General features: G+C 41.0%; 10 protein-coding genes across 13 annotated transcripts; 5 read left to right on the plus strand and 5 right to left on the minus strand.

Annotated features, from left to right (window-relative positions):
* Positions 1-9,002: 9,002 nt before the first annotated feature.
* skila (SKI-like proto-oncogene a) lies at positions 9,003-39,390 on the plus strand. The gene is made up of 8 exons (XM_075483037.1): positions 9,003-9,114; positions 11,254-12,542; positions 28,150-28,242; positions 28,845-28,933; positions 30,841-30,983; positions 33,690-34,054; positions 34,670-34,900; positions 35,289-39,390. The coding sequence occupies exons 2-8, from the start codon at positions 11,421-11,423 to the stop codon at positions 35,541-35,543; spliced, it is 2,298 nt and encodes a 765-aa protein (XP_075339152.1). The 5' UTR covers positions 9,003-9,114; positions 11,254-11,420; the 3' UTR covers positions 35,544-39,390.
* A 1,653-nt stretch (positions 39,391-41,043) lies between these two features.
* On the minus strand, positions 41,044-42,049 carry LOC142398266 (putative G-protein coupled receptor 160). Its single transcript, XM_075482233.1, has one exon. The coding sequence runs from the start codon at positions 42,047-42,049 to the stop codon at positions 41,156-41,158; it is 894 nt and encodes a 297-aa protein (XP_075338348.1). The 3' UTR covers positions 41,044-41,155.
* A 2,956-nt stretch (positions 42,050-45,005) lies between these two features.
* LOC142398305 (putative G-protein coupled receptor 160) lies at positions 45,006-45,929 on the minus strand. The gene has a single exon (XM_075482264.1). It carries the CDS (start codon positions 45,927-45,929, stop codon positions 45,036-45,038), a length of 894 nt encoding a protein of 297 aa, XP_075338379.1. The 3' UTR covers positions 45,006-45,035.
* Positions 45,930-54,037: 8,108 nt separating this feature from the next.
* On the plus strand, positions 54,038-73,014 carry nadkb (NAD kinase b). Of its 4 annotated transcripts, XM_075483041.1 has the most exons (13): positions 54,038-54,196; positions 55,318-55,611; positions 55,725-55,808; positions 56,425-56,554; positions 57,860-57,968; positions 58,824-58,909; positions 59,289-59,391; positions 59,471-59,646; positions 61,960-62,059; positions 62,186-62,343; positions 63,083-63,165; positions 63,262-63,430; positions 70,907-73,014. In XM_075483041.1, exons 2-12 carry the CDS (start codon positions 55,319-55,321, stop codon positions 63,419-63,421), a joined length of 1,482 nt encoding a protein of 493 aa, XP_075339156.1. In that variant the 5' UTR covers positions 54,038-54,196; position 55,318; the 3' UTR covers positions 63,422-63,430; positions 70,907-73,014. The 4 variants fall into 4 exon arrangements, with proteins under 4 accessions (XP_075339156.1, XP_075339154.1, XP_075339153.1 ...); XM_075483039.1 differs by lacking the exon at positions 70,907-73,014 and having other exon boundaries at positions 55,291-55,611; positions 63,262-64,171; XM_075483038.1 differs by lacking the exon at positions 70,907-73,014 and having other exon boundaries at positions 63,262-64,171.
* sec62 (SEC62 homolog, preprotein translocation factor) lies at positions 64,829-75,576 on the minus strand. The gene is made up of 8 exons (XM_075483043.1): positions 75,511-75,576; positions 72,349-72,457; positions 71,472-71,577; positions 70,277-70,472; positions 69,696-69,791; positions 69,551-69,611; positions 69,338-69,457; positions 64,829-67,613 (listed from the first exon to the last, which is right to left on the minus strand). The coding sequence occupies exons 1-8, from the start codon at positions 75,544-75,546 to the stop codon at positions 67,075-67,077; spliced, it is 1,263 nt and encodes a 420-aa protein (XP_075339158.1). The 5' UTR covers positions 75,547-75,576; the 3' UTR covers positions 64,829-67,074.
* Positions 75,577-77,736: 2,160 nt separating this feature from the next.
* Positions 77,737-81,027, minus strand: samd7 (sterile alpha motif domain containing 7). Its single transcript, XM_075482234.1, has 8 exons — positions 80,925-81,027; positions 80,519-80,642; positions 80,240-80,364; positions 80,057-80,138; positions 79,194-79,870; positions 78,982-79,097; positions 78,793-78,903; positions 77,737-77,973 (listed from the first exon to the last, which is right to left on the minus strand). Exons 1-8 carry the CDS (start codon positions 81,025-81,027, stop codon positions 77,737-77,739), a joined length of 1,575 nt encoding a protein of 524 aa, XP_075338349.1.
* Positions 81,028-92,493: 11,466 nt separating this feature from the next.
* LOC142398268 (apolipoprotein D-like) lies at positions 92,494-93,562 on the plus strand. Its single transcript, XM_075482235.1, has 4 exons — positions 92,494-92,613; positions 92,782-92,903; positions 93,111-93,196; positions 93,321-93,562. Exons 1-4 carry the CDS (start codon positions 92,494-92,496, stop codon positions 93,560-93,562), a joined length of 570 nt encoding a protein of 189 aa, XP_075338350.1.
* Positions 93,563-96,461: 2,899 nt separating this feature from the next.
* Positions 96,462-97,720, minus strand: apoda.2 (apolipoprotein Da, duplicate 2). The gene is made up of 4 exons (XM_075482236.1): positions 97,577-97,720; positions 97,319-97,440; positions 96,828-96,916; positions 96,462-96,703 (listed from the first exon to the last, which is right to left on the minus strand). The coding sequence occupies exons 1-4, from the start codon at positions 97,694-97,696 to the stop codon at positions 96,462-96,464; spliced, it is 573 nt and encodes a 190-aa protein (XP_075338351.1). The 5' UTR covers positions 97,697-97,720.
* Positions 97,721-105,875: 8,155 nt separating this feature from the next.
* On the plus strand, positions 105,876-107,855 carry apoda.1 (apolipoprotein Da, duplicate 1). The gene is made up of 4 exons (XM_075482237.1): positions 105,876-105,992; positions 107,143-107,264; positions 107,374-107,459; positions 107,581-107,855. Exons 1-4 carry the CDS (start codon positions 105,876-105,878, stop codon positions 107,814-107,816), a joined length of 561 nt encoding a protein of 186 aa, XP_075338352.1. The 3' UTR covers positions 107,817-107,855.
* A 9,971-nt stretch (positions 107,856-117,826) lies between these two features.
* On the plus strand, positions 117,827-132,767 carry and2 (actinodin2). Its single transcript, XM_075483294.1, has 5 exons — positions 117,827-117,929; positions 129,521-129,565; positions 130,718-130,881; positions 131,271-132,158; positions 132,369-132,767. The coding sequence occupies exons 1-5, from the start codon at positions 117,827-117,829 to the stop codon at positions 132,765-132,767; spliced, it is 1,599 nt and encodes a 532-aa protein (XP_075339409.1).
* The last annotated feature ends 9,728 nt before the right edge of the window (positions 132,768-142,495 follow it).

The following is a 142,495-nucleotide window of genomic DNA, read 5'->3' on the forward strand; positions in this document are numbered from 1 at the left end:
TGTGTTTGTGTCAGTGTGGGTCTGTCGTTCACAACTCGGCTTATGTGACGTCTTCAGTGGCTCAAGCGGAGCTTTCTCAAGTCGAGTGAAGTGTGCAGTATAACGTTTGACTGAAAAACTGCGTAGCAAACAGGGTCATGAAAGATGCAAATGAGTGTGAGGGAGACCTGTATGGTTCCTGGGTTTTAAACTTGGGATTAAAAGAAGTTTTACTTTACTGCTGAGGTTTATCCAGCCATCCATTTTCTGCCATTTAACTGGGACTATGCTGTGGGAGCAACAGTCTGACCAGAGATCCCCAGACCTCGCTCTCCAATCCCAGCTCTTTATGGGGGACACCGAGGTGTTCCCAGGCCAGCTGAGACATATAATCTATCCTTTTCCTAGTGGGACATGTCTGAAACACTGGCCCGAACCATCTCAATTGGCTCCTTATGATGCAGAAGGACACTGACGCTCCTAAAGAGTGAGCCCAGACACCCTTCAGAGGAAGCTAACTTATTTTGGTCTCTACCCACAGCAGGTGACCATATGTGCGGGTTGGACTGTAGATTGATAAATTGACAGCCTCGCCTTCTGGCCTCTCTGCTTCTTCTATCCACACTCATGAACAAGACCTCAAGATACCTAAATTCCTTCGCTTTAGGCAGCGACTCACCCCAAACCTGGAGTGACGAGCAATCCTCCCTTTCCTGGAGTGAGGACCATGGCCTCAGACTTGGAGGTGCTAATTCTCATCCCTTCACACTAGGCTGCAAACTTCCTCAGTGTTGCTGACACCAACAGGAACACACCATCCACAAAGAGCCAAAATGCTGTCCTAAGCTGGCAAAACTGGAAACCCTCAGGCTCTTTGAAAGTCGAGATGGAGTCCAACATGCATCGGAAACAAGTCTGACCTCCGTCAGGAAATTGAACCAAGCTCTCGCTCCACCTGTACAGATACCCATACTCCCAAAGCCCTTCCCACAGAAAACCTCAGGGGACACAATCACAAGCCTTCTCCAAGTTGGCAAAACGCATGAAAACAGTTTGGCAAACTCCCGTACCCTCCAGTATCCTTGTGAGGGTGAAAAGCTGTAGCCTGACTACGTCATACTCACGATTGTAGTCAGAATGTGAGTCTGATACCACTGGATAGAGTTTTGAGTATGGGGCGAGTTTCAACCGAACCAGGAGAAAAAATGCCTCTTCGCTCAATTGGATAGACCTACAACCGATCAGAGCAACGTAGTATGTGACGGAGATTAAGCTGAAGGAAGGACAGCAAAAACATCTTTTCTATCGATAAAAGCCTTTATCGCGTTCCTCTGTTCATCTTTCAAAATGAATGCAATGTGGAGATCCTGTAGAACAGACTCGATGGCAGAATCTACACACCCTAGCTCTCCAGCGGCAGCCATGTTTGTTTCAAACGAATTCAAACCAAGCGCTCTTTAGTGACGTAGTCGATAATGTCCCTGTTGATCATCTGTCCATCATCGTATGAAGCCCACCCTGGTAATCTGATTGGGTCGACTGTCGCGATGTCGAGCATAGAGATTTCCCCAACTGAGCAGAGCCAGACCGAACTTCCCGACCAAAAAATGTATGGGCGGGGCTAAGTTCGGCTGGCACCCAGGCTAGAAAAGCTGGTTCAATGTTCCAACACCTGGACAAAAACCACATTGTTTTTCTTGAATCTGAGGTCTGACTGTGTGCTGGACTCTTCTCTCCATCACCCTGACATAGACTTTCCCAGGGAGGCAGAGGAGTGTGATCCTCCACAACTACTGATTTAAGGCGACCTCGGTCTACCAGCCCAGAGGCACCGACTGTCCCTGACCTCCACGCTGTGTTCACAGACTGCCAACCAAGATTTTTTTTTTCTTCAAATATGTCTCTCACTGGTCCTTCAACATCTAAAAGTTTTTTTAAAAATATTTGAGGTGATAAACATTCATTTAAATCGATCTCGCCTCACTATAAACACCTGGAAAAAGTGCACAAGTTATCAATGAAAGATGGTCAGAAAATTGCTTTTATGGTAGGAAAACCGGATTTCTATTGTAAGAGCCTACATTTGCCTCTTTCCTTTTTATCTGGATAAGTGTCTGTTAGGCTGACCCGTGATTGATTATAATTCTACATTTTAAGGGTTAGTAGAATAACCTTATCCTGATGTGTACATTGTAAAATCTGTGGTGAACAAGTATACAAGGTGATTTTTCCCTCCACTGTGTGGCTGGACTTTCAGTGTTTAAGAGGTTTAATGTGTTGGCACGCAACATCTGAGACTGATGGTGAAGTCGGTATCGATCCACTGCGGGCATGAGTATCTTTTAAACTTCAAATAGATATATTATCTCATTTTTTTCAGTTTCATGAGATCTGGGACATGCTTTGGTCAAAATACAACAGCACTGTTCAGGCCAACCAAGTGGCCCAGTTTATCAAAACCAAGGCTCTCGTGTTTCATATTTTTCGCACCGTCTCCACCACATTCATTTTATCTGGGACTTATCTAATGTTTGTTGGGATATTTCACTGAAAACAAGAGGAACCCGTAGTGTTGAATTCAAGAGTAAAAGTAAGAGCACCACCGTGGTAACCGGGTCTCACTGGAGATGATGAGCTTGTGTACAGACTCGCTGAAATCCAGCCAGTGTTTGTTGAGGTTTGCATGGTTAACTTTTGTATCTTCTCTACTTGCACTTACAATATTTAGGCGGATTTAATGCTTATGCCGGGGATTCTCGCTGCAACATGACGAGGCAATTTTTTTGTTGCTGTTGAACTGTCAGGCTCGTGCAGTACATGGCGGGTTTCTACCACCCAACAGTTTTACTGCAGGGACCAGAACTGAGCTCTTCCCCACATGGGCGTCTTGGAGGGAAGGGAATTAAACTGGATGTGTTAAGCTTGAGCTGTGAGGCCTGCAGCTGCCTGTCTCTGCTGGTCACATGACTCCTGCCTGGCTTTTAGAGAGGCCTTGTCGTCCCCCCGGGGTGAAAAGGTCGCTGACTCTGTAGCCACCCCCCCTCTGCCCTCACACAGTGCTGAGTGTTAAAAGGTGAAAAAAGGGGCCATGGAAATGATGATGTGTCAAAAATAATAAAATGGATTGATTTGTGGGCTGCAATAACTCACACAATGGTGGATAGAAACCCATTGTGTGAGGCTTTTTCCACATCCCGGCCCCACTAAACCGCTGTATATTGTCTCGATTGAAACAGATTTTATGGAAAATTACTCCCACTATCTATGACTACACGAGACGAGCGCAGCGTTGCCTCACGCAGGACGAGGATAAATGTCTTTGCATAATTCTGTATTCCCTTGATGGTGTGTTTGACATTGTTCCTGTGCCCTTTCTGGCAGAGAACAGGGGTACACCTCCCCAGGCGCAGGGGCTGTGGAAGACACAGGAAAGACTAACCTTGTTTAATTAATGATGTAAAACGAAGAAGGAACTGAGAGGGAGAAAAAAAAAAACAGAAAACATCCTGTTCTAATTGCACTTATCTTGTTGGGCGTTTTAGTTTGTCCCTGAAGGGATTAATTAAGCCGCACAAGACTTAAACTTGGTGCTAAATACAGTCCCTTAGTAAAACACACACTCGCAGTTTAAGGTGAAGCCAGTGCTCCACTTGGCACTCCGATCACACTGGTGCTCTTTATTGTGGTATTGAGAGATCTCGAACATCTGTTATCAAGCATACTCATTTCCCCTCTCCTGCAGACTGGAGCACGCTACTCCAGTCATTGTAATCATACAGCAGAGGCATGTTGAGGAGAACTATAAGAGAAATGTTATTAACAGACACTTAAAGAACACACTGTATAAGAATGAGATGCGGAGTGATGAAGGAGTGACGGCTATTAAAAACATAGACCGTCTTTGGGAGAACAGAAAATATTACTCAGATTGATCATAAATCTGAATAGAAATATCAAAACAAGCACCCAGAATAAGCGGTGCAGCCACAGTTCCAAATGTGGGTCACGTTGGGCTGTGTGTCAAGTTGTTGGCCCTGGAAAGCCCCTTTGTGATCTCTGTCCACCTTCAGCTGCGCTCCTTTGTCACAGCAATTTGTTGTTTTGGCTTCAATCTGAGTTCTTTTTACGTTTCATTACTCATGTGTGTGCACGCCGATATTAATCACTATAGTCATTTTAGTACTCAGAAGCCAACACCTCTGACTACCAACTCTGCCCACTTATTCCGAGTACTGGTCTGACACCAGTTATAATCTGTTAAACGGCTATCCTAAAGCTGACAACAGGATAAATAAGACATCAGTTTGAAGAAGGAGCCCATTAGAATGAATGTGACTCGTAGGAGCAAACGCTGACGTTTTAGATAAAAGAATCTGAATTATCTAGGTCGGTCAGATCTGGTGGTGTTCGGTATATGGTGGTGTTAGGGAAAAAGATGAGAAACCAAAGCTAAGCTAAACAGAAGGTAATGTTCAACAGAGCAGGTGAGACAAATCAAACAGATTTTGCTCTGAACTGTGCCACGAATAAGAGGAGAAAGGAAAGAAAGTTATCACAGCAACAAATTCGTCTTGGACCAAGTGAATGTATTACCACAAACATAATCTACGCAATATAGACATATTATTCAGCCTTTATGAAGTAGTTACCTGTCTTGTCTAAGGCATCATGATCTCTTGGCAGTGTGTATAAATAGCATGCTACTTTGGACACTTTTTGTGTGTCATTTATACACATTTTTAGCCTTTGGTGTGTCATTTTAAATCATTAAAGTATCACACCAAATGGCTGGCATTAGGGTACAGGACAGGGCAAGTATACAGCATGAAATAGCATACAAGAATAAAAAATAATGTGCACTAATAAAGCGACAGGACTTGCTTTAACACCGTCTTTTCATAAGACCAGACTGTCAAAGGAGTTACTGTGTGTTCAGGAAACCACATGCAGTGCAGACGTCTGTATTCCTTTCCAGCCTGCTGTAAGGTGTTAAGTGTTTTTAAGATGTTTTCCATTTCATGTTTCTATCTGAGAAATTTAGGTTTTCGTGAATGTTCGCAGTTCTATTCAGAAAAACCCTCAGGTTTAGTAAGGATGTTTTTAAGCACTCCTCGGGTTATACATGATGTTCTTTTAGAGGGAGGATTAAGGGTGATCTGCTGGTGGATATGCAGTACGGCAATGAAAAATGTGTTTTAATTAAGAGTGGAATTGCATGAAATTAAGAACCAGTATGTTTTCATTGCCTTAGGCAAAGACTATAGGTACTTTTTAACTTCGCGCTCGGCAGTCAGCCGTCTCCATTTGTCGGCGTAATTGTTCACATCCTTGCCTGAGTGCTACGCCTGTAACCGGCGGATTCAATTGGGAATCCTCAATCAGCGAGCTCAGACCATCCAGAACTTCAGTGTTTGCAGGGTGTAAATGAGGATTTTGGTGATGATAAAGTAGGTTATTATTTATGCTATGTTGACGGGACAGCAGCAGTAAGAGAGGACTGTGTAACTGTAGGTTGTATTTGAGCCCACTGAACCAGGGAAGTTGGATAGATGCTCACATTTGTCCCCACGCTATCTCTACTGGTCATCTCCATGTATCATCTTAGGTTATTTTCTAAAGATGCACACAGCTGATGCTCAAAACTATTGCAGGGCATATGAAGAAGCCATCATAAACATACGTACAGGAAATCCAAAGTAATTATTCCCAGCTTTAACATTAGCAATTTAAATCCAAATATACTGAGGGTTACCCTCCCCACCCCAGTCTAATGTAGCACTACAGTGTTTCCACGGTGACCATGAAGGGACAAACTAACAAAAAGCCCAGTAATAATCAGGATACCAGCTTACGTTTCCCAGGATGCACCTTCATCTTACACCTCTGACTGTTTTGACATGATTTTCATTGTTCTGTCTGCCATGACAAATTTTCTGGGGACAAACACTGAAAATATGACAAATGCTATCAACATGGCTGCAAGATAACACCTGATGCAACCGGCTGACACTCATCACAGAGCAGAAAATATTCTGATGACAGCTCAGACTCTACGGCGAGGGTGTATGACCTCAGACCATCACCTCAGTGAGCATCATTACCTCCAAATTACACATACATTCACTCAACAACTCGGGACACATTTCAATATTTTCCATTGATCCCAGACAAGATGTATGAAAACGACCACGAGATTTTTTTTCCCCCAGGGTCCACTTAGTACTAAGTCCAATAACAGTTAGACAGACTCTCAGCTAATGGAGAGTCTTATCAATGCACCAGTCTGCCACACTTTGTCTACGAGTCCCAACTCCCCCACCTCGGCCCTCCTCCATCCCTCAGCTTTTTGCTTTAAACCCCTGATGAACAATCAGTGCAGGTCCCATTATTGCACATATGAGATTAATTTACTCCCTGCAGTACACAGAGTGATGTTATTACAGGAAAATCAATGTCCCTCTTGTTGTTCTCTGGGGCTGAACAGGGTGTGCGCACATCTGCTCTCATAATACAACTGCTGACCTTGCTGTCAGAGTGTGAGCCAGAGAGAGGCTGCGGTGAAACGGCCACTCTGTTGTTTATCAAAGCTTTATCAAGCCTCTCTGCTCTCACAGACGAGTGACATCAGACTGTGGGTCAGGCAGCCGGCCGGGGCGCACTCCAGCTGAGAAAACGCCGGCCCATGTCCACGGAGGACGATAACCCTCGTAGATTACCATTTCTGCGAAGAGCTGGCGTTAGAAATGCCTGTATGCGGACTCAAGAGTACAGAGGTCATTAAAAACACTTAACCCCCCCTTCTAAGAAAATATATCATCTGTGACTAATACAATTTTATTTCTGACTTCTTTATACTGAGATTATATTAACTCCTTTTGACCCTAAAAGCACAATAGACCTCCCAGGTGACCTCTTGACCGTTTGCAGAGGACAGCTCCATATGAAGAGCGGGGGAGGGGACCTCTGGAAGAGAAAGCCTCCCTTTTGCCCAACGAGTTTGTCCGCTTTTATCCTGTCGTTTTTCTGTGAACTCGATGGGAAGCCGATAAAACAACTGTCATGTCAGTTCATGCAGCAAATGTCAGCCAAGGCCATGTCAATAAAAAAAAAAAACAACACGATTCGCGCCAAAAATAATCAGACATGCGCAGCTTTAAAAAAAACGCAGGTTGTACCACCAACAAATAAAAGAAAACAGCTGTAAATATTTTGAAATTTGACTCAAATTTTACACAACTGTGAACGGGATGTCTTAAGGTTTTGGTTAGAAAAAAAAACAAGTGAAAATGTATTTGTTGTGATGGAAATTGTTGCTTGAGAAAATCCAAACTGAGAATGTAGACTGTCCTTCCAATAATAAAGCTAATCTTATCAATGCAATATTCAGTTTTTGATTTTTTGCAATTTATCTAAAATACGAAGTCATTAAAAAAGTCAATCAATCAATCAATCAATCAATCAATCCTTTTTTATATAGCGCATTTCAGACCACCGGCAACTCAATGTGTGAATTGTCTTTAAATGTATGCATTTGCTTACAGTGGAGATACATTCAGATGTTCCCACAGTTACGTGTTTCATAAGTGTGTAATTATGTGAATGTAAGAAGCGTTATTGTTAGATCAGACTAATTTAAAGTTGCAGTGTGAAATGATGAGAAAGGAAAAGTAAAACTGTTGTTTCAATTAGTAATCACTAAGGTTTTATAATCTTAGAATTAACCCTTTACAGTAGTTTCCCACCATAGAGAGTACATAGAAGAAGAGTTATGTTCAAAAGGGAGAATTCATGACTACTTTAAATGCTGTTTATGTGAGAAGACTGACGGGACACATCTGAGAATTTGAGGATCATGCTTTTTATGTAAAGAAAAAACATGAAGATGTGAAGATAATTCGGGGTAAGGAAAATCACTTAGTTAGCTGCAACCTTTCAGTTCACCACTAGAAGTCACTACATCCACATACTTGACCTTTAACATTACTTGGTAAAAGAAAAACACACTATAAATGTGAGATGTACTGTCTTCTAAAATGTATTCATCGGTACAATGTTGGCAGAAACACTTTTATTTACCTCGCTGGATGTCATCTACTGCTAAGCGAGCCAGTTATCCTCTTTTTTCAGCTGGCCTTTTTTGCCAGTAGGAAAGTTGTCTTTTTTGTTGTTGTTTTTTCGGTGAATGGCTGCAAATGTCTTACAGACATGTTTGCCCACCTGTTTCACTGGGCAAAATCTTGCGATAGCACAATAGCTGCTTCCTCGGCTCAGCGCTTATGGATATCATTGCCATGATTCGTTTTTATAGCCACAGGGGTGGGAAAATTGAACACAAGTCTGATGAATAATGCAATGATTTTTATGTGACTGATGACACGTGGTCTGACACATAGCAGCTACTTTGTTATAAAATCTAGTTCCTTTAAGGTATTAGTTAAAGGTGTCCCGCCTCCTCTTGATAACACCACTTGCATCAGTGATTTTCCTGTAAAAATGAAAGATGTAGCCTAATTTTTTATTTTTTAGCAATATTACATTTTTTTGGGTGGTGACATGATATTTAGATGACATTTTAGAGTTTTGTCTAACATTCTTGTGTTGGAATATACTAAAAAAAAATAGACAACTGTCCAATCTATGTGTTTATATGTCTGTGACGCATTAAATCTGTGATAAAAATGAGTTAAAAAAAAAAAAAAGATAAGGAGTAATAGCTATGTAAGAGATTTCACTATTTTCTTATAATGACGTAAAAGTAAAGGTGTATCAAAGAGTATTAGAACCGGACCGTTTAACGACCTCCAAAAGTCCCCGTGCCCCAGTTTTGATCTCTCCTCTGACCTACAGAGTGTCTGTCTCCCCCCGCGTCTGCTCACAGCTTTACCTGCAGCTGGAGGGAACACTTGTCCCAGACTGTGCCAGACAGACAGGCAGACAGGCGGACCGACAGACTAGAGACACCCCCGCATAGTTTCCGTCAGCCATGTGACGTCTCCGCCTCTCAGCCTGTGTGCAGTGTGACGTTACGGCGCTGTAGTGGAGCCTCTAGCTGCATCTTGTTGACGCTCCGCCAGGCTTTTCCAGTATTGAGAAGACCCCGAGCGAGTGAGGACGACCGACACAGCGTTCAGGCAAGTGTTCGCCGTTAAAGGGGGATGGAGTTTTTTTTTTAAATTTAAAATTTAAATGGAGCCGTTAAATAGGAAAGGTTGTAACGGTTCTCAGTCTGTGCTCAACGGCTGAATTCCTGCGTTTATTCGCAGTCAACGGAGGGGGTGAAGCTAATCTGTTTTAGCCTGCCGTATCGCTTTCTATCGGGGGTTAGCCTGCCGTAATATTAGCGCTTTCGGTCCGCTGGGTTAACCTGCTTATCGGTCACTGTGCTGGGTTCTCCTGTCCCACTAAAGTGGGGGGTTATCACACAGTCCGCCGTAGCGGATCGTGATGTTTGTCAGTGTGCTGAACCGAACCAGGTCAGTCTGTTTTTACTATCTCCCGTTTTTTTTTGTTTTTTTTACCGTAGACACCGGGTTAATTTAGCCAGTCTGTCGTAGCTGTTCGTACCGGGCAGCTAGCGAAAAGACCAGCTTTTACTGACTTACACTGAAATTACTTTTTTTTTTTACCCACTCACTACACGTCTGAGTCGTAGACAAGTCAAAACACAACCCTGCTTTCCTAATGTCACACTCAAATGCGGAATATTTAATGTTGCATCTCAAGTGATTTTACACCTGCGTTTATCGGACTCGCCGTGGTCGGAAACCCCGCCGTGCCCTCGGCAGGTCGGCGTGTGCGTAACGCCCGACCTGCCGTGCCTTCCCAGACCAGACTGTAGTGTAGACAGTGAATGTCATTATCAGCACTGTCTGCATACCAGTGCCGAGCCAGCAGAGGAGGCGAGCTACAGACGGGGAGGAAGAGGGGGAGGAGGGGCAGCTTCATACGCGGTGTCCTTGCAGCAAAAAAAAAAAAAAAAGAAAAGAAATGATACCAGAAGTGCAGGGTGAAACAAGAAACGACTTTCCTAGTTGTTGTGAGGTTTCTTTGAGAAATAGGTGTTGTGTTCAGAGGGGCACTGCGGGCGTTTTACTACCAGACAGAAATAAAACGATATAATTGGAGGATTTTAGCAGCCAAACCGGAGTCCCGAGCAAGCTCGGGTGGAAGGTGGCTCCCCGTAGACCCCCATTTATTGGTCGGCGGTGTGATTAGCCATGTTCATATTGTGTCAAATTAGACTACATCTCGGTCGGCCTAACGGTGGTATTTGCCCTTAAAACGCCCAACAAACATCCACCCGCTTCGGAGTGGAGCTGGATGGAGGTTTCTGCGCCGCAGCAGCGTTTCACTCTATGGGGGGGAGGGGGGGGGGAGAAAAAGAAAAAGCAACGGGATACTCGCTTTTTTCAGATGCTTGCAATTCCAGAAGCTATTGTAGAATAACCTCTGCCTGTGTGTCTGTACTGTTTCGAAAGGTTGGTGTTTCGATAAAGAACATTTCACCGCAGCGCAAGCAGTGAAATTATTCAAGTTGAAGCGCATTAAATCTGTATTGTGTCATATTGCAGCAGTGGCCATTATGAACTACCTACCCCTTCAATTGAAATTGGGGACACACCAGGGTTATTGTTGTTTACCTTATTTTACGGGTCGTAAAACCCGAGAGTAATAAGGGGAAACACCGCTCACCACAGTGCTGCATGTCACGCTGTGAGCAGACCCGAGGAGGGGAGGGCTGCTGTTAACGCTTTTATCAATTGTTTTTCATGGAGTTGATGGGGTCAGCGTGGGGTAAGCAGACCGAGAGCAGACCACATTGTTGCTGGGAAGGAGACTTTCATTTGCAAAGTTTTTCTTTTTTTCTTTTTCTGCCCTCTATTAACAATGTAATAAGAGAGGGGCAGGGTGGTGGAGTAGTCTGGTCAACTGGTTTCGCTTGTTAAAATTCTCACCAGGCGCTGTAGTGTTTAGTTGAAAACCTTTGGAGGGAACCGGGATGTAAATTCCAATGTGGGTTCAGCTGCAAGGGCTGGGAAAACCTTGTGTTTGTGTGAAGTATGGTAATGGCCATTTGGTGTAGTGGGCCGAGCTAACGATCACTGGCCTCTTCAGCCTCAAACAAGGACGGCATAAAACATTACGATCTTTTAAGGGCTTTTCCCGTAACATTTGTTTAATGCACAGTGTTTAGTTTGATAGTTTGAAGTTGATAGTTTAGAAAGACTGCTTCTTTTGTTCTCTAACCTCCTGTTTCTTTTCATGTTCAGGTAGCGGATCAGAACATAAACTACGGTAACCTTTCATCATGCGTGTGTCTAACTACAGGAAGATTTGTGTCATTTAAAAAAAAAAAAGACTTGAGGAGGAGAAAGGACACAGGACAGCAAGAGCACTTAATCGTAGAGAAGACAAAAGCGGCAGCAACCCTGCGCTCAGATATGGCCAGCACCCAGACCAGTTTGAAAACCCCTTTCAAAGACTTGGCCTCGTTCAAGGGCAACATGAAGCGGCTGTACAGAGAGCGAATGGAGGACGCACCCATCAAGAAGCGAGTGATGGCGGAGATCAACCTGAAGCGGCGCAGCTTGGATTCCCTGCCAAAAACTCCCAAGGTAAAGAGGGAGCAGACTGAGGATCTGCACCATGACGCTGACATGGGTTTGGAGGGCCGGGCCGAACTGCACGTGATGGGCTCTGCTAAAGCCCTAGACCTGAGTCCTGGGCTCAAACACACACTGGCCCAGTTCACCCTCAGCAGCCAGAGCTCCCTCGGGGGTCCAGCTGCCTTTTCGGCACGTACAGGCCACGAGCATTCCCCTGCAGGCATGCCCCCTCTACCCTCCCCTCCTGTTCTGGGAGGAGGCCCTCTGCTGGTTCCCTGTGACAGCTCCACTGAACTCACCCACTCGCTGCTGGAAGGAGAGTCCATCTCCTGCTTCGTTGTTGGGGGGGAGAAGCGGCTCTGCCTGCCCCAGGTGCTCAACTCTGTGCTCCGCGACTTCTCACTGCAGCAGATCAACACCGTGTGCGACGAACTCTACGTCTACTGCTCACGGTGCGACGCCGAGCAGCTGCACATCCTGAAGGTGCTGGGCATTCTGCCGTTCAACGCACCTTCCTGTGGCCTCATTACGCTGACGGACGCACAGCGGCTGTGCAATGCTCTGCTGCGTCCCGGGGCAGCCTTGTCTGCCGACCCCAGCGGTAAGCTGTCGGCCCAGGGCCTTCTGAAGGAGAGCGAAGCCAGCTTCCAGGTGGAGCACCAGTGTCTGGGGAAGTGCCAGGGTCTCTTTGTGCCCCAGTTCTACACCCAGCCGGAGGCACCCTGCATCCAGTGTGTCGAGTGCCAGTTGCTCTTTTCACCACAGAAGTTTGTCATGCATTCACACAAGTCACCCGATAAGAGGACCTGCCACTGGGGCTTTGACTCCGCCAAGTGGCCCTGCTACCTGCAGCTTGCCAGGAAGTACCAGGGGACCCCTGAGGAGCCCAAGCTCAAGCAGCTGTTGGATGAAGTCAAAGAGAAGTTCCACTATCAGCTCAAGATGTCACTAGACAAAGTAAGTGCACTTCTGAGTGAATTTCGGTGTGAACCGTTTCTGTTTTTTCATCATTTGCATGCATTACAATCTCCTCCATCACAACTGTATTCAACCATTTTGCGTGTTTTGAAGGTCTCCACACACTCAATAGCTGACACATTTTCTGTCGTGGTTCAGTCCTTATGGCTCGTGTTTTCTTAAGTCTGCGATGACCTAGTGTTTGTCTGAGGCCTGGGACAGGCGGTGAAATCTGCCTGGCCAGGTCTGATCAGATGAGGTTAGACCAGCTGGCCACAGCTGAGGAGGAAGTACATCATTTGTCCCCTGAGGTCAGGTGGAGGTCAGTGGGAATGCCACTCAACAAAAGGCCAATATAAGAGACTGAAACTGCAGCACTGGAATTGAATACCTGTCAGCCAACAAATAAGTAACTTCTAGTTTGCTCTCAATAGGTGGAATTTGTCATTTTGCACTTTCTATGGCAGTTATAGAAAATGATAACCTGGTGTTTTCCACAATGAAACATTTTTGTCTGTTTGGTCATTCATTTATAAACTCTTTGAAGAGTTGCTTAGCAACCTGGGGGAAAAAAACCTGCTTCTTTTGAAGAAGAAAATCTCTAATGCTTGAGAATTCATTTTCTCCAAGACACCTTAACCTGCAGGCAAAGCTGAAATTGAAATTGCTTTCATTGCATTGCTACATCTCATCATCAATGCCCTGAATGCTGCGCTCCTCCAAAGAAGATGGTTTTGTTTTTTTTGTTTTGTTCTGTTGTGTGAAAAAAAGGAAAAAAATCACATCAGTATGTCATTGAAGCCACAAGGCCAGTAGGTCTATAGAGGTTAGGCGTTCAGTGATGGAGAATCTCTAGATTCTTACCCTCGCATTAAGTGGTTTGTGTCTCCTGACCTCCCTCTGACCACAGCGGACCAGCCCTTTTGTGTCGTTTTCTTGGTAAAGATGGGGTCGTGTTTTTGCCTGTTTGGTGCGGTTTGTTCACACTTGGATGCACAAGTGCAGATAGATTTTTTTTTTCTTCCTACAGCCCTTGCTATCACGGTTTATTTGTCACCATCACTAACAAGGTGGTTACTCGTGTGTGAGACTGCAGGTGTCAAAAAATATAAATGTTTCTATATGTGAGATTGGCAAAATGATTTGCCTCTTTCACAGTCTGGTTAACTCGGGGTGTGAATGTGGCGGAAATACCGTCTGCCGTCCCGACCACATTCCTGTCCCGCCTCTTCCCAACTTTCCTTCTCCTCTTCCTCTGTCTTGTTTAAAGGTATGCATCCTGGAAGATGCAGACATTCTTTCTCAGAGGCAAAGACATTTTGATACCACAGCAGAAACGCACAAACAGAGTAAACAGACGCAGACCACAGGACACAGAGGCACCAAAACACACGCACTGTCACGGTGGATGATGAGTCTCTGTATTTTTTATGTGTGAGACATCGCTGCTGTGTGTGTTTGTGTAATGGGTAGAAGACTGGAGGCTAGTATGACACATCTTTGTCTTTCAGTCTCAGTCTTTGCCACACTCTCTGGAGCCTGTGTCTCACCACAAAATCAAGGTGCTGTCGTCTCCGTGAGGTGGTTTCCACTCTCTTTTTCTCGCTCTTTAATCTCGCTGGTAGTGACAGGATTTGAGCTTGTTCCGCTGTTTGTTGAGGTTTGGCTTCATTAGAAATGGTGTTTTAGTGAAAATGTATGTAACTGATAAGCTTGTGTTGACAGAGACGTACAAAGTCATTAATGGTCACATTCCTGGAAAGATAAATGCATGGAAGCCTCCAGGAAACAGGTGATTTTTTTTGGCATTAAAAGAGGATGCCACTTCAGTCCCCTCTGACTGAGCGGATGTATGAGTGTGTGAAAGGTCAGTAGCTAGAGAGCAAGGTTACGCGGCAGTGTCCCGCTTCACTCAGTCAGAGCGCAGTGGTTCCCCTCCAAGTACAGCCACTTTCTGTTTGTGTATTTGCGTAATGAAAGTGTGTTTGAACAGGAAGTGAGGCAGACGGACATGTCTCTCACACTGAACATCCTCCAGACTCTCTGTGTCCAGCCGCCTCCTCTGCACTGGCTGTGTGACTCATATTTTCCACATCCCAGTGGATGTTAGTAGAAGGCCAGCCAGGCAGCTTATGTAGTCACACATGCTTTTAAGAAATATGGTTCACTTCAGTGTGTTGGTCTAACCCTAAATGTTTTCCCATGAGCCCTTATTTACACACAGTGTCACTGTGTACATTTACAAGCAGCTCAGTTTTACCAGAGGGTTCTGGTACCTCAGAAGAGAAGAGACACAAACAAGGGGAGCCTTCTGGAAGTCCCCCCCCCCGACTTTCTCCGATGGCTACTAGGTCTATATCCTGTTAGGAGTGTTTGGTCTGAGAATGAGCATTAAAAACTCCAGGACCTGCGCTCCATAAACGGCGCCTTGTGCCTGGAGGCACTGCTGCCCTGTCTGCAGCTCCCTGCTGTGTAAATAGAGTTTGTCAGACAGACGCCACTACCAGACAGCAACAAGCTGATGCCTTATCATACAAATTATTTTACACATCGAACAATGACTTCATTTTGCCCACAGGGGTTGGGACAGTCCGCTACAGTTACGACCGAGTCATCAGGTGTCGTCAGTTTAGAGTTTTTTTGGGGGGTTTTCTAAGAAAACAGCAAGTAGCCTAACAGAAATTCAGATGTGATGATGACCCCCACCACCTTGTGAAACTATTGCATGTCTTGCACTTTTGTAAAGGAATATGTTACAAAACACCTAAATGAAAAAAAAAAAAATCCCCAGATGTACCAAGTTGCATCTAAAGATGTATTATGTAAACATTTTTGTTTTCATTCTTGCATGTGGACCTTTTGCGGTATTATTTTTTTTATTTTTTATTCTTCAATGAGGAAACATCTATTTGTTCCAGCCTGTGGTTTTTGACAGTGATGAATTATGCGCTGATACTTTACGGTATGTCTCTGAACCTTAGCAAGCACGATCCCCGACATCTTGAACATGTGTTGCTTATTTGCCTCAGCCTTGCTCGCAGTGTTGTGCTGGCTCACAGTCAGCGGAGTCAGACGGAGAGAACAGGCTTCCTCTGTCTGTCTCCCCGGTCGGGCTGACACAGTGGCTGCGGCACAGACGGCAGACAGCTGCATCTCTCTGGCTTCCCCTATTTGCTATTTGGAAACCAGTGACTTCATTACCACAGAGCAGTGCAGCTGCACTCTCTGGCTGGCCCCTGAGCTGTCTGCTCTGTCTGCTCTGTCTGTCTGTCAGTCATTCTCTTAGGCTGTGTCTAATTGGATTTTGGCAGACATACTAATCATTCACGGCGCTGCATTTGGTATCTTTCTCTCCTTCAACTACCTCTATCTGGACGTTCATCTTCAGTCGGCTTTCTTCTATTAAGTTTAGGCCCTCGCATGTCTTGACTTATTAACTTCAGTCGGCTTTTCAATGCAATCTTTTGCTCATCATCGTCTCCTTCTTCTAAATCTGACTCTACTTATTTTTGCCCAAACTTATCTGTACAGTCAAAGCCTCCCAGGCCCCAATCAGCAAACAGTAACAAAGTAAGCAGCCAATGATCTGATAGGTTGATCGTTACATAAGTAATAAGACCACTTGTGTGCGTCGGTGAGGCATATAAGTGGAAAGGCCAGTGGCTATTGATTGGGTCTCCAGCCTTGATGGATGTTGCAAGTCACTGTTGACATGGACACTGAATACAGTAACCGACAAGAGAAGGAGGAAACGGGAGAGTGAAATGAGGAGACTCAGTTATAGTGGCTGCAACCAACGTTACACAAGTTCCCGTCTATGTTCGGACATGCATACCAATCTCCCAAATGAACCTCACTTCTGCTTGTGCTGTCGTTCACCTCACTTTTAAACCTCAGTCAAGCTGACGTTGTGCAGAGCTGACATGAAAAGGTACGGTCATCTCCAGGGAATGCAGCTGAGCTGATGAGCCAAGATGAGGAAGTGGACCCAAACAAGTCTTGGTTGGGGCTGTTACAAGTTGGTCAGGATGTTGTTTCTGTCCTACACTTTGGTGGTCTTCCATGACCCTGGCCCTGTCTGTAACTATGAGGTTGTAACTAGGGGCTTGGGGCCCTCCTATCCCTGGAGTTGAAAATTAACCTCCATGAGACCTGAGCTGAACTGCAAATCTATCCTGTAACAGCCCTCTTGGTTGGCCAATCACATGCCTTCTTGCTTGCATTTCCCTTGCTTACATTCACCCCAGCCCGAGACACCCATACACATATTTCTACGTCTGTGCGTTTTCCAAAGAACAATGAGTCACTCATACTGAATACACAGCTGCCCCTTTGAACGCTGGTCCAGAGTAACCTACAGTCCATGATGCCTGTATGTAGTTTGGGGAGAGTGTTCATGTTCACGGTGCACAACGAGCTACGCCTCAGCTTGTGTTTGCTGCTTGTTGTAAAGAGCTGTGTGGGGCCCCACAAAGTAGGAGGGGCTGTGCCGAGGGGCCTCTGGTATGTCACCATCAGGCCAGTGCCAGTATTATAGAGCTGTAATAGCACTGCAGCTTACTGGAGGAATGCCATAGTCATTAATTCTCACTCTTAAACAGATAAGAATCTTGATACTCAGGTTTTAGGCGTCACATGGTCACAGGCCTCGGTCACAGTTCATTCCACCACTTGAATTAGTTTTGTATCAGCTCATAGCCCATCCTCTACATGGCGTCTCCATATTACAAATGCACTGTTGGTCTGCAGGTGATGGTTTCCCACCTCAGTTGCAGCTTGTTAGTTTTTACTGTCTCCTCGGTTGGACCCTTTTCCCACCTCAGCAGCAGAGGACGAGGATCGTGTGCCGCCATGGGAGTGACGTGAGCTGTGCATAGAGGCAAGCAGCAGAGAGGGGTCTGTTTAGGTACACAGGAGCTACTGCCACGTCTTTCAACAGTCGCATAGACTAAACACACTGGCCAAGCCCCTCCCATCTACATGTCCTGGAGGCTTCAAAACTGCCCTGGACTGACAGCCTATTTGCATGTTCGCTGCTATCTGCCTCTCCCCCTCAGGGTAGCAGACCAGTTTGTTGCTTCAGTGGAAAATGAGGGTGAGAACAAGTGAAACGAGTGGGGTATATAATGGGCTACAAGTCCAAACAAGGCTGTTGGAAGAGAAAAAAGGCTTGAATCGCTACTCGTCTGACTTGCTTTCCCCAGGTTGTTTTGCATGAGACTGGAAAAATGGGGAGTCTTGCTATTACTTAATGGATGTGTTGATGAGAAGAATAACTGTCCACTGTCTGGTCTCCCTGGAAGACATTCAGAGGAGCAGGTTGTGTGTGCGCTGGGGGCATGGTGTACTGGGAGGTATACTGTAAAGGGGCTGTGGGAGACTGCCAACTTGTGTATGTTGTGTGCAAGCAGAGAGAGTGCGTTTGCATTTGAAAGGCTATTCTGTGCCACTCTCCCTGTGGGAATGGTGATTAATGAAGATATAAATGGAGGAACCCAGAGACAGTGCTTTCCATAGGAGAGCCACATACACAACATACAGACACTTAAACTCCTCTTATCATATTTTCTTCCACAGTCTCTCAGACAAGGAGATAAGCACAGGATATCTAAGGCATGTCACGGGTTCCCACTGGGCCACCACACAGCACATTAAACCCAGCTACTACATTGATCAATTATGCATGTTTCAAACATGGGGAAATCAGGGGGGAAAGCAGCACTATTACACAAATCCCTTCTCTCCATTTTGCTGGTAATTTATTTGCCTTTTTGATAATGGCTCATGATTTCCAGATGGAAGTAAATCTTCTTATGTCATTTCAGATTAGTTGTCCACGTTCTTATGTCAAACGACCACACATGCTCAACAGCACACGGTGGCAGCCAGGTTAAGCGCTGCCATGACCCGTTGCCAGTTTTGACCCAAAGCCTAGAGACCAAACAAAAACAGAGAGCACAGCAAAACTGCCAAGCTGTAGACCTGCTAAGCTTGGATTACGTGCCTATGTTAAGTCTTTCATTTTTCAGCCTCGCCTTTGCTCCACTAACTTCAAACACACTGGTAGTTTCTATACCCTGTAAATCCTTATCTCACCAGGGGCGAGAGTGATGTTGCTCAAGGCAAAACTGTAAAGTTAGTAACGAGGAAGCAGACTGCATAAATGGGTGAAACAAGTGGAATTTTTTTCCCTTTGCCTGCTCCTCCGTCTCTTTCTGTCTCTGCTTTGCCAAATGCTGATGTGTTTATCTCAGTGTTATTCCCACCTTCAGTGACGCTGCTCTTGGGAATTATCCATCTTGCTGATATTTCCTAAGGCAGACGCACGCATGCAAACATACCGTCTTCTTTGCCTCATCCCTCAAGGGGTCATACCAACTCGTCTAGATCCTGTAAATAGAAGACTTCTGCATCTGGATTTCCCTCTGGATCCCCAGTGGCCCCTTAACTCTTTACAGCACAAACTAAGCAGCAGACAATTATTGCAGTTGTTGACTTCCAGATGCATTTAATTAACAGCTTTCATAGGTAAAATGTTGTTCTTTTGAGTATGTTTCAGCTATGAAAGCCTGATTAGGTTGGATATATTGAAACTGGTGGGTGGACTTTGGCATCCATACATTCAAAATAATAGATAAGTCTATTAACAAATAGACTCTGTTTAACATTTTGCTGCGACTTGTAGTTCAACAGCCTCGCTGCTGGGGAAACTTGGCCTTGAGAGCCTTTTTATCCTTGATTTTATCTTTCGGAGCATGTGGCACTGCCTTGTGGTTTAGTGTCTGGCTACAGTTTAGCCAGTTCCTATGACATGTGCACTTTGTAGAGCCAGACATTTTATTTGTCATCATCAAAATTAACTGGCTGAGACGCATCCTGATCCCAAATGAGGCCATATGCATATTAGTTCTTTGTAAGAGTGACTCATGTGGAGGGAAGAAATTCAGCCCTCAGTCTCATGATGTAAAATTTTGGCAGGGTTGCCTTTTCTGTCAGCTGCTTTGGCAGACAACCGTGTTCGTCATTTTCTACCCAGTAAAGCACTGCTCCTCATAAAAGTACAAAAGGTACTCTTGGACTTGGAGTTTTGTCCCTGCGTCGTTAGATATGCGCGAAAACCTGACCCGAACTTTGATGACATCTCTTATTAGAGAGATGACAACAGCGGCACAGGATACTGTCACAGTCTGCAGTCAAAGGGTCACACAAACAAATCACAACCAGCACCAACCACTTCCTTCCCTCACCACGACAGCCCTGTCCTGCAGCGTGAGTCACAGCGCTCTATCCGTCCTGCGGTCGGCTCTCCACTCATCAGCGTCACAGTGGAGCCAGGACAAAGATTCATCACCGTCCTGGTTTTGCACTCAGTCAGTTTGATCTTCGCCCAGGTGTGTTCACTTAAAGCTCTGACTCAACCGTAATCAGATTTACCAAACCCAACTGCGCTGTGCCTGGGCTGCTGTTAGGCTCGCCTCAGATGTTAACATGAGCCCTGTGTGAGTCTGGTGACTCTGAGCGTTTCAGTCACATAGGAAGTTTCGAGTTTTTTGTTGTGATAGAACAGAAAAGAAATGGAATAGAAAAACACTTTATTCATCCCCCAATGGGGAAAATTCGAATTAGTCAAGTAGCTCAAAAAATGATAAATATTTACAATGATTGTATATTAGACAACAACAATAATAATACTGCTAATAATAATAATAATAATAAATGACTAAATAAATAAATAGATTTGAGAAGAACATGTCAGCAGTTACTGTTAAAAAGCCTTATGGCTGTGATGCACATTTAGGAGGATTAGAAATAAAAGTAACGAGTGGATTTCCCTGATCAATGGTCTATAAGTAGGTGTGGCTGCTTGTCAGAAAACTGCTTTGAAAATGATAGATGGTGACATGGCAGCTGATGGATTTGCATTATAGTAGCTGTGTGTGTGTGTGTGTGTTTGTGCGCGACAGGGAGACAGTAGAGCCCAAGGGGCCTAGAAGGCAAAGCCAAGCTGCCCGTGCAGAGAGGAGCAGTGAAGGCTTCAAACAAGCTCCTGCATGTAATATGAATGAGAGCTGAGCTCCCTGCAGAACAGTCAGAGAACCCAGGGCCTGCTTGGATTTAACTGCCTCTCCTTGCATGTGTCTGTGATAGATTTGACCCTGCGGGGCATTTTGGCCAGGTGGAGTTTTCTCTTTGTTGCACTCTGACTTTATCGCTGGTCTGTCCCCCCCCGACTTCCTTCTTTCCCCCTCCTCTGCGCCCCTCTGGCCTCATCGCAGACAGTGACAGCAAACCAGGCTCTGACATTTACTGCAGTATTCCATATTACAGCAGAACAGTGTTCCTGTGCTGAGGAAGAAGTAAACAAAGAGTAGATGGGTGACCTTACATAAGGTCCTGTAAAGAAACTTAAACTCTCACAGTAAAAATATTTCAAAACCCCGAGGAAGAGGCACAGATAAAATAACTTAAGACATGTAATATAGTGATAGATTAAGTTAGGTAAATGACCATTGATGCTAGCTGTTGTTAAGCACATCAAGCAACTAAGTTGCTGTTTGAAGCACACATCAGCCTGCATTTTGAGGCATTTTATTGGATCCTGTGTAATTTATTGCAAAGAAAGCAGGTCGGGCTGTGTCTCCATTTTGTGTTTTCTCTCTCTGTAGTGATAGCAGTGCATTGCTGGCTCGCTGACAGCCTCTCTCAGCTTTCAGTCTGCTTAGCAACGCTCGTCCTCTCTGCAACTCTCTCACTCCCCTCTTGTCTCTAAGCACGGAGCATGGAGTTGTTTCATCCATTCGAATTGTAAGCCAAGTTCCCGTGTATAGAAAACTACACGCCTGACTTGTGTTTTGGTGGTAACAGCAGCGTGTGTGCATAACCGCTCCTACCTGCAGATTTTAACCTGCATGCGAACAGCATCCCATAGTAGCAAGTTTTTGTGGAGAGTTTCTCTTTCAGTTTTTAGGTATTGTAAATCACACATATACACACAGTGGCCCAGATGAAGCTCCGATGATGAGTACAGTCATCCACAGACAAGACAAGGGCCCACTGGCCTCGTTCTCTGTCGATTTGTGCCCCCCTGGGAGCATGAAGTGTGTCTACTCGTGTCTGTATTTGTTTGCTTGTGGTAAACTGCGTCATCCTCCCACATTGCTCTTTGATGGAGCCGCTGTCTGTTTACTCATGTGTGTGCATCTTTGTGTGCATGTGTCTCTCTGTCTCATGGCCTGGTTCCCTCACATAGGTGAGCCCCAGCAGCTTCAGTAATTAATGTTCCAGGGGGGCACCGGCGAAGGAAAATGGAGCACACACACTGAGTTGCTCTGCTGGAGACGGCGAGCTGCAAATGTGCAGTATATTGAGATAGTATCCTCATTATCGCATGGATGATTTTTAACTGCCTTTCACAGTCAGACACACTTACTTTGTAAAATACATGCAGGTGTTAACAGGCTGTAAGGCTTTGTGTTAATCTAATGACCTACCTTGGTTAGATGTCATTGGTTTTAATAGAATTTCCCAGAACAAGTCATGAAATTGGTTCAAGCTGGTTGTCAAAAGGCTAAATCATATTTGCTCTTGGATAAAGCGATGTGATTTTAACTGTAGCATAATTCACTTGTATTTCTTTTCCAGAAAGTCAAAGTAGAATTGATCAGTTTCAGCAGTATTTATCTGTCACTACCTTTAAAATATTCTGTGTCATAGACGGTGTATGTGTGTGAGATGTGGGGCTAGGGGATTACTTTAGCCTGAGCGGCCAACCTAATTCCAGTCAGACAATTTGTCCATTCATGAGGTAACATCATTACAACCCTCCACATACACTGCAGCGAACGTAGACTGGAAGCCGCCTGGGACTCGGCTGTGAAACATGAGAAACAGAGGAGCTAGAGAGGGAGATGAATAGAAAAATTGATCGAGGGAGTATAAAGAGGCGTCTTTTATGTGAAGGATCCTCCAGAAATACTGATGTCGGTTTCTAAATTAAACCCCTGTCTGCCATAAACCTGCAGTAGCTGGACAGTAGATTGTGCCTTTATTAGGGGGAGATTCTTCACTCCCGCTTTTATAACTGCCTTCATTTTCTGCCATGGAATCCCATGAGCTGTGTCTCCGTCAGGTCCCATCGGTTGTAGCTGTCAAGCCTGTGTTGTGTGGATTGTAAAATGGCTGACTGGAACTCTAGCTGTGGAGAGAGCTCAACACTTTGGCGGTGAGGGGGGTTGGAGTTGATTGTGCATGTTCGACTGTCTAGACTTATTGCCCATGTGGCGCAAAAATGTACTTGAGGCCCGAAGCCAAGTCAAGTTGGGAATAAACCTGTCCTTATCTGCCCCGTGTGTGTGTGTGTGTGTGTGTGTGTGTGTGTGTGTGTGTGTGTGTGTGTGTGTGTGTGTGTGTGCGTGACTCTGGCATGACTAAACAGGCTGATGGTTATCAGTGTGTTCGTCTGGCTCTGATCTTTGTATTTGGAAAAAGGGAGGAACAGATGTGTGTGTCTGGGGAAGGCACAGACAGGCAGACAGTCACATGTTGTCTGTTTGTCTCCTTATTTGTCTTGGCTATCTGCCGATTTTTTTTTTTTCTTTCATTTCCTGTTTCTCTCAGTCACCTGTTTGTCTAACCGTCCACCTGTCAGAGCTGTCCTCACCCACGACCTTCTGTGTTTTATTACCTCTTATCTCGTTGTGCAAGGCTGAAGCGGAAGATAAATAAGTTGAGTAATCTTCATAGCATGAACATTAAGCAAGACCACCATAGATGAAGATGTTCTTTTGTGGCTTTTTTCACAATTTCACTATAGCTCAAAAGAATTTGTCAACAACTGAACACGTAGACCTATAATGAAGTGCACTCATCTAATTTTAAAGGGTTCATCAGAGAGTCTATACGGAAAAAAAAAAAGAAAGAAGAAAAGTATATTCCTTTAATTGCTCCACTTTACTGCCTGGTTCCCCTGTGGGTCTTTATTGATTTGGCTGCTGAGACAAAGTGTGGCTCCCAGTCCATGGATAAATAGCTTATTGGATTAAGACCTCCATATAAAAGCCTCCAGTGTCTCTGCGTGGTGAGCCAGGTGGGACCTCTGAGCACTGGGCCCCGGTAAAACCAGAACCAGCCCCAAAAGACGAGCGCTATTTTCTCTTAGCTCTTCACTGCGAGCAAAAGGCTGTGCCACGTATATCAACTTATTTTTGGTCTTCGAGGAAACAGCGACTTAAGAGACATGAATATTTGTGTCAGTCCATCCTTAAGTATGATCTTTTCACACCTTTTAACCAGGAAGTATCTGTATATCTTCAAACTGATCTTTGACACAGTTGATGACAGCAGCAGTACAGGATGTGGTCTAGAAACAGACAGGGTGTGACTGACTGTTGTAGCGAGCGCCTCAGAGCGTGTGAGCCTCCATTCCTCCCTCACTGTCTGTGGCAGATTGAAAAAGGCACCCAAATAAAAGCTGCTTGCCCTCCTCTGCTGCCCGCTGCTATCCGTCTCCCTTCTGAATGCCAGGCACACCAATGGTGGAGAATAAGGGGGTGGGGGAAAAGGTGGGTGACACTTGCACGTTTTGGGAAACCCTCCAGATTGTGCTGCCTTCCTGGGGTTTGTTTCAGTTTTAACACCAAGCCACTGATGTCAAGATTTGAACAGATGTGGGTATAATTGTGCCAAACAGTGTTAGTGTTGGAGGGTACGGAGGAGATTTTAACAACACATACACACAAACACACAGCCCTGCTGTTATGGGATGAAAGGTCAGAATAAGGCTTGTGTATTCTTTATTATGCCCTAGATAAGATTTGCTATTTGGCTTGTTGAGGCTAGTTGTGTTTTTTTTTTGTGTGTGTGTGTGTGTGTGTGTGTGTGTGTGTGTGTATATTTATATCCTGGGCAGTTTAAAGTTTTAAACTGATGTCAGTTGCCCGTTCTCTGATAATAAACAAAGTCAACTGAGAAAATATATTTTAAGGAGCCTGTAGGAAATAATTCTTGCTAATTTTGTTATTTGCACATTTCCATCTTAAATGATTGAACATTTGCTCCACGGAAATTGCAGCACTTCAGCGTATGCGTGTATGTGCGTGTGTGGCAGACGAGCTGCGTATTTGTTTTATTATGCATGTATGGAGACGGCATGTGTATTTATAGCCAAGAGTAACTTTGAGTGTGTGCGCGTCTGTTGCACCGAGACAGCAGTCATCTGGAGGGTCTACGTGACTGGGTGGGGAGGAGGGGAGCTTGACCCCAGACTTGCTTGCACTCTGTGTGGCAGTGTGTCAGTCTGTGTCAATGGCATGTTCGCCTTAAGCTGAGGAATGCATAAATCACACCAAGAGTATACTTAGAGTAGAAACTAGCCTCCTCTTGGTATCGGCAAGGCTGAGCAGCCTGAGAGTTAACACTTAGATCATCTGCAGTCTTCTGCAACAAAGAAATTGGATGGCTGTCAACTTTTTGTGACGTTAAAAGCGGTCACCTGAAGCAGAAGTCAGCAGATTGAATGATAATGCTGGTGCACTGCTAGCACAGCCAATTATGGAATCTGGTGCTCCTCGCCGAATCACATTTTTGCTCTAAAATATACACAAAAAAAAAACCTCAATGAATTGCAAAGTGCACAAGCTTGAAATTGCATTATTTAAAATATTCCAGCACACAGGACAATGTGAGCCTCCAGTGTAAGTTAGATTTTCGTGCTTTGCTGTAGGACGCACAGATGTCGCTCACAGCTGAAACAGGAAAGCTAAAACGCTCTCTGCCTGTTTCTCAAGCTGTGCGTGGCAATGCACAGGACCTAGAGTCATGCATATGTGCTACAGTAGCACGAGTAAATGCTGGGTTTAACACCACCGGAGTAAAAACAAGGAGCACTTTCCGCTACATTAGTGCGTGCGTCTGTTGCAGAAATGTCATGTGCGCTAACGGACGGAGGACTGAACTGAGGCTCTGGAAATGGGTCATCGTGGGAGTTCACATGGCCGTGTGTCTCTAGAGCAGTGCGTTTCACTGCGCTGCTAGTGTGTAGCTGCGGCAGCAGGCAGACTGCTGGTGATTAGGAACAACAGGGCAGAGTTCAGCTGAGCGAGTGTGTGGAATGCTAATCCACATTGTCATAAGGCGAGCCTCGGCCCGACAAAGGGCTGGAGACGTACGGGGGTTAAGGGCTGTTTGTGTGTGCTACACGTGTGTGTCGCAGGAGCAGCCCAGATAAGAGAGGTGCTTCATTACTGAAGATTAGAAGCGAGTAGTAGCCTGGCGTGTGTGGTTGTATGTTAATAAATTAAGGTGGGGGTGGGAAGATAGGAGAGGAAAACAGTTGTGTTGAAATGTGCAAACGTTTGCACCCGCACACACTCATTAAGGAACAGAGAACACAGAGCAGTAGTTGTAATCAGCAGGGGTGTGTGTGGGCGTTAAGCTGTCAACTGTCAGGTGAGCAGGAATTACGGGGAGAGACGGGGGGGACACGGGGGGGGACCCGGGTGCAGGCTGCATCTCTTCCTCTTCCTATCATACTTGCACTTCTGTCTGATCCAGAAAACCAGATCTTAACCCCCAACCAGTACCATCGCCCTCCAATAAAGTCATTTGGCTTTCCCAAGCTGAGGAAATAGCTCTGGATGATCTGGTGTGGGTTTGGACTAGTGTGCGCACGCACACACACACACACACGCACACACACACACACACACACACACACACACACACACAACCTTTATACTTGAGGGAATCCAGCCAACGAAGACCCGGCACATCTCCACACCACTGCAGAGGCTTTTTTGTTGTTTCTGTCAACTCTCCTTCCTTATTCCCCTCTATCTCTTCTCTGCCCCATCATCCCACCCTCCCTCCCTCTCAGAGCCCTTCGCCCCCCCCTCCCTCCTCTCAGTGCTGCAGTGCTGCCTTCTGAAGAGAGAGAGAGGGGAAAAAAAAAAAGAAGAAGAAAAATCACCATCCACAAGCGGACGAGCCCCCTTCTGTCTAAACACAGAGAGACACCCCTGGCTCTGCATATGTCTCCAGACATTTGCATATACATACTTATTCAACCATACTCCTGTAAATAAGGGACGATACCCTACATGCGGAACACAAATCAAATAGAAAAGCAGGGTTTCAACAGCAGATTTCTTCAGTAGTTGTTTGATCCTCATTTTCCATCAGATTTCTCAGAACCTTGGATAGAGTTTTCAAATTGCTTGAATGATGTCGGCACCATCCAAAGTCAAATATTTTCCTTTTGCAGTAATGTAAAACAATTAAACGCAGCCTAACATTGAAGAGGATGGTGCTGGATTTTTAATTTGGTAGTATACTTAATTTCACTGAAAACTGGGTTTGGAATACTCTGATAAAGATACTGGGCAGTGATTATAAAGGCATCTGTGGCTAAATGTGACAAAATATTGATAGAAGATTTCTGATTTCAGTTGAAATTTTTATTTTTTTTAAACTGCTGCTGCTGGGCCTATAGCTCATACAAATGATAAGCTGCTAATACCGAGCTGTCACAGTCATGTGCTCGTATTGTTCAGAGGCTGTTTAGGTCTGATAATGACAACATCCTTCAACCAATACAGTGCAGAGGAAAATCCTTGAGTCCAGCTCGTAAAATTTTGCGTTTGTACTACTCACCGTGTTCGACTGTTTGTGTGTGTGTGGATACATTTCTATAGATGGCTTTAAAAGGCTACTAAGTCAATTATTAATGCTTTCTACAGCCTCTATCTCTTCTTTCTCTTTTCTTCTGTTCACTGCTTTTGCACTTTCATTGGATTCACTCTCCTATCCTCTTCCCAAGTGTCTCCTTTTCGTCCCAACTCCTCTCCTCTCTCCGTCTGCCTCTTTTATCCACTCTGTGTCTGTTGCTGTGGGCTACCTAGCAGCTTGTATTGTGATGCTGGAAGCTCTCGTTCCTCTGGTGCCAATTCTACCTGTCAGTTTGGTTCAAAGTGCATTTGTTTTGAGGCCCGTCTGCCACAGATAAGCATCAACTCTGTCAGCTTGTGGCCTCTTGCTGAGCGTGCCCTGTATTTGCTCAAAAGATTCACACATAGACAAAAGCGGCGGCATTTACAGAAAACACAGTCATGCGCTAAAGAAACCGATGCGGTCACTACGTCACATTCAGACACACAAATGTGCATCCGTACGCTGAGCGAGAGGTGGAACTGTGTTGCGTGTATGCCAAAGAATCAATCAGAGACACATAAAAACAAGCCATGTTGACTATAGTCATGTTTTTTCTTGTGTTTTATTCATAGGCTTTTCTCATGTAGTCATTTCCCCGCCGCCTTCCAACTCTACAGCACTGAATCACAGCCAGCTCAGGCCATACCTCACTAACTGCTGCTCACTTTTAAAGCCATTAGTTTGCATTTTCTCTCTTGGATGTCTCTTTTTCTTATCTTTTAAATGCCATTTGTCTCTCTCTTTCCCCTCTGACTGCGTGCCAGTTGTAATTCACTCACTTCTGCCCCCTTCTTATTCATAAGAACATAACAAATCTATCTTGTGCTCCGTTTTCTATACCACTACTTGTGTTTTTTTTGCCTCTTAATTCAACCCCCGTCTGTCTCTTCATGTATTTCAGAAGGCAGGGGAGGAAGAGGAGAGCCAGCTGAGGACGTCTGTGGATCTCTGCTCCGCTAACGACAAACTGACTGATGCCGATCCCGCGAGAAAGGTCAGTCATTGTTTCCCTTCCTTGTATGCATGCACGCGTCTCCTTGTCACCTTTCACCACTCGTCTCCCCCTCCTCTACACACAGGTCAGCTCCCAGGGTCACCAGCCCCACCCCCACTCCCAGACACGCCCCCTGCTTACCCATTCATAGCCGCACGCCTCTCCCCTCCGTCTTGTCAGGAAATAGAATCATGCATCTGTTAAAAGCTCTGCCCTTCACCCCCCTCCCCGCTGCACACACAGCCAAGTTAACATGCAGGGAAGAAGCTCTTTATCACGATTATCTTCTCCTCTGAGTCGTGCACATATACATACGTGCACGGTGTCTCAGCTGATGCCTGGTGGATGATCCCTCTCCCACATCTCACATGTATATGTGCATATATTATCTTTATTAGATTATGGCTCCAAGAGCACTGTGTGCAGCGCAGTACATTCCCATACCCCCCCTGCAGCTTCTCTCCATGCATTCATGTTTATGCATGTGTGTGTTTTATGCGCATTCGAATGTCTCCGTAAGAAGACTTTAACCATTACGTTACAGTTGCCTGAATACACATTATGGTTGTGTTGTGTGTCATACGTGGGTTTCTTGTCCACAGGGGAAACCATCGCCGCCCACTCTGGTGTTCAACCGTCTTTTCACGGACATCAAGGAGGAGCCAGGACACCCCACCCTGGTCCATCCCAGGTACTACACCTTACCTGCATAGTGCATCAACGGTGATGTACAATTAGAAGTTTGCAGCTAAGAACGACCTTTAGCTTTGGCCTATTAATTATCTGACCGTCAACATTTCTTTGAGCGAAGGTCTCAATCTTTTCTTTTGATCATCACTTAATCGGCTTTCTTGATTAACTGTCTGATACAACATTTGAGCGTGCCACACTTAAAGGGCGCCTCAGTTCTCAATGTGCTAATCTAAGAAAATTAAGTTATACTTTCTCTAAACTCTGATGATTTGCTCTCACTTTCTTCAGGTTGCCCATTTTATTTAACAACCCACCCCAAACTTAAAGACTCTCAAATTCCTCATATTTAAGTCACTGAGAGCCAACAGTGAGCATGCAATTTGGTGCTTTTGCGTCAAAATGACTAAATATCTAAACCTTTATTTTGGTTTAGTCTGCCTTTGTTGTCTTTCAGCTTTATTTTATATTTGAGTGATGTTGAAAAAGCAGACCAGTAGTATTTAAGAGAGTATTAAATCTTGATTCTAGCTGGTATGAATACCTGAATTCCTGCAGTTGAATCTTTGTGCCACATGCAGTTCTATATATTTTTATGCCTCTGCTGTAGTGAAGTAACCATGAAGAAATGTTAAGTTTCTGTTTGACTTTAGTTTCATTTTCGAGCCTGCTTTAGTGCCATTGCCATTCCTCATCTACTCCTTTTCCTCCTTGTCCTCTACCCTTCTTCACATGTGCCTCCTCTCCTCTCCTCTCCTCTCCTCTGGCTCCTTGATTTCCCTTCTGTCCCTCCTCAGGCTACACCAGCTTTTGTTTGGATATGGCTCTTGAATAGCAAACACAGTAATCTGACCCAGATTAAATCCTGGAATTAGATGGTTTATAATACTGTTGCTACATGTGACTGCCGTAGACATACTCTGACGAAGCTCTCAGACATCAGGCCAGACAAACTGACGGGGATTATAGCCCGGGTCACCTGCCAGCATCACGCAACAACTCCACATTTAAACCAGTTAAATCTTGTGCAGACCAGTATGGAGCATGTGCTTTGCGTTGTATCACTAGTAATACTGAAATGCCGTGCTACAGTGGGACGTCACACGGGACATCTACGGCAGTAAGTCGTATTGGGGTTGCTACACACATCCATTTGTGGTGCACGTGTCTAATACGAGATGGGCTTACATTATTCAATCACTTCTGAGTTGTTTCATGTGAACGAGTCTCAGATTCCCACTCAGCAGAGCAGAGCAGAGAAGAGGAAGAAGGGCTCGGTTGGTAGTGCTGTAGCTTTTCACGCAGTGTCCCACTGAGCTGTCAGGCTTAACCTAGTTCAGTGCTCCAGCCTCAGCGCTGTCTGGAGGGGCCTGATGGTGGGGGAGGGGTTCAAAGCTCCTCTCCTCTGCTCCCTTTCCTGCCATGAAGCCAGGAATACAAAGTGTTGGCGTAGTGGCTTCAGAGCATCTCCAGGCAGTATCTCTCTCTCGGTTGTAACCACTACCTGAAAATTTGCGATAAGCCGAAGGTCTGTTTAAACTGAGATCCTGTAAACTTATGATAAGAAATATCCATATTCCACTCTGTGTTTTCAGCTCCCGCTGTCAGATGCACCCGATTCTTTGAGCGAAAAAACAGCCGCTAAACAAGGATTGTTGTTTTGCTCCGATTCTTTTGTGTCATGTAAAGGGTCATATAAGTTATTGTCCTCTGCTCTGTGTTGTGCATAACGCGTCACATTTTGTGACCTTTCCCACAAAAACGGAGACAATGAAACGGTATGATCGAATAACTAAAAGCAACAGAGCAGACGCTGCGTTCAGGATTGACGTTATTAGCAAGACAGCACATTTTATTATGAGAAATGTTATAAAATGACGTCTTTCTCTCTGGACTTCTTTCCCTCAGTTACTACATGTACACATACGATAAGATGGTGGCTCCTAACGTGTCACTGCGGAGGGAGGCGGAGATGAGCCCCGAGATGCTCGGAGCGCTGCTAAAACACCACTACAGCCGCAGAGTGCTGGGCCACGATGAGCCACCGATGGGTCAGTAAGCACGCAACAGAGCTGACATAAACTGACAAAACACACACACACTCACACAATACTTTTATTTAAACTTTGAATAGAGTTGTTCTTGGAGCATATCTGGAAAAGTAATTAGAAGCGACTAAAGCCACTTTTATAACTTCAGATTTATTGTCAGAATGAGCCAAGAGGCGTGATTTGAGATCAGCGGGTCAGAACACGAGGCCACGAGAATAACAAGTCAAATATTGCCAGATTTGATCCAACGTTTCTAGATTAAAATGGAATAGTTGAAAACTTCTGGGGCACAAATCAGGTGAGCTGATTCAAAACTCGATACACAAAAATACAGTCCTACCTAAAATCTTCCCCTCTTGCTGCTTGACTTTCTCTTCAGAATAAGTGCAGCTGTTGATGGTGTGTAATTATGATAATGCAACTAAAAGACTTTAAATTGTAGAGCCGGAAACTGGAAAAAGGGCAGAAAATGGTTTCTGCTTTAATAACAGGCTTTAGATCGACAGTGCTCAACATTAACTGCATACCTGCAGAGACGTGCAGCTACATTAACACCAGACGGAAGATCATGTCAAATTTTGTGGTCTGAGGTTTTCTTCCTGTGATTAGCAGTTTAAAATATGATGATTTGGATGATATTATAAATAAATTCTAGAGCAGGACATTTCTAGTAGAGCAAATCTGGTTTAGCATAATGGCTTTTTCTCTGCACTCCCAGAAAAATAAAAAGACATCAATTTGATTCTAAAGAGCATTTACATGAATTTAATTATCAAAATGCTTCCATCCAGTTTCAGTTTGAAACTCGAACTGGATGAAATATGGATTTTAGATTGATAGTGATTAGTTTTTATTCACATTTTACACAGAGCCTCAACTTTCATTTTAAATAAGGTCTAAAATGCCCCATAAACCAGATGTGTGCCTATTTTTTTATTTTATTAACAGAAACAATTACAGCATAATTTACAATTTTGTAAAATAGTGATAATGATGAATATATATGTTGAAAGGAGAAGTTAAGATGCATTTACAATATCCCCAAATCTGTATACAGCTACATGAACAATGCAGCTTTCATAAAAAATGTTATAGTGTGTGTAAATCAAATATAATATTTGATAAAATAAAAATATTTTTTATAAACCAGCAAAAATGTTGGTTTATAAAAAAAAAAAAACATATTAGGGCTCTATTTATTTTCAGCATGTAACAGAAAACATTAGATCACAGAGAGTACTGTACGTATTAATATTAATTAAGTGTTTATTATTGTTAATTAAGCGTTAGGACCAGTTTCAGGGCTCCACACACAATCAGAAGCAACAACTCTAATGATATTTACCCATTAAATATGAATTAATTTGTAATTAATACTCTTGTGTATGCACATTAGAGACAGTCTGATGCATGTCTGCTATGAATACTTGACATCAATACAGCAAGCAGCAGCAGTCTACGTGCAACGTAAGCAGAAATGACAGGCAGATCGGGTTCCTGCATCTCTCTGAGCTGACACATGTTTACTAAAAACACAGACTTAGGTTTACAGCCTGCTGTGATGCGCATCATCATGCAGTGACCCTCACATTCTGACTACTATGAACAAGAGAGGTTGGAGGCAGTGACCTCCTCTCTGCGCTGCGTGCGCACGAGAGGATGAATCACAGGCACGGCTTCCGTCTGCCATTATTAACGCTACATCTGACTGCCAGGCTGCCCCGCTCTTCTCATATCTCTCAGACGTCCTGCTCCCCTTTCTCCTCTCCAACCAATCTGTCTGCCTTCCCTCCATTCCCCATCTCTCCTGGCAACCAGCTCCACATCCTCTCCGAGTAGGCTCTCCTTCTGTTCCCCTACTTCCTCTTCCACCCATCCATCCTTGTCTCTTTCCTCTCTGACTTCTCTTATCCCTGCCTCCCTCTCAGTCTGCTGTTGACTCCTCCACCCACTCCTTTTCTTTTTCCCCCTCATTGCGAACTCTTTTTTTCTTTTCTTATTTCAGAGCGCTCGTCTTTTCGCCTGTCCCCATTTTCCTTTAGAGCACACTTACCCGCTGCTGTTTGGCTAAGACATTTAGGTGTAATGTAGCAGATTAAACTTTAATACAGAAAGAAGGCTCGAACATGTATTTAAGCTTATTAAGTAAACTTGAAAAATATCTTTTAAAAAATGACCACCGTCCAACTCAGTCAGGTTTAATTTTTAGGTTAGTTGTGCTCTTGGGTAGGAGGCTTAATGACGTGACTCACTCTCTTGAAAAGTCTTTATGAGAAGTACCAAGAGTCTGTATCGCACTGAATCTTGATATTGCCACAGATTACCATCCTACCCATTATTTCCCATGATGCACACCTCAGAGGCCACAGCAAGGAAACAAGCCAGAGTTTAAACAGAGGAGGAGTTCGCTCAGAGCAGTGCGGCGCTCCTACACAAGGCCCTTTATTCCTTTCTGAGTGTCTGAGGGCAAACACACAGAGAATTTGTGGGCGAGTGTTTGGTTCCTCGGCTGTTGCCATGCCGTGTGTGCGCTTTCGCTGAGGAAGAAGCGCGAGCTTTTATGAGGTTGTGTGAGGGTGTTACTAATCGTGGGCGGGAGTTTGCACCAGCACGGCTCGCACTTCCTGTCTTTCAACCAGCTCCTCTTTTTCCTTTTTTTTTTTTCTTTCTTTGCCGTCTTCATCCTCCCTTTTCTTCCCTCCTCAGATCTTCATGCGTCGCCTCCCATCACTGCTGGCGCAGAGGAGGCCAAATCCCAAAGTGCCACTGCTGCCTCGGCCACCGAGCGGGATTGCCAAACCCAGGCAGTTTCCATGGAGACAAGCAGCCCGGGCTGCAAGAAAACCACCCACATCCCCTCCCACACCCCTCCTCCTACTCCTGCGTCGTTGTTGTCATCGGTAACAGAAGTAGCTGCTAAGGACATGAGCTCTGCCACGAGCGGCGGTGCAGTGGTGCTGGGGGGGCTGGAGGACGACAAGGACAGAATTGTTGTGGAGATCATGCAGATGTACAGCAGGCAGCAGGAGAAGCTCAACTCCACCTTGCACAAGCAGCTGCAGCTGGAAATGGTGAGTCAGTGTTCGAAAACCACAAAGACCAAGATAAATGAGCCCGAGATAACGCTACTGTTCCCGACTATTAAAAGTGTCCTTGAAGTTGATGGTGGAGGTGGTGCTCGCCTTCCTCTGACCCCTCTCACCCTCGCTCTATTACACTGAAACACCCTGGAATCAGATGGGTTCCCCTCGTTACATTACAAGTCAGCAGACCATATAAATCGGTGTTTCACTAATGTAATACGTGATTAAAGCTCACACGTTTAATTTCAGTTAGCACATCTGGAGATAGAGTTGACCTACATTACTGTGATGTTCACTACCTCTGCTGAATGATGAAGCCCGCTGATAGGATTTGAAGAGAATTTGTAATGTAAAATGAGATGTCCTCCATTTGAAAATGCTGGTTGTAAATAGCATTTTTTTGCTATTTTTAAATGTAGATAAACACTTGAGTCTTTTTGCCCTCTGCTGCTTCCACACACCCACTAAATGTGTTTAAACACGTGTCAGAGGTTACAAACGCGTTTTTTGTCAGAATTTGGACAGTGAGTTAGAATCGGGGGTCAGTTCAGTGTCACATTAGTATTGTAGTTATTTTCCTTGACTTCATCTCTGTGTCTCCAGGAACTGGAGGCGTTGCGCGGGGGCGAAGCGGCGAGGCTACGGGAGCTGAGCGCCGAGCAACGAGAGCTGCGCAGCGAGCTGGAGGCAGTGCACAGCGAGCAGGTTCGGCAGCTCAGCCAGGCACGCCAGGAACAGCTGGAGCTGGAGACCCGTCTTGAGCAGCTCCGACAGCAGGCCTGCGCCTGCGAGCCGGGGGCTCAGCGGCAGCAAGAGGCCCACTACGCTGCTCAGGTACGAGCTGTGAGCACACCACTGTCACCACCCTGACATACGGAGACATCTGAATCAACAGAGAACAATGTGACACATTAATACTTATTTTTGGTTCCTTTAGATATGTCAGATAGAAATGATTTTGAGCCGTGTGAGTGTTTAGGTTTCCAAACTGACTTAATCCTGAGGTAGACTCTGTTTCTGTCTCAGGTTTCTCTCAGTTAGTAAAGATGTTGTACGTTTGTGTGGTTGTGAGACTAAATTCTGTACTGGGCCTTGTATTCTGGGTCCATCTAGAATGAAAGACCATGACTTTTGACGTATTGTCGCCAAACATCAGACTATGTTTTCTGAACTGGTGTAGCCATAACACAGACTCACATCTTTGTGTGCGTGTGCCCCACAGTTGTCGGAGCTGCGTCAGAGGCTGGAGCGGGCGGAGGCCGACAGGCAGGAGCTGCAGGAGGAGCTGCGCAGGGAGCGGGAGGCGCGAGAGAATCTGGAGCGCACAATCGCTCAGCTCAAACAGCAGATGGCCCAGTCTGGCACGATGGGATGCAGCCCCTCTCCTACTCGCACCCTCTCCGCTGGACCCCTGAACGCCCACTCCCTACCCAACTCTTCCTCCATGTGCGAGGCCCAAGCGGCTGGCCTAAAGTAACTGCAGCCCCTTCAGGCGCCTCCCTCCTTCCTTCCTCTTCAGTCACCCGCCAACTCTACAGACACAAACAAATGAGCCTGAAGCAGAAAGGAGCTTCACACCTCCTCGGGCTGTTTTTTGAGTTGTGCAGCTCGCCCTCTTCCCCTTTTATCTCAGTTCGGACTGAATTTTGTTTTTATAATTTAACAATTTTTATGTTTACTTCTTTTCCTCCCTCTCTTCTCTTTAAACAGTATTTAAAGGTTTTTTGGGCATGTATGTTTTGATTTAATTTATGGATTTTACTGAACAAACAGCTGCTTTACGGACGAGAGGTTGGTCATGTAGACACCAACTCAACCCATCGCGATCTCTCCACCTCCATTGACTCTCCTCTTGTCTCCCCACCTGCTCTCTGGTTTTTGGAGCTAATGACTTGATTTTGGACGCCCTGCTCCTCGCTGACAACACTTCATTTGACTACCTGGCACAGCAGCTGGTGCCCACAGACACGTAATGCTGCGTCACCTGTCTTTGTATACATAACGCTCAAGTACCACTGAGTACAGGAGACTGAACAGATATTTCATTACTTTTATTTTCTTGTTGTCTTTTGGACTCCTTACAAACACAAAGAAAAGTATAACGTGAAAATATAAATAATTTATGGAGGTGAGAGACCTTTACTGTACAAAAGAAGACATTTGTCATTTGCAGATGTCGTAGAAACCTCATGAAAATATGCCAATAGTGACGCTGAACTTGAAGTGACTGTTTTTTTTTTTAGTGTGACCCCCTAAAAGGTAGCTAGCTATGAAATATTCTGGCCTGCATCACAGATTGCTTTCCTCTTCACTCTGCTGGGCAGCACCTGGACTCTCCAGCTGCAGACCAAACAGTTTTTTGGTTGATCCACCCGCTGCTCGCCGTCTTCTCGAACACCCCCCCCCCCCCCCCCCCCTTTCACCGGAGAACTACTTTACCTACTTTTGTGCCAGTCAGGGAAAACAAACAGTCCCTTGATGTGCTCTCGTCCTCCTGAATCTTCTGGGAGTGGAATGTGTCTGAACACGGGTGGTGTGGCTCTTAAAAAAGAAGAAAGGCTGTGTGGTAGCGGCACCGTGTTACCATAATAATACATACGGCATCGTCACATGCCTGCAGACACCCGAGTGTGTCGTCGTGTAGTGGAGGCATTCATGCGGAACAATGGCCCCAGCGTTCCCAGCAGATCAAAGCTGCAGTCTGTCTCTGCTTTCAGGGCTTTTTTAATCTTTTTTTTTTTTTTTTTTTCTTGTATTGTTTGACGTGGTCGTTAGCAGATGGTTTTATCCACACTTTGTTCTTCAGACCGTCATCTAAGAATGTGGGTCGCAGGTGAAAGTGGTTATACCAGGATGGTTTGGGTCCTGTTTCCAGTTATTCTGCCTGGCTGAACAAACGGCATCGTGCAGGCAGGCAGGCAGGGAGAGGAAGAGAGGGGAGCGCTCAGAGGACTGGTGCGCTCCCTCCTCCCCTGCAGCAGGCTGGGTGGCCTGGAGGGAACACTTTTTTTTTTTGTTTTGTACCACCAGAATGAGGGCAGCTGCTGTCGTCTGGGGCCCTCTACCCACCCTCGGGTGACACTGTTCTGGATCTCCCAGCTCTCGGGCATCCTCCCTCGTCTTCCTCTCCCACAGTCCCTCATGCACACATGCCCGCGCACCCCAGCGCCTCATCAGCTGGGGTGCACGCTGCGTTTTGTACATGCCCAGGAGAGCGAGCAGACGTCCAGTCAGAGGAAGAGAGGACTTTTATTGTGTCAGTTGCCAGGCAAAAGCGCTTTTTATTGCCACTAAGATCCCTGTGAGCGAGTGTGTGCGCGTGTGTGTAAATAACTGTGTAATGGGATCGGCCTCGGCTAAACTCTGAGTTTTTTTTTTTTATGCATCTGCTATTAATGCAAATTGATAGACATTCCACTGTGCTCCATCCTGTCCGATGCAGATTTTTATTACACAGCTTCCCTTTACAATAACAGAGCTTAAAGAGCGGGCAGAGTACAGCTGTGGTTTGTTGATGGTCATGAAAGCAGGTGCAAGTGAAAGCAAACCCACGCCACAAATGTACACTTTACTGTTGTTCCATTTAAACCTTTATTGAAATGATGAAAGAAAATATTTAACATATTAACAAAAGATTTATATTCACTTTGTAAATACAGTAGTCATAATATATTAACTGTTCTTATATAAATAATCTTCAGAAGGTTATATAATTTGGACCAGAACTAAGGCTTCAGTCGGCCAAAGTGTTTTTGCTTTCTTTTTATAAATGAACTTTGCAGATATGGAAACTTGAGTGGATGTGAGGAGTGAAGTGCATGGTTTATTCGGACAGGAGGCGAAATAGGAAAACAATACTTTGTTACACACTTCTCTTCCACCTTTTCGGAACTGATGCAATTGTTTTTGTGGATCTCATCTTAAACTGTTTTAATGTGTAATGTAAGCCTCTTTTCCCCCCTTCTTTAATGCCCTCTTCCCCCCTGAGCTAAATTGCAAATTTGTCTTAAGAAAACGCATTTTGGAGGGAAAAAACAAGAAAGAAAAAAAACAAAAAATGTTTTTTTTTTCTTCTTTTTTTGCATGTTTTGCTGCCCTTAAAATTTGTGTCTCTGGGCCACTCCGTCATTCTTTTCATTGTTAAAAAGAGGAAGAAAAAAAAGGTTTCCCTCCATGTCGAGAAGGCTCTCCTGCATGTTATATTGAACACATGCAAGTTTTATATCATTAACGGTTGAGAGGCTGACTATTGAAGCCCAGTTTGATTGAAAACTGTGTGCGTCGGCCTCCCACGTCTGACTGAAACGCAGCGGCTTTGAAAAAGGGAAAGGGGGGAAAAACGTGCTCATGTGGATGCAAGGTCGTGTTTTCTCATTCAGATCATATTTTCCTCGTCGGCTGTCGCTCGCACGATAACCAGTATTATTTTATATTCACTTATTGACCTCTACAGCTAAACAGAAACCTGATTAATCTTTTAAGTCACTGAATGAGCAGACTTCAGCTTTACAGAAACCTGTCGTCTGCTCTTTCACTCACGGAGTAGTTTGCATTTTTTACACAAGGGGGCGCTGTTTGATCTTTTAAGTGTGCATCTATGATGAGAAAAAGACTGAGGCGACCATAATAATCCCTTAGAACACTTGCTGGGCCTTTTTTGCTTTTTGCGGTGTTTACGAGAGCTTGATATGATTTGTACAGTTTCTACAGGATGAATTTAGCCCGACTAACTAAAACAAAGCAAAGGCCGAGTTTTGCCACTTGAAACCTATTCAAGATATAGAAACGCTACTAAAAGTAAAAGTTGTGGGAGGCTTGCTTTGTAGTTGAGTAATTTTCAGCCACTAAATATTCTTAGAAGTAGAGCTGCGGCGATGACTGATCACGCTGATCGCTGGTTACTAAGAGAACCCTATTTCAATTCATACACGTCCTGGAAAAGATGGGAAAAAAATTAACCTTTTTCCGCTCAATTATGAATCATGAAACGCAGTGTCTGTGTATGACGATTGCATACTACGTTGCCAATACTACAGTGTGATGAGACTTTTGTTCTTGCATGAATAGAGACACTGTTCTCCTACCTCATGTTGTGATATAAGATGTTTTTTAAGCAGAGGACACTGCATCTCTAACTGTTGATCATCATTATTTACTAGTAAATGACATACATGTAAATGCTTTTAGCAGTTACCTCAGATGTATCCAGTGTTTATTTCTGTTTTTTTTTTTTCTTTTCCTTCCCGCATTTCAGACCTTGTAAATAAACCCTGTATAGAAAGCGAACTTGGATCAAATTCAAGTAAAGATCTGTAGTGTCAAAACTGGCGTTGTCTTTAGTTTTTCTTGGAGCTGGTGTCGTCCTCATCGACTTCACTTAAACATAAATATGAAAATCCTTTTTCATCTTCACCTGAACCACATAAGCTGGAAAGTTGGTGTCGTTAACTGGGGACAGTTTAGAGGATTGTTCACATAGTTTTAATGGAAACATGAGTAAAATCTTTTAGTCAGCCAATCAAAAATGAACATTTCCTATTGTATGACAGTAATCTGAATCTTCCATTAAAGATTGTCTCATCCTTTAAGAAGTTCCTGACACATTTTATAGTTCAGTAATTATGAATTATCGAGGTAATGACCTCTAGTGTGTTTCCACGGTGACATTTTTTTAGTTTAATGTAAAAAAAGACATTTCAGAAGGAACATATTTGACCTTTATTGAAAAAATCTGGTCTGAAAATACAATCTTTTTTTCCAAAAAGCTTTGAGATGTTGTATAAAACACAAACACAAAAGGATCAATAAAAAAACCTCCAATATATATTAAATCCGGTCCTTTTCAGACCAGCACACAGACGGAAAACTGCAAGATAAAGTTCCTTTTACGCGTTACGGGTTTAAGGTTCTAGGTTCGATTCCTGTTGGATCCAAAATCATGAACATAGGCTCTATTTTAGTGTTATTTTAAGTAGTTTTTGCAGGACATTTCCTTGGCAATCTATGCAGAAGTTGTTGAGATATTCTGGTGTGGACCAATAAACCCCATCTCCAGAGCTTTGACTCTGTCTTGTTCTCTCGAGAGAAAGAGTGTCAAAGTACAGCGCTGCGCTTGAGTTGCCCCTCATTCCTTTGTAACTGCTTCCGATGAGCTATTTCTTGTAATCGTGATGTTTTTGAGCTATAGTTCTCCCGGCTTTCTGAAGGTCTTTCCATGATTTATCTTTTTTTTCAGCTGCTTTTTCACTCATGTTGTCCTTGTACCTGATCATTTTCTAAAAACAATCAATATAAAATATCAAAACTGACCTATGAATCATCCAAGCAAAAAAAAATCAAAGGCTCGTGGTTGCATCCATGAAAAATAATAACAGTTTGAAAGACATAAAATAGTACTTTTGCACCAACCAGGTGCTTCCCAAAGAGATATCTCGTCATGGTGTGTAGTGTGTCCTTAAAGAAAACTCAAGGAAACATGAACAAGTGGAGGACAAAAGAGGAAACACCAAGCCAAAAAAAACAGCTACAGGAGATGAACAGTATCTGAAAGTGATGTCCTTAAGAAAGAGGAAAAGACACAGGACCTGAGAGATGCAGCTGGACCTTCAGTTGATCCATCTACTGTTCACTGAATCAGCAACAACAGGTCTGATGGAGGGATGAATCCTCCCCAGAGACCGGACCTCAACATTACTGAAGCAGTGTGGGATCAACTTGACAGAGAGCAGAACAAAATGCAGCTAACATCCAAAGAAAAGCTTTTTAAATGTCCTTCAAGAAGCAGAACTATTCCTGAATACTAATAAAGAAATGGCAAGCAAGCTTGTTTAAGAGCCTAGGGTTCAGCCTGTGTAGAAGAATAAAGGTGAGCATCACCCTATATTGCATTCCAGGCTTATTAAAAGTGTACAAACTGTACTTTTGCCTCATAGACTGTGTTGACACATGTTTAACTGAATCGTTGCACCTACTTCCTGTTTCCTTGGAAATATATAAAGAAGTGAGGGGTGGCTTTCAGGTGTCCCCGGTCGGTTAAACCTTCTCGAACTTGTGTCGTGTCCTCTAGAGTCCAGGCTAAAATTAACTAGACTAAAATTTCCACTCGCAAAAGCTGTCTGGAGGAACTGCTGCCAAGCCCAGCGATATCTGCGAGGCTGGACAAACTGCACATAAAACAAGTGCTACCAGAAGGCTGTTGAGGAAACAGAGCCAGGCGACGTTCAGATCAAGGTGTGAGGGTATTCCCACAGGCAGGAGGAGGAGCACAGCCAGGAAAACCAGGAAGAGGCTCCAAGTGAGAACAAATTTACATACAGCTTGTTGAACAAAACTTCCCCTGGAATGAGTCTGACTTTGGTCCACAGTTTGGCTTGTTAGTGGACTGTTCTGGGATAACGCTCGGATCCAGAAGCTAAGCGTTATAAAGCGCCCAGCATGCAGGGCAGTGCAGCTCAGAGTGAGGAGGAGCAGCAGGGTAATATGTAGGGTCTGAGAGGAGGGGAAGACCCAGCACCTGTGCATGTGGTGGTGGGAAACATCCTCCAGGACAGGTGTGAAGTCAGATAGCAGGAAGACGTAGAGAGCAGCAAGGCACCACAATAAGACAGTCACAAATAAATAGACAACCCGCTTTGCCCTGGCAGTGTTAGCGTGCAGTCTCTGAGTCACAGTGCAGAAATGATCCACAGCAGCCATGACTACAACAGGCCACTGCAGCACTCTGTGGATCTGTCCAACAATTTGAACCAGCAAACACATGTGGTAGCTGGTCAGCAGGTGGCCAAAGAGAACGACGTATCCATCAGTGCGAGTGCGAAGGATGGTGAAAGTGAGGGTCAGGGCTGCGTCAAAAACAGCCAGAGAAGCACTGAAAGCGGCCAGGAAGCTTCTACAGATGTGCTTCTTCTGGAAAAACACCAGGAGCCAGTTGAGCAGGCACTTCCCTCCCAGACCGAGCAGAATGGAGTTGATGGAGGTGTACATGATGAGTGCTTCGGAGGAGATTTTCACTGCCGCAGCTGCTGAGGCAAAATACACATTTGTGATTCAAATATCAAATCATTAAGACTAAACTGGAAATGTCAAGTTTTACTCTTTAACATTAAGTACTCCCATCATTAAATCTACAATGGCTGATATCTGTGGCCAAGCCATAGAAGGTGAGACAAGCAGCGAATATTCACACATCCAACAGATTTAGAGCAACATAATAATTCATTCTGAGTCACCACACAATCAAATTAAGTCCAATCATCGCTGTCCTTTATCCTTTATCTTTGCTAACTTTGTGGTTTGGTGCTGAGCAGACAGTGATGAGTCAAGTTTTTCAAATGCACCAGAGTGATGGAGAACAGTAGAGAAGCAGGATGGGAAACCAAATCGATGACATGTATTATACCGACAAGTCCAAAACCAGGCAGACAAGCTAAGGCACAGACACAAAAAATCTATTGATCTAGCAGAACAATCAAAACTCTTCCTGCTTTTGTAGAAAATCTATAGAAGAGCTCATATTACGCACATTTATAGAAATGTTAGTGATCTACTAAAATCACACACTGTACATGCTAAAAGAGGAGCCGCCGCCAGGGGGTTTGAGGTCTGAATCGAGCAATTAAAACCCTCATTCCTTTGTAACTGCTTCCGATGAGCTATTTCTTGTAATTGTGATGTTTTTGAGCTATAGTTCTCCCGGCTTTCTGAAGGTCTTTCCATGATTTATCTTTTTTTTTCAGCTGCTTTTTCACTCATGCTGTCCTTGTACCTGATCATTTTCTAAAAACAATCAATTAGGGCTGAACAATTATGGAAAATAATCTAATTGCGATTTTTCGCGCCAATATTGCGATTGCGATGCGATTATTTTTTAAGGTCTTTGTCTTCTGTATTATTAAATAAAGACAAGCAATACATCATACAGTATGGCTAAAACTATATTACATTAATTTTAAACTGTTCTTTCCTGGAAGACAGACCTCTGTTATGATGACATGAGGTGATGCATGAATTGATGACTGACATTTTTATTTAACAAAACAGTATATTTGAACATACACAATAGTATATTTTGAGCTTACAAACATCTGAGCATAAAGTGTTGACAAGGAACAAGGAAACACATGTCATGAACCGAACTTCTACAGTAGTACAAATATGGTCTGTACTCACAAAACGATGCATTTAGAAGTTTGTACATAGTCCAGGAGTTTATTATTATCAACACAAGCCTAATAGCTTCTCTGCTGTTAAAGCTGCGTCGACGTCACTTCCTTGATCTGGGAGCTTCAAAGTAAGATGAGGGTTGATCTACTACTGTAGACAAAGTATATGCTATATTCTACATGAATTTTTATGTTGTAGAGTTGGGAATTTATTTTATCAATGGAGAAATTGAGCAGCCTTGCTTTGTTGTCTACAGTAGTAGATCAACCCTCATCTTACTTTGAAGCTCCCAGCTCCCAGAAGTGACGTCGACGCAGCTTTAGCAGCAGAAAAGCTATCAGGCTTGTGTTGATAATAATAAACTCCTGGACTATGTACAAACTTCCAAATGCATCGTTTTGTGAGTACAGACCATATTTGTACTACTGTAGAAGTTTGGTGTCATGGCATGTGATTTTAGTGTGGTAATTTTGGAGATACTGCCAGAGTCCGTTAGCGCTTGTAGCCTACTAAGCTATTCGTGATAAGCCAACTCGGCTAAGCTAACTCGGCTGATGTTCGGCCAAGATCGGAAAAACTTCGGGTGGGCTACTTGGCTGGATGTCACGGTTCAAATGACCCGGTGAATCTACTCCGAACCATCACTTTAAAACCAAAATAGTCCCACAAGACTGATGTGCAGTTCCTCTTTGAAACTAGTATCCCCGCAGGGTCTGGTTCTGTTGAGCCTGAGCCCATTGTGTAGGTTACAGCTTTGCTTGCGAGTCCTCTCGGTAGACTGTTTCATAACTTTGCTCCCCGTGTCACGTGACCAGAGTGCAGCCTCTGTGGTTAGACAATCTCGCTTGATCATATCACATGTTTTACTCGCGCATGTCACGTGAACAGAGTATAATCGCAGCCTTTTTTTATATATATAAATCGCAGCCTTTGCGATTAGAAAATTGCACTTGGTCATATCGCGATATTATTGCAAATGCAATATATCGTTCAGCCTTACAATCAATATAAAATATCAAAACTGACCTATGAATCATCCAAGCAAAAAAAAAATCAAAGGCTCGTGGTTGCATCCATGAAAAATAATAACAGTTTGAAAGACATAAAATAGTACTTTTGCACCAACCAGGTGCTCCCCAAAGAGATATCTCGTCATGGTGTGTAGTGTGTCCTTAAAGAAAACTCAAGGAAACATGAACAAGTGGAGGACAAAAGAGGAAACACCAAGCCAAAAAAAACAGCTACAGGAGATGAACAGTATCTGAAAGTGATGTCCTTAAGAAAGAGGAAAAGACACAGGACCTGAGAGATGCAGCTGGACCTTCAGTTTATCTATCTACTGTTCACTGAATCAGCAACAACAGGTCTGATGGAGGGATGAATCCTCCCCAGAGACCGGACCTCAACATTACTGAAGCAGTGTGGGATCAACTTGACAGAGAGCAGAACAAAATGAAGCTTACATCCAAAGAAGAGCTTTTTAAATGTCCTTCAAGAAGCAGAACTATTCCTGAATACTAATAAAGAAATGGCAAGCAAGCTTGTTTAAGAGCCTAGGGTTCAGTCTGTGTAGAAGAATAAAGGTGAGCATCACCCTATATTGCATTCCAGGCTTATTAAAAGTGTACAAACTGTATTTTTGCCTCATAGACTGTGGTGACACATGTTTAACTGAATCGTTGCACCTACTTCCTGTTTCCTTGGAAATATATAAAGAAGTGAGGGGTGGCTTTCAGGTGTCCCCGGTCGGTTAAACCTTCTCGAACTTGTGTCGTGTCCTCTAGAGTCCAGGCTAAAATTAACTAGACTAAAATTTCCACTCGCAAAAGCTGTCTGGAGGAACTGCTGCCAAGCCCAGCGATATCTGCGAGGCTGGACAAACTGCACATAAAACAAGTGCTACCAGAAGGCTGTTGAGGAAACAGAGCCAGGCGACGTTCAGATCAAGGTGTGAGGGTATTCCCACAGGCAGGAGGAGGAGCACAGCCAGGAAAACCAGGAAGAGGCTCCGAGTGAGAACAAATTTACATACAGCTTGTTGAACAAAACTTCCCCTGGAATGAGTCTGACTTTGGTCCACAGTTTGGCTTGTTAGTGGACTGTTCTGGGATAACGCTCGGATCCAGAAGCTAAGCGTTATAAAGCGCCCAGCATGCAGGGCAGTGCAGCTCAGAGTGAGGAGGAGCAGCAGGGTAATATGTAGGGTCTGAGAGGAGGGGAAGACCCAGCACCTGTGCATGTGGTGGTGGGAAACATCCTCCAGGACAGGTGTGAAGTCAGATAGCAGGAAGACGTAGAGAGCAGCAAGGCACCACAATAAGACAGTCACAAATAAATAGACAACCCGCTTTGCCCTGGCAGTGTTAGCGTGCAGTCTCTGAGTCACAGTGCAGAAATGATCCACAGCAGCCATGACTACAACAGGCCACTGCAGCACTCTGTGGATCTGTCCAACAATTTGAACCAGCAAACACATGTGGTAGCTGGTCAGCAGGTGGCCAAAGAGAACGACGTATCCATCAGTGCGAGTGCGAAGGATGGTGAAAGTGAGGGTCAGGGCTGCGTCAAAAACAGCCAGAGAAGCACTGAAAGCGGCCAGGAAGCTTCTACAGATGTGCTTCTTCTGGAAAAACACCAGGAGCCAGTTGAGCAGGCACTTCCCTCCCAGACCGAGCAGAATGGAGTTAATGGAGGTGTACATGATGAGTGCTTCGGAGGAGATTTTCACTGCCGCAGCTGCTGAGGCAAAATACACATTTGTGATTCAAATATCAAATCATTAAGACTAAACTGGAAATGTCAAGTTTTACTCTTTAACATTAAGTACTCCCATCATTAAATCTACAATGGCTGATTTCTGTGGCCAAGCCATAGAAGGTGAGACAAGCAGCGAATATTCACAAATCCAACAGATTTAGAGCAACATAATAATTCATTCTGAGTCACCACACAATCAAATTAAGTCCAATCATCGCTGTCCTTTATCCTTTATCTTTGCTAACTTTGTGGTTTGGTGCTGAGCAGACAGTGTTGAGTCAAGTTTTTCGAATGCACAAGAGTGATGGAGAACAGTAGAGAAGCAGGATGGGAAACCAAATCGATGACATGTATATACTGGCAAGTCCAAAACCAGGCAGACAAGCTAAGGCACAGACACAAAAAATCTATTGATCTTGCAGAACAATCAAAACTCTTCCTGCTTTTGTAGAAAATGTATAGAAGAGCTCATATTACGCACATTTATAGATATGTTAGTGGTCTACTAAAATCACACACTGTACATGCTAAAAGAGGAGCCGCTGCCAGGGGGTTTGAGGTCTGAATCGAGCAATTAAAAGACTGAAAGTGCAAAATAGCTCTGATTGGCCCTAGTGCTGCCGCCAAAGCTCTTCTGTCTGTTATAGACAATTAGCTATTGAATGAAATATTAAATAAATACATTTTCCCACATTTGTCTTTATGATGTCATTATAGGTAACCTATGTTGTAAAATGGGGGAAACAACAAAACGGCACAACACAATTTAGCTGGATGGGTTTTTTAGAATTGTGAATTTTTAAAGTTTGCAAAAGAGCTCTGTTAAGCAAGTACACCTCAGTGCCCATTAGAGAAATGAGAGGTATGCAAAATGTCAGAGTTGAGCTTTTTATCTGGGTAATTTTTGTTATTTTTTAATAGGTTCCAACCCCTGATCAATAACTCTCCAGGGTTTTAATAATCAGGAGTTCTCCATCATGTAAAGTCGCTTTTCATCGAGAAAATTAAAAGAAGATTCAGTGATGATGGTGTTCCCCTAAAATGTTTTTGACAATGCTGATGGGAACACGGATGCCTTGAATACAGACAGCTGGAACATTATAACACATCATAGGACTACTATCGGACACTGTTTTAGTTTGTTCCCCACAGTGAGGTGTATACTGAAAGGTTCCTGTTCAAAAGTGAGGTCGTACTTTAAACCGAGTGTGAGAAAATTGCTGTTGCACGATCCTATACTTAATATCTGCATCTCATTTGGCCCTGACCTACAGGACTACCCCTGGTGTTCTGCTGCTCTCCTAAATGATGGGAAAAACAATATGAATGAGCAGAGATGCCCCAACTGTGAACAAGCGAGGTATTAAAACACAAATTTTTAGTTACTAATAGCCCCTCTGTGGTGATTCAGCATTCAGAGAGATATGAATGTTTCTACTCCTCCCTCTTTTTCTTCATTGTCATTCTAGTTGCTTTCTTTTACATAAAAAAAATGAATTATGCCCCTTTCCCCCACCTTATACTTTCTTTTGTTTGGCATGTCCTTTGGCAACTGAGAGAAAAACACATTGTTCAGTGACAGTGGATCCAGAAGGATAATTTTGTCCATAGAGCTAAAAAGTTCTTTTGGAAAGAGAGAGAAGATATCTTGTTTGATCTGGAGTGTAATTACACTGTTTTTATTTTAAAAAAATTCCATTTCTCATTACTAGATGTGAGGTCTGAGCAACTTGGCAAATCTTTGTACACCAGCAATGTACTGCTAGTTATTATTATTACAATAATTCATCTGTTTAAATACGTTGGTTTTTCAAAGTAAACCTTGTTAATGTCACAGAAGTAAACATCTCTTTATTGATTGTTTTTCAAACTTCAAATGGACATTTGGGGCCACTGATTTCAAACCTGTTGCCTATAAGGCGACATGTACCAGGAGACACCGGGCAGAGTGATGGAGGGTGGGTGGCCGAAGCGATACGTTCAAACAAGTAATTCTTACCCTTGATGTCTGACGTCAAAGCTTAATCCCATTGGTTTTCTTGAACATTCATTTAACATTAGTCCTGCATGCACACTGAATCTCTAATAAAGAATAAAAATGAACATTGTGGATTTGGCGGCAGCTTGGTATTCCCTGCGGGTGTTCTGTCAAAATGGCGGCGTGCCAAATTTGCATTTATTGCAACAGCCCATTTAACGGCAGGACGTTTCTACCTTTAGCCAATTCATCATTTGAATAAAGTGAGCGGGCCAAATCAGTTAATTTAAATTACACTTGTTCTTTTTTCATATGCTCTGTTTTCAGTTAGTAGACTTAGACTACATATATTACCTTTCTAACCGGCAGACAATGGGTAGTCTGCCAAACTAGTTGGAAGCCAACGCAACGTTCCCAAAACCTGAAATACTGACGGTATTTCAGGTTTTGGGATTGGGGATATTTTTGTTTGTTTGTTTTTTGGTGGTAATTAATATCAGTGGAATGAGAAGTTTTAGAAGTTGGGGAGCAAAAACATAGGTGCCTCTTTATAATAGGGATCCATTTGCTTCAGTAGCACTATTGATCAGGCGCCTATGTACACACACACCCAGACATATATGTATGGGCAAATACATATATATATACCCAGACGTCTGGGTATACAAAAATGGTGTTTTGGGAAGTTTGGGAGCAGTTTTTTCCATGAAATAGAATTTCTCCCTTTATGTTGTTTTTGGCTTTGTACCTTTAAGGCATGCACACATCTGCATCAATATCAACCCAGGCAGAGTAAAGGATGGGGGTATTCAAACAACCTGCCTGCCTGTCATCCTAAAACCTACCAGCGCATAGGCCTTTGATGTGCCGCTACATTTAGTTTGTATGCTGACCGGTTGAGAGTTAGCTTGAGCCAGGAGGAGCTGACAACAACAGATTTCATCACAAAAAATTGCAAGCCTTAAATGATAAAGAACTTAAACGCACGAGTGAAAAGCATTATTTTAACACTTGGTTTCACGCCATCATAAAATAGACCCTTGTCTTCTCTCATCTTTGCCTTTTCTACGCTGCGGGCCAAAAATAGAAAACCAATAAAACGACAGCTCACAGCGTTCAACAGATTTCTGAGAATGCACTGAAGTGGCAGCACGATATTGTGACATGTTGACATCCATGTGCAAACATCCTTTAAGGACCCCTTAAAACCTGCACTGTAAGGCTATTCTTTGTCCTGTTTAACATTTATTTTCATTTCCATAAAGAATATATCCTTATATACATAAATGATAGAATGAATAAAATAATATAAAAAGTAATATATAAAAAATGTTTTAATTGTTGTAATAATATGGGGACTTTCTCAGAATCAGATATTTGCTTCACCACTGTGCAGTCTGTCTGCATTGCACTGCGGTTCTTTGCCTGTGGGACATCTCTTTACAGTGTAGGTGATGGTGAAGGTCTGTCCAAGGCAACTGTTTGCAGGGAAATAAGGAGGGTTTATCTTGCTTTGAAACATTTCCTTAACATTTTCATCACCTTCCCTGGCCACAAAGACACCCAGAAGATCAAGTGAAACCTCATCATTGATTCCTATCCTCCGTGCATACAGATGATCTGTGATGGAGATAATTTAATTTCCAACATTGAGGCTAAATGGCCAGGATCAGTTCATGATTCTAGGATCTTCCGAGCATCCTCACTGGCACAGAGGTTTGCACAAGGTGAGAATTTTACTTACCCGAAGGAGTGTACTTTTGAAGTAAGGTGTATAAAGCTTAGTCATAATTTTGGTAATCTAATGAGAGGTCATCTTAAGGAATTTAAAGTGCTCGTCATACTTTATTATAGATAGCCAAATATAAGGCACATATTGCATCAAATTGTCACTTCTTAACACATGTATATCCATCCAACATTTTTCTTATTCTGCAGGAGAGTTCAGTGGTGTCCTGCTTAGGGACAGAGAATATGCATGCTGGCCGTACCTCACGCCATATCCTGATCCAGGAACAAGGGCGGAGAGGGCATTCAACCATGCGCATGCAAAAACAAGGCCACGGATAGAAATGACCTTTGGCCAAATTAAATCCAGGTTCATTGCTTAAATTTCTAAGGCACCATGGCTGACTTCTGACAGAGCCATCTTAAATGAATAATATACTTAATATTTTTTACATTTTGCCTTGTGGACAACTTATCGGGCTCAAGTCTTTTATGATTTATTCCCTGCAGGTTCCAGTGCCTGAAAGGACTCAGGGTTTCTCCTGATCGGGCTTGTGACATCATCATTGCCTGTGCCGTCCTTCACAATGTAGCCACGATACGCTGGGAGAGACTGCCCACCACGATGGTGGAGGAACAATGGGAGGACATCGACATGGCCATCCCTGAACAAATGGATGGAACAGTGAGGGACCTATACAGGGACACATATTTCCACTGATCCTTATTGTTGTGACCTTTGAGTTATTATATTTTATAGATATACTTATTTTCATAATTTAGCATTGACACAGTAGCAGTTTAATTTAAAGCAAGTTTAAGAAGGCTAAATGATAGAGATAATTTTGTAAATGTTAGGTCATGGCACCTCACTGTGACTATAAATGTATAAACAAATTTCTAATACTTTGTATGAACTGTACAATAATGACAAGTTAACAGTTCAAGTTGTGTTGAATTTTATCTTTTTTATTCATGTATTTCCAGCTGTGGAGAGAAAACAGAATTAAATACAGTTCACACCATCACCTTATCCTTTGTCTGATTTATACTTACATCCTTCTCCAGTTTCATGATCTCTAGCTTGATCTTTTTTATCTTCAATTTTTTGTACTCCATGTCCAGCTGGGTGTCCTCTATACCCAACAGTAGTTTGCGCTTGTACAGCGTCCGGATATCCTGTGATACAGGAAATGTGCCTGTGAGCAACGAAGTATGTAGGCAGTGATGGTAATGTGAAGAGTCACTTACTTCACTCTTTCCTGCTGGATTTTGTGTTCCTGTTGCAACCTGCAGTAAAGTGTATCGGTGATAATTAGGCCTATCGGTATAGAATAGGTAAACTGCAGACGCATCAAACCGTTTCACATTTTTAATAATAAATAGCCTACCTGTGGCATTTCTGTGTCTACAGACACGGTTTCTTCATCAAATGCCCGAGATGTGCCGGGGCCGTCAAACTGCAAACAGATAAACACTGCAGTGTTTGGAGTAGGACATTACAGGGATGCATGAGATGAATAGCATTTCCATCAAAAGTAAATTAAATTGAATACAACTACTCACACATGGGTCAGAGCTGTCCTCTGTGGTCTGGGGATCAAGCAGGCAGATTGAGTCTCCCACCACTGACAGATATAGGCACACCATCAGTTATTATAATTGAGACACTGACAGTTTGAAGGAAAGTGATCAATACCTTCTACATACTGATCCCGCACTTCCACCAGCGGCCGCCCTCGATTGCTGCTTAGTGCGAGTTCCTCTGCTGGTGTGAGGCTTTCGGGTGGAGGACCCCCACCAGTGGCAGAGGCGTCGTTTTTTTTTTTGGTAGCTACAGTGCAACATATACAGTTCAACACAGTTTTTGGACAAACACATTTCGTCAAAGGCTACTTACCATTCTGAAATATGTTCTTGTATTTAACTTTAACCTGCTGCCCGGTTCGCTTCTGGCTGTTAAGATTGCTCCTATACAGATGTAACAGTGATGAATTAATATGTGGGTCACACACTCAAGATAATTCAGTCACAAAGTATGATGCGTTTTGATTATTGGGTTATTAATAAACTGAGCAGGGCCACTACAAGTGTGCAGTACATCTCATTCAGAGACAATTCAGCATGCTTTATGTAAAAAAACAAAAACCAGAAAGAGGAGAGCATAAATACCTGAGGATAGTGAAATAAACATGTAACAGTTGACAATGGTATGAAAGTTGTATGTAACTTACGCATTTAGCCTGTCAGCAATTGTTTGCCATGCTGTTTCCCGCGCTTTATTGATCGCCACTGTGTTACCTTTTTTGGTGATCACAGTTTTGAACTCCTCATATAGCTCCATTAGCATTTTTTGTTCAGCTGATGTGAAAATTACAGCTCTTGTTCTTGTTTCCTTTTCTGCCATCTCTTCTTTTCTACCATCCACTTGTCAGGGCGATGTTGTTACTTGTTATGTTCCTCGTGCACTCGCACATAGCCAGGCTATGTAAGCCTTGCTTGGATTAGCCTCAATTAGATGCAGCTAAACTGGCCTCGTGGAAAGACTTGAGGCTTAATTGGGAGATGGTGTTAGTTCAAGCAAGGCTTTCCGTCTACTGCCTGGCTTTCTTTAGCTACTTTCGTGCCGGAATACCCCAATGTTTATGTTTGTGCATTTAGCAGATGCTTTTATCCAAAGCGACTTACAAATGAGGATATGACATTAAGTTACATCGAATGACACATGACAACTGCTTGGTTGTGTAAGAAAACAATCATGATTAGGTTTAAAATGAATTATTTTTGTAATGTGTCCGGCACCATGGACACCATTTTTGTGGCTGCCTTGGTTATATATAAAGTCAACACAACTTTGTCACTTCTTAGTTGGCTCTAAGCAACAGTAGCATCCATTGTTTGAAAACAATCACTGATAAGGCTAGGTACATTCAATTTAAAAAGTAACCTTCACCGGCACAAACGCCATGTTCACCCCTCAAATGAAGTTACTCCACAATCACTTGAGGCCACATATATGCCTGCATCCACATAAACCCCATGTGCACGTTTTAGGGACGGAAGCAGTCACGTTTATAAAAATCTTGGAATGAAAATGACTTTTATCCCAGTGTAGATGAAGTGAAATAACGATTTACTTTCACAAGTTCGTGTCACTCCCAAAAAACTGAAAATGTGTAATTAGGATATCAAAAGAAGACAAAAAAAAACTTCCATGGAAAAGACTGCTGTCAGTAAATACATGAGAAACAGACAGTGGTGTCCAAATAAAAAACAAGCATTGACTCATAGCTGAGCCACACAGAGAGTAGCTGCAAAAATAGGATTTCAACCCACCGTGTATACTGAGGTTGCCTTGTGCAACCCTCAGAAAATTAGGCGAAGATGTTTTGATGTTTGGTGTGCATCTCAATAATCCAAATCCATTTTTTTCACAGTGAGGAGTAGAGTGTCATTTTGATGTTTGGTTTTCTCAAATTCAAAATCTTACATTAATGTGCATCCATACTGCAGTCAATCTCTTTTTAGCCTTTCTGTTGTTCACAAACGGTTAACTAGACCTGCACCGACTAAAAAGGAAGTGGAGAAGGGACTTGATATTGCCATAATGAAACAGATTTAAACTTAAACTTTATACTCCTTTCTGTGACACTTAAAGACATTGGTGGAGATGACATTTATTTAAATATATAAATAAAACACTGATTTACTTTTACATGTACAAGGATGGATGGATGGATGTTATCACTTAAAAATAATGTGTTATGAAGTGCTATGAAGAAAATTAAAGAAAAAAATCACGAGAATATCAGTGTTTTCTGGATAAAGTATTTTAAAAGAGACATCTACCTCACTTGTGTATACCTGTGAAACCTGTGGAAATGCATGGAAGTTTACTTTCTCCACACCTGCTTTATCTTGTTCAAGGCTCAATGGCATCTTTCTGTCAAGAAATTTAATTAAAAATAAAAAAAGGAAGAGTTTTGTTCTCAAAACGACAGAGAGTATCATTAAAAAAATATTTGAATGCAGTCATCTTATGTGAAAAGCAGCATGTGTCAGCCAGCCAAAATTATTGTTGTTTCAACTTCTATTCAGCTATGTATGGATTTCTACTCCATTATGCAAATTAGGGGGCAGTATGGGAAAAAGTGGTAATGTCAAAAGAATACATGAAAATAAATGGGCTTGGGAAAATAAATAGGAGGAGAAAACGCAAAGGGGAAATGACAGAGGCTGACACTCAGGCTGTCTATGGTTAAACTGTGTATGTAGTTCTGAATGTGACCAGCAGGGGCAAACATGGCGCTGGAATTTACAAGCAGGGAGGGAGCCGCTGACTCTGACGTAAATTTGAAACGTCACTTCTCCCCCGGTCATGTACTGTTTTGCAATATTTTTTTTCTTGAACGTTTGTCTTTAGATATAAGCTCAGTAGCGCCTGAACAAACCTGTGCCTTCGTGAGCCAGTGTTGATATGAGCTTGTTCGTTTGTTTGTGAAAAAGTAAGACGGCATTTCGTTCAGTTTCACGACGGTTCACACCAGTTAGCTAGTTAGCTATTGCTAGGTAACGCTACCTGACATGAATGTGCGGTTTCTGAGGCTTTGGCTGACAGCCGACCGTTACTGGGTTGTACAAACTGTTATCTCTGTCAAACTGGGGCCAAGGTCACCACTGTGGGTGTAGTGTTAGACCTTTGTTTTATGTTTTGTACAGTTGTTTTCTAATGTAAGATGTATCCACATTATCATAATCTGTTTGATGTGTGTCTGAAACTAAACCTCAATGACGAAAGAATATAATAGTTTTCAAGGTTAAACTATTAGTCCAACCCAAAGTTAGACTTTAGACGAATCAAGTCGATTCGTAGAAAAAAACCAAAACAATCGACAGCCGTTTCGATGATTGCTTTTTAGGAAATTTTTCAAACATAAAAATGACGTTTCTCTACTTCCTTAGGTTTCAGCCTCTCTAACAGGATTTACTGCTTATCTTTGTAATATACAATTTTTAAAAGTACATTTTAAACCTGTTTTCCAACATCTCATAAACCAATCGATTATGCAAAACTTATGCAACAGTTTATAAAACAAGAGTTGAATTTTATTGTAAAAATGATCTGAAATTGCAGACCTTCCTCTGACAACTAGCAGCCAAAAAAAGTTAAAGAGAGATAAATATTGACACTAGATTTTGAGAATAATTGTATTCATTTGCTTTTTTGATTTAAGCGTATTTTAACCTTCAATAGTTGAAGACACGTGTTTTAGTGTTGAACCATGTTTGATGAATAATGTAAGAGTAATGCAAGAAATCCTCAGTTATTAATTGACCATTTTCTCTATCAGATGCCATAAAACTGTGAAAACAGTGCTTTCTACTTCCCAAGGTGATCTTTTCACTGTGCTCGTGTTGTTTGATTAGCAGTGTGACATTTAAAGACCCTGAACAGTGAAAAGCATTGAAATCTTTTTTTTTTTAGAAGTTGCCACCAAAGCATGTATAAAATTTTTGCTTTTTGGAGGATAAATTAATAAATCAGAGTAGAGGTCAATACATTTCCAGGCATTTCCTGACTTGCAATTTTAACTTCCAGGATATATTTACTTTTTGCTTCTTTCAGAATGGAAAATTCAGAAACTAGTCCATCAGCGAGGCCCCTCGCAGTGCCTGACGGAGACCTATTGAAACCTTCAGGCTCCCCTGATCAGGAACCGGAATCATCCAGACCCTCCAAGCACAGGGAGCAGCCACCCAAGTCACCAAGGAGACGGCGGGAGGGGAAGCGGTCGCAGCGACAGGATAATGGTCATGAACAGCAGCTGTGGGAGATGGAGCGGCGGAGGTTGCCAGGCCAACACGAGCACTTGGAGCCTTCTGGTTCGTCGTGCGACACAGCGGAAAGCTCTCCTAAGAGGTTTGTTCTGCAGGCTGCCAGCTGGTCCGCTGTCCCACCGGCACATCTGTGCCGCGCTTGACGTGAGATGACATTGGCTTAACTCCTCTTTCTCTTCTTTTTCCCTCTTACAGAAGAGCACACTTTTTACATGGACCATATCCAGCCACTCACTTTGGACCTAAAGCCTGTATTCTTCCCAACCCAACTTCTGTCATGTAAGCATGAGGGTGCTGAATTAGTCAAACTTTTCTTGGTAGGACATTGACACTAAAAAGTTTGTGTAACCCTGTGAGATAAGATAAAATGAGAATGGCATGATTGGCTCATTCATGGGACGGGAAGGCTCACAAGGCAGTTCTGCTTATCCTTACTGTCATCTGACTGAAAGGATTTGCTGGTATATTAACTGAATACGCTTCAGATGACATTATTCGCACAATGCCTATCATCTGCAATGCAAAGAAGAACAAAGAAAAATGGTAAAGAAGTACGAGGCTTTTTTTTTGTGCACAGCTTTGGAATTTGAACCTGATTCTTACACTAGTTCTACTAAAGTATCATAACAGTTAATGAATGACTCAGCAGCTAGAAGAACGTGGAACTCTTTAAAATTCAGAAGTCATAGTTTCATTACGGCGCTCTCAGTGCAATGTAATTTGGTAGCAGTTAGCTTACTCAGAAACATTGTTGTTTTTGTTCAACTTTGCCTTTTAGTTAGATCTCTGTGTTTGTATCTTGCTTTAGACAGGCGTTATAAGAGTTTCTACAGTACATTTAGGTGCTTGTTAATTAGTTTGTATGTATGATTTTTTTTTTGTATTTGTGCTCCAGGCACATCCAGGACCCTGCCAGCCAGAGGCTCACATGGAATAAACCTCCAGTCAACGTGCTTGTTATCAGGAAAATCCGAGACGAGAGCCTGGTCGAGCCTTTCAAAGAGCTCTGCAGGTTTCTGGTAGAGGTACAGGAAAAAGCTTTTGAAATGTTGTTTGATGTAACGTATATTTTGGGGAATGGCTGGGTCATTAGACAGATTTATCCTGTGAAACTAAACAAAAAACCTTTGAGATCTCACAGATAGTAATGATGCATCAACTCAAAGGCCGGGCAGTTTAATTTATGTTAATTTAATCTCCTCCTCTGTTCTTAAAACACGATATAAACAGATGGTTAACCGCCTCAGGTTTGTGGCCATATCAGTGGTTGATGTGCCCAAACCTGAAGAGAACACGGATCGATTGTTGCTTTTAATTGCTTGTTTATTTCTCCATTTCTCCACTCTTAGATTACATCTTGTTTTCACCATCTGTGTTATTACCATACCTGTAGGGTTTATACGTGTCTGACCTGTAACAAGTCTGCACACTTGGGGCTTGAACGTGGTTCTGCAAACACACGTCTATGTATTATAACATCGTGCTGCTTTAACTTTGGGGTAGACTCGGACAATCCAAGGTGTGGGCTACTCTTGGTTGTGTTGATGTGCCGTTGTTAGTCCTTTAGCTTTGCTCTGCTGTGTAAAAGACACGAGTCAAATTGGACAGAGGTCTGCTTCGTGATGGAGTGAAACTAAGTGTTAAAATAATGAAGAATAATGATAAGTGGGGCATTTGATGCCTCATCCTCTTTGTACTGAAATCCATTTATGTGGGTTATATTTCCTTTTTGAATATTATTTTGATGTGCTATTATCAAGCATAATTGAAGTTTGGAACATAGAACATGTGTCGTTTTTCTGTTCTTTTCTCGTAGCTATGAATATTTGTAACTTCCATGTTTATGATCTTAACTGATATATATGTAAATCATTATTAGACTCTTATTGGTTTACGGTTTTGCTTTCAATTCTAGTATCGAGGCACATTCTTTTGTTTACAATTGAAGAACAGTGCGTGTCTTAAAGACAGCACCTGATGATTTTGACCTCAGAGGGTGGTAAACTGAACCCATGGTCCTGCTGAGGAACATTTGTGGAACTGAGGAGCAGCGAGTCTGAACAAAAATAACCCAGGAAATGGCTCAGACATGGAGAGAAAGCCATGGTCTGGTTTCCGGGCAGCGAAAGCATCTTTTGACCACATGTTTCTTAAACCAGACTGTCGGAGCCGGCCAGCGAACCAGTGAACCCACATGTTTGCATTCCACGCAAACGCCATCATAGTTAGCGGCATGTGTTTGGCACATGTTCAGCTTTATTTTTGAAAAGCAACTTTTTGAAATGTGTGTATTTGGGCTGTTGTCACTGAAGCGTGCCTTTGTGTACCAGGAGAAGCAGATGATGGTGTATGTGGAGCGCAGGGTCGCAGATGACGCTACGCTGTCCAAGGACGAAGCTTTCGGCTCCATCCGCAATCAGCTCTGCACCTTCAGAGAGGGTGAGACTGCCTGTCCTACAGCAACATATTATTTGTGCCCTAAATAGTATTAAAAGTATTAAAGCTTTTCTCTGATTTCTATCAGAATATCCTATTCAAACAAAAGGACCCGTGGACAGTTATACTGGTGTAAAAGCGAGGTCGTTTCAGCTGTAAAGTGACTATATTAATTATACTAATTCTGTATTTTAAATGATAGATTTTACTGTTTATAGAATAATCAAAGGAATAGAGACTGATGTTTTAACTTTATAGGATGGATAAATATACATAAAGAAGAAAACAGAGGCATTAAAAGTATGAGCCAGAAACACTTGGAAACCACGGATATCGTCTTGCTGTCTGTGTCTGGAGTCAATGAATCAGGATGAGGTTAATTAAGTAATTCAGTTAAAGCTGAAGATGATTGAATGTGATGGGACAAATAACCATTATCTTTAATTGTGAATCAGTGTAATGTCTTGACAACATGCGCGCTGTATCTAAAAGAAGTTAGATACATATCAACCTGTGGCTGTGGTAAACTTTAACTATCAGGATAAAACAGGAGGGAAGGACCGACTTATTCACTAAAATATCATGTTGTCCTCCTTTCAAAGAACAGTTTGAAGGATGAAGCAGAGGTTTGTCGCTGGACAGCACATGTCTGCACCATTGTTCAGTTACTGACCACATATGGCGCCTGTTTCCTCATTAATTGGTTTTTCGATGCTCCCCTGGGGGGCTTTTGTTGGGACACTGAATTCTTTTTGTCATCGCGATGCTGAAGAAAAAGCCTTCTTTGTTGATCAGATTTTTAAGATTCACAAATGTTTGAAAGTAAAGACTTTCATGTTGGGTTTCGTGTGATTTCAGGTTATGATGATATCTCTGATTGCATCGACCTTATCATCTGTCTGGGCGGCGATGGAACTTTGCTCTACGCCTCCTCTCTGTTCCAGGTATAGTTATTTTTTGATTACTTAAGCTGAATATAGATACTTTTTATTGACCCCCTTGCTTCGACCAACGAGCACTTTAAAACTGAACATGGTATCTTGTTATGTATTTTCTCTACTGAACTGATCAAAATTGGTTCCTCAAATCTTTTTAACCTACTTTTGGAGTTACGGTATTATAAATATATAAATACATATACCAAGCACTTTGTTTACACTATAGCTGCTTGTAAGAGATTTATCTACATGACATATTTTCACAATTGGACAAAAGAAAGACTTGTAATTGTTTAAAAACCAAAAGTGTTCTAAAAGAGTTGTTTTGTATCCTGAGATGGTTGAATTCAGCACTCCATAAATGCGTGTCTTGCTTTCCTTGCAGGGCAGCGTCCCGCCTGTCATGGCGTTCCACCTCGGCTCTCTGGGCTTTCTGACGCCTTTTAAGTTTGAATCATACAAGACTGAAGTGGCGAAAGTGTTTGAAGGTAATGTGGAGCTTTATTTGTTAACGAGAATGCTCGATCGTGGTCATTTTTGTGTTTACGTGTACATTTGGGCTCTTAGGCAACGCGGCCATCACGCTGCGCAGTCGGCTGAAGGTGAAGGTGGTGAAGGACATGCTTCAGAGAACTGGACAGCAGTCGTACAGCAGAGAGCCGCAGCAGCAGCTGGAGCACAATGGACTCCTTCCTCACGGACACACCAACAGTGAGGCCGGCAAGGTTACCCTGCAGCTCCAGGTGAGCTCGCATTTGTCCCCGTGGACGAGTGCTCAGACACTGTGCTTATTTGATTTAGATGCTTTCTGTGTGTTTCCTCCTGTTGTGTACGCTGCAGACTGATTTGTGTTGTTTACACCAACAGAAAGCATCACTCTGATAAATCAGGTTTAACACAGTTTCTGGCAAACACACCTGCATTTAGCTCCAGGTATGGAGCCGCCGCGTAATCCTCGCCACAACTTTTAAACTTGGCTGCAGCTCTCCAAGCCTCTGATCCTGCAGGGTTTCATTTATTTCTCACATGATTTAAAGTTGCTCTCACAGCTGCCTAGCAACAAGCGTATATTTTTCCTTTCTCGTTTAGTTGCTATTTTATTCCATTTTTGCATTTAGATTATTTTTCTTCTAATTAATCTTCTTTTCATTTTCTTCACAGCAACAAAACGTTTTATTTGATATGAAAATATCGTGTTACACCTGAGAATTTATGTCATAAATGTCAACTACGACTGGTTTGTACTAAAATTATGAGCATGATAAGGTTGATTAGAAAGTTGCATTACTAATGTTGTTATTATCACGTTTGAATGATGGTGGCAGCCATGTTGGAAAGGTATAAAGGGCTGTCTGCTGATTAATCTGCTCTTGGCTTTTTTCTCCTGCAAACTATCGTCGTTAAATTGGAGATTAAAAAAAAATCTACTAAACGAATTTACTAAAGCCCAGATACACTCCCCATCAGGCATCTTTAGCTCAGCTCTAATCAAGATAGAAAAAAGAACAACAAATTTGGTTTTTAAGACACTTTATACCGTTCCAAAGTCAAACAGTATCGACCAAAACAAGAGTCGTAATGATTTCAGCCATAACTTAGTGGTCCTGTTAAGAAGTTCCACTCGTACAAAAGTTTAGCACTTCTAAGGATGCTTATTGAACATATAAACAGAGTTATTTGTTCAAAGAGGATGAAACAAAGGTTCAGTGTACGTGTTGAACAGGTTGAAACCTTGAGGAAACACGTGTTTTGTTGCGTCTTTTCGTCAGACGCTCCCCTTTTCCAGCTCTGTGTATCTCCTTTATTTTTTCTTTAGATCAATGCAAACAACAGAATTGCGCATCAAGAAAACAACAACACAGTGTCTGTATTGTTGCTTCATTGTTTGCCCTTCGCACGCAGTTTTTATTTAGTCTGATGCTTTCATCTGAGTTCCTTTGGCTCTGTGTTGGTGACAAAGGAGTCATGTGACCACAGTTTGACGCTAGAGCCATTAGGTTGATGGAGGCCGACTGTCTGTGTGTGTCTGTGTGTGTCTGTGTGTGTGATGTTTCCCTTTAATCCCAGATGTGCCTGTGCATGCATACATGCATATGGGTCAGAGAAGGAGCATCACCCTGGTTTCCATGGTGACAGTCATAATAAAACTCTGGGCGCAGATACAGAAGGGAATGTCGGATGTTGTGAAGTTCTGTTGAGCCAGTTGCTATGGAGATAGTGGCGTCAATGGTGGAATCGGCGCCAAATGGTTATTTAATTATTCCTGATGCTCTCAGTCTAAAAAACTGTGTTAACTAAACAACACGCTTCACTCCTGGAACGCACGCACGCACGCACGCACGCACGCACGCACGCACGCACGCACGCACGCACGCACGCACGCACGCACATCTGGCTTCACTTTCAGTGCAGCTCGTTCCTATTTCGACTTGACTCTTCTTTTTTTCTCTCACCAATAAAAGATAGAGACGGATTGTTCTGATCTCTGAACCTCACATATTACATCACGTCTGGTGTGTCCAGCAGGATGTTTGCGTTGTGCTCGGCTGACGTCAGAACATCTGCCAGACATCACAGCACTGCTGTATCTTATGTGGCTCAAGTGCATGAACATGATTTGTGCGCTGGCGGTCTGCTTGTAGTTTCCTTTAGGGAATTAGACTGTAATTCAGCGTCGGCTGCAGGACCATTTGTTGTTTTTATTTAGAGCGCTGATTAGATTTAACGTCCGCAGGAGGGAATTACATTCTGCAGACTCCAGAGAGCTTAATATACATCATAATCTAGTTATTTACTTTGCTTGATGGCTGCACAGTTATTCCACATCAAACTCATTATGGTTATTTAATCTGAATCATCCAACCAGATGCTTTTGTTTTTAAGTGGATACATTTATGTATATGTATATAGACACTACACTGTACATGAACACATGAGAACATTTCTGTCATCTGGCCTATAGATGGCACTACAGTAACATTTCTAACTTATATGGTCATGAGACTTTGTATTTTTCTGTGTGCCTCTGATTAAAGCTGCGGTCTCTGTGTTTGTAGGTGTTGAATGAGGTGGTGGTAGATCGAGGCCCGTCCTCCTACCTGTCCAATGTGGACTTGTACCTTGATGGACGTCTCATCACCTCGGTGCAGGGGGACGGTATGTGGATTGACCCCTGCGATGTGAAATTGCGCTTGTTTTGCCTTGACTCGTTCCATCCACCTTTTTCTGCTCCCAGATTAGAAATTGAATATCCTTCTTTCTATCTGTCTTTCTGTCCACCAGGTGTGATCGTGTCCACACCCACAGGCAGCACAGCATATGCAGCCGCAGCAGGAGCCTCGATGATCCACCCTAACGTCCCCGCCATCATGGTCACGCCCATCTGTCCACACTCGCTCTCCTTCAGGCCTATCGTTGTCCCTGCTGGGGTGGAACTCATGGTAAGACTGGGAAAACATAAAGTGTGTTTTAAACACAGTGTTCAGTGTGGTTTTGTTCCTCTGATTTGGTCACACTACAGAGAAACCTCGAATAGATAAAAAGAAGAACAGCAGGTACATAGTTTTCAACATCATGCATGTATGAGCCGTGTTCAGATCAGTCCGAATGAATCTAACGTTGTAACAACCTGGCAAACAGATCTGAGTTCAGTTTAACAAAACAGCGTAGACATTGAGTATTTTATTCACTTTGCAACTGTGGACAAAGTTTCCCACAAACTAAGCACACAAGGCACATAACAAACCCTGACTGTGTAAATGCACAGCAATATATCCTTAACTTATTTCTCCACCGTGGGACAAATAAAGGTATTCGTAATCGTATGTTGTTCTAACTTCATCAACTTTGAATCAAGTCAATCAAATCAAATTTATTTGTATAGCACATTTCATGTACAAAACAATTCAAAGTGCTTTATATAAAATAAAAGCATTGCAGCAGGAAGTGGAAGAAGCATTAAAAATACATAAAAGAATATAAAGAGAAACAAATAAAATAATTTAAATGAATTTAAAAACAAGCAACAGTCCAGATAAGTTAAAAGATAGCGTGCAGATTTCATGCATAGACACGTGAGAAAAGAAACGTTTTTAACCTGGATTTAAAAATGTTTACATTTGGTGAAAGTTTAATCTCCACTATGAAACAGACAGTCTGACCTCATCTCGTCTGAAACAGATCACCCTCTCTCCTGATGCGCGGAACACAGCCTGGGTGTCGTTTGATGGCCGGAGGAGGCAGGAGATCCAGCACGGAGACTGGTGAAGTTCACGAACCCTCCTTGGCTTTTTCAGTTTCATCATTAGAATCTCGTTCCCTCTTAGTCTGATTAAATGTCTGTTTTCTTCTCCTCGCAGCATTAAGATCACCACATCTTGCTACCCTGTGCCGTCTATCTGTTGTCACGACCTGGTTTACGACTGGTTTGAAAGTTTGGCTGAGTGTTTGCACTGGAACGTACGCAAGAGGCAGGCCCGGCTCGCAGACATCTCAGACTCATCGGACACCGAAGACTGAGGTTCCCGGGTGTGTTTTCTGCCAAACAGCCGACATTCTCCACAGCTCCCGAGTGGTTTAAGTTTGTTCTGAGACGACTTCAGGATTTAAAACCACATCAGTATTACACTGATCCTACCGTTAATACAGTATTTCATCATCATCATCATCTCATTACATTCCAGTGCATACACACCGCTCTTCTTGTCGATAGCTTCTGGCGAGAATGCAATTTTCTCACCTTGAAATGAAGGAAATTCTAATGACTTTTCATTAATATTCTGTAAACTGCTTCCCTTTTACCGATTATCCATCAGCATGTTAAGCTTGGTCGAATTATTGGCAGAAAATATGCTCATAAAGCTGAATTTATGCAGACTGACATCTCATCTCAAACAAATGTAAATTTGTAAATATGAGATTCTAGGATAAATTTATTTAATGTGATATTTATGTGATGTTTATATATTTTTAAGACTTTAGCTTGGAATAATTGTAACAATGATTTACTCAAAACTTAATTCCTAGTTGCCGAGTCAGAGCTCTACAGCTGTGAACAGTTGTGTTTTCTGCTGTATAAGCCGACTAATCCAGAGCCTTGGATTTGTTTGTTCTGTAGCTTCTGTTGCCTTCGAGAGTTAATTTGAGAATGCACGTAGCAGAACTGAGGCAGAGAATCCTAAACCATCCCTGTCGAATTCATGACCGATAGATAAATTGTCAAAGGACGTTGGCAGAAGGCAGTACGGGATAATAAAGCTTAAAAATGGCCCACTTCTCTTTGTTAAAAGTCTTATGTTTGTGTCATTGCCAAAAGGGTGTTCTCAAACTATTTAGAATATGATACAACCAAATATGAAGTTGGTTTGAAAAAAAAGACACCTTATTTCCGTATTGTGAATATCTGTCGAATATCCAATATCAAACCAACTTCACCACGGTCTGTAGCGGCAGCTGCAGCAGACACATTTCCGGAAAGGTACTGGCTTGATTAAATTAATTCTGGACTCTATATCTGACCACATGAAGACCTCGGGACACTTCGGTTTGGCTTTAGGGACCCTCTACTCACTACCACGGAAGTGTTATGTTGTTTGGAGCTGTAGAAGAGGTATAAAAATATCATTTTGTAGCGGTGACATGATATGCCCCTCTCACTTCCAGGCTAACGACTTTTGGCTAAAAACGGTCAAATCGAAATTCTCAAAACACATCCGAATGACATGATTTTGATGTCAACTCAACGTATGTACTCCCAAACATCCCGTAAATTGATCTAAAGTGCATTTTATTCCGGATTATCCCTTTAATATTTGATATTTTAGTAGTTTTGTGCTTGAGAACTGAAGCATTTTCACTTTACGACTGGTCTCAGATAAATTTAGGGTGAGAAAAATAACAGGGAAATGATAGAAACCACAACACGGGTGCTTTCTATATTTTTATTGCAATGATAACATACAGATATATTCCAGACATTGTTTTATTAAATTACACTCCAGTATTGCAGGAGACAATCTTGAATGATATCAATCCAAATGTGGACAACTATGTGATCAAAAGACACCGTTCTTGACCAGAGATAAAACGTTGAAGTTTTAACATTTTCACTTTTATTTCCCCCAGAAATGTGTAATGAGAAGCAGCAGCAGAGAGCGTAATAATACTACAATACACAAAGAGACTGATACTGTGCAACAGTTAAGAACAACTGGGAAAATAGTCTTTCTTTTTCGTGAAACTGTTATGCCAAATATTCCAGATGCAACTCAAGAAACAAGAGGTGCACGTTGTGTGTTTGGGGGGAAGAAAAACCATAAAACTGAAAAACAAAACGAGACGACACAACACGTCGACGTGTGAGATCTTCACACCTCGATGGGATCAAAGCAGAAAAAGAAAAAAATGACTTCACACAGTCTGGACAAGTTCTGTTTCAGAACGAAACGAGAATAAAAGGCCGAAAGCTGCATGGAATATACTGAAATATTGTTTCAGCAGGTTGGCGTTGCCACAGTTTTCATAACCTTCGGGTGGACGACTGACCAGTTGTTGAAAGAAAACGCAGACGTGGCAGCACACAGCCAACCAGATAATCACACACACTCAATAAAGTGACTCATGTAAAAAAAATCCTGACATCGAATAGATTTCCTGCTGTTTCTAGTTCCAGATGTTACCCTTTCACAAGTGAACGGAGGTAAAAGCAACAACAGACACTCTGGGAAATAAAGTTTCACCTCCAAACACAGAAGAAGAGAAGGAACAGAGGTCCATTTCATAGTTTCTTAGACTTTGAGAGTTGTATGCATATATCTGATATATCAATAGAATTCATATATAAATGATACATTTATATGTTTTATACTTAAATATAATCCCCGCTATGACTTAAAAAAAAAAAAGAGCATCTAAGACATTGCTGGCCAGATAATGTGAAGGAACAGCTTGGACCTCTGGAACTGGACCACGGCGGCCAGCTCCAGTGAAGCAGAGTCACCCGGTTTTCACGCGACGGCTTGTGCCAGACTGAAAAGGACGCGCTTGGATCAGTCTAGCGTGAACGCGCTTTAACGTTTTTTTGCTGAGACCAAACATCTTCGCTTGGCTGCACACAAACAACCTCCTGTGCTTTTTTTTTTTTTGGAAAGAATTGACATTACAGTTACAAAAATAACCAAATGACCAAAACGTCCCTTCCCCCTCGCTCTCCAGATTAAAGCATGCATTACATTAGTATCTGCTGTGTTTGGCACAAGAGTTTGCTTTACTTTATATCTGCTTCTGTTTGCAAAGGATTCAGTCAACTTTATGTCTTCTAATTTCAGTTGTTCAGCAGTCTTAACGAAAAAAGAAAGGAAATTACGTACGCCAGCTGTGTCCCAGTTGCTCACATTTACTCTTAAAGTTAGTATTTCACACTGAGTGGAGGATTGCACGATGATCATTAGCTGTAAAAAATAACAAAATGGCTAGTACCTCAAAAAGCCAAACACCATCTGCTTCAACAGGGTTGATTTCATTTTCGCTTTCATCGAGTAAACGACAGGATTTGGTCCATCCGGCTAAGTTCAGGTTTCAAAGCTGAGCCGCTGGTCATTCTGCTTAAAGTGCTGCCTGAGAAAGCCATCAGACTCGCTGGCATTTTACAGGACGTGAAGCTTAATTCACATCTACTGTGATTACAGCTTTAAGGACAACAATAAGAAAAGGAACACGGACACCAGCGTCTCTTCTCCTGCAGGCCTCACGTGAAACATCCAAATTACGGGGCCGGATATAAATAAAACACGTTGAGTTGAACCGACAGAAAAAACTATTTCATGACACGAGGGGACCAAAACAAAAAGGACCAAACAACCATCAGAGCTGCTGATTTGGTCTGATGGGTTCCTCAGGCGAACATGTGCGACAGCAGTTTTCGTTAGAGCATAAATAACATTTGGGTTGGAGGACACGCATCCACCATAAGGCTTCTTTTTAAACAAAATTTTCCCATAGTCGTAGCCGTTAACCTTTCAGTGTTGTGTCTATCCCGGAACAGTTTAGTGGAAGATCTCAACAACATGAGATGGAGCTTCTCTGCGGCCACAGAGAGGCCGGACGAGCAGGTCCTGGGATCACAGCAGGGAGGGAGGGACAAAGAAGAAGAGAGAGATGGGACTGGAAGAATTTTATGTTTCAACAGTCTGGGGTTTAGTTTCACTCCCACCCTCTTCTTTCCTCTTTTGAGTCTCCTCATCTTCCTCCTCCTCGCCCTCCTCCTCCTCCGTGTGCTGCTCCAGCTCCTCCCTGGTGATCATCTCAAAGTCGTTTCCGTTGCTGTGCTGCGAGCCTTCGTCCTCTCGGCGGTCGCTGTCTGTGTCCGATTGGCGTTCCTCTGTCCCCTCTCCCTCCGCTTCTTTGCTCTCCCCTCGGCCCACTTCTTTATTCTCCTCCTCTTCATCCTCTTCCTCATCGTCAGCATCCTTCTTCTCGCTGTCCGACTTATCGTCGCTGTCTGACTTCTGAGCTTTGGCGGAGGCGCTGCCGTCCTTATCGTCGGTCTTGTCCGAGCCCTTCTTGTCGCCGGATCGAGGTCCTTTGTACTCGTGAGTGTAGAGCGGCCTGAACGAGTCGATGAAACCGACGTCTGCTGTCAGGTTAGGGAGGAACCAGAAGTGATGGCGCCCACCAGTCACCAGCCAGATGATCAGGAAGAGGATGCAGCGAGCTGGGGAGAGGAAACAATGGGTGAGACAGATGTTTTCACACTAGCAGACATCTGAACTTTGATATCTCAAATGATAAAACCTGCAAAGATGCAAAATAACTTAATGTTGAATGATATTATGGAAAAAATATCCCTTTTTTCTGTGCTTGAAAGCATAGATTAGGGTGTTTGAGGTTATTATCAACTCGAAAACTGACACGAGTCGTCCAGATTTGCAGAATAACTTAACTACAAAGTTATCTCGCCTCTTCTCATGCTGCCGCACTCGTGCAGCACTTCTTACCCCGATACCCCCGCCACTATGGATAAGGGTGAATCTGGACTCTTCACACCAAATGACCTCTTTCCATTGCTCCAAAGTCCAACCTTTATGTTTACTAGTGCTTTAAAGCCCTTTTCTTTTAATACTCAAAGCAAAGTGGTTTCCTTAACCCTAATCCCTGATAGGGGGCATTTTTGTCCACTTGGGGTGTACTTTCTCCTCTAATTTCACACTGGAAATAGTGACACTCATCATATTTGGACCAGTTGTGCATTTTTGACTATTTTTGTTTTAAAATTTCAAACACACATCATATACAATATATGTCATTTATAAAAACTAATGTTGTAGCTCATCAATGACATCTCCCAGACCTAATAATCCCCCATAGAATATTTCACTTTGCATACATTGAAAATATAGCAGTTTTTGTTTGTGTGTTTTAACAGAAATTGGTGTTTACCTCATATACAACTAGTATTTAAAGGGTTAAGTTTTTGAAAATAATTGAAAACTTGGTGGTTATGATCAGAACTGAAGTGGAAGAAAAAAAATGTATGAAAAAAAAAAAAAGTGGAAAAAAATACAACCATAAAAACATGGTATTTTGGGGATCATTTTAGAAGGGGACAAAAATGTCCCTTTTCAGAAATTAAGGATTTATTTATTTATTTTAAATAAATGACATATCCCAGACCATAATTATCACTACTCAATAATTCCACTTTGCATTCCATATTTTGAAAATACGGGCTAAAAAGTTCAAATTGGCATCTAAAGGGTTAATTTTTTGAAAATGATTGAAAACTTGGTAGTTATGATCAGAACTGAAGTGGAATAAAAGATCTCTTAAAACAAAAAGCGTAAAAAATATTAACATATGATGTTTTTAAGTTGTTCTAAAAGGGGACAAAAATGTCCCCTTTCAGAAATTAAGTTGCGTTTTAAATCAGGTGTGAGGGTTAAGGCTACAAATCTCTTAAGTCCCAATATGACAAGCTCTCCTCACACTGGTGCTGAGCTCTGCGGTTTGTTCTAATTTCACCAAATCTTCATGTGATCTCAGATCATGATCGTTCAAGATTTTCACCACATCCGATTTCTTTCTTGAAGATGACGGTACGCCACCATCTTTCCAGGCTTTAACAAAGACACTTTAGTCTCAGCCATCTCCTTCGTTCTTTTGTTTTCTTGATGCTGACTCCATCTTTAAATTAAGTAATATTTTTTCCCAGGATCCTAGGGGATGGTTCTTACTGCAACATTTGGGGTTAAATAGCTTGTTACTGCAGTACTTTTTTAAAATGGGAGGCTCTTGGCTAGCGGCTTAGTTTAATCCTAGAGTCCATTTAGTTTGATTTGTACAGATGTTCACCTCTTTACTATTCAACAGTGGTCTTCCATGTCCCAAAAAATACTTTTAAAGGCAGTGGCTGCTTCTTCCTTCCGTACGTGTACTTACCGACAGCTAAAAGCAGGATACTGGCCACAAAGCAGCCGGCTGCAACACTTAGATAGTACACTCCAACACGCATCTCTGCTGGCCACAGTGGGAACAGTGTGGCTGCTATCACTGCAATAACTGAGACATAAAAAGAAGAAACAACATGAGATGACCCTCCATTAGGTTTTGTTGTTCAGCAGACTGCCATTCAAGGTTTATAGTCTCACTCACCGAGGATCAGGCCCATAGCGAACGTCTTAAAATGGACAGGATCATAAATCCACACATACACCTGCAGAAGAGATGAAAAAAGGTTTAACAATCACAAGCACCCTTTTTCTTTCTTTCCGTTTTTCCTCATTGATACGTTTCTCACCTCGTTTCCATCCAGGAACAGCTGATCCTCATGAGGCTCCAGTTTAAATTTCTTCTTCACCTCTTTCTTCTTCTTGGGGGTTCCAGGACTATCATCCTGTTAAATGACCAGATAAAAATCTGCATTTTGAAAATGTTACACACAGGAGTGTCATGGTAATGAGAGATAGCATGGAGCTACTTTTGTTGGTATAATGCGTTTAGTCACCTTGATGCAGTATTTCAGCTAGTTATACTGATAACTTTTTTCCATGGCCATGCTTCCCCTTTCTCTGACTAATATCAGTGTAAACATGATCTTGAACTCCTGTTCAGGACTTTTACAGATCTGCACTTTAAACTCAAGAGTACGGTCAATATCCACCCATTTATCATTAATTTAGGAAGTCGATCAGAGCGGCACAAAGTCAACTCAAGACAAATACACAATGCAGGAGTTAGTCTTTATATGTGATAGATCTCAATTTTCCTTACATTTGAAAGCAAAATGTGGACATTTAAGCCACTGATGTGTTTTTTTAAATCTCTTCATTATGCTACAATAAATTCGGGTATAAATGGAGGTTCTTTTGATTCACATACGCTTTTCTCTTTCTTGGTTTCGGCAACTTCAGACTCTTTCTTTTTCTCCTTTTCCTTCTCCTTCTTCCCTTTTTTCTCCTCCTCTTTGCTGCTGTCGCTCTTGATTTTCTTCTCTTCCTTCTCTTTCTTCACATCTTTCTCAGGTTTTTTTTTCATTACCTTGAGAGCCCGGTGGAAGAACTGCTTCTTTAGGAGTCTGCAAAGAACCAAAAAAAAACATCAGATCACCATGTTCTGTGAATGATTTGCTGCTGTAATGTGCTCCGGCTCGGACGCAACGCCGTAATAATAAGTTGTTTTAATATTTAGTTTGGGTCATTTTCAGAATAAATGCCAAGTGTTTATTGATGTTCCAGAGACTAAGATGTGAATTTCTGTGGGTTCTCTTCATCCTGTTTTTTTTTTAATATTTTATAACTAAATACCCAGCTTTGGTTAATTATGGTGACCAGCTTGTATTATTATTTCTAACATTTTATAGACCAAATATTAAATTAACCAAGAATATGAATTATAGATAAATGCATTGTTAAAGAAAACAGTTGCATCTCCACATGCGCCTAACAGCTCAACCCAACTCTATTCACTTTTAGTATGGGATGCTTATCTGTGCTTCATTTTCCACTACAGATCACACCCGCTGTGAATATAAGGGGGATGCAGTGATAACACTGCGGTGACGGATCGACAGTGACCACGCAGTGGAATCTAACGAGTGGCTCTGAACACGCAGGTGTTGGACATATTTAAAGAGTGCAGAGTACAGAGCTCCCCTCAAATCACCTAAGAAAAAAGGAAAAAACAAGCCTTGTTTAAATGTGTGCTTTTTCTTTTTTAATCTATACATGCACGTGCCCATCAAGCATGCAGATTTGTGTTATTTTCTAAAGGATATTTAGACTGTGTGGAAACAATTTTACAAGTAACCTCTTTCTTCTGAGATCAAAGAAAGGTGTTGAAGTGAACAAACACTGTAGCAACAGCAGGAGGCAAATCTCTCCTCTGACTCATCAGTGATCTGCAGTGTTTTCACAGCATCGTTATGCATCAGCTCCGCTGGCTCTGAACCTCAGCTGAGACTGCTAAACATCTAAAATGGCGAATGGAACTGATTCTCACCACCCCAGCTGCATTGCAAATATATGTTCAAATGCTCAGACACTTGTTTTGTAGCAAAGTAAAGTTTATGAGAGACCTGTTGCAGTAATCCACCACAGAGTCTCTGGTGGTGAACAGCGCGTCCTCTCCCTTCTTAGCTTTGGCCCACTTGGAGTCCAGCAGACAGTCCACAGCCTTGGAGGCTAAATAAAGGAACACAGAAAAACAATTTGATCTTCTATCAAAATGTGTGCACCAAGTAACCTGTCAGTTAATGTCCATTCAGTCTATTAACTCATTCATTTGGAAACAAAACAAATAATAGGAGATTTTAAACATTACAAGTTCACGCTTTTAGCTGTACGTCTTGAAAAATAATACCAGACACGGTGAGCAAATTTGTCACATTTTTGTTAAAAACACATTGATTGTAGATGATTTAAGAAAATACAAATCTTATTTAAAAAGATAAATTAAATCTGTGCACGCGACAAAGAGATATTTTCTGCCTCTGTGGAGGTATGTGATCACTGCCAGCAGTTATTCTGGGCAAGATCACAGAAAAAAAAAACAACTACTAGGCTGAATTTCCCTGAAGTCAGAGGAAAACTGAAGAATGACTATTGTAATACACGTGAAGTTTTGGTGCAGATCTGGATATGTACACGACTGAGCATACTATGGCCCAAAGCAAACTTGGAAAGGTCATGTGATGATGATGAAGAACAGCAGGCCTCAGGAGTCGCACTCTGCTCCACCTACATTTACAGAGTAAACAGCATTTCCCATAACTGACAAATGGGTTCCACTGTGCCCCAAAACAAGACGTGTAAACACACTGTAGGAAGAAAAGGTCAAAAAACAGTGACAAAACACCAAACACAGCATGGTGCTGAGCTGCAACTAAATTAAATGCAGCTGCTCAGTAATAACAATGTTGGTGTGTTCGACAACAAACACAGCTAAGCACCAACCAATGAAGTAGTCGACCCGGTGGCCCATCATGTTTGTTGACTTGGTGGGGCAGTTAAAACGAAGGTACTTCGCCACCACCTTCTCCTCCTTGGTGGGCTCGCTCACCTCCTGCGGACCAAACACACCCACAGAGACAAAGTGAGTCACACGCTTGGTAAAATGATGCCCTCATGTTTTCATGCACTGAACTACTGCCGGCAATAAATCGCAAAGCCTCCAGCTTCTTCTTCTGATGGATACAATGACCTTTATTTCTTCAAATGGCAAATTTGGCAAAAAACAAACAAAACCTCCAAAAAACAACCAATTGCATCAAACTAGACGTTTGCAACCAGCCAATTACCTCTCAGTCTCCTAAACCCGATTAAGTCAAAGATTTGTTAACGATGGAGGGTGAAATGTGGCACGGGCAGCTCACTGATACATCCATCACTTTATCATAAGCAACACATACAACACTTACAGCTGCCAGATATTACTATAAATATGTTTTTGAGGGTCAACATGTTCCACTAGCACAGCATCTCCTCGGTGTTATATGGTGTATTTACTAAACATTCTGAGTATTAACTATATTTAAAATTTGCTTTAGGATTGGAAAGAAGTTGAAATGACTACTTGAGTAAATTGAAAGGATGTACTTAATCACATTTTAACTACTGATTTTATCTATTATTCATTTCATGCTTTTTATTTCTACTGTTTTAATGTCTCTGTAAAGCACTTTGAATCGCATTGTAGTTGAATTGTGCGATACAAATAAACTCGCCTTGCCGAGCCGCTTGTGTCACACTACAATATTTGCTTTAGACGGGTACCAACCTGTGACCGAAAGGCAAATTATACATTTTTACGGCATCTTTCTGCAACAGTTAGGTTAGCTGACGAGCATGCCAGCAGCTCAGACAAGTCAGCATTTATCCATCACTTTCATATCCGAGTTAAACTTGTAGCTTGCTGCTTACTTTAGTTGTTTAGATGCCACAATCAATTATGCTCCAATACAAACTACCGTACATAAAAATCATCCATCTGTGTGAAATATTTCAAACCCAGGCATTTTGTGCTCATTTCAAGTTTTTTTTTTTTTTAAAGGATCCGTCAAGGCCTATGTCTTATCTAAACCTGGTTTATGAACCGTTAGGGCCATCAGATCTTTTAACTCACTCTCCCCTCTTACGACATCTGCACTCTGAAACACCTAAATAAAAGAAAAACATTTGCTTTTGGTACCCAGCTAATGCTAGCTACTGCTAGCTATCAAGTTGGAAAGAGTGCGCCAACCCAGTGAGAAATGCGGTGTTTCCTCCAGTCCAAATGTGACGCCGTTTTAATGAAGAGTAAGTCTTTCAAATCTACTCCACTAAGTAAAAAATGTTTGTAAAAGTTTAAAAAGCTGTGCTAAATAAAAACAAACCGTCTCGGTTAGTGTTCAGAACACCCTCAGCTAAAAATGAAAAAATTTTGGTACAATTAGGATTTTTGGCTATAAGCGGTACATGTCAACATGCAAAAACATCAAATCCAAACCAGTGAAACATGTTTCTAATATGATTTTCTATGGTTCTTATGTCAGTCTACAGGAAAAATTATGTTTAGCAACTTAAAACAATAACAGAAAGCTAAGCAGTACATGTCAACATTCGAGTTTAACACAGAGGGAAGTCGATTGAGCAATCAAACAAAATTGTGTTTAAAAAAGGAGACATAATAATAGCAAAGAGTTAAATCTGTTTTTCCTTTGTGGCTGTGAGCTGCTTCCACCAGTTCTTATGTCACCTACAATGTATGAAAACTGTGGTCAAAGTCACACCCAAACTGTATTTTTTGTACTAAAACTGACATTTAGTGTGTACTTTGCTTTGTCATCTTTCCAAAGGTGCTATATCAGCCATCAATTGCTTTCGACTGATCTACACGGTTTGATCATTGGCCTCAAAGAGGCCAATGAGGAAGGAGGGAAAAAAAAGGAAGGAAAAGAATGGGCTCGGTTTTATCTTTTCAAAAACACTTATTTTGTACTGCAGAGAATTCATATCAAGGTTTATTCATATACTTATGAGTAAAACATGTCAACAAGACACTTTGTGAAGGGAAGAGTTCAAATTACTCAAGATAATGACTGCTCGTTATTGTTGATGGTTAAAAAGTTTCGTAGCAGAATAACATGCCTCATCATACTTTACTCTAGCCTGTATTGTGCACACATAGCTCTTCTTTCACTAGAGGTTCACTAGAGACAAATTTGTTTCACTTGTCGACTGCCATTTAAGACAGTTATCAATTCAGTTCCTCTGTCCAAACTAGTAAACATACAGCTACATGTAGCTCTGATCAGCATCCCTAAAACAAATATTGTGATCTGAGCATCCTCCCAACACAGGTGTAGATTTGTAGCTCCAACAATTGGCCGCTTAAATGAGAGCCTGTTGTCGTCTTCAGTCATTTCCTGAGCGCTCACCATCAGTGTCTTGGTGTACTGCTTCAAAACACACGTCACAAAGGCCTGTTGTTCTCAAATTCAGAAAGCAAAGAACTAAAAGTAAATGTAACAATGCACTGTGATGTGGGAGGACGTGTAGGAGTAAAACAAAGCTGTAACCAGTTTCTGAACTGTTGGATTGACTTTTTATGTAAGTTTTCGTGAGCAAGGCCCTCGTGGAGTCACGTCACTATTAGGCTAACTGCACGGTGAGTTATACGAAATGCATTATGTTGACTTACTAATTAAATTCCCACAGATCTCCCTGTGTTATATAAACACGCCTGGTTAAAGCTGACGCAGCTTAGCCAACAAACATTTACAGCCAGCCCAATCTTATAATTAACATACAAAAAATGGCTGCAAAGACACCTCGGTAAAGAATGTAAAAACACCGTTACACTGTGTAAACCAACGTGTGAGTGTTAAAGGCAACTAAGAGAGCAACGAAACTCAGAAACATCTAAATAAAATAAAAACATTCGCTTTTGGTACCCTGCTAACGCTAGCTGCCGTTAGCTATCATCTGTCTTCAACTGCCGCCCGTTGAGAAATCCTCGTGCGAATGCTAACGTTGACATAAATCCGGCAGAAGGGAGCAAACCACGCGCCCTCATTTTTAACAAGCTTTCCGTGAACCTAAAGGGGCAGAATTTTGGCAGAAAAGAAGTGATGTTACCTGGATCCGCTTCTTGTGCCTCCTGCGCTCCGCCATGATCCTCCAACTCAGCTTCTCAGTGCGCGAGGCTGCGCACGCGCATGGAGTATCGCGAGACTACCAGATTTACAACAACATTACGCGTTATGTGCCAATAGAGATGCTTTGGTAATGTCCGATTTAAAAATCTGTGTTGCCACAATGAAAAAAACCGCATCTATGTTTTAATTGAATGTTTATTAAGAATCCCCGATTACTGATGCTTTGTAATTAAAAAATAAATAAAAAAGATAAGAGGAAAATGGAACAGTGCATTTTTTCATAGCCCAATATGAACAATAAGTTGTGGGGTCAGCTCCAAACGTAAAGGATTTTGGTTTGGTTTAGCATAGCTTAGAAACTTGTGCGAGAAAATAGTTAGAATTTTTGTTTGAGAATAATCCATATTGACCCATAGTCTATGTTACAGCCCATGGTCTCAGTCCTAATATTACAACACTGTGCAGTTCCCTGTCGCGGATTGGTTGGTTTTCTCTTCCTCCACCCAGAGTGGTGTCTTTCTATAAGACACTGGCTTCACCTCTTTGTGCCTGGCTGCTGCTGCTGCCCCAATCGACCGGTCCTCTGTCTGCCAACACATAATATTTAACCCTTGTTTGACGCTCAGTGGACCGCTCAATTCAATTCAATTCAAATTCAAATTCAAAAATACTTTATTTATCCCAGAGGGAAATTAAATGTTGATGTAACTCAATTAAATCAAGGAGTTATTATAGATGCTGATGGCTGTGGGCAGGAAAGATTTCTTGAAGCGGTCCGTTTTGCATCCAAACTGAAGAAGCCTTTGACTGAAGAGACTCTGTTTTCCGATAACAGTCTCATGGAGAGGATGTTCAGGGTTGTCCATAATTCTCTTGATTTTATGCAAAATCCTTCTTTGCATTATTATCTCTAGAGGTTCCACAGTCGTCCCCAGAACAGAACCAGCCTTCCTTGTCAGGTCGTTGAGTCTTTTTAGGTCCCTGGTTCTGATGCTGCTGCCCCAACAGATGACGCAAGAGGAAATGACGCTCTCAACAACAGACTTGTAGAATATCTGCAACATCTTGTTGCAAACCTTGAAGGACCTTAGCCTCCTCAAGAAGTACAGTCTGCTCTGTCCTTTCTTGTAGATGGCTTCACTGTTGTGTCTCCAGTCCAGTCTGTTGTCCACATGAACACCAAGGTATTTATATTCCTCAACCACCTCCACTTCTTCTCCCATGATGGAAACAGGGTTTGAATCAGGGCTCAGTCTCTGTGTCAGCAGCCTGTATCCGTGTCTCTTGTTATTGTAGCTTCGGGTTTATTATCTTTGTGGTATTAACTTGTTTGTATGAAAGGGCACTTGTTAAGGCTTGCGATTCTGTTCTGTTAGAAAAACACTTGACAATACTCTGTTTGCTCTGTGCTCTTGCTAGAGGAAATGGGGCCACTTTATGGCCTTAGTATATTTGTATCTGTACTGCTTACTCTTGTTAGGCTGCAAGCCTTAAAAGTAATATTTTCTCTCATTAAGAGAGAAACAAAGTTAAACTTGGGTTAAAAAAAACAAAGAAAAAACTTTTGTTAGACTCATTGGGATGTTAATTGTATCTTGAATCTCAGTTTCCACTTGACAAAAGTAGATACCTATTTCTGTTGGATAATAAGACACAACTACAGGGTGCATATGTATTACTATAATCACAGGACTTCATATTTTAAATCCTTAAGCATGTAGTACTTGATATTCATACATTTATTTCTTATCGTGCCAGGATAGATTTAACAGCAGGTATTTATGTAGAAAAACACTTTATTTACAGTCCAACAAATGCAAAAACATCAAATCCAAACCACTGAAACATGTTTATAATATGATTTTCTATGGTTGTTATGTCAGCCTACAGGAAAAATGATGTTTAGCAACTTAAAACAATAACAGAAAGCTACAATCGGACAGAGACTAACGTGCAATAATAAAGAAGAAAACAGCGATGACGTAGGACCCCGGTTTCACTCCACTGTTGTTTAAAAAAAAACGTTGAAAAGATATGTGGATACTTTGGACCCGTGTAAGAGTAAAAAAACAAAACAAATGAAGCATATTCAGTCCAGTGAATTGTTATGTAAACAATCCACCACAGTGGCAGCAGCAGTTCATCAGGTCTGAGGGTACAGGTAGAACTTGGCTCAGTTTGTATTTGTCAGCGTGATCAGCACCAATCAGGCTGTCTCACTGCTGGCAGATGGAGGCGAACTGTTCTCTGCCTCATGGATGTGCTCCGTGGATTTGAGGACATCGGGCTCTCTTGGGCTCGCCAACAAGTCCTCACTGGCGCAGTTGACAGGAGAGCCCATATCTGAGGAGCGGTCCGCAGGTTTCTCAGGTGTGGCCTGCAGAGTAGTGCTGGAGAGCGGCAGGTTCATCATGTACATCATGCTGCCCAGGCGTCTGGACACCTGCAAAGGGGAAACGAAATCAGATATTAGATTAGCCAGGCTGACTGAGACTCTCTGTTGAGGTTTTATATTCCTTTAACTCTCAGTAGCTTCTTCACCAATAAAGCCGTTAAAGAGAAAATTAATGGCCTTCTTCCTGCTACTGTCACTTATATATCATTAGGTACAGTAACTTTAGCATTGACTACAGAGCTTGGTTTGTTTTCGGTCCTGTCTGAGCCAACGAAAATATTTTAATCTAAACAAACCTCATCCCAACCAGACTGCTCAACACAGGATTTAAAGATGTTTTTTTTTTTACTGTTCAATGTGCCTTGTGATGATAGATGTTGTGATGCAACACAGTCAGAATGAGTTTCAGTTTCAATGTTCTGGTTCAATATTATCAATCAGTAATAAAATTTAATGCAACATAACAGTTGTTTATGTGATCAGATACTTGTTTTTTTCCTACAAGTAGTCAAAAAGTGTATTTTGAAAAAAATCCTGTTGTGCTGTACCTTATTACAATTATCATTTACTTGATATTAGATCACAACTCCATGGCTTAGATGCTGACCTCAGTTGTAGATTTTCACATTAATGCAAATATCTATGAAACCAGTCAATTGTCAGCAACATTTTCTTTCAGACAAGTAAATAAAACTGACTGTCTTGACTTGAGTGGAAACACAAATTCACACAATCCAAGTAAACTCTTTTGACAAAATCTACTAAATGAGCGTTATGCATGACGTTTAAGTTAAATCTCACTCTTCAATCATCTTCTTTCTTTGATGTCTACATAATATATTTTCTGCAGACGTTTGGCTTGTGCACCTGTGAGCGGATCTTCAGAGCCGGCCCAAGTTTGAGCCCCAGTGTGTCCAGTAGGTGCTCTTCTGAAAGGAGGGGCAGTGTCTCCCCGTCAATCATGTGGTCCTTGAACATCTGGGGAGATTATCGCCATTAGCACAACAAAGACATAACAGAGCAAATACAAGAGGAGGAGTGCAAATTATAACCTACCTGTGCGTACTCTGAACATGAAGGTATGCTGTTAATAAAGTTGTAAACATCATTCACCGTCCACTTCCTTATGTCTTCAGGCACCTCATCACCATTAAGAAAGATATTTGGTGGACCTTTAGAACATATTATGCACAAGAAAGATTACATTATTTAGCTTTTTATTTTTTAACATTGTTATTGATCTTGTATTTTTTTTCTCCTAAACTCACCAGGTGGAAGGAAACCATTTCCAGGGACAGGGAACATGTAAGGCATCCCTGCCAGAGCTCCACCAGTGGACGGATACATGAATTTCTCCTGAAAAGCAGAACATTGGCTGGATATGTCTTTATCATTTGCTCCACCGTTAGTCACATCTGAACACCCATCCTGAGTGGTCGTGCAGGCCTTGCGCAAGCCTGCCTCCCCCTCTTTGTAGTTCTTCCTGTTTCCTGTGGTGATTTCAGAGTCTATTTTGGCCTGATGGTGCGCTTTACTGGCGGAGCACTCCTCTCCCATGTCCCCCTTTGCTTCCATCTCTTTCTCCTCCCCTGATGTGGCTTCTGGGCTCTGCTCTACACATTTATCCTCAGACTGGCCCTTCAGGTTAGACACCTGGCTTTCTGTGCTCTTGTGAACAGTCGGCCTTCTTCCGGCCCTTCGCCCCCTTTCTCTCTGCAGTGTGCTGATTGGTGGGTAAGGGCTGGCTGCCATGATGATACTGTTGGAGTGCAAGTCATCCAGGGAGGGACGGTGGACGAAGACATCGTGGCCATCTGGCACGCGCTGACGACCTCTGAACAGCATGGGGTTGGAGGGGTATGACATGGGATTATCCATTCCCATCAGTCCTTTCTGGTGAGCATTCTCCAACTCTTTCTGATGCAGGATGGCATTCATCTCCATTCTGAAAAGGAGAGTACATCAGTTTTTGCCATATTTGTTCCACAGTGATGACAGAACCTCAATATCAAACTTTGTTGCAACAGAGACAACTGAATTAAGTCTGAGTTTAATTCAGCAGAATAGGACGCAGAGCTGTGTGTAGGTGGAATATTTTTGTGAGATGCTGATAATATTCTGCACGCACTACCTGGCTATATTTTGCTTGTGTATGAGCTCCTGTCGCCGGGCAACTGTTTCCATGGGTTCTGAGGGTAAGAAGCCATAGCCAGCTGAGAAACAGAAAGAATAGAAGAAGAGACAAGCGATTATTGCTTATCCTCATAACTCAGTCTGAATGGGAAATTATCTCAGATGTAATTCCTGTGCTCACCTGGTCCGGGAAATGCTCTGCCAGGCAGGACATTGGCATGAGGGGGCAGAGGGGGACCGAGGTGAGGTCCCATGTGCATTTGTCTGGCATCAGATGCTACCATCTCATTGGAAGGAACCAACTCCCTGATGAGATAAAAGTACAAAAAATTGAGAAAAAAGCTGTTCATATCCTCACGATGTGCTGTGGTGCTGATTGCTAAGGTGTTTTCTGGCCTTAAAGATCTTCCAAACCTTGTCTGTCTACTATTCAGGCCTGTAAATGAAGTTGGGCACGCACCTTTCCATGAAGCGAGGTTCGAACTGTGCCGGGACTCCCTGTAACCTCTGTTGCCCCTGGGCAAGGATCTGTGGAGCCATGGCCATCTGGTTCCTCATTATCAGCTCCTGCCTCTGCCTCAGCTCTGGAAGAGCAGAAAGAGCACCCTCAGGTTAGATGGAGGCCAATTTGACCACAAACCTGGAACATGCACTGACTGGTAAAGCTGGGGCCTTCAGGTGCCCATGAGTAATACACCAAAATCAATACATGACGCGCGATCCAAGGTCATACAGTTGGTTTAACCTGTTTGCATCCCCAGATTTTGATCACATCTAGGTATCTGTTCCATTTATAAATCAAACTAGAGAGCTAGAAATGTACTTGTCATAATACTTTTGCACGCTAGCATGTTGCTCGTTCTCACCTCCAGCCGACATGCCGTTGACCAGCCGATACCAGTGCTTCTCATCCAGAGTGGCCTGCTCCCCCATTGCTGTCATCTTCCTCAGCTGCTCCCGTGGGGTCATGACATGCATACGACCTTTCACCTCCACCTGAATGCTGTTCATGAGGAGAGTCTGATCAATAATGTGAATTCCTCTAAATTAGGAAAATGTGACAGCTATTTGTTCTCAATTGTTCTTAAAATGTGTATATTCCAATGAGAAATTCAAGTCATGCTTTTAAAATGAAATACAATTAGAGTCCATATAAGATGAGAGATGTTACGGTGAAATTCAGTCAGCAGAGATTTAAATTTGTTAAGATGAAGCACAGTGCATAGTAGTGCTGGGTAAATGTATGCAGTTTCATCTCATCACCACTAGAGTACAGCAGTTCTCTACCAAACTTAACGTAACTGTTGAGCATATCAGCAGAATACTGGACATTAAAGCAATGTATCATGTAACTAAAATACATTATATATGGGTCAGTCCTACCAGGACTCCTATATATCCTATACACGAATAAACACACAGTGCTATTCTTATACTGCAGTGAAAACTGTGCCGCAGCATTGAAATGGTAAGGAAAGAAAGAAAAGTTCTCTCAGAGACTTTTTGAAACTATAGAAAAACCTGCATGTGCAGAATCCATATGCCTGCACAGCTAACTATAACCTTTTAGCTTTACTATCACCTTTCTCACCTTTCTAGCAATAAGTATTCATTTTAAACCAACCTTAAATCTACTGTAATGCAAACTGACCCTAAACCTGTAAATCCAAATCCAATCCTCAGGTGATGACCAGCAAAAATGCTCCTTTGCTGCAGAATTTTTCCTTATTTTTCTGCCCCTATGAGCCCATTTGGTCCCCATAAGTATTGTGATAAAAGGATACGCACACATACACACTCGCCTCAAATCGACACGTTGTTCTTGGCTGAGCCAGCAGCTTGTGTACATGAACACAATCGACTTAGGCACCTCCAATTAGGCTTCTACGCTGCAGAAATCCCACCACAAAATATGATACTGTAAACGACAAATTAATCCAGTTCTGCTAATCCAAGGCCGGCCTGCAACATACATCTGGTTACATGAATATGAATGCGCACCACACTGAAATTCACCAGCCACCTTCTCTTCCGATCAGCTTATGCTGATTAAAACAGTTTGATGATATGTCTGTCAAAGTAGGGGGTATGTTTAAACTGTGCACGTGTTTTATTTCTGCTGCCCCCTCCCCCAGACAAATGCTACCATAAGATTTGCTTCAAGGCCCAATGCATTATCCACAGTCCCTCGAGTTCCCTCTGAAACCCGTGTAATCTGAGGGCTGTAATCCTCCTGTTAGTCCTGCAACAGTCTGCTGCCTACATCTGCTGACCTTCCTGCCCCGTCCAACCCCCATTCCCACCTTCCCAAGCCCCTGCTACCCCCAGGATCCTATTAGCTAAGTCCTGGCTATACAGCACTTTAAAGGGATGTGTTGGAGGTAATCCTCACGTTTAGAGTTTTACCCTCAGCAAACCTTGCCAGTAAGCATCCCGAACAATACACCTCTAAGTGCTAAGCCTATTAGTTTCCATTAGCTCCCTGGATGTCCTAAAAACACCTTGGGGATAAATCTGAGGATGCAATCGGTTTATGTGGAGCTATGTGGCGCGAACACATGCACCCGCCGCCTCCTTCTCTACCAATGTCACAACAGCTAACATCAGCAAATGAGAAGGAATGCTATTTTTTTTTTTACATTTATATCTCAACACTCAAGTGGGCACTAAGCTCCGTGCCTCAGGCCTTGTTATAATACCCCCGTTACATACTTGCAACTGGGAGTTTAAACAGCAGCACATATTACAAGATAATTAGGTCTCCTATTATTGTAATTTTAGTGGATGACCAGCTCACACAGCTAACAATTCAATTGTAGTAAAGTAAAGTAAATTAGCTAACATGTCGACTGAGTGATCATTTTTTATCCAAATGTCAAACTATGAATCAGTAAACAAGAGTCCAAACTGTGAGAAAAGTTTGGTGAAAATAGTTTGGTGGAAATAGTGGTCTGTGTTAGCAGTGGTAGGTGATGCTCATGAGGTACCAGTGCATTCAAATCACAGAGCAATGAGTATCTAATTTTCCAAATAAAATAAAAAGCTAAACAAAAAAGACAGATAAATTAATCATCCGGCTAAAAAACTGAAGATTTACAAAAACACTTAAGAGCTTCTTCAAAATATCCTCAGTAATCTAACATATATGTATAAAATACTCAAATAATAATCTGTCTTTACTAAAACAATATTTTGAAACTTCTCGAAATGACACACTCTTTTTGAAACCCACGAACAACATACAAGCATAAAGTAGTTAACTATACTGCTGTAGGTGAAAATATTTATTGAAAATATTTATTTTCACCCAGTTTTGTTTCTCAAGCTCAAAATAATGAGTCACAACTGAGCCAATAACAACATCTCCCCTTGAATTTGAACACAACATATTTTACTTAAAGTATCATCAATACAAAAGAAAAATAAAGTCAGCGTGCGCAGTAGTGGGGGAGATTTGCGGATAGGTATTTTCACATTTTAAGCTGTAATGCAGTTTCTTGAAGGATTATATAATTTTCCTGGAAACATCCAGATACCAGCCTGGAAATAATTGAACGAATAGTTCTCGTTATGTGGCAGATAACATTTCTTCAGCCTTCTGGCTTACACAAAGCAACAGCAATGTTGTCAAGTCTTCTCAGTATTTCCAGCAACTTCCAAAAAAGAAAGAAGGATGCTCAGCTATGACTGAGAAGCACAAATTGAATCTTCTTGTGAACCGGAGCAGTCTGAAGGCCTGTTCGACACACCTCAGACTCTGAGTCTGTTAAATGAATTGTAGACTTTAATTGCCAGTTAATAATCATTCAAACACATGCTCTCACCTCACCTCACTCCTGCTTCTTTGGTGGTAAGTGAATCTCAAATGTATAATTTAAAAAAACGGTAGCATTTTGTGAGTGAAACCGTCGCTTAAGGTGAGCTACAAAAACCCCTGTCGTGTTTCCTCAGCGAGCAGAGGCCACAACGCAGCTGCCAAATCCAGGGATTGGACTCCTTGGATTTGCTGTTGCCTGGTTAATCTCATTACAAGAATGAATTAAAGAGAAAAATTGCTGACAACTTAGATGGAGCCCTGAGGAGGTCATATCAGACAGGACAGAAGCAGTGTCTAGCCCATTCTAATCCCCTAACACAACACACACAAGCCAAAGCCATGGAAATTTAATCAGTTGCATGAAGCAGATTAGATTTCCTGATTCTTCTACAATAAGTGCTGAGCTGCAGGTAATATTGATTTCAGGAATTTCTAGTGGTCACAAACTTACATAACGAAATGATGAGTGAACGTATGCTATTTTTTTTGGGCGCAGAATCTGGGCTAATTATTAGGTTAATTATGAGGATTCCGAACGCTCATCTAATCACATTGGATGTCAGATTAATCACTTACTGGGGTATCAGTAGTTTTTATAAAGTTTAATGCTCATGCCATCCATATTTGCTACACAAAACATTAACATATCTATACAATTGTAAAGATGCATTTATGTTGTTAACTATTTTAAAGTGTTGTCTGAAAACAAGCCAAAAGAAATCATGCAAAAAGGAAAAGCTTCGGAGGAAAAAAGAAAAGGAGGATGTTTCAATTGTCTTACCTTCAACTTCAGACTGGTTAGCAGAGCTTGGAGCGGATTTTGTCCCAGTTCAGGTTTAAAAAACAAAACAAAAAAACAAGAAAGTATCAAGTGAAAAATGTAATAGAAAAGTCTTTTAGATCTCTCCCTCTTTCACTTCCAACTGCACAGCATCACACTGGCTATCCAACTGGTTTGAGCCCAATCTGCTGCAAGCCAAGTGCCTTAACTAAAAAAGACCTTTTAAATACCGATTCATTTCATCTCCATTAGCTGGCCTTATCTCCTGCTGTAAGCCCTCCCTGTCCTGACATCACTATGATTTCCTATCCAACCGCTTGCTGCACCTTGAAACTGATGTGTAATTACCGAAGCAACACTGGTCCTAAGCATGGAGTGCTAAACCTCTTTCAACGTTTACCTCACTAATCCCTTGTTAGCACTTTAGGCCATGGTTAAGACACCTAAATGCTCAGCTTCCTTTTCCAGTGGCAAAATGGTCAACCCCTCCTTCTTTTCTCTGTGGCATCATGCAGGGAACCTGCATGCTGCTGGTTGCAGACTTCAACAATCCAACAGATCAGTTGAGTTTTTTTTCACATGTCTACTTTGGATGTCAGAAGTGTTGTGCTCTCCAGGGCGCTAAAGAGCTGACCCAAACATGCTTGGTGGTAATTTGCTAGAAATCCGACTGAATGTTGGCTGGATCATCCTCTCAGACCTCTTAATCTGACAGTTTGTGCTCACCAAGCTTACAGCATGGGGGCTGCACTTCTTTGAATGATGTTTTCTTTAATGCCTGATGGGTGGCCAGGCGTGCACAGTTGGTGAGCTGGTAAGAAATTTAGCCAAACAGCAGACATGATGTGGAGGAGCGGGGGGCTGTGTGGTGCTTCTGAATCCTTCTTCAGTCTGTAGGGAAGCGAAGAACCCCCGGAGAGTTGGATGAACCTGGAACTCAGCACACTACTGTGTTTATTATTAATATAACACATTGTCATTTACACTATATCAAGTCATCAGTAATAATAAATCAAATAATTCATGTCCAGTCAATGCATCTCTGCGAAATACCCTGAAACATTTGTAATTTATTTCTTTATTTGACCTGTTAACCGAGAAATTGGAAGTCCTTAATTTATTCATTTCTATATTCATATTTTTGATAAGAGACCAGCCTTTAAACTCACATTAAGTTGCTGTAAAAAAGACCCACAGTTTGAATTCCCTGCACAGAAAAGCTTGATTATGATCTCATTTTAAGCTTATTTCTTAAAAGAGAAATTACTCTTTAAATGCTCTAACTGGCAACCGCAAAATGGCTTCAGCCAAATCCAAAATCGGAAATGCTTGTTTTTACCACTGACAGGCTCAGATTCTTTAGTAAGTGTTTGGCAACATTATTGACGGGATTCCAAGAGAGACAGACGCGTCTCTGAACAGCACATGAAGTGGCAACACCACATCTTCTGCGTGGCTGGGAAGAATTACTGGAAATGAGACTGTTTCTGTTTGTAAATGTGAAGAATGGAGGCAGTAAATAATGAGCAGCGATGGGTGAGGTTACTTTCAAAAAGTAGCTAATTAGATTATAGGATTACTATTGTTAAAAAGCAACTGGGTACATTACAGTACTCGTTGAGAAAGAGAGCAAATGTGAACACGTCTTTGCAACTCCTTGTGCAATTTAGTTACAGTATTAGAGGACCTTTAAATGTACCAGCTCTACCTAAATGCAAGCAGTTTGATCTGAGATGAATGTCAGATCAAACGTGTTGAGTTCTCTGCATATAGCCAAACAAGCTGTGGGAATTTCTTTAAAGATCTTAGAGAAATATGGTAACTGTACAGTCAGCATTGGTAGCATCCCTCATTGCATAACCAGCAACATGCTCATAAATTTTCCAGGCAGTGGCAGCTTCTGCTGAGTTGAAAGCTAGCTGCTGTAGTTTCATAGCTCAGGACAGGGTGGCTTGAAGACATTTATGTGTACTGCAATGCTCATGTGTAAAAGCATTGAGCTTGAATGTCAATTCCCCTATTAAGGTGCTTTTGCAAAGTCAGTTGCCAATATTTCAAACCAAGTAAATGAATTAGTTTGTTGTATTATCAGTCTACATTTATCCCGACTTCAAGCATCATGCTGTACAGATCAGTGTGTGGATGCAAAACAATTTCCTCCAGCTAAACTCAGACAAAACTGAAATCATTGTCTGTGGCCCACAGAAACAAAGAGAAAGTGTTATCAGTCACCTTGAGACTCTCTCTCTAAAATCTAACTATCAAGTTAGAAATCTCGGGGTAATATTGGACTCAGACCTGAACTTTAACAGCCACATTAAATCTGTAACATCAGCAGCTTTTTACCATCTAAAAAACATTGCCAGAATCAAAGGAATAGTGTCTAAACCAGACTTAGAGAGACTGATCCATGCGTTTGTCTCCAGCAGGTTAGACTACTGTAGCGGCCTGCTCACTGGGCTCTCTAAACGGGCTGTAAGACAGCTGCAGTACATCCAGAACGCTGCTGCTCGAGTCCTGACTAGAACCAGGAAATACGACCATATTAGTCCAGTGCTCAGGTCTCTGCACTGGCTTCCTGTTGCTCAGAGAATAGACTTTAAAACAGCTCTGCTTGTGTACAAGTCTCTTCATGGTCAAGCGCCAAAGTACATCTCTGACATGTTAGAGCCATATGAACCAACTCAGGCTCTGAGAACCTCAGGGAGGGTCTCCTGCTGATGCCCAGAGTCAGGACTAAACAAGACAAAACAGTTCTATTTAGCTGTGCATATGACACCTGAAAGTATTTTATCTGCACTCTTCACTTTTTAATTACTTATTGATTATTTTAATGGGTTTTAAATTTCTTTCTTTTTTAATTTCTTTCTTTTATTTTTTTTTATTCCTTTTTAATGGTTTTATTGCCTTCTTGTGATTTTATGTAGCTGTAAAGCACTTTGAATTGCCCTGTGTATGAATTGTGCTCTATAAATAAAATTGCCTTGCCTTGCCTTGCCTGTAAACACTTTTCAACCACGATGATGCTTCCTTCATGTCACAGAAAGGAGCTGTGAAGGGTTCATGTCAGGTGAGGGAACGGAAGTAATGGGGACTGAGCACACCTGTAGCTCCTGATAAGATGAAATAGTCATTGAACCTCAAAGACCATCTTCACTGTCTCTGTTGAACTGTAGTCAGATGGTTTTATGCTTGGGAAGCTGGCAGTAAGTATGTGTTTCTGCACAACCATAATGGCAGTATTACTCTCAACGTTTCTTGCACTGATCATTGGCAAACAGACATTTTGTTTCTGTTTATCAATCATGGCGATATCCTGAACATCTAATGCTAATTCGTTCAGATCAACTCCTACTCACCCAGGCTGTCATCTAACCTCCATTTCCTCATATACAGGGGTTAATTCATCTCAGTATGAGTAATGAATTCTAATGTTTAAGAACATTTACTCAACTATCGTTTTAAAGAAAAAGAGGGAACCATTGTACTTTTCACTTAAGGTGAAAAAAAATCTCATTCTTCATTTATATACAATTTAACTTATCATGAATGAACTTTTTGGCAGAAATATAATTAGTTTTTGACATCCTTTCCTGTTTTTTTCCATGTTAAGTCATATATCTTTTAAATTGATGTTGATGTGGAGGCAAATGTTCCTGAATTTGATTAATCAATTAGAATTTTTATATCCCAAAAATGAAAATAAACTAAAACAAATTCTATAAATAATTACATATGAGAATTATACCAAATATTGGTAATTATTTGCAGCCTGATATTATCTCTAACTTGTAACTTTATTAATCTACACAGCACCTTTCAAACATAAGTACAAAGTGTTTTACAAATTAAGTACAAACGTAAAAAAAACAGCAGAGAAATAAATCTGAATACAGTGACGTTGAAACATGAATGGAAGGAATATACAAAAAGCTATCAAAAATATCTAAAACAATAATAAAACAAAAGTAAAAAGGTTAGAACACACTATAAACAAAAGAGCCTTTTAAAACAAGTAGCTACCAGAAAATAAACTCTTTCAAAAGTGGTGGTTTCAATCTTTCGTCTTTAAGGCAGAGATGGTTTCTGTGTCGTACCTACGAGAGAGCTGATATTAAAAAGTTACTGAGCTTTATCTCCACTGCTTGCAGATATTCAAATAACAACATTCTCATTTTGTATATGTAAACCCTCATGATGTATATTACCAAAATATTATAAATCAAAGGGGACAATTTTTCTGCCTGGAATATCTTCAGATGCTTCCGAAGCCGTCATATTAATCATTGTTTTAATTTCTGTCATAACAAAAAAACCCAGTAAACTTAATACTGTTTGAAAACAAAAGAAAGTGGAAACAACAAACATATGCTGCAGAAAATGGCAACAAATGACGTTTAGACTCTTAACACTGCAAAAGGTTCTGCAACAAAAAAGATTATCATGAAAAAATATGTCACAATATTTTTTTATAAAGTTATATCATGTTAAAATGCTCTTAGGCAAAATGTACAATTTGTGTCTGAACATTATGAATTAATTAGATATCTTTGTGGCAATAATTCAATATCATTGAGATAGCTTCTTGTAGAACATTCAACCTCAGTGGTATTAAACATGAATTTTCTCTCAGTGGCTTTGCTGATCCACGTTGTGCAGAAATATGCCAAAAGACGAGATCTCGGCTCTGCTGAAAGATACAAATAAAACAGGACAAAGACAGTTTCCCATTCTTGCCCGATACAATGTTTCAGGTTTTTGTGTCATACATTATTGTTTGTTTGATTGATTGGTTGCCAAAGCAAAATATGCATCAGACACATATGGAAGTTTTTTTTTTTTTAATGTAGGTTTAATGGAGGTTTGGTGATGCTGAGGTCATGTTTCAGGATAAAAATCCTGCATGACAGTTGGAACTTCACAGATCAGTTTTGATTTTCAATCAATGAAGCCCATAATTCTCGACTCCCTATTTGCTCTTCTTGATCTGAAATAAAAGTAACCAGTTACAAAAATGTTTAAAATGTTTGTTGAGGCATGGTTTATGAGGCCAGCTGTCATGTAAAACCTTATGCCATATATTATATATACATGGTGATTGCACAACTGGGGCTACGCAAAGCAACATATAATACAAACTGCTCTTTTTGTTCTAAAAAAATAATGACTATTATTTTTTACACAAATAAAAACATAGTTTTGCATTTTGTATCATAGTTTCTGCCGTTACACTTATTATTAAAGTTACACCACAAAACTTTAAAAGGTCAAGAGAGATTTATAGCTCTGTGGTCACCAGTAAACAGAATATGAGTTCAATATATAGCATATAGCACCATGTAGGCATTAATTCGTTTTTATTAGCAGAGGAAGGAGACCCTGTTTTAGGTACGTTTAATTGTGTATATGGGGCAAAGAGTAGAGTTTTACAGAAAAAAATAAAAGAAGAAACCCACGATGAAGGACTTAAGAGTTAAGAGAACAGGGCTTTAGGACATCTAAACCGCTAATTTAAGAATCTCCCAGGTGTAAGCTTTTTACAGGGGATTTCTGTCCGTGTTGTTTGCACCCAGTATTAAGGAGTCACAGTGAGGCGAAGGGATCAAAGCAGGTTTAACCTTAACAAACAGACCTGGCTATAAATTCACGGGGTCAGTGGAGACAGAGACACCATCCATCTTCTAATTACAGCAACAATCTGGTGTCCGGACCACCTCCATTTCATGTATCCTTGCTGTCAAATGACGACTGCTTCTAAGCTATAATCCCTCTAAGTTGGAAGTATTACGTCTTTCTCGCCTGTGGGAAATCTTGTTTAGGTCTTGATTACTGTGAGATCCCGGATAGCGAGGTTCTTAAGGATGTCGAATCCCTGAAATAACTCTGTGTTTACAGACTGGGTTAAAAAAAAAGAAAAAAAGACTGAAAACGTGAATAAATCTAATAAATCTCCTCGTGACGCAAATACTTTGTTGTAGGAGACCATAAACCCAAAAAGCTTACACAATTTTCTCCCATTGAGGGATTTTGAAAAGAAAACAGCTCTTTTTAGTGAAATGCTTAACATGCGGTGTTTCTTAGCAGCTAATTTCTTTCCTTTTAAAACGTCTCCATCAATAATGGAGCACATTGCTCCATGACCTTCATCAAATCCCTGCTGCAAAATGTTTTACAATGTACTTGATAGAGAAAGGTACAACAGAGATTGAATGAAAACTTTTAGAAAAGATCTTTGGGACAATTTCATACAACGATGCCAGTCAGTGTAAATGATTGTAACAGAATGTTTGTTGGTTGCAATGAAAATTATGTGGTTTGATTTATTATAAAAAAAACCACATCTGCATTCATTAATGCAGCACTTCCTTCCAAACTAACTTAGAAGTGAAGAACTCACACCCCAAGGAGTTGTTTTAAATCAGCCTTGGTCCAGAGAAGATGGAAGCATTGCTGGAATATGCTCACATATGGCTTCCTCTTTTTTGATATAGTTCTAACCTGCATTTGTGGATGGCTCTATGAGTTGTGCTCACAGACAGGGATTTCTGGAAGTTTTCCTGAGCCCATGCAGTGATTTCCATGACAGAATCATGTCTGTTTTTAATGCAGTGCTGCCTGAGGGCAGAAAGATCATGGGCATCCTGTATAGAGTTTGAGAGATTTATCCAGATTTTCTGAATCTTTTGACGACGTGATTTATTAAAGATCGTAGAATATTTAAAGTTTTCAACATTGCACACTGAAGAACATTATTAGAAAACATCTCCACAAACTATAGGAACAGTCGTTTTTCTCTCTTTCAACAATTCAGATGTTTTTATGTGATGTTGTGAATTAAAAAATGGTGTATGAGATTTGTAAATCACTGCGTTTTGTTTTTTATTTAAATTGTACATAGCATCCCAACTTTTTGTTTACTGTAAGACACAAATCCCCATTTCAATGAATACATTTTTTTAAAAGTTAGTATAAATCGATATTATTTTGAGGTAAATGCTGAAGTCTAGATGTTCACAATGTGAATACTATGGTGCTGTTTAGTAGGGGCGTTTAATGGTAAGAGGTCAGGGTGTCATATAGTTTGACAAGAGCCCAAGTTAGCATATAAAGTCAGCATGCTAACATTTGTCGGTTTACAGAAACCACAAAACAGCCAGAACATGAGGATATTTGAGATTATTTTTGGTATTTTAAGGTATTAATAATCCAATTATTTATCTTGTTGTTCAACAAAGTCAGTAAAGACACTTTACTAACTGTTAAAATTTTCTTCTGTGCTAGTGAGTTGAGATTTGCTAATGCAGATGGTGTACATATCAGCCTTAAATTTCGCAGTGGATAACACTTAGGTGAAGCAACTGTAAAGATACAGGCACACATTTTGGAAGCTATGTAAAAACACATTATACAACACACATCACAATGCATACAGGCACATAATCTGTTATCGCACAGCTCTCTTAGATGTTATTACCATTACTGCGTAAATATTTGCCCACCAATTCTGTGTAAAACACTAACCTGTCAATATTTTTCTGCCAGAGGCCACGTTTCTAAACTAAAAACGACTACAAACAGGTGCCAAATATCTCACACAGCTCTTTCGAGATAACCTGACATGCAAACAGTAAAGAGGTGGTAACGACACGTCGTCAATATAAATATGGCATCAATACACTGAACTTCACTGCTACCCGGTATAACAGGTGGGCAGCAACCCCGACTCAGTCCTGTTCTTTACTGATATTTCTTTTTGTTAAAATTTGTATCAGTTATTTTGGGAAATGGAATAACTGGATTGTCTGTTTTGTATTTTTTCAAAAGGTTGTGGAAAAAAATGAATGCCATCCAGTTGTTTTCAGTCACTCTGCTGTCCGTTCTGGCAGCCAACGCTCAGGTCATCATGCCTGGGAGATGCCCCAAAGCTACTGTTCAGGAGAACTTTGATGCAGCAGGGGTGAGAATACTAAACTTTGTGGTCTGAGAAACAATGCCAACATTTGTATTTCGGTACAATCTAATACATCACAGGATTTGCGGGGACCATTTGACCCACTAAACAAAAATGCAACACCACAAGATTTATCAGCAACATTGAATTTGATCTTATGTGCTTCTTCTGCAGTATCTTGGTACATGGTATGAAATCCAGAGACTGCCACACGCTTTTCAGAAAGGCCAGTGCAGCACTGCCACCTACAGCCTGAATAGCCCTGGAGTTGTTGGTGTTCTCAACAGGGAGCTGCTGTGAGCATTATCTTTTAATCACCTCTATTCATTTTAACCTGAAGTAATTTCATTACTTTTGCATACTCTTATGATGAAATGTAAAAGTTTTACAGAGCCCAAAATAACCTTACAGCAGATGTATTAAACATTACATACATTCGGAAAAATTGGATTCCCGGTGACTTTAAAGTTAAAGTTGTTGTTGTTGTTTCTTATCTATTTTAGTGCCGATGGGACCATCGAGGAAATTATTGGTACTGCTGAGCCCAGCCCCACTGAGCCTGCCAAACTACTGGTCTACTTCTTTGAGAGTATGGACATACATTTAAAATTCACAGTTCACTTTTCCAGTACTCTAAATTGCATTGAAGTTGTGTCTGTAATCATATAGTCTAGATATAGAAAACATCTTGTTCTGTCCCTTCTTGTGTCCAGATTCTCCCCCTGCCCCTTACTGGGTTCTGTCCACCGACTACGACAACTACGCCCTGGTCTACAGCTGCACTGATCTTGGTATCCTCCATGTTGATTTCACCTGGATCCTGAGCAGACAGCCCACTCTGCCTGAAGAGACCCTGGAGGAGCTGCACAGCATCCTTAACTCCATCAACGTCCGTGTGGACAAGCTTCTCAACACCAACCAGAATGAAACTTACTGCAGCGTGATGAACCAGTAAACTTGTATTATGGTGTCTGTGAATCTCCCTGTAATAAATCTACATGCTTGGAACAAACATGCTGGTTTTTGGTGGTCTTTGTAATGTGGATCTCCAGAGCGGTTTGATGCCATACAGGACCCTGTTGTTGTGGCTCTTTAGTTAATATTTCATGTTGAATTCCAACAAATGTTGATAGTAATAACTAGTTGGGTTATGACCGCTGTAGCCTTTTGTAATCTTTGAAGAATTATTAGTAACTGGTTAAACCAATTGTATCGTTCTGTCCATACTCTCCAGCATGGGCATGACAGGGAGAGCACACTCCTGGTTTGAATCGTACCTCACTGGTCGATCATTCAAAGTGTCCTGGCTTGGTCACACTTCTGCAGGGACCTCTTCTCTTTGCCATATACACCACCTCACTGGGCCAGATCATCCCATTACATGGCTTCTCATGCCAAAGTTATGCTGACGATACCCAGCTCCATCTGTCATTTCCACCTGACGACCACACGGTCTCAGCACGAATCTCAAACTGTCTCTCTGACATATCACAATGGATGAACACCCATCACCTCCAACTGAACTTCTCTAAAACCGAACTGCTTGTCTTTCCAGCCAAACCAACCATACACCACAGCATCTGCATCCAAACTGAATCCCTATCTCTTGCTCCATCAAAGGTAGCTATAAACTTGGGTGTCATGATTGATGACCAACTAACCTTCAATGATCATGTTACCTCCGTTGCTTGATCATGCCGCTTTGCATTGCTAAACATAAGAAAGATCAGGCCGTACCTAACCCAACACGCCACCCAGCTCCTGGTGCAGGCTATGGTCATCTCCCGCCTTGACTACTGCAACGCTCTCCTAACTGGTCTCCCAGCCTGTGCTGTGAAACCGCTGCAGATGGTCCAGAACACGGCGGCGCATCTGGTCTTCCATCAGCCTAAAAGAGCACACGTCACCCCTCTGTTCATTGAACTCCACAAATTTCAAGTCACTGATGTTAGTGACAAAGTCCTTAATGGAACAGCTCCAATCTACTTGAATGCTCTTGCAAAGGCTTATGACACAACTCGGTCACTCCGGTCATCACAGGACTGTCATCTACCCTACATGCGTGATACGTGCCTACACCACGCTTAAGACAATCCAGACTCTTTTCATGTGTCGTTCCACGATGGTGGAATGACCTTTAAACTTTAAATGACTGGAAAATACCTATTTTTTGTTGTAATGGTCCTTTAAAAGAATTCCAAGTTTTCCTGTGAGCTCAAATCTTTATATCATGAAGCTTTTGAATGAGATCAAGTCATATTTAGGCAGAAATCACCTTTGATGAACTGAATTTGGCCTTCAATCAGTTTTTGGCAGGTGAAAACTGCGAGGATATTTGCAAAAGTTATTATATCTTTATTGAAAACCCACCAATAGCCTAAATCATATTCATTACAGTCTTCCAGAGACAGGGCTACACAAAGTCATCAGACATACCAAGCACAGAGACATGTCTGTCACGTAATTGCCGTTACGTGATAAACGTAACTTTCGAAGTCAGATTGTGGCATACAATCACTTTTTGGCACACTGTCACCCCTTGTCTGACTTGTGGTTTCCTTCTATGTAGCTTATTATTAGCTTTGATATTAGCTGTAATGTTATATATTTTTTCAATTGTAAGTCGCTTTGGATAAAAGCATCTGCTAAATACATAAACATAAACCTCTCTGTGAAATGAAGTTTAACATGAACACAAAATGCACCCTCCAAAATGACCAGCACTTAAATCAACACCTCTCTATGGACTTCTGTGTTTTCACTGAGTTTTAGCTACCAAATAATCTTTTGTGCTCACCTCGTTTAATCTATTAAGATATTTCAGAAAAATACCTTCATGTATGATTAAAAAAAAAAAAAAAAAACACGTACCACCACAGCTTTGAATGACCTCACTGAAGCGATGCAAAACTTCTGTATGTTGTGTTATCATTTCTCGCTTTGTTATTTTTCCATCCCAGTCAGTTGAATTTTCATGAACTTGAATTCATACATGGAGGTTAAATGTACATGTTTTGATGTTTGGTAATACATCTTATATTTAATACGGTTGTATAATCCACCATGACCTATAAAACTATGAAATTTGAAGTTTCCCTTCAGGATCTCAGCCTTGCAAAGTCAATGACATTGTTAGAAATTAGATTTGATGCATCTTTAATTACATTCAGTTGTGTGTGTTGTTTCCTGTAGCAACAAATTGTTTTTTGTTTGTTGTTCTAAGTGTTTTTTAATCTAATTGTTTTAATTGATCACATTTCTTTTTGTGTTGAAAATGGCTTTGGAATTTAATTCTCCACTAATTCCTTTCCTTTATTTCAAAATGTTCTTTAAAAAGTAAGGTTGTGAACATTTTAAACGAACCTACATTTTTTTTTTTTAAAAGAGTGTCTGTAGAACTATAGACATAATGGTCAGGAATCAAAATAAAGTTCTGTTACGTAGTAAACTAAAGGGTAAATTGTCTACAATCGTGTTGCGCCTTTTTAACCCTGTCTAGGCTAAATAAAGTGCCAATGCTTCATATGCAATCACACACACCAGGGAAATGCTCTTAGGTTCAGTATCTTGCCTAACATGGGCATGTTGGGGATAACCCTTTGTTTGGAGGATGACCAATTATTTTGAGCTCCTGCTTACCCACTAGAAGAAAGTAAATTATTAACATTTAATTCAGCTGCTCAGAATACTAAAATCCAACACAAAACACATTTTCTTTTGGAAGTTTATTGCAATGACTTTGCACACTGTGGCTAGAATCAAGAGCTCCACAGACAGCAAACAGCAGTGTGTGATATCTTTCATTCGAGCCGTCCTTCTCACAGCACTGCAGGCTGAAGCAGGAGTGTCTCTATTCACTGGTTCATGGCGCTGCAGTAATTCGGCTCCTGGATAGTGGGGACCATCTTGTCCACGGAGGCACCAAAGGAGGATAGGATGCCGTGCAGCTCCTCAATGGTCTCCTCAGGCAAGGTGGGCTCCCTGGACAGGATCCAGGACAGCTCCATGTGGAACAGGCCAAAGTCGGTGCAGCCGTAGACCAGGGAGTGACCATCAAAGTCGGTGGACAGAACCCAGTAGGGACCACGGGGTTGGTCTGCAGAAGAGATGAGTTGTAACAGTATGTAATCTGCTGGAATCTTCACCACATCAGAGTATATCATTTCATGTCAGACCGAACATGAATAGAAGAATTAATGTAATGATTTAAACTTTCTTACACTCTGAGAAGGAGACCCCCAGCTTGGCAGGCTCAGCAGGGTCCATGACTTTGGCAGTGCCATGGACGGAATTAATGGTTCCATCATCGCTAAAATAAAATTACAAAAGATTAAACAGAAATTTATTAGATTTTCACTTGAAGTTTAACTTTTGTGATTAAGTGTACTGTGCATCCCCCTAATCACTTCAATGATTCTGACACAGAATAAAAGGATCAGCTTTTGATCAATGGTCTGCATGAGGCGGACGTTTTGGCAAAGGAAATTCAATATTCCTGATGAACAAAAAGTATGGCAGAAAATATCAGCAGAGAAAATGAAAAAACTAATTTTTGGAGAAAATTAATTTTGTCAAGGGCAAAGACAGAAAGAAATGCTTGTGAAGAAAAAAAAAAGAAGAAAATGACATGTATGTTAAACAGATGTATGTTATGGATAAGGATGGATTTAGTTTATAAAAAAAAACATTTTTGGCACTGGCGCTTACTCACAGCAGCTCACTGTTGAAGACCCCAATGAGTCCAGGAGCCTTCAGGCTGTAAAGGGCAGTGCCGCACTGACCTACCTGGAAGTTTGTCGGCAGCTTCTGGATTTCATACCACGTACCCAGATACTGTAGAGGAAATACAAAAGTTCATACATTGAATGTGAAACACAGCAGGTCCTGTAGTTGTTGTGAAACTGTCTCTTGAGAATAATTTAGGTTAATAACACAAATAAGGAAGGCAAAACATAAGCGTTGTATTCACCCTGGCAGCGTCAAAGTTGGCCTGAACAGCAGGATTGGGACACCTTCCTGGCTTAAAGACCTGAGCACTGGCTGCTATGACAAACAGCAGGGTCAAGGAAATCACTTGCATGGCCTTCATCTTCTCACTTCAACCTGCAGAGAATAAAACAGGCAGGAAAAGTTTACTCATGAGCTCATCTTTGAGTGTCGGCTTGGGGAGAAAAGAGCAGGAGGCAAGAACAGAACTGATATGAACGGAGAAGGGTCCGTCTCCTCACCTGGAATCAGCTGTGCACAAAGCCTTTCATTTTTTGAGGGTCTTTTAAAGCCTGTAGGTTTGTTATTGATCACATTCTTGAGGCAGTGAGTGTGAGAGATGGCACCTGTTCAAATAAACGCACTGCTCAAACAAATCTCTCACCTCAGGAAGGTCAGTTATCAAACCACACTTTTGTAACGGTGTGAGCGGAATGAGTCACAGTCATTATTCTTTGTTGGTTCAACGCCACAGGACATTAATAGTTTTTAGTGCTAAATAAAGATCTAAAGTTACACAAAAGAATGAAAGAAACTTAATAATAAAGAAGCTTGCAGAGTGGGCGTCAGTATCAGAGCAGACTCATTAAGGCAGGCTGATATTCTGTGAATTTAAGAAACATTTTTATTATTTATTTATTTTATTCGACTTCAGAAACCTCATGTCCCTTTAGGTTTGTTTGATTTCAAAATAAGTAACTTGTTTGAATCTTTTGAATGTTTAAACTTTTTTCATTCCCCAAATTGTGATAAAATAATATAAGGAGAGAAAATGATTTTGCTTATCTTTTTGTGAGAGGTGATTGAGGGGCTCTCATTTCTAAAGTTCATTGTTGAAGATGTAACATTTTAATCCTTTATGTGTAAAGTTCGCTGGATTTAAAAAGTCCATGACAAAGGGCGTTTTGATGTCAGGGTGTTAGCTCTCCAGCTTTCTCAGGCACACTGGAACCTAAAAAAACACGTATACCAGCTCTTTATTTACTAATTGTGACACGGCCTATAATAGAAACTTGCCGATGGGGTTAGGATAGAGTCTATTAAAATTATATTCACTGGTGTTTGTTTACTTATGCGGAAACTTATGGAATTGTTCAAGTTAAAGTAAAACACAATACTGAAGAATGCTGAACTATAGATAGGTTAACTAAAAATTAAATAGGCAAAACATCGGATGTAGAGCTCCAATGGCCAAGACCAGAACCTGAATCAGAGTCGTTTTCACAGATGAATACTGGAGACTATCTGAAGAATCTGGCCTAAACTTTCTCCACAGTTAACTTTCACACATGAATGCACCGCATACAGGATGCGATGCTAAAAAAAATACACGTGGAAATACCAGTTTTTGTTTACAACACACTGAGATTGGTAAATGAAGGTCCTATCTTTATGAAAAATTATATAATGATAAAACGTTGTCAGGTTTAGCAATAATATATCATTTTAACAAAAAAAAAAAAGAAAAAAAAGAAAAACTAATTTAGCTCTGGAGTCCAAAGGGACTTACAAAACCCATGTGTCCTTATAAATTTATCCAAGAAGGTCCAGATTAGTCTTTGCCTTGTTCACATGTCGAACATCAGCTAAAGACTGATAAATGAATTAAAGGATTCCCAAACATCTACTTGCATCTCTGGTGATGCAACATTCTGTACTGACTTCAGGTACCTGAACTCTTTTCACTGTTAGTTTCATGTCCAACACCAAGGATTGATGACCTGGTTGAACAGCTGGGAAAAAGAAAGGACTTGACTGTGACTGATCGATACATGCGTTTCTACCGCGTCCTCTTTACAGAGGAGTCCTGAAAGCTCTGGGCATTTAGTACCCTTTGGGTCTGATTGAAGGTCAAAGTGATGCAAATAGGACTTCACGGGACTCCCGTGACCTCCCAGAAGATAATAGTGACATATACTGTGAGATTTATCTGGTTTTACTGCATATTTGGATGACACTGTCATTGATAATACCACCTTGGATAAGATGTTGGATAATATATTCATAGCCACAGCTCCTGTCATGCTTGATGTTGCAACGTATTAGATAATAAAACTAGAGTCTCATGATATTGTCTTTAAGTATATAAAAAAATCTAAGAAATAAAGTGTTTAGACTTGACATCAGGGGATCATGGTCATAAATTATTATTTTTATTTTTATTTTCCATTGTTCTCGTCTTTTGAGTTTTTGGTGTTTTTCATAATTAATTTATTCCTCCGGGTCTCAAGTTTGTTTACCATTTTCGGCTTTTAGTTAGTATCTAGATCCTGGTCATTATTCCAGTTTCCTCGGTTCCCCCCTGTTCTGGTCATTAGCTCGACTGCCACACCTGCCACGCGTCTATTATCCTCAGCTGCAAACATTCACTAATCAGATCTCCCTCACTATTTAAGCTTGTTGGTTTCTCTCGATCCTTGCCAGAGCCTCGCTGTTATGTCCTGATGTGTTTCTCTGCCTTCCAAGCCCGTGTTCATGTTCTCAGTTCTCTGTCTGGTTTTCTTGTCAGTTCTTTGGATTTGTTTTTCACAGTTGTTTTTTGGTGCTATAATTTTCAATAAAACAGTTTAGTTTTCCCCCAACCACCTGCCTCATCCAAGTCTGCTTTTTGGGTCCTTCTCATCCTCCACCAGCTGTGACAATTATTGAGATATTTTAGTCTGGACCAAAGTATTAATACTGCCATCTCTGCAGCCACCTAGAGGCTTGTAAGGCTGAAAAAAACAAAAAAAAACAATATCTACTTCTATCTTAGTAAAAACATTTTCTTGGTTAAACTATAATCTGTGACTCAATTGTTTAGTTCTCAGGCCTCATATTGATCCTTTTGTGAATCAATCCTTTATCAGCTGTGACTGGGAACTCCTTTCCCCTGAGAAATGACCACAACCATAAAGGTTTCTTTGTTGTTGGGACACCTGTATCAGTTCAAGCATATATAATACTCCTCTCTAGCATGACAGTGAAGCAAAAACACTAACCAGTTAATGGACAATTAATGACTGATTAGTTAGACATTAATGCATAGAGGTTGGATAAAGTAAACATAGTTTATGTCTTCAACCATGAGTAGCCTGAGGTTAATAAACATAATCTTTTAAACATTAGGTAAACACAAGTCTTCCATTAAAACAATTTGAATATTATTTTGCACCACTTGATGAATTTGACAGTTTTATGCCTCAGAGGTTGTCGTTAAATTATTTAGAGTTTTTAGTTTTGAAGTTTTTATGAATGGGATTAAGTCTAAAAATCTCAAAAAGGGAGAAAAGTTTCTTTTTAAGATCCATTAAATAACTTGAGGAATTATTCTCTGTCTCTTTGAGTATTTTAAACATGAGGGAAAATGTGGTGTCTTTAATGATTTCAAAGAGCCAACTTGTGACTGTAATCATTTTAAAGTCAGTGTTCAAGATTATTTTTGAAGCCACGCTGTAAGCATCAGGGTATTGAGCCCAAGTGCACATGGGGCACATGCGGTCTTCTTTCTTTGTCTGTTGTTCCACTATAAAGGAGATATTTGGGTTTGTTGGAAGTGGGGTTGTGCGAGATACTTATGAGTTTTATTATTGATTATTGTCTAACCTGCTGTAGACAACAGTCCTTCTGCTCAGTTTGATGAAACAGAAGTTCTGAGGAACTTTTTTTTTGCCATCAAAAAACGCTCAAACCTCAAAAATTTCCAAGTGATTCGATTAAGAGCAGTTTTTATTTTTGTATTTTTACATTGATTGACGTCTACAGCAGTTGCCACTACACTTTCTTAACTGCAGTACTTTTGAGTAGCACCATGTTTCGCTGTGGGGTCTCAAACAGTCCGGGTTGCATCACTGTGTGTCAGCACAGACCCCGTTAGGCCGGCCCACCACGTGTAACTATAATCCACAGCACAGAGTTGGCTTTAACGGCTTGTTTTTAGATGGGAAAAAGGTGTACTCCACTGATGACCCCCTTTTTAAGTAGCTTTTAACTTTGAGTGTCAGGAAACATTCTGCTTCTCAAAACGATTTGACTGCTGTCTACAACAGATAAGACACTGACCACTCACAACTACTCCAAACAACTCCACTTAACAAGATCTTTTTAATGACAAGCACCTCTGCCTGTAGTAAAGTCTCCAATGTGTTCAGGATGCACCACTGTTTCAGACTTGCAGTCACATTGTTGTAGGGAACTATGCATACAATGTCCCATTGGCAGCTATGATGAAATTGCTCCAACTTTATACCACACTTGCCTGGAGACTGACCATGTTTCAGTATATAGTGAACGCGAACACAGCAACTTTAAGTGTTTTTAATTACATAAACTAAATCATGAAGGATTGTCTGCACTGATGTAACATGTTTGTGGACAGTGTCAAAAGGAAAAAAAAGCCAACCTTCCTTGAAGCTGATTCCACCCCGTTAAAAACATGTAATGGCTGAAATTTTGGCAGCTGTCGGTTCAGTTTGGGTGAGGGTTGAGCATGAAAATATGACCTCTGTTGTCCTTCAGCAGAAGGATATATTCTCAAGCTCCCAGTGTACATGTGTAACAGCGCACTTTCAGAAATTTCTCCTCAGTATGAGTGTGTGCACAGCTGCAGGAGCACCAGTGAGGCGGCATATGCGGTGGCATGTGACCACAGCTGTCACATAACCCTGTCAGTCAGGTGTATTACTAAAGCATCTGTTAGAGGGAACCTTTACACTTCGATCCCGATGAGTCCTTTCACAACTCTTGTTGTTTGTGATTTGTGAGTGAGCGTGAGTTCACTTTAACTTATTGTATTATCGTATCTATCTTATCTGAGCTATTTTCTTCTAAAAAACATTCCTCTCTGCAAAGACACTGATGCATGATAACATCAAGGAGTGCTGTTATATGGTGAAAAGGTTTCATGTTAGTTTAATTTATTATACCATCTGAAATTCCTGTGATCTATCTTATTAGTAAATTCAACTTTGACGAGTTTTTCACATTACTAAATGGTCAAATGGCCTGTCATCTAAATCTGCAGTCTGATGGTGTTAACGCCTTCTTGTGCTGCCCCCATGTGGAGAAAAACTCAGTTAGTTCAGTTAATTCATGACGATGGTTACAGCACAAAATTATCATAACATAAAGTTTCAGTTATGAGTGTGCAACAGCAGGACATACAGGTCAGTTTATTTTCATGGTTATTTAAATTTGAACTACACCAGTTTCTTACAATGTGGAGGAAAAGTTGGATTGAAAAGTACTGTTTTCTTTTATTTGATTGATAAGTCACCAATGAATCTAAATGGTGATCATGCATGCACGTGTGTCTGTGAGGGCCTGAACTGTACTTCAGCTGCAGCCTCTCACAATGCTGAACATGGGTATAGAGAATAGATAGATTAGAGCACAATATTACTGGGCCTTGCATCAATGGTACAATTAATAGGTTGGATTTGAAATGTCCCAGCTCCTTTTTTCCACCTAACTTCAACATCAGCAACAAGCTTTAAGGCCTTCATCGGAGGGATCATGATCACATCACCACTTTCAGTCGACAGAGGATATGAAATTGAATATGAGCACCAGCCAGAACTGATTGGTAACAGGCAGATAAGGTTAAATTAATTGAAAATCTATTGCAACTTCACAAATGTCAACCAGAAAAATGTAAAATGTATTGTTTCTGTACATATGCATTCTACGTTTTTCCGATTTCTTTTTTTCTTTTATGGGGGGGACGAATGACATGGGGTCAGTTATAGGTGTATTTGTAGCTGTATCTCTCAACAGAAGGACCCTTATGTGGATGTAAGTTGGAGCAGTGGATTGCTTCACCTGATTAAGTTTAGAAAAAATAATCCTGGTTATGGTTAAGAAATAAAATATCTGGTCAGGGTTGGGGAAAAATACATTGCTATGTGTTAAATAGGAGTGCATGTTTTTCTTTCTGACGGAAACACATTTTCAAAAACACATTTTTACACACGGCAGTAACTAAAACCTTAAAAATGCAAAAGAAAATTAGCCTAAAACTCGAGACTTGCTCCCTTTGGCCTTGGCCACTGTTTTACTCCAGCTTAACTTTTTTTGGAAAAGTGTAGGTGGAGGCAGGTGGTTATGTGTGTCATGATTGGCTCGTTGAAGTGTATCAATGGGCAGTAAGTAGACAGCCACAGCTAAAAAACTAGAGAAAAAGAGCAGCAAAAACAGAAACTCTAATTACTTTTTAGAAAAAATGACAGTAATAGATAAAATGAAGACGAGCCCAAAGTGTTGTCAGAAATCTGTTTTGATACGCTTTCCATTCTGCATCTTTAACACCCCTCACCCCTTTGATACTTCCTCTTTATCTTGCAGCATGTTCGCTGTTGGCTCAATTCTCTCCTTGATCTTCTGACCAGTCGAACTCATTGCTTCCATCCAGGGAGAAACCAGGCCTCGCTAGACTTTGATGTATCTGGCAGCAGCTAACAAGTCATTCCTCTCTGAAGTGTATTAGCTAGAAATGTAGCCTTTTGATCTTCTTTTTCTTCTTGCATTTTAGCTTGTTAGTAGCTTGGGGGCTTTGTCTAGAAGCAGACAGCATTTAATAGTTTTTACATGTAATTGACATTGTTTTTGTTTCAGCTATTCTGCATGTTAAACTGCAACAGGATGCTTCTTTTGATACATCTCAGGCAGAAGAGTGAAATATTGAACGCTCTAGCTTTGTTATATCAAATTAAATGACCAACATTTTTACAACTTTAGCTTGTTAAGGTGCTTTGTTTTGATATCTTGCCTTATATGGACGGCCGACAAGTTTACTTGGTGAACAGTTAACATCTTTTCCCCTCTAAATCCAGGCTTCTAATGCAATTTTTAGAACAGAAATGTCTTATTTAGTCTTTTAAACGTGTGCACATCCACTGCACAAGCTGATTAAATCGTTTCCTTTTGCCAGAAATAGCATGTTCGCCCTCATAACCGATGCAGTAACTAACACTACCTTCCACAGCACAAGCCTATAATTACAACAACATGGAGGGATGGTGTGCTCTCTGCAGGCTGAGTTGAGCCTTTTTTTCTTTGACTTGACTGAGGATGAGAGCCTCACTCAGCAGGACCGAGAGTGAAGCGCCCTCATTGAAAAATTAGTGTGCGTGTGTTGTTTAACCAGTGAAGATGATCAGAGCCAATAAATACCACTGTAAATATCAGCACCTGCTGGGGAAATAGTTTAGTTGCCTTTACTTCCTGTTTTATTTTTAAACAGATTTTTATTCTGCAGTCTGTTGAAGTGACTTCCTGTTTGTTTGATCCCTCTTCTGTGTGTTTGCTGGGCTACTTCTGGATCTTCAGGGTGAAACAGTGGAAAACTATTTCCCAGATTGTTGGGTTGTTGGAGAACTATTAGAGGGCAGATGATAAGCAAATTGATTATAGGGAAACAAGCATACTGTTTGTGTTCTAAATTAAGTGAAAATCTATCTATGATTTGTTGAAATGAACAACAGATATGAAGTTAGGATTCATCTTCTGGTTGGTATCAACCTTTGTACTCATTCCAGCTACAACAATGGGGATTAACTGACACATGGTACTTTCTATGAAGGCACAAGAGCTAAAATAACAGTAAAGATGTCAGTAAGTTTCTCTTAGGTAAAAATGATGAGATATTATTAAATTAGGTTAAATCTAGTTATTCTGTCAAATTCTTTGGTGTTTGCGGGACTTATTTTTCTGCCAGGTTGTCTCTAATTTGTAAATTAATAGTTAGTAGTAGTTTCCTGTAATTTAAAACTGTTTAAAATAACACAGTAGCTGGTTTGTCTACTGTAAAAATTCATCATTCAGTCAAAAAAAAAAAAAACAACAACAACAAAAATCTAATTTCTCCCCACCTGAGAGCAGGAGAACATCCTGATTGTTTTATAACATTTCCACTGGTATGTCCCCCATGACTTCAATTTGCTAATAGTTTACTTCATGTCTGAAATAAATCTGGCTCAACACAAAGACTCCCATTGATGACACAGAGCAGCACAACGGCAAAACCTCACGGAGAACAACATCGCCGAGTCAAATACCAGAATCTGTGACGAGAGGACACATATCTGACCAGCACTACAAAGAGGTAAGAGATAAACTTACTTGTCAATGTTTTTGAAATATTAAGATTGCCGACAGATAACAGGTTAGAACATTGTTTTTGGTAAAACTTCATCCGTCTGAAGTGATTTACTCTTTTCTTGTGGAGCACAGTTAGATAACAATGAGATTAAATAATTTTTTACCAACTTTCTATCTCTCTTCAGGAAACAAGGTGCATCTTTACCATGAAGTTATTTTTTGTTCTGGTTTTCGTTCTCACCATACCGGTCATCAGGGCTCAGGTTCCCCACTGGGGCCCCTGTCCAGAACCATCAGTTCAACCTAACTTCAACCTTAAACAGGTAACACTGAGGGGTCAGAATATGTTGAATAAATTGCTTGTGAATGACGTGATCTCCTTCCTCTCCTCTAGATTAGAAACCCTGTTTTTTTTTTTTTTTAGGTTAAACCTCTTCTATGATTGTCTAATGATTGCATTGAGCTCACTTTAAGCTTTTTTAATCAGGGATTTTCATGGATCTTTCTTTTGCAGTAAAATATTAATTAAGCAGCAACTGGACGTCAATAATGACACATCAATACTGATGTGATGCATTATGTCATACTTTAAAAGGTAATTTAATGATAATCTTCGAAGAGGATAAAAATCAGAGAAAGAGGAAGAATTTAGATTATTTTCTCAAGAAAAAGTAGAGTTTTATTATTTATGATATTGAGGGCAATGCAAAGTAAAAGTAACCCTCATCTAGGCAGAAAGACCTCTGTTGTAACATGTCGGTATATTAATGGAAATACTTCACTTAACATCCTGCAATTTATACTTCTACTCATGGGATAAAAAGTTTACAGCAAACAACAACAATATTTTTTTTCATTATTGTCCCTTCTCTGTGCATCCACTAGAGGAGGGTGGTGTGTTAACGGACAATGGATAAAATAACACAAGAAAAGACTATGTATTTATATGAATCTTTTAAATAATCAGAAATTACATGGATGCAATTGCTTATGATATAACTATTGCATTTTATAGTATGTCACCATTATAGGCCTATTAAAGGTTTTTGCCATGTGCACAAAACCTAAATATTTATCTTGACGTGTCAGAGTGGAGCTACATTTATTTCTTTTCTGTTGTAAGTCATAAGAAATGAACATAAATAAAGTAGTGTGTAATGTGCGTTTTTAAAGTGTTCAGCATGAAGAAGCTTGAATATAAATGCACATTTACAATATAAGTGGATAAAAACTGCACCCATAAGTGCAGCTCTTCAGTAAATAAGATCAAATTTATTTTCCTTGAGGGAGAAATTGAGTGTTCTTAGTGCCTATACGAAGTATTTATTGACTTCCCACCGCCGGTACAGACCAAGTTTGAAAGAACACCTGTCGTACATTTTGCACAGCCCATTTCAGTATGTAGATTTATTCATAGTCTCTTCAAACGTTTCGCAAATTAGTCTCTGAACTTGTGTGTTCCTGCCCTCACAGTTCATGGGGAGATGGTTTGAAATTGCCAAACTGCCGGCCCAGTTTGAGAAGGGCCGATGCATTGAAACTAATTTCACCATGAGGACAGACAACTCCATTCGAGTGGTCAGCTCTGAAATACTGTGAGTCCCCAGTTGCAATTCATTGGTGCAAATGAATGAGGAGGTGCACTTTGCATGGTGTGACTTTCCTTTAATCCCTCATGAAATTTGTGTTTGTGGAACAAAACAGAAAAGGAGAAGTGAGGAAAATTGAAGGAACTGGTGTCATAGAAGATATAAAGAATCCAGCCAAACTCGGAATAAGTTATTCATACGGTGAGTGGGACAACATTTGTACTGAAATGTTACAAGAAATTTAAAACACGAGAGCTGCTTTCGTTGGTGTTTTGTGCTCCCTGATTCTTAAACTTTGTGTCTCCCTCTCTGTTCAACCCAGTCCTTCCCTACTCCCCTTACTGGATCCTGTCCACTGACTACGTGAACTCGGCCCTGGTGTATTCCTGCACTGACGTCCTCAGGCTCTTCCACGTCGACTTTGCCTGGATCATGGGTCGAAAACGGAGCCTGCCAGAGTCCACCATTGACAGAGCCAGGGAGATCTTTGCAAACAACAATATTGACGTTACCCGGATGATCTCCAGCAGGCAGCAGGGCTGTGACAAAACTCTCTGAGCGGCAGCAGAAACGCTGCATCGATTCTGACAAAAGGGGAGAAATCATTGCAGAATTTCCTCCAGAAAAATCTTTGTCTAATATTTTTGTTCGGTTTATTATGACCAGGAGGATTAACTCAGCTGAGTTTCTTTGTTTGTGTGTGGAACTAAATAGATGTTTACAGCACTGTAACCGTTTGCCTGCAAATTAAAGTAAGTCATCTCGTGTGATGTAGCTTTATCAGAATAAATTATTGCTTGGCCATAGTTTACAAACTTTTTACGTAACATAATGTACAAGCTAAGGGGAACACTTTCTTTAAAACTAGTAGTTTGTTGTAATAAGAAGTAATTTTGTGGAACACAGTGATGTGATGATATTGGCATCCCATGACGCTGAGTATCTCAACATTTATCACACAAACTGGAAGCATTAAGGATCCTATTAGTCTTAATAAAAGTCATTTAAACATGTGATCCCTGGTGATCCAGAGGTATTTTTTAAATCAAAACATTGGTCTATACTACTGCAAAGTATTCAGACTGGAGGCTATTTATTTTATATGGTGTCCTTAAATATCTTTGTTCAATATTGACTTAACCATTTTGCCCTCAAATGGCACTATAGATGCAAGTTATTTCTCAGGAATACGCAGCTCAACATCCAGTATTCCTCTGAGTGCAACGGAAACAGCACCTAAATCAAAGTCTACTGGGTTTTCTTCACAACCTTGCAATGTTCATTGATGAGCAAACTACTGCAGGTCAAGGTCAAGGTCATGACCATGTCACACAAATACCTCATGGGGTACTCATGACTCATGAGTTCTGCAGACAAAGTTTTGTTGTCACATGAGGGTCAAAGTCTTTACCACCTGAGGAAGAAAAGCTGCAGTGTGGCCGTGGTGGGAAAGGTTGAGCAGACAGACGGTAAACAAAATAAAAGATTAGATTTGAGATGAGGATAAGATTAATGCTGTGGCAAAGACGATGACAGTGGACTGTTTATTCAGAATTACACAGGACTCCAACTAAAACTCCCGACAAGAACAAAAAGTAAGCAAACAGTCCACAGAGCCAGAAGATGATACATTGAAAGTCTCAAATCGATGACTCTGTCTGTCTTTTAAACGATAGAAATAACTATATAACCTGGAAATGACTTTGAAATTTATTGCAGTGAATATTAAGGATATTATTGATAAATAATGTTTTCTTTCACATGATGAGGATAGCTGTGTGTCATTATCTGAGGCAGACGTGTCAGCAGGTGGCTACAGCAGCAGGACGTGCTCCAGGCAATGTTCTGCTTGGAAACATCGGGTCCTGGCATTTATATAGAAGTAACTTTGACACACACTACCTACCATTGCTGCAGATAAGGTGGCTACTTTCATGGCGGTGGTCTTTTTCAGCAGGATGAAACATGTCACATGTCAACAATTCTTAAGGAACATGAGAGAGATTGACTTGGTCTTAAAATTCTCATTTCACAGTCCAAGTTTGATCTTTGGAGGTCCCATCCTGCAACTTAAACTCTCTGCTGCTAAGAGAGCTTGATACCACAATACTGCCTCAGGGGTTTTGTGGAGTCCATGCCTCAATGGGACTGGAGTGTAGATGGATGGTCAGTGAATATAAACTAGCTCTAACAACCAAATTTCTGAATTTGCTGCAGCACATATTTGTAGCTTTCAATCATCTGTGAGCACCAACATGAATTTCAAATCAGATTTCCAAATTAAAGGTGGTTTATGGCTGAATGTCTAAGACTCCCTTTTTAATAGAATTAAATATAGCTTCGACATTGATGTGTAACATAATGTAAACTTATTTAATCATCATCTAATCATATCATTTTTGGGTTGGTAGATGTATGATATCAAACATACTGAACATGTATTCCTGTTTCAAAGGAATTCTTCAATAACCTGATGTAACAAAATCATTTTGACCTTCTTTTCACCTTTCACCTTAAAATACTCACTGTCTATTCAAAGATGAAAGGTAAAAGTACGATTAAAAGGTGTAGCTTGTCCCTTTTTGTGCTAATAAAGTTAAAATCTATCTCCATGACTTTATATATAGTGTCTGTACGATATTTAACAATATAAAGTTGGACAACATAAAATCACATTTAAATATTAACATGAACGTACTCCTGTAAGTACTTATTGATTTTTCCTGATACTTTTCACAAAGTAGCACATCAACTGTTTTAGGTGTCAATGAGGAGCTAAATAAGATGAAGTTAATCAAAGAGCTGCTGCTTGAATAAAGACGCTTTTCAATAGATTGTAGTGAGACAAAATGCAGCAGCATAAATGATGGAAGAGTTCAGCATTTTCTCGATTGCAGTTATTGATTGTGGCTGTACCGCTGCTGAGCTGCTGACTTGCTTCTTTGGTTGAGTTTGTGTCCGTTAGCTGCATGTTTGCTGTCTGGCAGACTGGGGGAGGCACAGGACTTCTGATGGTTGTTGACTCAGACCTCTTTAGAAGTAAAAGTTTCCTCAAATGAAACCAACTTACCACACCTCACCTTTCACAATAAAGATAACGTAAACCTGTCATGATGTGGATTTTGTTTTAGATGTCTTTGATTTGGCACCGATATCTCCTGGTTAGTTTAGTCTTAGTTTCATTATGTTCTTTGCTTTTCTTTTGACTCCTCTTCTGTGTTCAATTATTGTTTTAATCCATTTCACATATTGTAGCTTTCTTCTTTGCTTGTACATACATTATATTTAGTTTTTTTTGTTCACAGAAGTCTGCAGCTACTTTAGTCTTGTCTCTTAATCAGTGTGTGACAACCTGTTCCTGATTACATGTCTGCCACCTGCATCCATTCAGCTATTCTTCCCCTCCAAGTATAAATCTATGTTCCTTGTCCTGCTCTGTGTTCCATCTTTGCCCTGTTCTGTAATGTGTTCAGTTATCTTTTGCCCTTACTGCTTCAGCCTTTTGGTTTTGTTTTTCTGTTTAAAGTTATTTATTTCCTTTTTCTGGATGCCTCTCCAGTTTTGTCTGCTTTTGGGTTCTCCTCAAACTCACATTGTGACGAGATCGTTCTCCAACTAATGCATGCCTGTAATTTGTTTGAAAACATTTTAAAAGATCTTTCCCGTTGCACATGCGTCATTTTACAAAACTTGCACCTTACAATAGAAACTTTTAGTTGTAAAGAAATGATCCGTACACTGACAAAGACAGCAGTAGTCTATTTAAATAAAATGAGTTTTGTTTTACATCTCCCTGATGTCTTCCAACTATCTGGCTCATGTAATATGCAAAAGGCAACTCCTTTAGTATCATCTGTATTTAAAAAAAAAAATCAATCTGTTTCTATATTACACATTTCTATTCAGCACTGCAGATCCCAGCGGAGCAACAAGGACACTGGCAAAACAGAAGATCCAATTTCTGCATCGGGCAGACAACAAATAAACACATCTGTTTCTAATGTCTACTGGCAAAATACCTAATAAATGATATACATAATGCAACACAAATCCCGTTATCATATATAAATATATGCAAGTTAGATTTCAGTTTGTTAGACAGAAACATAATTAAGTACATTACTGTCTGGGTTCAGTTAAAATTCAGTTCAAGGTGACTTCATGGAAAAAGTAAATAAAAGAAAGTTGATATTTATCCAAACAAAAAGCACCCAAAAGACAAACTAACGAATGTTATGAATCTGGTGATAAACTGGGCAACATTTACAGTGTGTGTGCAGCGTTTCTCTGCTGGTAGATGAAAAGCATGACTCCACTTACTGCTGTCATGTGGGCAGCAGTAAGTCTGGCGCCAGCGGTTGCTTTATATTCTGGATTCTGAAAATGATCTTTCAACTTCTCTGTGAAGTCGACTCCTCTTGACTTTAGACCTGAAAGGCTATTTGGCATACTGTACATAATGATTCTGACTATTTTGTTTGGAGAGAAGAAGCTATATCTTGAAGGTGTTTGACTGGAGAGACTTGGCAGGCACACACAGAAGCGCAAACCTCAACATATAACAGACCACACATATTTAGAATTGTCATCCTCCGATAGGAAACTGTCAGTCAGGACCATTAGCACGTGATGATTAGCTCCAGGGCGTCAGAGTGCTGCTGGTTCCACAGCAGGATATCTTTTTACTAGCCTTGGAACATTCTATGTCCTCCTCCCTGCTTTTATAAACTGTGTTTCATGCTGGAGTGTGAGTTCTGTCCCGAGGCCCTGCAACATCAAACAGCCACAACTTCATGCCATGTGTGACACAGATTCCACACACACCCCTCAGCAGGAGCATTGTTGATGCGCTTCGTATGCAGCTCGTTTAGGGTGTGCGGGCTTTATTCCCCTCTAATATAGATTGATGTGTACCATTAAACTGACTCATTGACTCCTGAAGCAGCTCCCAATCTGCTGTCCTACATTTATAAAGAGATTTTAAATGTTCATTAGCCTAAACAATCAGTGGCATAATGGCTCAGTTCTGTCACAGTTACAGAAGTAAAAGGCTTTGGCAGTTTGACCTAATTTGTGTGTTGAAATATCCAGGCTACGGTTGTTCTGTGGAAAAGCAATAGTATTTTCTTGTGATTCTCTCTCTGAGGCTTTGTGGGGCTTTTTGAATATGAGCAGTTATATTTTTTCAGTAAGTAGAACATTAATTTATTATTTTGGAAGTGCGTGCACAGTCTCAAATGCAAGTATATTCAAATCCAGTTTGACTCAAACAAGCTCACATGTTCAGCCTGATGTCTTCATCCTGCATAATTTAATTGTTAAGGCAAATTAAGGCCAAGTTAGACAAAAGAACATGTTCCTGTCATTGAATCTCATGTTTCTCAAGTAAAACAGACAATTAAAATTGCGGTTGTGATCTTCTGGCTGACTTGCCAATTCTGATTTTGGTCAAGTCTGTTTTCTTTTTTACCAAAAAGAGCTACATACACAAACCCTATCTTTTCTTTCTTTAGGAAATGCGAATGTGAAATTCAGAAAAAATCTACCTTTCATGATCAAACATAAACATTTACTATCAAAGAACTCTAAAAAACTATCTCATCAGTATAAACCTCATCACAAATGGTTCCAAATCGTTATTGTCCCACCTAATTGCAGGGGACATCTACTCTCTACTGTGATGGAATTAAATTTCATTACGTCCATTCTTGTCCTAATTGCCCACTGGCAGATGCAGGCAAAAATTACAGAACTTTCCAAATGTAAAGTATCTCTGGGAATTTAAACTTGTCATATAAAATGTGTCAAATTTACTATAGAATGATTAAAGTAAACTGTTAATGCCAAACTACTTTAACAGGTACCAGACTGTCTCTCTTAAGGATTCAGTCCTGGCAACAGTAACATGTAAGACTAATTTCACCTCATATGCATATTAATATTAAATTGGGGCCAACATTTTATTACAGAGCTCATGACATTAAGTGCTATATCATCTCTACATCCCACTTATCCGACATGACAGGCAGGAGAGGGTGCTGCCCTTTTCAGTGTTGCATGAATAATATTTTCTATCTGGCTTTTGTGATAGTTTGTTGTAAAAGAAATTAGACTGTAGCTTGTTGTACACCCTACTACAGTCAAAAAGAGACATCTTTTTATGAAAGTTTTGCACAAGAGTTATCAGTTGAGGAATTTTAAGTGTTTATTTTACTTTTTTTTTTAAAGTGCTGTACTCTTCATGTTCTCCTGAGAACACTTGCATTGTGACAGCTTGCTGTATGCAATTATCTTGCTTGCACATTAATCCAAATGTTTGAAAAAACTGTGAAATAATGAAAAAACCCAGACTTTCTTGGGATTGTTTAAAGTGAGCAATTAATGGGATTGTTATGAACAAGTCATTATTAAGGAAGGGAAACAGGGAGAAAAGGCTGAGCTATGCCAAATGACACAAGAAGTGGACAGAAAATCAGTGGCAACAGGTCTGATGGAGGGATGAATCCTCCCCAGAGCCCGGATTTCTTTTTACTTTTGCATATGTTTCAAAAAATTCTTGTTTTCCTGACAATAAATAAAAAATAAGGGGTGTTTCAAGACTTTTCCACGGTGCTATATATATTGAATACAGCTCACGAGCACTTAATGACACCTTCAAAGATTCATCCACTCAGATGCAATGTCTTTGAATAAGGACAAGAGATGAAAAGCAAGTAAAGTCCCTTTAAAAACAAGGGACTAATTCCCCAAAGAACTAAATCCTGTCCTTTGTCTCCCCAGGTATGTACTCCTTACCTACGTCTTCTTTTAAGCAGCTTCTAAGCTGACATCTACCTAAAAAGTCCCTCCTCTTAATACCTTTAAGTACTCTGGAACTGAGGGGTGGTTCACTATATCTGTGGAGCCTACATATGACACACTTTAAATCAAATGACAATCTGTAGGTTACAAAAGGTGCACAAAATGTATGGTTAGTTTGACAAGTACTTCATGGGTTACATGATGCATGTATGATAGATAATTAGTTTCCAAAGCATTTTATTGGTCAGGTAAAGGTTGCATTTGACAAGCTGTCAGTGTTCATGCAGCCGTGATGTGCATGCAGCCTGCTGGAGAGTCATTCTGTCCTTGAGGGCATTGACAGTTTGATAAGGATGTAAGTGACAGAAAGGAAGGGCTTTTATGCGGTAAACTACACGGATGAAAAAAAAAAAGCAACCTCGCGCTTGCTTAATGGAAATATAAAAATAAACTATACAAAAAAACAACAATATTTTCAAGGCTCTTGCTTCTCTCCCTCTCCTTGTCTGGTCTCTTGCAGACAAAGGCCTGAACAGGAATGCACTTTGACCTTTCCTCTGTTTTAAAAGAAAACTGTGAAGCTTCTTTCAAGGTATGTTCGTCATGTATTTATAATGCGAAGAGCCACCCTATCACATTTCCGTCGCACTGCCTCCACTATGTGTGACAAAAGATTTGGTGTGTTTAACAAATTCTCCCTTCAAGGTTTAATCTGTCCAAAAAATATTGTTCCAGGACTTGGAAGGCTTCTTTCAGATGTGTTCTAACAAAGTCTTGTCTGGCTTCTCTGTGCTAAAGTGTTACCAGTATTGTGTGTCTTGGGGTAAACCCTCTTTATTTAGATTCATTAAGGAGCAAAGATATGGCTACCACCTAAAGAGTTCTCATAACTTGTCTCCATATTGTGTGGAGAATTTTCCTCATTAGGGACAGAATTCTCCAAAAATCTGACTTAGTTGTCTTTCTCAGTCCCAAACCGAAGAGCAACTGAACCAATGTGTCCTGTGGCTGGCAGCAGACTCATAGCTTGAAGCCAGAATCTCAAGAGAATATAAATGACACACAAAGAAAGTATAAGCTCTCCTTCAATGTTATTTTTCCCTCTCATACACATGTGTATAAGATTTACCAATGGGCAAACAGAATTGGATTACTGAGCAGTCACCAAGCTGCTCGGTTCGTTCCACTGTGGCGTTACATATGGAGGGGGAGAAGAGATGTTCTGCTCAGCAGGCCCAGTGCACCTCCAAAGGGAGTTCCCCATGAACTATTATAGTCAGATACCTGAACAACCTCAAGTAGTTCCGCTAAATGCGAGGAAGCTACAAGTCTACTGAGTTTCTATAAGAAGTCCAAAGTTTTAGAAATTAAGCCCAATCACCCTCTGTTTTGCAGTCTTGTTTTTTTTTGTTCAATACACAGATTAATAGCCATAAGGTGAGAGGATAGAGCTGTACAGTCGGTCAGTTAACGAGTAAAGAGCTTTGCCTTATGACCCAGCTTCCTCTTCACCACAAACACAAGATACAGCATCATGGCAGAGGCAGCGTCCTGTCTGTGGTTGAAACCACATTCGCCTTTCTTGTTACTTAGGAAAAAAACCCACAGATACTCTTCCACCTTCCACCGTGAACTGAATCTACTGATTCACCTCAGGGGAGCATGCCCTCTTTCCACAACTGCACGCCAAAGTTCAGAATGCCTTTTAAAAATAAGGGGAGAAAACTGTTATCCTGCAGGGAAGTAAAAAAAGGGACCTACCCCTGGAGCCAAACCAGCGGGGCAGAGCTCTTTGCCGAGCACCGGGTGACTGGATAATGATGTGATGTGGAAGGACCCGGTGGGTCCATCATCTGCAAGGCCCAGAGTAGGTTTCTGGTGGCTGTAATGTGATTTGAGTAATTTTCTTCTGCTCCTTTCTCCTTTGTGTTTAAACAAAATGTTTATTTTTTAATCAGTGCTCTTTTCCCACATTGGAGGATATAAGTAAAGTAAGTAAGAAAACAATAAATATACCATCTTTATGGAATGTCATGTTAAACCTTACAATGAAGGCATGGATGACTAAAGATCAGAACATCATAAACAAGGTTTAATGATTTATACGTGAGTTTTTCTCTCTGTCGTCTACTCCATACCCTTGTGGAAAACCCTGTATTATTAACATGATTTATTTCAACAGGCCAAAGGAAAATATAACTGCAATGACATCTCGTTCACCTAATATCCAAGCCACTGTAGTGGCACAGTGAATCAATTTGGCAGGTAGACCTGATTGTAGGTACTGTAACAGCCTATTGTACCAGCAAACATTCATTGTGTGTGCAGAGGTCACATAGTTTGGACCACGTGGTAACTGTTAGGAAGACAACATTGTTTTTGTGTTGTTTAGTCTATTTCTTTTCTTTTTACCCTTTGGGACTATAATTAGGCTCAAAATATTGTTTTCTGCCTTGTGCTGTTTGAGATTTCTGTGTTCTGTGTGTGAGATAACATGTTAGAAAACAGCACTGCGTGAGCAAATAAAGCTATTTTGTGTGGTTTGCACACAATGTTCAAACACACCTTTGTAGACTGACTTTATGCGACATGACAGCACAAAATGTAATCTTTGTAAGTAAGTATAGGGTGATCAAAACTTTGGGTACTTTCAAAGTCTTATGCAATAGTAAATGAATATGTTGTTTTTTTAGGGACTTGGCCTTATGAGTCATTGCTGATTTTCAGTATTTGCTGGGGTTAAGGAAAATAAGAGATTGATTTTTCACATCATAAAAAATTGACAAAAACTATTGTAATGACAAGTTGCATAGTCATTTTATTTCTTTATCCATGGTCATGAAATAAAGACTCAAACAGGCAAAAAGTAAGACGGTGACAAAGCATGGGAAAAAGTGCACAAGGTTGCCATATTTGGTTGAGAACATGTAATTCACATCTCTCTATGTAACTGACATGAAACTGTATGACACAAACACAAGCGCACTTGGACTGTAATCTTTTTAACTTACACTGTATCAACATAAACAAACACTGGTAGCAGACTGCACTGGTGTGATACCCTGAGGAGGAAGAGATAGAAACCACCGGGTTCAAGAAAAGAGAACTTATTACAATGCGCAAAGGGTTTAACCCAAAGTTCCGCACCCCGAGGCTGTACACTAGGAGGAAAGACAGAGGCCGGGGGCAAGTGTGTCAGAGCTACAACCCAGAACAGAACAGCAAAGATCCAGGAATACATCAAGAAGATGGCCCCAAGTGGTTAACTGCCGAGTGACTGCCTCAGGCAGCTGAAACCCTGCAAAGGTTTGGAGGAAGAGCAGTAACCATCGTGGAAAGATAAGCCTTTGGACAGCATGTGTTATGGAGTATTGATACTGTAAAGCCTGAAAAAAAGTCTGGTCTGAAAGACAGTACGGAGGGACTAATGGCAGCACAAGAACAGGCCCTGAGCACAAGAGCAACAGCGTTCTGTGGTCTACCACACAAGACGGGATCCCAGTTGCAGGCCGTGCAAAGAGGCTGCTGGAACCGTCGAGCACAGAGTAGTGGGGTGTAAAATGTAAACAGGTACAGCATGAATGGAACCCCAGAGGGGAATAGTGTACAGGAACATCTGTGCTGAGTATGGGTGCCAAAGTCACCCCCAAAGGTGGTGGAGAATGACAGAGCCAAGATCTTCCAGATCCAGACTGCTAAACAGGTGATGGCTAACCAATCGGACATTATAGTGGCCAACAAACTACAGAAGAAGGCAGTAGTAACAGATGTGGCAATCACAAGGGAACATCAAGAAGAAGGAGCACGAGAAGCTCAGAAAATACCCATGGCTGGAAGAAGAAGTTAAACAGATGTGGGAGTTGAAGACAGGTAACAGTTGAGCATAGAAGAGCATAGTCCCAGAAACAACTGAGATAATGCATAGAGCCCTCAAGCTCCCAGGCCTCTGTTAGGTCTCTGTTAGGCCTCTGTTAGGCCTCTGTTAGGCCTCTGTTAGGTCTCTGTTAGGCCTCTGTTAGGCCTCTGTTAGGCCTCTGTTAGGTCTCTGTTAGGCCTCTGTTAGGCCTCTGTTAGGTCTCTGTTAGGCCTCTGTTAGGTCTCTGTTAGGCCTCTGTTAAGTCTCTGTTAGGCCTCTGTCATGCCTCTGTTAGGCCTCTGTTAGGTCTCTGTTAGGCCTCTGTTAGGCCTCTGTTAGGCCTCTGTTAGGTCTCTGTTAGGCCTCTGTTAGGCCTCTGTTAGGCCTCTGTTAGGTCTCTGTTAGGTCTCTGTTAGGCCTCTGTTAGGCCTCTGTTAGGTCTCTGTTAGGTCTCTGTTAGGCCTCTGTTAGGCCTCTGTTAGGTCTCTGTTAGGCCTCTGTTAGGTCTCTGTTAGGCCTCTGTTAGGCCTCTGTTAGGCCTCTGTTAGGTCTCTGTTAGGTCTCTGTTAGGCCTCTGTTAGGCCTCTGTTAGGTCTCTGTTAGGCCTCTGTTAGGCCTCTGTTAGGCCTCTGTTAGGTCTCTGTTAGGCCTCTGTTAGGTCTCTGTTAGGCCTCTGTTAGGCCTCTGTTAGGCCTCTGTTAGGCCTCTGTTAGGTCTCTGTTAGGTCTCTGTTAGGCCTCTGTTAGGCCTCTGTTAGGCCTCTGTTAGGCCTCTGTTAGGTCTCTGTTAGGCCTCTGTCATGCCTCTGTTAGGCCTCTGTTAGGCCTCTGTTAGGTCTCTGTTAGGTCTCTGTTAGGCCTCTGTTAGGCCTCTGTTAGGTCTCTGTTAGGCCTCTGTTAGGCCTCTGTTAGGCCTCCAAGCTTGAAAGTGGTGACCACCCGCAAGTAACTACGTTGGGAGACTTAATCTGGGTTATTACTCTGAGTATGCTCTAGAACATCTAAACAGGAATAGGAATTGAAATTAAACACGACAATTAAAATACTCTATTGTTTAGATTAATGTCAGTAGTCAGAATAAAGTTGTTCAGGCACACCAATGTCCCTTCGGGTGAGTGAAACCCGCCATTAAATTGCTTTCTGTTCCCATATCCAGCATAAACTACTGAAAATTTAGTAAGAATTAAAACACAGCAGTATCTTTCCTAAAACGACGGTGTTACATTTGCAGCACACATAGTATCCCTTCATTCTTCACATGATGGGGGATGATCTCCATACAGGAAATGCAACACTCACTGAATGGAATAACAATCACTCAAAAGTGACAGCTTACTTTCCTTGGAGCGGGATTTTAATGAGTGTTAAATGTCGACTACCTGCAGAAACAGAGGATGTTGCACATATTCCTGTGCATGTCCATACAGTTCTCCTGCTGACCTATGACCTCACAAACTGTCAGACCCACAGGAAGCCACTCTGCAACCTTCTCAGCAAGTGCATTCCCAGATCCTTTCAATTTTTATAACCCTGCACCCCTTTGACCCACAAACCCACAAACCTGCTTTATGAGAAAATCTTTGGCTTGTAGAAATAATAATACAATGTTTTTTTGGCTTTTTTTAAAATATTTTTTTAGTTTTAATCTCATGACTCATGATTTATTTTTCAAATATATTTTTAAGAATTACTTTCTCAACTATCTTATCCAATGACAGAGACTAAAACATCCTCCAAGGGATGATGAATGATACCTGCTCCTTTTTTCGTCCTCTACATTTTTTTGCGAATAGCAAACCGATCATTTACCGTCTAATGACATATCATTTCCTTTCATAGTTGCCCAAGTTTCAGGATTTTTTTAAAAACATCCTCAAAAAGTTGTCATCCTCTCCAGATGTTGTGAAATTCTTCAGATCTCAGGGATAAGGTATGTTAAAATTATGAGCTTGTATCATGCTCATGTCTTCGACTGCTCCTGAACTGGATTGCAGGTTTTAGTGCACAGGAGAACACCTGTTAGGAGTGTAATTATACTGTACACATATTGTGCAGAGGCTCCATATGCTGTCACCCCTAAACATTCTGCAGATGGCGTGTGATAAATGATGGTCTGCTAAAATAATTCAAATTATTTTCTATGAAAGTGAGTGATAGCCACATACACTCTGCATGTTTGGGTTTATATGTGCTGTGTCTCCTGTTTCATGAGGAATTTAGACATATGACCCTTGTCAAAACCATAAATTGCACATTATATACACAGCTCAGTAAGTGCGTGTGGATATTCTCTTAAATTAACATTTTAGTTGCATATTGTTCTTCTTGATACTGAAAGAGGATCTATCGTACATAGGAATTAAATGTTTTATATCCGACAACTCTCCGATGATGATTTCAACCCTAATGCAGTTATTGCTGCAAATTCAATGTTCTTCCCTTGAACTGGTCAGACTTGAAAATTTAAACATCTGCGATCAGAAGACACACATAAGCACGTACAGATAGAAGTCATCTGATGTGACTCAAAACAGAGCTTATGCAATTATTTAATCAACTAATCTTTGAAATTTGATTGGAAATGTCAAATCTTTTGCTTTAGCCAAGTTTATCTTTTTGAAAATTGTTATTCCCTGGATAAGGAGTGTTAACGCCCCTTAGCTAAACACACAAAATGTGATGGACACAAGGACCACACGTCCTGCTGATATACACTACTTTGAAAGTTGTGTAAGGTGGCCCCAAAAGAACGTCTGTTCATCAGTCAAATACAGAGCTTTCTGTTTTGTGACCAACTATAATGTTGTCGTCTCATGACTTCAAGCGGAATTTTGGAGGTTGAGACCTGAGCGAACAGCGCAACAACACACTGATCTGGAAATGTAACACTGAGGCTGTCAATAGTGCAGACTACTCACAATGTTTGTTTGGTTTATACCTAGCTCACTGTGTATTTCATTAAAAATGTGTGTTTTTGTGATTTAAACTGCTGCAAGACTGCAATTTCCTGGTGCAATATCCAGCTTTATTGTATTATTAATAACAACAGAAATGTGTTCTTTCCCTCCTCCTTCACTGAGCTCAGCCATCAATGTTTACCCCTTATTATGAGGGACTTCCCTCAGGCCATGACTGGTCCAATTAGCTGAAATTACATGCTGTGCATTTAAGTATCTTCAGCTGATGTTAATATTTGTCGAGAATTTGTTTTTCTTGTGGAAAACAGCTCAGGATTTGTGTAATATTTCTCTAAAGTGATGGTTTAAGATAAAGAACAAACTTTGAAATAACAGGTTAGGTAGCCTGAATGTGCTGCATGATCTTATGTGGTTTATTCTTTATTGTTGCGTAATTATTTCCTTTACTTTACAGAGCTCATTAAAAAAGGTTGGTTATACAATTGTTGTTTTTTACACATTAGTAACATTTTTAACCTGCAGGTTTGATCAGCAGGTGCTGATGACGAGGGTGATAAACTGCCACTAAACACAATGAAATGTAGTAACGTTTAAGAGAACAGAAACCAATGCTTACTTCACATAAGAGGTATTTGCTTCGGGGACATTTTATTTCAGTTTTTACTGTGGGCATCAAGCTTAAACCAGCCCCCAGCCTGCTGTGTGTCTGTGGATTACATCACCACAGTCAAGAAAACTCCTTAAATATGCCGTTTGCAGAAGATGCGAGAGACCCAGAAAAGTTTCTGTATTGAAACAGAGATAAATTCTTTATGATCAGTTTGGATTGTTTGGATTTATTTCATGTGGATTTTATCGTTTACAAAACTGAATGTTTAAAGAAAGACTCCCTGAATGTCAGCAGCAATGAGCTGAATCTGAAGGACAGTTATACTTTCAGTTGATGCTTTTTAGATGTAGTTTTATTACTATGCAGCACAAGTTGGACAGTAATGAGAGCCTTTTGAGGAATATAAAATGCAAACGGCAGGCTTTTGAAGGCTGGCTGAACAGATTCAGCACAGCAGCAAACTTTACAGCACAGCACAGCACAGAAATATCCAAAAGTTACACACAAGACAGTAGTGTTAATTACACTCAAACTCAAGCAAATTACTGTTTATCAACTAGCTCTACAGAATCTTACTTTAATTTAGAAAAAACAAACACAATTTCAACGTTTCAGAAATTGTGTGTTTCTTTTAAAATGCTTTAGAAATGTGTGATTGTCCCACACAAACACATGTGAAGTATCAGATTGTCTATTAGAAATTAAATGACTTCTATGCTGGACAAAGAATTAAATATTAAATCATTTTTGCACAACAGTAATGTTAACGGTCCTCTTGAGTTTACCCCGTGGTATTATTTATAATGATAAGTATCATTCTGGTGTTTAGCAGGTGCAGTGTTTGGCATTTTGCAGTTGGTATGTTAAAATCTGATTATCAGCTGATGTCAATTTCCTTATTTAACACAGCATTTCCAAATATTGGTTGTCAGGACTTTTTTGCCCTGCATGTTTAAGGCCCAGTTCACATGCGCACAGCTAGTTCCAAAATCCCTGACCTGCTAAAAAAATGTACATTGTGGGTAAAGTGACTCATGTTAATATAACAGTAAGTATTCTCTGACCATTCTACAGCAACAGCGACTTCATTTTCAAAGTTACCCCCCAACCAGAGGTCCGATCACGTCTCATCCAAATCCGCAATGTTGGCAGCGAGTTCTGTGTTGGATGATGTAGAAGAAGGGCATTCTTCAGCCTCAGTTTTTTTTTAGTATAGTTTACAAATAACTGTGCATTCATGTACAGAGATGTAAAAAAGTAATTAATGGCACAATTTATGATTTGGCAAGCCCAAACCTCTATTTTCTCTGTTCACATGACAACACTGGAAATAAACGTCTCCCAAAAACCTTTTCCTTGGACGGATTTTCACAAAGCTTAGTTTGCAGCGACCAAAAAGAAAACGTGTAAGTGTGTGGACAATAGGCTGAAATATACAGTAAACGCTGTCTTTTTATACTTGCCTGTGTTTGTGGGGACGAGGTCTTTGATTCTATACCACACATAATTCAGCTGAACTTGTTAGTTCTCATCAGGCTCTGAAGGAAACCCTGATAATGGACCCATTTATATGACTTAGAGATGTCAGTGTGTTCCAGGAGGACAGGGATTTGAAAAAACAGCTCAGATCGGCTGAAAGTTATCAGTTTTGACAATTATTATTGACAATTAATAATGAAATCTTTGAGGTTCATTACCTCCACTTGATGATTGTATAATGGTTATCTGTTGATACTGTTCAAGCAACTTAAACTACAACTGAAGTACTTACTTAAAAACATCTGGCAGACATAATCCTTTAACAAGAGTCTGTATTTTAAAGACATTTTTGCTCAAACACAAGATACCCTTTGTGAGTTTTTGTGAGACAGAACTTTGTCCTGTGTGATTTCCTCTCACAAAAAGAGACAGATGTCTCCTGGTGGCAGTTGTGTTATAAATTGAAAAAGACAACAGCTTGTTTCCCTTCTGTTAAAGCTCCGTTAACTCAGAAATGTGTAAATTACCGAGGCCGAGTCATCATCAGTCATAGACGAGGGACACGTGTCCTCAGGAACAAAGTGACTTTAGAAGAGCAGCATTTAGGAACAGCCGTAGCAAATAATGCTCAGCCGCTGTAGCTTATTTAGTTAGGTTCAGTTTTGAATTGTTCTGAAGTTGCCAGGAGCTTCGTGTTAAGATATTATCAAAATGTTCAGAAAAATAACAATGTTTTAGCTTAAAAACCTGAACGTGTAACAAGCAATATATGATGATACAAAAGTTGACTTATATTATTTACTACAAGATTACTGCCAGACAGAGTGTTATAGCTCCTCTACTGATAAACTAATGTGGAGCCAGCACTGGCAACTGAGAATGAAAATGAGGAGGCGAGTAATATATGTACAATCATGCAACCCACTGGACTGGCTACTGCCAAGCCTTTCAAAGTGTTTTCATCACTCTTCTCACCAGCCAACCCCAAATTCAGGTGCAACCATATGCAGATCTTTATGGTAAATGCATTAAGACATCAGTTGAACATCAAGTGAGAATAAACCAGTATTTATTGAGTCTAAAATCTTTCACAATTTGTCAGAATTTCCAGAGGTCATAATGAAACCCTTTGTGACATACTTTGGCCTAAATGCTACTGACATAACACTTCAGCTGCTTCTTTTTTCAACCATGTCTTTATAAGCGTTTGCAGCCATTTAGGGGTGAATTGTGCTACCAGAGTTCGTCTTAATTGAGATTTCGACAGTAAAGCTTAGCACGATCATACAAACTTGGCAAAATGTTACCATCAATGAGTCTTAAAGCACATCATGACCATATGAGAGAGAACATAGCCTTGTACCTATCCCGAGAACTCGCACCAGAGAAGTAATTGAGTGGCAGATTTAACCATACTTGATTACATTTCCTTCACCCACTGTTTGACCAGAGACAGTTGGCACCAATTTCTTTTTTAGGCACGATCTCATTACAAGCCATGTGTTCAACTCTCCCACTTTCCTAAAAACCACTCCATCGCCAATAGAAATGCTGATGAAACATAATGGTGGACCAACAGGGAAGAGACAAAACAAAAAACCCGCCATGACTCCATCATATATCAGCTCCATTAACTCTGGGCTGTCAGTCCATTCCTGCAATTTTTAAGGCAAATGTTATGAACTGTTGCTTTTACTGATATTTACATCAAATTTAGCAAAAGCTTTTTTTCTTCCACGTTAGGAACACATTGGGGGCAATGCATCAGTTTCTCATTGACATGTAGAATGGATAAGTTGGGGATCCAACCAACAATCTTTAAACTGAAAGATGATGACTGAGCTACATCCAACCCCAAGTTTGTGTCCCACAGGTTTGTTTTTGAAATGGTGGGTTCATTTGTTGTGGTTATAGTGATTATTGATGCGTCATTCAATTAAAAAAAGGGAATTCAGACAGGGAAAAATCATCCAACAAGAAATTGACTCCTTGTCAGGAAACTATTGTAAGGATTATAAACCCCAAATTGAGCCTTTTAAGTAAGTAGCTAACCATCTCTTATGGTTGTCATTTTAGATCTTAGAAAACACTGGAAAAAAGTACAATTAGAGCATCACTAGTTAGTTTCCTTCCTAAGTAAGTCAACTATATAATTGTTGATGAGAACTTACTGCAGCAATAAAAAAATGCAAAATTCTGAGGTACAGTGGGCTGGATAAGTTTACTCTGAGCTGGGATTGCAAACTGAAGATCTGTAGAGTGATAAGAGTGATTGGAAATTGGAGTGATAGAAATGGTAAATGATCTGTGAAGTCTCTGCAGTGGTTAATTAGCTCACCACTTTAAGAAACAGATTTATCTGACATGAATCATTCCCACCATTTTGTTGTTGTTTTGTCCCAGTTGGCTTCAAAATGATTAAATTATCTGCTCATCGGGGTATGAAATGTTTCACTATAGTAAGTCATGTTTTCTGATCCAAATTTGGCAGAAAATCCTTTTATTTTTTAAAAACAAGACTGTTTCCTCACTAGTAGCAGTTATAATTCTTAACCATCTTTTCGACAGAATTATTCTAGCTGAGCAAACTTTATAACCTAAAAGTTAGAAATAAGTGGCTGTTGTTGCTAAAGGTTACAGACAAATGGTTGACACTGTTTGCCAAAAGCTAAATAATTGTTTGAAAATGGATGAAAAAAGGTCAACGTGATGGTATTGATAGTAATAGTTTTCTAAAAGTCAGACAGGAATGACTTATGTACAGCTAGCTTACAATTAGAAGTAAAATGTTGCAATAAATTACAGTTGTTTAACTTTGTTGTTATGAAGATATCTCTCTGTGTAGATAAAAGTTGTTGAAATATAGTTGGGTCCACCTTACAAAGATATACGCTTGTGCTGGAATGTGTCAAGGGCTGTTGTTCCCTCAAAGGCTGCCTGCTCTGTTTGATCTTTTCCAGCTCATACTTTGCAGTTTCCATAGCTCCCACAGTACTCAGCACGTTCCACAGGCTGCAGGCTGTGAAGGCTACGTGGCACAACCCAGGCATCAGGATTTTGGACCAACCAAACAGAGTTACTGGCATGCTGATCCTAATGGCTTGGCCCTTTAGAGCAGCTGCAGTTTGCTTCATTAGTGGCTCTCTTTATGAGGCCTGCTTCTCTTAACAACTCAAGCTTCCTTCATGTTGTTTCATGTAAAATATGCATGTGCAAATAAGCAAGCTAATTTGTAGGCAAGATTTTTTTTTTATTTTCAAGTATCTTTTTATCTCAAATCTAACTATTCTGGCTCAGATTTGTTTTTCTCCAACAGCTTCCTTGTCCAGTATAAAACACCTGACACCAAGTTGTGAAACATTATCAAACAAGCTGGTGCGACAGAGCCTTGGATGAAACATTGCATCACTAAAATAAAGTCATGCTCTTGTCATCCTAGACAATGTTGCTTACACATTTGCCAACATACTGATGCAACACTGAAGGTATTTCAGAAATTGTTATTTTTTGCTGTAAATTTATAGAGAAAAGGTGTTTTCAGGGAAAAAATGTAAGTGAATCAACACAAACCAGTGAACAGTTTTTAACAGAAGTAAATCAGAGGATAATACTCTTATTTAATGCATATAAACTCAGATACAATGTCACTTTGTAAATCACTGCAAATTCCACACATACGAGGAAAGAAACTCCGCACCACATGGCACCTTTTTAATGTTTCTCTTCTGAGATCAGTCGTGCTGCTCACCTTTCTTAATTACAGGATCACTATTGGTTGAATGTTTAGTGGTGCAGGAGCCAATCCTGGAGCACCTAACAGCATGTTTGAGCTGTATGACATGCCTTTTTGTTTTTAATGATCAACGGGGCTCCTTAAAAATGTTTCCCTGCATGTCTGTCCCACACAGGGGAGCAGAGAGCTACAGAGTTTAGACTGATCAGATAGCCACAGTGCAACAACCCCCCTCCCTCCCAAGAGAGCCGCTGGATCAGAGGTGATCACAGGAGGCTACATATTCGGCACCTTTGCAGGTAAGGACTGATGATGACGTTATTTGAAAGTAATTACATTTAAAAATGACTGACTGGAAATTTAACTGATTTCAATTTGTCTGAAAGTGAGAAACTCAGAAGCTTTACAAGCCGGGCTGAAACTGTAGAAGACAAATTCTCTTTTTGAGAATAGCAGCTGTAATTCAACAGCAATATAACAAAGGACATCAAGCCTCTGGCTGTTTGATTGTTGAGTTCAGTCACTTTGTTTGATATTCTGATATTCATAACTGAAGCGTTTTGTTTCTCTCAGTAATCCCCGAAAAGCTCTGTCCTCAATCCTCTCTATTGTCTTGGCATCAGCCTGTTAAATAAAAGTGTTCCCTTTGTTCCACATAAGTTGTCTTTTCAAGGATTTCCATATCTCACAGCTCGCTGAAAAACTCCACAAAAAGCAACAAGACACAAAGATCAGTCAAAGTCTAGTTGCATTGTAACATTACAGTATGCTGCTTGAGTTTCCTTCTGCAAATACACTAAATATTGTTACGCTTTCTTCCCTCAGAAAGCACATAAAACAGAAAATGGCACGTGCTGGGCGACCATCGCTTCTCCTGATCCACACTGGATTCCTGTTGGCAATTGTTTTAATACCAGGTGAGACTTCAGTAACAAGATTTAACAGATTTAGAACTCATCTCTGGTATTAGCTACAATCCTTTACCTCAGATTCCTTAGACTATATATTTTCTTCTAATTTGTTTCATAAGAAGAAAACACTTTACTGCAATCATGAAAACTGATAAAGTTACTTTTCTGTTTGACATTTAAAAAAAACAAAAAACTGCTCAGCTACAAAACATCATGTATTTTAAATGAGACTTATTTATATAATAGTTTATAATAATGTCACAATACCAGTTAAACATAGCCTTTTTAAAAAAACTTTTTGACAACTGAATTGTCAAATTGATCCCTTTGATGTATTTTTCTCCTTCTAGTAATCCCCGGTCATGAAATTTTTTGGGGGGGGGGTTATTCTGTGAAACCGTAGCATAATTGTAGCAGCAGGTCTTATATGGATTTTAATGACTTGAAATGGTCTGATACAGAATGGATGGGTTGTTACTGGGAACTCATTTTTTATAGTTAAATTTGATTTCAAACTATGCAATAACACGTTTTGGCAAAGCAAAACTTTTTTTTCCATCCAGCATTATTATTATTTTTTCCCCCCACATTCCTCTACCGTTGCTTGAACATTGTAAGTATTCTTTATGTCTCCAGACTCTTCTTATCTGGTGTATGCCACACTCATTTGGGTTTCCTCATATGTGAAAATGATGAACTGATTTTATTTTATTTGGTAAACCTGTGGAATCCAATGCTGTCTAACACAATAGTAGCTGTAGTGTTAATCAGTATTCAGCCAGGAACAAGTACCACTAGACAATTTCAAACATCAATCCATCCATCCATTTTCCATACCCACCATCACAGGGCCGCACAGAGACAAACAAGACAATCATCCACACTCACACCAAGGATTAATTTAGAGTCACAAATTAACCTGACATGCATGTTTTCGGGTGATGAGAGGAAGCCGGAGTACTCAGAGAGAACCCTCACGTACAGGGGGAGAACGTGCAAACTCTACACAGAGAGGCACCAGCATGGGATTTGAACCAGGAACCCTCTTGCTGTGAGGTGACAGTGTTAACCACCACACCACCGTGCAGCCCACAGTTTCAATCAGTTCTTGCAGTTTAACAGAAGAAAAGAAAAAAATAACTCTCAGAGATTTATGTGCACAATTCTGCTGATTCTTATAGGATTTTAAGCCTGTTTTTGAAGTGTTGTCACTTATCTAAGTATTGCTTTCTTACCTACGTTTTTGGTCTAAAATACATTGTGAGAGAACTTCAGATACAATTTGGACCTGGTAGTGGTCCAGTCCTGAAGAATGACACATTGATCTGAGTTATAAAGGTGTCTGCTACCATTGACTCTTTAGCAGTAAAACAACATACCATGATGCTCTCTTAGCCCTGCCGAGCTAAAAAAAAACTCACAAGAATCATAAAGACACACCTATATCTGCTTTTGGAAGTTTTCCACATTAAGAACTGAGGAGAACTGGTAGTTTCAGTAATTACTTGGCTGTTTTCTTATAGTCAAAAACCTTGGCACGAAACCCCAGCAGAGCTGAAGACGCTCAGACACGTCCTGTCCCTCCCACCGCCCACTTTTACAATATATTAGCACTTGGTTTGTGTGAGGGCCCATTCTTTGTAGTTTTACAGTTTAACTTTGAGGAGGCCCCCTGTAATGGCATAAACTGCTTCAGTATAGTTCAAAGCTAAACGATGCAACATGCTTGGGGCTTGGTGGAGGGCTAGAGGAGGAGGAGGAGGGAGGAGTAGGGGACATTTAATCTGCAGGATGCTGCCTATGTTGGGGCGCCAGAGCTCCAGAACCTGCCGTGTTTTAACCAGAGGCTTATTAGTAGATCAGCGCTTTCCCTGATGCAGAGGGTAAGCGCAACATCTGATTTGACTTGGCAAATATTGCTGCTGCTAATGCGGTTGCTGCTTGTGTTTTTACAGAATTTCTGGGGGCCGTTCCAGTGGGGCAGCACGAGCAGGAGGAAGGTGAGCACGTGTGACGTGGCATGTTAGTTGCTCCCGATTCAGAAACTGTTGCTCACTTTCAAACATACACTGCCATGTATATTTGGGAGTGTCATAGTGTTCAGCTTTTGTGATTTGCATCATCACATTGTAAAAGCTCTCGTTTTGGTTTAATCAATGTGTTAAATAGTTCATTTGTTTTTGTCAATATAAAGTTTAAGAGAAAGTCCACACATAAAGATGTCATTCTCTCCCACCCAAATCAACAACAGCTGCCTCACCATTTACCTTAAACTATTTACCATATCTAAGTTACTGGTGACTAATTAGTGCAGACTAAGCTAGGTGGAAGGGGTCTTAAAGAGACAGGAGTTAAAACGGAGCATTTCAGAGATAAGGTGACTAGAGATGCTGCAGAAATACGAAACACGAGGGGAAAGATGTTGTTTTTTTCCTAATATGAAGCAGGTACAGCTAATGTAGTAGACCCTTCAAAATAAGTTTGTTTTTTTTACAAATCTTTAACTAAGCTCAGTATTTGCCGTTTAAGTTTTTGAGGCTTTAGTTTGTGCTGTTGTGTTGTGTAAAACCCTTTCCACCCTGCACTCGGACTAGGCTGGATAAAATTACAAAGAACAGCACTGTAGAAGCCTCCTGGCATCATTTATTCAAATGTGATTGAAATGAATGCAACATTATCGTGCTCCTTCTCTTTTGCATCAAATTTGTGCTTGAGATTTTTCAGAACATGAGTGTTTACTGGTTCATTGTTATAAAGACAGAGACTTATTCTATAATTTTTCCAAGTATCTTTTGACCAGAGCTCAAGGTTTATCCTTTGGGACTTACAGTTCTAGACTTACTGCAGTGAATTTAGCAGTGTTTTTTCAAGTGGAAATTCAAACAAATACTCTTAGGTATTTGTTTGAATTATAAATGATGAAGTAAAGTTACCTCTGTGGCAGACAAAACAAGAGTAGCATTTGATGTACCATGCACACAAGGTAAAATCAACTCTGTGAACACAAGAAAATATATGGTGACTGTAGATTTAAGCACATACGGAGTCCAGGGTGTGTTTCAGTGAAAGTAAATCCTTTTTCATTGAGTATTATTTCTGGCACCGGCATGATAACTTTATTTCTCTTTCGCTCCCTTCCTTACACCCCACAGTGGCTGCAGTGTCTGATGATGTGAAAGCAGAGGCTATTGCCAACTTGAAAAAGCTGGTTCGCAACAGACGGAATGTACCCGTCTTGGCTGTGCCCCAGTTCAAACGCGTGCCTGACTTCTGGGGATGGTACAAGTACTTTATGGACAGCCACAACCAGGAGGGAGTGAGTGGAGCTCGCTTCACATTAATTATTCAGTTTCTCACAGTCATGATTGTGAAATAGTTCTTGTTTTGCCTTTAAAAGTTGAGAGTTAAGGTTTAGTTTTTATCAAATATGTAAGGAGATGTTTAGGAGAAAGACTTCCTTATTTCTGCAATCAAGGGACAACAATGAATGATTTGTTGCTTAGGGGGACTCTGTTGTTTAGAAGTCAGACTTAATTACTTCAAAGACAGAAAAAAAGACAACAAGCATATGTTTTCCAGCAAATTATTGGAGTGATCTATTAAGTTCTAAATCAGATTTTTTTTGTTCTACTTTTAGTTGCAGGCTTTTATTTTTGGAGTACAACAGGTTTCATCATTTTGTCTCCATTTCACCCTGTTCCTCAGGTTGAGGACCTGGATCGCCTGTATATGGCCTACTTACAGAACAAGCACAGATCCGAGGAGGGACCCACATTCAACCACTACCTCAATCACCTTAGTCAAATCTATAAGACCTGTGCTGATTCTGACGATCCAGAATGCATCGCTGAGTCCACAAGCAAGCCTAAGGCTGCAGTGGTGATGCCTTCCCCCATCAAGTCTGCTGCCATTGGGATGTGCAACCCCTACATTGACCCCTACTGCCTCTACCCCGTCCTTCCCAAAGCTGCTGCCCACGAGCCAGCTCCAGCCAAGGTGCCAGCTCCCATCCTCACCCCTGTGCTGCCCATGCCCTTTAAAAACCCCACTGGTTACTACTACTACGCTCCTGTCCTGGAGCCCTTTCTGACTGCAGAGCAGAGGGCTGAGTTGTTGAGAATCTGCCACCCTGAAGATGTGGAGTGCCTGCAGTACCACCTGAGGGCAGCATATGGCTACCGCCCCGCTCTGGGTCCAGCTCCATCCTATTCTGCCCTTAAATGTGACCCAAAGGACCCCTACTGCCAGCCCCCTCTGGTCCATAAAGCCCCTACTGGCTACTACCACCTGTACCCCAGCTGTGACCCAGCGGTGGATCCTCTGTGCGTGAGCAACGTTGCTGCTCCTGCTCACCTAGCTGCAGGAGAGGCACCTAAAGAGCAACACTGCAATCCTCTCTTTGATGCCAGCTGCAACCCCCTAACTGCCACCAGGCTGTCCGGCCTCACCAAGCCCGTCCTGGAGTATCCTCCCAAGGTTCAGCCTGCACATCTTCCTGCACCTCTGGCCTGTGACCCAAGATACAACCCATACTGCATACTGGCGGCTGCTGCTGCCCTGCGCAACCCCTCTCCACAGCTCCCTGAGCACCAGGTCTGAATCTGAAGTCCTGTTAGTAGGTTTGAATAGTTTCTTCTTGGCTAATTCAGTGTAATCTTGCTCATTGAATGATTCTTTTATTCCTAATTTGGTTTATTAAATGGTGTAGTTAAATGAAATGGGTGTTGAATAATACTTTCAATTGTTCTTCAATCTGCTTTGCATCTGTTTTGAACCAAACACACAAATCAATCACTTAACCAGGTCCGCTACCAACTCGGAGTCCGCGGCAAGACCAAGGAGGGGCACGACTGCTTTGTGCACTATGACAAAGACTGCACCCCGGTCAAGTCTGGCCCTGAAGCACCAGCCACACCCTTTTGCCATCCTTATGATCCCAACTGTGGCAAGTTTGCTTCACCCTCCAGCATTGAGGCCCCAAAGTCAACCAAGGATGGCATAATCCTTCCTGATCCTGACTGCGACCCTGAGTACGACTACAACTGCCGCCTGCGTCATGCCAAACCCGCTGCCCCTGCTGAAGAGCCCATGGCTGATGAGGAAAAGGCTGCAGATGAACCTGCTGAGGAGGCTACTGCTCCACATTCAGCTGTCCCCCGCTTTGAAGATTTTCTCAGAAGTGTCATGAGCCAGCACAAATAGATTTGAGAATCTGACAAATAAACAAACTGGTGGAAAAAGAGCTCACTCTAATCCTTCTGGACTTCATGGACCACAACCTTTCACAGTATCATCAAAGCCTTACAAAGCTATCAAATAACTAAATAACTGAATTTCCCAGATAATCTGAAGGTTTTCTCTGTTTTGGTCCGAATTAGATAAGGTAAAGCAACGTATACTGTCAAAATATGTGAAACCTGAGCATTTAAATACTTCATGTTTGTTGTGTTTATAGAAAAGACTCTTATGTTTAGATGTGTAATAGAGTAGGGTTAGTTTAATACTGTGTTAGTGGGCAAGACGTTCTCTCTGTTGTACATTCTTTTCATCCAAAGTGTATTTAATGTTGTTTTCCACAGTTTTCATTAACTCTAAACTTCTCAATGCTTAATCTTTTTAGTTTTATAAAGTTCTAAATAAAAAAAATAAAAAAAGATTTATTGAATTTTATTTCAAGGCTAAATCATCAGCATACTGAGGTCACAGAAACATCTGCTCAGTCAGTGTAAATGGAGAAAAATCTGTTAAAAACCCGGTGCTGCAGTACAGACCAAATGTTTACGGTTTAGTCTTTGAGAGTAATTTCAGAGCATCAGTCCCCTTAACACTGTTTTTTTAAGCCCACAATTTCCTTTTTAATGTGCTTTTATGGGTATTTTGCCTGTATTTTACAACAAGTAGCATCACGAAAAAAATGCAGGAACAGTCAAGCAAAGACACACGATAGGGTTATCAACCGAAGTACAACCAACGAGCTTGCACAGCACAGTCTTTCACCACTCAGTTGCTTGTTGACCTCAAAGTTCGTCTGCTTATTTCTTCATAACAAAATCTAAGAGGGAAATTAAGGAGTCACTCAAAACCTGCTATTCTGAAACTCAAACAAACCTAATTTTCAAAAGTATGCTTTAAAATGATCAAAGTCCATAGATAATTTGACTGGATTGATGGAATCCTGTCAGGAACCCTCAAGTCATGTATTACTGCTCTATCTGCCTACCTCCTCACTTTCACTTAGTAGAAATTCCCCAACTAAAGAATTGGTTTCAAAATCAACCTAATTCTGTATTTTATTCTTAATCTATGCAGTCTATCTGCATATAAGCATTACTCAAAATAGTTTGAAGCCATAAAAACTAATGTATGTACTTCTGGAGGAGACACAAAACGAATGATAGTATGAGAGGCTATTGATATTTAAATATCACAATTTTTTGTTGTAAAAAAGTGAACAATTACACTTTAAGTCCAAGTTTACCAGCTTCTTACAAAAAGAATTGGAGGACACAGTTTGGTTTGGTTGGAAAAAGACACTGTTTTCCAGTCTTTAAGAAATGTTGAATGACAAGCTATGTTATTTTCTTCTCCAAAGCTAAGACATTATGTTCTGAATTGCAGCTGCAGACTAAAAGGACTGCAGGCATTCTCTTTTCCAGTTACCAACATTTCAGCAGCTCCTGCACACAGCAGACAGGCCCATCTGGTGTTGACAGTTTTAAAGGCACATGACACACAACCTCATACCGTAATGACTACCTGAACACAACATGCACGCCAGAAAGCCCCATATGTTCCTAATTGTAGCTGTTGTCCGGTAAAATTTGGACTTGTGCAGAGCTCCTCTGCTGTGCTGGATTTAAAACTATCTGAAGCAAACCAGTGCATTTCAGACTGTCAGGACAGATTTACTCAGAACTAGGTTATCACTTTGTTACAGTCAGAGAAGGTTTGTCGTTATGTAGTGAAAAACTCTCAGTTTAATACAGTTTTGTTTAAGAATAAAAATTCTATTTTTCAAAAGACTGCATTGAATCCATCCTTCTCTTCCTCACAACACTGTGCACATTTTTGTTGCTTTGGACATGAATATCCTAAATTCTCCTGTACACGTAAGTTTATTTACCAAAGTAACAGGAATAGACTCAGACTTTAGTGCAGAGCATCACGTTATTCTTGTGAATTATTGATAAGGCACCTGATAAAAAGCTACTTTAAGAAATATAAGTTTGTGGGTCTTCAGTCCCTACTGGCAAAGTTTCTACAATAGTTGACAGTTTTGACTTGTGCAATACAAAAACAGACATGCCATTATGTGCCAGAACATTTTTTGTGCAGCACTGTACACACTGAAGAGATGAAAGGGCTTTAGTCACAGGGAAAAAAAACATGCTGCTGCCTTAGTCAGCTTCAGCCAAAACAGTCTGAGTTGTCAAATTACAAATTGCAGGTGATTTACTATGTGTGTATAAGTACTGATAAGATGATGTCCACAAATAAGATTGGACGATGTAATGTCAAATACAGATATGCTATATATGTTCTTCAGTAATGCAAAAATATTGAACAAACAATTAATTTGACCTACTTTTGAAACTGTAATCAACAAAGCTCAGTGTAATATACAACAAGATCCAGCTTGACTAATGGATTTTCTCTCACAAATCTGTAATCAGTGAGCGCAGAGTTAAACTAATCATTTATTATTTATTTTTTTATCACAAACAATTACAGGGATGACTGCCATTGTGAAGGAAAAACGGCATTTTGACCAGCTCAGCTCACAAAATGAAACGAGTTCATTCGGTGATATTGACCTATTTTCAAATGTAACCAGCTTTGAAGGCTGAATGAAATGTTCTGGGTGAGCAACTACTTTCAGTAAACATACAGCTGACAAAACAGTTTACTTGGGAGGCCACTGAGGAAAACTGTAATGTGTGTATTATCTTTCAGAGTGGCAACAAGATGTATTTTGCTCAAGTAAAAACTAAAAAAATTAAGCAACTTTTGCCGTTTGCTGTGCGTTTGCTTCAAAATGTAAAATCTAAGGGTAGCTCCTATCAAGTCTTTTAATTCTGTTTTGGGCCCGATCTTACAGCAAATTAAATAAAACCCTCTATGTGAAACCAGATGCAAACTGGGTTCCCATGTTTAGATGGTACGTCTGCTCTTTAAGAACAGCTTCGGTTTTGAAGGAAACTTACTCACAAAGTCTCACCGGATTTTTTTTGCCTCGTATATTCCTCACTCCTCACACATTAATTTGTTTAAAAGATTTGAATGTAATGTGAGTTCAGTAGAGCCAGTGAGGGACATCATTTGAGAGCTGTTTTCACTTTATTTTGGAATGTGAGGCTCCAAGTGTACATACAGCCTCCAGTAGGTGGCGCTGATCTCTCAGAGCTTGTTGCTTGGTCTACCGGCTGTCTGACTAAATATGTTGCCATCAGTCTGTCATGTCTGTTTTGATAATACATTTTCAGTCAATAACGGTCGCTGTCTTAATTAAGTAATTTACCCAGTGTTCGTTGTATCAGCAGAAACCCTCCTCCCTGATAGCAGGAAAAACATTTTATAATCCAAGCTGCACACAACAATTCCAAGAAGATGAAACTTTGATACGTTTAACTGAGATGTGCGAGAGCAGCATAAATTGCCATCTTCCGAAAATTTGATTTTATTAAAGGTCGTCTCGGGGGAGCAAAGATCAAACAGTGTGAGGAAGAGAAAAAGAAATTGTTTGGAATCAATTTCACGCCTCTGTGAAGAATAATTGCTGTGCATTTTAAACATTATGATATTAAGATAAGCACCTTTCAGCCTGTCACAGCAGAACGCCTTTAGTCTACTGGTTTATCAGGGCTGTCTGTTTCGAGTTAACGACTAAATAAATGATGAACTTATCAGCCGTGCAAACCCTCTTTCCTGTTGCCCCTGTCTTTGATTTTACAACAGATAGATAGATAGATAGATGGGTGGCGTAAACAAAAAAAAAAAATGAAAATATCAAAACCAACAAACATTTTTGACGTATAAAGATCTTGTAAATGAATAAATATGTCTTAATGTTGTTTGCATTCATACAATTGATGCAAAAATGTTGACTGCAGTCTTATCAGAGTCAGGGTAAACTATGAAAAATCTGCTTGCTTTGTAAACTGAGTTAGAGATGAGAGCCTCAGCACTGTGGCGCCACATCAGGGAGAGCGTTATATAACAGAGATACCAGGAATAGTTGAACATTTTGCGAAATTCACATATCAGCTTTTCTTTTGAGAGTTATAAAGGAATTTAAATATGCCGTCTCGTGTCTGATATCTGTGCATTTGATACTGAGCTTTAGCTGGTGGCTAAAGCTTAGTTTGGTAACAGAAGGTAAACAACTGGTCCGACTTTGTGTAGTGGGACATTTACCTGCACAGCTGATGCACCACTGGACTACTGGCCATAGAATTGTGACCAATTAACATTGGTTATGTTTCTGCTCTACTTAGCTTACAATATCAACAGCATAGTAGCATCGTTTCATTAGGTTCAACATACAATAGCGTTAAAGACAAGTTATGATTTACACCATCATAATGACACCAGCTGTACAAGACACCTCAAACCACGCAGTCAGAAATAGTGTGAGGATCGCAGTTTTCTCAACATATTGAACAGATTCCCTTGATGTCGTTAAATGAGATATAGCGATAATTCAAGCAGTCCGTGATGAGGGGTTTATTGATATAGGCTGCGTGATCCGAGTCATTCACATAATCAGTTCCAGCCACTGACCCAGACTAAACAAGCTGCCACATTTCAAAGTGAGTTATCGCATAGCCTGATCCACATCACTGAGAATATCATTGAGTGTTTTGGGCTGATGTGGTGGTTAGCACTGTCACCGGACAGAAATAAGGTTCCTGATTCAAATCTCTGCTGGGGCCTTTCTCTGAGTAGCTGACAGGTTCTCCTGCATGCAGGGTTCACGTTGGGTACTCCAGCTTACTCCCACGGCTCAAAACATGCATGTGAGGATAATTGGTGGGTCTAAATTGACCCCCCTAGGAGTGAGTGTGAGGGTGTATGCTTTGTTTTTCTCGTTTGTCTCTGTGTTGGCCCAGTGATGGATGGGCAACCTGACCAGGATCCAGTCCACCCTGCCTCTCTCAAGCAATAGAAGCTGGGAAAGACTCCAGACCCCGTGAGTAAACGGGTATGGAAAATGGATGTGTTTTGACACAATCTTCTCCTGCTCTTGGCAACGGGCTGAGATCCACTTTGAATCCTTAACAATTTCAATCCATCTTTTTAGTCGTTTGGTAAAGCTCACTTCCTTGTCATCTCTGTTTTGAAGCTTGACTCTGCCAAATGAGCACTTCTTCCCCCTCTTCTAGTTGGACACACACCTCTATGATGATGTTGCACAGAAACCTGCCTTTGTCTTGGTTCTTTTACTGCACACAAAAAGAGGAGTATTTGTTGTTTTTACAGGAATCTTTAAGCTGCAACCTCTTCTCAAGCGACAGCTAGGAACAATAACAATCTATAAATCTTTAAATTGCACCTCTAACTAAAAGCTAAATGAATAAAATAGCACACTCACCAGAGAATAAACAAGACAAATATTCAGCTTTCACCTTCTTATGTTGTCTTTTCCACTCATTTATGTAGAAAACCTTCAGCCTCAAGGAGATTTATAACTCTCAAAACTAGGTTTTGTGTCAGTTTAATAAAATGGTTTGCATTAAATTAGATGTAACATGATGCAAAAAAAACCCTGTCTGATGTTTATGATGGGCTGTGATTATGAATCTCTCCTCATCATTTAAGTGGAATCATTTCTAAAACTTAAATTGAACACCGAACACCTCCGGCTCAAACTCCCCCCCCGTGCTTCCATCTGAGCAGGGAGGAAAACAGAGAAGAGGGCTGGGATCAGGAGTTACAGGACATGGACCCTTTTCCCCCGATATCCATTCACACCCTGCTGTCAGTTCTGCTCAGAGCTCACAGCAGGCTGTTAGGACTGCTGTCGTCTCGTGGTTAGTGAGACCTATTAAAGCGGTTTGAATGGGTTTGTTTTTACTGAGCATTTATTTAGATTCAGTACATGTACACTGAATCATGAAAAAAAGAAATGAGTGAACATTGTGGTTGCGGCGGTAGCTCTGCATGCCCTGCAGCTGGCCTATCAATGCAATCTGTTAGAAAGTTGTGGTTAATGTGACAGCCCAAGTCAAATATCGCCCCTTTAGCAAAAGACAGAGAACACAAATCAAGTCTTCCACTGAAATACATCATTTCAGTCACACAAAACAAACAAACAGGCTGTGGCATCATGGCACTGACACACAACTGGCTTTGGTAAAACAGATATTTTTGACACCCTGATTTTCAAACAATGCGATTTGGTTCATCACAATAATTTTCTGGTGAGGTGCTGTTAAATCGTTATTGAAGAAGAGGACACAAGATGATAGCATTAAACTATGAGGAAAACATTATGCAAATAGGGTATTTTTGTTTTTCAGGTGTGAATTTAAAAGCTTTAACATTAAAACCACCTGCCTAGCATTAGCTGGGCAAATTTTACACTTTGTGTATGTCTGTCACAGTATTTGTCATCATTTCTTTTTCCTTGAGAAAACAGATGCAGTTTTCAGTTCGGGTCAGGGTCACTAGCAACGTGACCTACACCTCCACCTTCTGGTGACACTGCATAACCCTGTTTAGTCACTTTGAAACATGTCTGATTCATATTTCATATTTGGAGCTTTCCAAAAGATTGCTTCAGACTTGCATAGCTAGTAAATGGAAACCGATGCTATTGGTTAGGACTGCATGTGCATATAAAACAGCACTGACAAATTGATATGGGCATTTTCAAAGTGTCCTTGGTGTCTTGCAGTAGGAAATTTGTAGCAGATCCTTTGAGCCCTGAGGGTTGCAGGATGGGCCTCAGTGGAAAAAGCTTGTTATGGCGCATCCTACGGATGCTTAATCAGATTGAGATCTGGGGATGTTGGAGGGCAGGTCAAAGCCTCAGACTCTTTGTTGGTGTTGCTTTGTTCTTCAACCCATTCCTGAGCAGCTTTTGTAATGTGGTGGAGTGCATTGTCAAAGTATCCCACCCATTTAGTTTCCCCATCAATCCACTTTTAGCCTCCTGGAACAGAGTCTTGCTAACTGGATGTTGACAACTGGTATGGGTTTGCAGACTGGGTGCTAATTCTCCTCCATTTATGTCTCCTGTGAGTTACAGTTTTCAATTGTTCCTTCTGAAATGGAAACAACACCCTTCAAGCTGCAACCTACATCATGAAAATGACTAATTTGATGAAGAATTGTATCATGTAATAAAGCCTGGGGGCTTCTGTCTGTGAATGGTCACGATCTTAAAAGAGTTTGCTGTCTAACTGGGATGCTCTTCTGTAACTGTTCACCGGTCTTGAGACCAAGATCCCCTCTGACAATATATTGCAAGTTGCTACGCTTCCCAGGATAAATGTGATCAGTTTAAAGAAATAGAAATAAGCTGTAGTGTCTTTCTCCCTATTCTATAAGGTTAGAGCCGTTTTATTCAGTGATAGAGATACTCTTTGCTATCCAAGACATATGCTTCTTCTTCAGAATACAGTCTCAAACTTTTGCTCTAACTTTAAATAATTTTACTTTACAAGCTGTCACACCAACTCTAAACTTTGCTTAGTGTTAAGCCTGAAGGCATTTTTAGATTATGCATTTTTTTTAACTTTATATGTTTACATATTCAGGTCAGAGAGAGAAGTCTGAGTTGTATTTTTACTGCCCTAAGCAAATAAGCCGCTAGGGCTGCAACCAGCTACATTCCGCTGACATTTATCATCTGAATTATTCACACCTAAACCTTTGCATTTATGTGCAACAAACCTAAATGTAAGCATCATCCATAAAGGGTCATTGGTCAGCGTCAATATTGAGGAAGTTGTTCTCAGATGAAAGAGCTTTAGCTGTGGCTTCGCTCTCATAACCCATGCAGGTTGTCCCCATCACAGCTTTGCCTGAGTAGCCATTTATGTCCTAAATTCCTCCCATACATAGAAGGAGTTGGATAAACCTAATGGACACAACGTTTATTAATAACTCAGAGGCAAGCACACTTTTCAGTTGACCAGATCTTAAGTGGTACTCATAAATGGATCCTGAGTTGCAGCAGAGCAGGTATTCCTGTGCTGTCAGATGGTCGAGGTCGGTGGCCTTTAGAGTAAAATAAAAGCTCCTCTCCATCTCACAAACTGGTGGATTTTAAAGCAGCTACATGTAGAGTGGGATTTCATTTTCTTTGCTTTATCCACGGTATAGCTCTTTGTAAGAGTGAGGCAATAAAATGAAAAGGTACACTGTAGCCATAAAATAACAGGGGCTTGTATCCACCAGTCTGTAGGGACTCCTGTACTTTTGCTTCTGATGATAATTATGTTTTGTGGATCTCTGCTCTTTGTGTTATGTTGCTGGTTCAGAGGGATGATGGAAAATGCAAATGATAAGAAGTGTGGGAGACTAAAAGTTGTGTGAGAAAGTGAGTGTGACAGGCAGGGGGAATGAGTCATTTGAGAGGTCAGCGCTGTATTAGCTCTCAGTCTGGTTTTGAATTAAGTGATCTGATGAACCCTCTGCATATAGAGGCGTTTCTGCTGTGACTGGTTTAAATAATGGCTGCTTAGTTTGTGCTGGTTTGAGTTTGTGTGGAAAAAAATAGCTGTGATTCCATTAGTGGCCCAGTTTGATTCATTTATGAAATTCCTAATTCATTTTGGTGAAAATAAGCTGACTGCATTTTGACTTTATTATTTGATGTGGCAGGAAGACAGTTTGCAGTTATTTTGAAAAAAAGATTTATTGTGTTCTGAATAAATCACTTTACGGTATTTCAAGTCAATGATCGGTCCCACAAAGACCTCAAACACACGGAAAGACACCCCACTGAGACTGCTGCTGAACAGTGCTGCTTCTGTTCTTAAAATATACTTTCTTGCATAAACATTCACCCTAATAAATCTAGCCTTCAATAGTTTTACACAGAAAAAAAGCCAACAGCTTTTATAGGGGAGTAATCGCACTGAGACATCAAAGCTATTTCTCCCCCTGCCAAGTCTGTTTGAGGCTGTTTTATTTTAGCGTGATAAAGCCAAGGTATTTTTTTGGAAGGGGTGCTTGATCTGGTAATAAAGTTGATGACTCTTCATCCTGCTGCTGCTTCACCATTTTTCTAATATACAGTTGTGGTCGTTGCAGTGAGAATATACACATAACTTTATCAGCAGTGAAAAATAAAGTTACTCATTCCAACACATTCGACCTTTTCTGCCACAGTCTTGCTTGGTGTAACTTCATATTATATTAGCACGTTTTAATGGCTTAACTATTGCTAATTTTGAATTTAAAGAAAAAAAGACGTGTTTTTCTTAATTCTCTGTTATGTATTAATGTTGGATCTTCATAATAACTGTGACCAATGTTTCAAATTTGTGGGAGAACAACATTTTTAGGAATAGGTTTCATAGGCTTTTTTCCCTGTCTTGTGCAGAGCTTTTAAATGCAGAGCCTTCTAGGTCATCACAATCTCACATTGGTCTTTGGCTTTTGGCTGTTTTACACAAATGTTGTTCTTAAATGGATGAATAGTCACAGAATGATGAAACCCATCTTTTTAATATGCACTCATAAATTTGTTTGCAGGCCACAAATTGATATGGGCATTTTCAAAGTGTCCTTGATGTCTTGCAATAGGATATCTGTAGCAGATCCTTTGAACCCTGTGGTTTGCAGAATGGGCCTTTTGCAAAGTTTTTTAATTGAGTTACAAAATCATGAACACAAACACAAATGTTTAGAATTATTAAAAATGAAAAGGGAACGCTCAAGATGTTTGAAGCAGCAACATTCAGCTAGAAATGGTTACT

Source organism: Odontesthes bonariensis, chromosome 14 (genome assembly GCF_027942865.1).
Source record: "Odontesthes bonariensis isolate fOdoBon6 chromosome 14, fOdoBon6.hap1, whole genome shotgun sequence".
Lineage (NCBI taxonomy): Eukaryota > Metazoa > Chordata > Actinopteri > Atheriniformes > Atherinopsidae > Odontesthes > Odontesthes bonariensis.

Excerpts from the sequence above, each read along its gene's own strand:
- skila (XM_075483037.1), top strand. The coding sequence starts at position 11,421 with ATGGCCAGCACCCAGACCAGTTTGAAAACCCCTTTCAAAGACTTGGCC. Across the intron at positions 28,934-30,840 it reads CCCACCCTGGTCCATCCCAG|TTACTACATGTACACATACG; the intron begins GTACTACACCTT and ends TCTTTCCCTCAG. Across the intron at positions 30,984-33,689 it reads CCACGATGAGCCACCGATGG|ATCTTCATGCGTCGCCTCCC; the intron begins GTCAGTAAGCAC and ends TTCCCTCCTCAG.
- LOC142398266 (XM_075482233.1), bottom strand. The coding sequence starts at position 42,049 with ATGTACACCTCCATCAACTCCATTCTGCTCGGTCTGGGAGGGAAGTGC.
- LOC142398305 (XM_075482264.1), bottom strand. The coding sequence starts at position 45,929 with ATGTACACCTCCATTAACTCCATTCTGCTCGGTCTGGGAGGGAAGTGC.
- nadkb (XM_075483041.1), top strand. The coding sequence starts at position 55,319 with ATGGAAAATTCAGAAACTAGTCCATCAGCGAGGCCCCTCGCAGTGCCT. Across the intron at positions 56,555-57,859 it reads TCTGCAGGTTTCTGGTAGAG|GAGAAGCAGATGATGGTGTA; the intron begins GTACAGGAAAAA and ends TTTGTGTACCAG. Across the intron at positions 62,344-63,082 it reads CTGCTGGGGTGGAACTCATG|ATCACCCTCTCTCCTGATGC; the intron begins GTAAGACTGGGA and ends CGTCTGAAACAG.
- sec62 (XM_075483043.1), bottom strand. The coding sequence starts at position 75,546 with ATGGCGGAGCGCAGGAGGCACAAGAAGCGGATCCAG. Across the intron at positions 69,792-70,276 it reads AAACCAAGAAAGAGAAAAGC|GATGATAGTCCTGGAACCCC; the intron begins GTATGTGAATCA and ends GTCATTTAACAG. Across the intron at positions 69,458-69,550 it reads CGCTATGGGCCTGATCCTCG|TTATTGCAGTGATAGCAGCC; the intron begins GTGAGTGAGACT and ends TTTATGTCTCAG.
- samd7 (XM_075482234.1), bottom strand. The coding sequence starts at position 81,027 with ATGACCCCACGGGAGCAGCTGAGGAAGATGACAGCAATGGGGGAGCAG. Across the intron at positions 79,871-80,056 it reads CACAAGCAAAATATAGCCAG|AATGGAGATGAATGCCATCC; the intron begins GTAGTGCGTGCA and ends TCTCCTTTTCAG. Across the intron at positions 77,974-78,792 it reads CTCTGAAGATCCGCTCACAG|GTGTCCAGACGCCTGGGCAG; the intron begins GTGCACAAGCCA and ends TCCCCTTTGCAG.
- LOC142398268 (XM_075482235.1), top strand. The coding sequence starts at position 92,494 with ATGAATGCCATCCAGTTGTTTTCAGTCACTCTGCTGTCCGTTCTGGCA. Across the intron at positions 92,614-92,781 it reads AGAACTTTGATGCAGCAGGG|TATCTTGGTACATGGTATGA; the intron begins GTGAGAATACTA and ends CTTCTTCTGCAG. Across the intron at positions 93,197-93,320 it reads ACTGGTCTACTTCTTTGAGA|ATTCTCCCCCTGCCCCTTAC; the intron begins GTATGGACATAC and ends TCTTGTGTCCAG.
- apoda.2 (XM_075482236.1), bottom strand. The coding sequence starts at position 97,696 with ATGAAGGCCATGCAAGTGATTTCCTTGACCCTGCTGTTTGTCATAGCA. Across the intron at positions 96,917-97,318 it reads GTCTTCAACAGTGAGCTGCT|CGATGATGGAACCATTAATT; the intron begins GTGAGTAAGCGC and ends ATTTTATTTTAG. Across the intron at positions 96,704-96,827 it reads GGGGGTCTCCTTCTCAGAGT|ACCAACCCCGTGGTCCCTAC; the intron begins GTAAGAAAGTTT and ends TCTCTTCTGCAG.
- apoda.1 (XM_075482237.1), top strand. The coding sequence starts at position 105,876 with ATGAAGTTATTTTTTGTTCTGGTTTTCGTTCTCACCATACCGGTCATC. Across the intron at positions 107,265-107,373 it reads GTGGTCAGCTCTGAAATACT|AAAAGGAGAAGTGAGGAAAA; the intron begins GTGAGTCCCCAG and ends GGAACAAAACAG. Across the intron at positions 107,460-107,580 it reads CGGAATAAGTTATTCATACG|TCCTTCCCTACTCCCCTTAC; the intron begins GTGAGTGGGACA and ends TGTTCAACCCAG.
- and2 (XM_075483294.1), top strand. The coding sequence starts at position 117,827 with ATGTGGCAATCACAAGGGAACATCAAGAAGAAGGAGCACGAGAAGCTC. Across the intron at positions 117,930-129,520 it reads GATGTGGGAGTTGAAGACAG|AATTTCTGGGGGCCGTTCCA; the intron begins GTAACAGTTGAG and ends GTGTTTTTACAG. Across the intron at positions 130,882-131,270 it reads ACAGCCACAACCAGGAGGGA|GTTGAGGACCTGGATCGCCT; the intron begins GTGAGTGGAGCT and ends CCTGTTCCTCAG.